Source organism: Citrus sinensis, chromosome 6 (genome assembly GCF_022201045.2).
Source record: "Citrus sinensis cultivar Valencia sweet orange chromosome 6, DVS_A1.0, whole genome shotgun sequence".
NCBI classification, from domain to species: Eukaryota; Viridiplantae; Streptophyta; class Magnoliopsida; order Sapindales; family Rutaceae; genus Citrus; species Citrus sinensis.
Window position 1 is genome coordinate 13788053 of NC_068561.1, and position 111153 is coordinate 13899205.

General features: G+C 33.8%; 9 protein-coding genes and 2 long non-coding RNA genes across 20 annotated transcripts; 6 read left to right on the forward strand and 5 right to left on the reverse strand.

The window, feature by feature from the left end:
• Positions 1 to 16828: 16828 nt before the first annotated feature.
• On the forward strand, positions 16829 to 20181 carry LOC102610697 (beta-glucuronosyltransferase GlcAT14C). Its single transcript, XM_006480734.4, has 4 exons — positions 16829 to 17619; positions 18505 to 18580; positions 18676 to 18791; positions 19461 to 20181. The coding sequence occupies exons 1-4, from the start codon at positions 17091 to 17093 to the stop codon at positions 19973 to 19975; spliced, it is 1236 nt and encodes a 411-aa protein (XP_006480797.1). The 5' UTR covers positions 16829 to 17090; the 3' UTR covers positions 19976 to 20181.
• A 4044-nt stretch (positions 20182 to 24225) lies between these two features.
• On the forward strand, positions 24226 to 26089 carry LOC102611003 (dof zinc finger protein DOF2.4). The gene is made up of 2 exons (XM_006480735.4): positions 24226 to 24447; positions 24656 to 26089. The coding sequence occupies exons 1-2, from the start codon at positions 24397 to 24399 to the stop codon at positions 25697 to 25699; spliced, it is 1095 nt and encodes a 364-aa protein (XP_006480798.1). The 5' UTR covers positions 24226 to 24396; the 3' UTR covers positions 25700 to 26089.
• A 24278-nt stretch (positions 26090 to 50367) lies between these two features.
• LOC102611297 (pentatricopeptide repeat-containing protein At1g02370, mitochondrial) lies at positions 50368 to 52446 on the reverse strand. Its single transcript, XM_006480736.4, has 2 exons — positions 52033 to 52446; positions 50368 to 51787 (listed from the first exon to the last, which is right to left on the reverse strand). Exons 1-2 carry the CDS (start codon positions 52321 to 52323, stop codon positions 50552 to 50554), a joined length of 1527 nt encoding a protein of 508 aa, XP_006480799.1. The 5' UTR covers positions 52324 to 52446; the 3' UTR covers positions 50368 to 50551.
• A 4708-nt stretch (positions 52447 to 57154) lies between these two features.
• LOC102611584 (putative E3 ubiquitin-protein ligase XBAT31) lies at positions 57155 to 60443 on the forward strand. The gene is made up of 8 exons (XM_006480737.4): positions 57155 to 57685; positions 57817 to 57885; positions 58033 to 58104; positions 58202 to 58323; positions 58405 to 58545; positions 58622 to 58729; positions 59055 to 59313; positions 59585 to 60443. The coding sequence occupies exons 1-8, from the start codon at positions 57506 to 57508 to the stop codon at positions 60014 to 60016; spliced, it is 1383 nt and encodes a 460-aa protein (XP_006480800.1). The 5' UTR covers positions 57155 to 57505; the 3' UTR covers positions 60017 to 60443.
• Positions 60444 to 61016: 573 nt separating this feature from the next.
• LOC102611887 (hypothetical protein) lies at positions 61017 to 62956 on the reverse strand. Of its 3 annotated transcripts, none has more exons than XM_015531123.3 (4): positions 62794 to 62956; positions 62561 to 62615; positions 62313 to 62462; positions 61017 to 61581 (listed from the first exon to the last, which is right to left on the reverse strand). In XM_015531123.3, the coding sequence occupies exons 2-4, from the start codon at positions 62570 to 62572 to the stop codon at positions 61105 to 61107; spliced, it is 639 nt and encodes a 212-aa protein (XP_015386609.1). In that variant the 5' UTR covers positions 62573 to 62615; positions 62794 to 62956; the 3' UTR covers positions 61017 to 61104. The 3 variants fall into 3 exon arrangements, with proteins under 3 accessions (XP_015386609.1, XP_015386610.1, XP_024955316.1); XM_015531124.3 differs by having other exon boundaries at positions 62561 to 62639; positions 62794 to 62949; XM_025099548.2 differs by having other exon boundaries at positions 62717 to 62939.
• Positions 62957 to 64023: 1067 nt separating this feature from the next.
• LOC102627373 (uncharacterized) lies at positions 64024 to 66359 on the reverse strand (the record flags this gene model as incomplete). The annotated part of the gene is made up of 5 exons (XM_025099594.2): positions 64024 to 64311; positions 64890 to 65007; positions 65111 to 65228; positions 65318 to 65375; positions 65775 to 66359. Coding segments are annotated over 5 exons (933 nt in total), but the record flags the coding sequence as incomplete, so codon positions are not given.
• A 6510-nt stretch (positions 66360 to 72869) lies between these two features.
• LOC102612178 (uncharacterized) lies at positions 72870 to 74252 on the forward strand. The gene is made up of 3 exons (XR_370954.4): positions 72870 to 73005; positions 73093 to 73132; positions 73756 to 74252. It is a non-coding gene; the product is annotated as an uncharacterized LOC102612178 (long non-coding RNA).
• Positions 74253 to 74429: 177 nt separating this feature from the next.
• Positions 74430 to 78678, reverse strand: LOC102612372 (uncharacterized). The gene is made up of 7 exons (XM_006480739.4): positions 76403 to 78678; positions 76225 to 76315; positions 75965 to 76122; positions 75737 to 75788; positions 75563 to 75642; positions 75382 to 75475; positions 74430 to 75275 (listed from the first exon to the last, which is right to left on the reverse strand). The coding sequence occupies exons 1-7, from the start codon at positions 78092 to 78094 to the stop codon at positions 74539 to 74541; spliced, it is 2904 nt and encodes a 967-aa protein (XP_006480802.1). The 5' UTR covers positions 78095 to 78678; the 3' UTR covers positions 74430 to 74538.
• Positions 78679 to 86075: 7397 nt separating this feature from the next.
• Positions 86076 to 87291, reverse strand: LOC102612678 (uncharacterized). The gene has a single exon (XM_006480740.4). It carries the CDS (start codon positions 86987 to 86989, stop codon positions 86414 to 86416), a length of 576 nt encoding a protein of 191 aa, XP_006480803.1. The 5' UTR covers positions 86990 to 87291; the 3' UTR covers positions 86076 to 86413.
• An 8590-nt stretch (positions 87292 to 95881) lies between these two features.
• Positions 95882 to 99148, forward strand: LOC102612981 (actin). The gene is made up of 5 exons (XM_006480741.4): positions 95882 to 96045; positions 96884 to 96968; positions 97121 to 97514; positions 98103 to 98716; positions 98822 to 99148. The coding sequence occupies exons 2-5, from the start codon at positions 96909 to 96911 to the stop codon at positions 98885 to 98887; spliced, it is 1134 nt and encodes a 377-aa protein (XP_006480804.1). The 5' UTR covers positions 95882 to 96045; positions 96884 to 96908; the 3' UTR covers positions 98888 to 99148.
• A 1074-nt stretch (positions 99149 to 100222) lies between these two features.
• Positions 100223 to 110309, forward strand: LOC102613463 (uncharacterized). 8 transcript variants are annotated; one of them, XR_003066019.2, is made up of 6 exons: positions 100242 to 100636; positions 101423 to 101511; positions 103806 to 104153; positions 107920 to 108225; positions 108331 to 109023; positions 109136 to 110305. It is a non-coding gene; the product is annotated as an uncharacterized LOC102613463 (long non-coding RNA). The 8 variants fall into 8 exon arrangements; XR_003066021.2 differs by having other exon boundaries at positions 100276 to 100636; positions 108331 to 108818; positions 109136 to 110299; XR_003066018.2 differs by having other exon boundaries at positions 100312 to 100636; positions 108331 to 110309.
• Positions 110310 to 111153: the final 844 nt, after the last annotated feature.

Below are 111153 nucleotides of genomic sequence, written 5' to 3' on the forward strand. Positions count from 1 at the left end.
ATATACATTATTTGCTAATTTTTTTATAAAATAAAATACATCTAATATATTTGATAAAAATTAATTAAATAACTAAATCATTTTATTAATTTATATTTGTTTACTATAATTATGACTACCAATAACTAATTTACTACATATTTAATGTTGTTTTTAATTACCTTTAAACTAATTTTAATTATTACTCTTAAATATTCATAAATTTTTTTGTATTTAAATATGATTTAACATTGTCCAATCCGATATTGTACCAAATATAATATAGTATATAATATAATCCAGCTTAATTTAATCCAACTTAACTCAGTCCAATCCTAATAATTAGTCCAATCCAATCTTGCATGCCAAACGTAACCTTAGGGTCTTAATTGCCAATATTTATTCCACTTGTAGGATTAAGCTATAGTTCTCGATCTTGTATTTCTAGTGGATACTTGATTCCATAGTGTTTTAGGATTGTTTAGTTGTGTTTCGTGTATTTATATATGTATAAGGAATTTAGAAATTATGAATTAAGCCTTTCCTTTTTAAGCTTGTCATATGAATATGATTGTCATGTGCTTGGGCAGATCCATAATGGTGGTTGATTTAGGTGATATTATTGACTTATATTTTAAACTTCTATATGTCTTTTGCTAAATTGTTCACTAGTTTAACAATTGTAGTCTTTTTTAGTAAAGATTCATGGCCTCTTACAATGTAATACATTAGTGCTGCATTTTGCGTATGGCTTTTTACAATGTAATACATCAATTCTGCATTTTGCATGTGTGTTACATTTTTGTACTAATGCAATATTTTATGATTAGGAATGAAAATATCAATTTACGCTTATAATATCAATTTGATATACTGGATCGTGAAAAAATCAATTAACATGTCTAATTTGGGTTGTTGCGTATTATTTGATTTGAATTTTTTCCAATGTAGAAACCAAATGCCTACTCAAATCTATTATGTTATTTTCAAAGGACAAAAGCAAGACATATATGATTCTTGGCCTGAATGCCAAAAGCAGGTAAATGGATTCAAATGTAATGCTTATCAATCTTATAAATCTTTATTGGATACTGAAACAACGTACAATGAGTACAACGGCATGTCCGAAAAATTACGAGAGACATCTAATATGGTAGAAACTACAAAATGTATCGTGGAAACATGCAAAAAGAGGGTGCAAACTGAAGTGCCTACATGCGACAAAGCTATACAATTTGATAAAGTCAGAAATGATTGTAGTATTCTGCCTATTTTATCCATTGTATGTTGTATTTTAGGAATGATGATTGCAATATATATTTTGCATAAATGAAGAGATTGTGCCCCTTGTTATGTATGAATTGTGATATGTAAATAAAATTATTATTTTTTCCATTGTGATTTGTGTTGTGTTATTTAAAATTGCAACTGTATTTATAACCATCGACTTCAAGGATTTGCATTTTTGCAGCGAGCTGTAGATAGATATTTACTACCATAATAGTTCAGTAGTACAATAAATTGTATTTCCCACATGAAGAGTTTCATGCCTTGGATTGAAAAAGAACTAATCGTTGCAGTAGATCAGCTAATTTGTAATAAAAACCAATTGTGGGGCAACATTATTTTCATGGCAAAACAAAAGCATCACGTATACATACATATATATAATCTGATTAGGTAAAAAGTAGTAGCTGCTTGGCAAGTGATTTTTATTTTTGCATTTTAAAAAACCTTCATCCGTTTGCTATTGCTTATCAGATAACACACCAGGACTATGAGCAATATAATCCATTCATCCATCATTCATCCATCACTATAATTTCAAAATTTTAAAGTCAAATTGACACGACTCAAAAGTGTATTACTCTCAAGTATAAGAGTGTCTAGTTATAATATAACTCGGTGAGACTGGGGTCGAACCACATGGAGTTTTAAATCTAGTAAAACTAAGAAAATTAATTGCGGGGCAAAGAAATTATTTGAAATTGATTTAAAAATAAGCTAAGGTTTAGGATCCACTCTCTGTATTCAAACTATAATTTTAATATTCTCTCATTTATATTTTGCTTCACTTTTATCAATTAATTATTATATCATTTAATTCTATGTGTGTGGATAAATATAGAATAAAGTACCTAATGTGCTACACTATATTAATGTGTCGACATTATGTCAAAATACCATAAAATCCAGTGAGATTTATAAATTAATATGATATAAAAATAATTAGAAAAGAATTAAATAAACTTAAAAACTCATTTGAGAAAATAATAATAATTAATAGTTTGAAACATTGAGTTTCACCCTTCACCTCAACTTAATAAAATTAGCTACTCATATTGAAAGAAAACACAACACTCTTTTTATTTGATAAATTTTTTGAAATATATTACAAAGAAAATTGATACAAACGGAAACAAGAAAAGAAAAGAAAGAAATGTAGAAATTCTTCAGTCTTGGCTTCAGCTCTCAAAATAGCTCTCTAGCTTCTGCCCCTTGGCTCATGCATTTCCTTGCCTTTTATAGGCAAGGAATGCATTATCTTTATTTATTTTATTATATATATATATATGTACATTGAAATGTGTAATGGTCAACTTGACCATTATGAGAAACCAAATTGTTTTTGTTTCTGTTCTTTTGTTCTTTTGTATTTTTGTATTTTTTTATTCATTTTCATTTTTTATATTTTTTATTTTATTTATTTATTTACATCTCCTCAGTAATACTTCCAAATTGCTCCAGCAGTCCTTCTTTGTTCTCGCTTTCAATTCCAATTTATTCTTGAAAAATATTTATAAGATAAAAATTAACATATTGCGAATTAATTTAACACAAAAATTTATTTGGGGAGTATTAGGATAATTTAGAAATAATGAGCGTATTAATCTATACAATAAGTATAAAACTAATAATTTTATCTTTATTACACGTACACTTTTTAGTGTTAATCACAAATCTAGTCAAAATGATAGAGAAAAAAGACTGAACAAGATACAAGTCAAACATCATGATTGTTATATTCAGTACACTACTACTGTAGTAATTGTTGGAAATTTTCATTTTAAAATCCTTGATAGGTCATTGAATGAGAAGAATAATGCGACTGCAAAGTATATTTAGGACTAATTGCTATAATACACAAAAATAAACATTATATTGCATTTCAAAACTATTAAAATATAAGCATACATTAACAACTTGTAAACAACAATTTATTGTGTAACAATTATAAGGAAATGATTGATAAATATTGCTTCCACCGAATTGGAATGGGTACATAGGTACCTAATTAACTAATAAAATATATGTAAAATTCATATAAAATCTTAAAATTTAAATTTAAATAATTTAATTCTTACATTGTAGTAGCCTATAGTGTCATCTTAGTTGAGATTTCCATGAACAATATTTCCTTCTTATAACATCTACATATGCTCAATCTTATACTTAGTTACATATCCTCGAAATAAAAGAAAAGTCTAAAATAAAAGTTCACAAAACTTACCGTGGCCATGTTGCTCTCCTATGTGGAGATTTCATTAGGCACATGATAAGACGATGGAGCATTTTCTTATAAATCCTGAAATATTATTAAAGACAATTAAACTAAGACCAAATGAATTAGAAAAGAGATATTTGTATTTAAATAGACTATTTTTTGTGCAGCCTTGTTCATTTGAACAGATTTCTTACGAATTGAAGACTCTTTCCCTCAGTAAGGTGGACGACCTTTACGACGTGTCACTACTGGAGTACAAGTTGAACATTTTTACTATTACAACTTACTTCGCCAGTATTAGATCTTTCTAAGCTTTCACTGTGAATTTTTTTGTTGCTGCTACAACTTGCTCTACCAGTAATAGTTTTTTCCACTCTTCCACAACAAATTTGCTTGGGTAGATCTTTCATTGCTTTCTCAATCCAATCCAATACCATTTTATAGTTATTTTCATCATCAGAGGCTATGTCTGCAACCTTACTGAAAGTGCTATACCTTTTTTTCATATCTTTCCTACTGGATGGACAAATTCTGTACACCATAACTAAATTTCACCTTACTATAACATCTACTCGCATCTTTCCTCCACCTTGATAAAATGTATATTTTTGAAAGTAATTCAATTGAGTTACGTATCAACACTGTGTTAACATGAATATGTTAATAATATTGATTTTGATGATAACAAACTTTAAATGATTTTTAAATGTTGGAGCTATTCCTTAATAAACGAGAGCCTTATAATCATTCCAATTATATTTATAAAATATGGATCACTGTTAAATTGAAAATTGAAAAATGATTCTCTGCAAAATCTGGCTTAAACTATGATTCTGGACATAAACGGTGAACCGCTTATTGGAACGATTAACCGATAAAAATCCAGAATGAATGATTAAACCTAGAAACAAACGACAAAAGTTTAACTGAAACGGATAAGGCTAACTTGTTCTACAGGTTATTAGAAACAAACGGCGAACCGTTTATTGCAAACGGTTAACCGATAAAAATCTAGAGAGGTCATTTCATGTAAATCCTTAACCGTTTATTGTAAACAGAAAACTGATGTTTATCTTGCAGGTCTCTGGAATTTTAACGGCAAAATGGTAATCCTAAACGGCAAACCGTTTATTTGAAAATTAGCCCAATGGTAACTTTGACTAGCCTAAACGGTTAACCGGTAATGGCTAACGGTTAACCGTTTTCGAGCAGAAAGTCTGTAACGGTTAGTTTTTCAGCTCCAACTATAAATAAGCTCATCCAAATTCAAACAAGATGGATCACAACACGACCATTGAGCTTATATTCAAGAATACAATCTTCATAGAGCTTTAAAACATATTTTTGCTTCATCTATTCACACATTGGGCATTGATTTGTAATCTTAAATATTGTGTGAGAGAAAAATGATTTTAATCTTTTACTTTAAGTGATTGTAAGTGTTGGGATACACTTGAGTTAAGAGATTGGGGATAATCTCTTGTTGTAAAGGTTCATTGACACCTTGGAAGTCAAGTGTAAGCATTTGAAGCCTTGGAGTCTTGCTTAGTGAAATCCTCAAGCCCGGAAAGCTTGGAGACGTGGATGTAGGCGAGGTTGGCCGAATCACGTAAAAATCCTCGTGTTTGAATCTCTCTTCCCTTATCTTTTTATATTGCATTTGATTTAATTGTTATTCCATTAAATTCATTTTAGATTTGTATGATATTTGTTTTAGATTTAAATAATTTTTAGAATCCCAATTCACCCCCCTCTTGGGTTGCATACTTGTATTTCATTTGGTATCAGAGCCTTGTTCTCTTGTTAGGACTTAATCGTCTAAAGTAAAAGATCCATGGCAACCCTAAATGACTCAACCTTTAGAGAAGGGCAATCAACAAGTAGACCACCGTTCTTTGACGGTAATGACTATGCATATTGGAAAACTAGGATGAGAATTTATTTACAAGCATTAGATTATGAAATTTAGAAAGTTGTATGTGATGGTTTGTTTTTACCCCTAACTAAAAATGAATTCGGGGAAGATATTCCAAAACCATCAAGGGAATGGAATGAATTGGAAAAGAGAAAAGCTTCTCTAAATTCCAAAGTTATGAATCCTTTATTTTGTGCACTTGATAAGAAAGAATTTCATCGAGTATCTAGTTGTGAAAGTGCTAATGAAATTTAGCACAAACTTGAAGTAGTTTATGAATGCACAAATCAAGTAAAAGAGTCGAAAATTAATAGGTACACTTGACAATATGAGTTGTTCCAAATGGAACAAAATGAGAGTGTGTACTCTATGTATACAAGATTTACGGATATAGTAAACACCCTAGAGCCCTAGGAAAGACCTTCCCGAATAGCGAAAAAGTTAAGAAAATCATTAGATCACTTTCAAAAGAATGGAGACCTAAAAGAACCGCTATTGAAGAGGCAAAAGATTTAAATACGTTACCTCTTGATGATTTAATTGGTTCTCTCATTTCATATGAAGAAGATTTGGCAGCAGAAAAATGGCATGAGGAGAAGAAGAAAAGCATTGCTCTCAAAGCTTTAAAATATAAGAGTGATGGGGAGAGTGAACCGGATGATGAAGAGTTGGCCATGCTAGCAAGGAGGTTCAGAAAATTCTTCAAGAAAACTAGAGAGTGAAGAAATTTCAGAAACTTCAAGAACTAAAGGGAGAAGAAAGAGGTAATCACATGTTATGAATGCAAGAAGCCTGGCCATATAAGATCGGAGTGCCCAGTTATCAACAAACTCAAGAAGAAAGCCATGGTTGCAACTTGGAATGATACTGAGGAAGATTCAAGTGATAAAGAAGGATCGCAAGAAGTATCAAACCTAGCGCTTATGGCAATAGGAGGGGATGATGATCTCAATGAGGTAAGTGATCCCACCTATGATAAATTGTATGATGCTCTTAAAGAATTGCATAATGAGTTGATGAAGATTGGTAAAAAGAATGTATGTCTTAAAAAGGAAATGACAAAGCTTAAAAATGAAAATGAATCTCTAAATATAATAATTGCATGCCTAGAAGTAGAGAACAAAACATTGCATGATGAAATTGCATTATCAAATGAGAAACCTAGCATTTCACATGAGCATTTAGAATCACACATAGATGATTTGAAAAATGAAAACCAAATGCTTAAGAAAAAGAGCAATGAGTTGAATGAGATTGTTTTGAAATTTACAAATGGGCAAAAGATGTTAGATAATATGCTTAACTCACAAAAATGTGTTTTTGACAAATGAGGACTTGGGTATAAGCCTAACTTGAAGCAAAAGTATTATAAGAATTATTTTGTTAAAACTACCTCCACAAGTGATCATAGGATTGTATGTCATTTTTGTAATCAAGATGGTCATATGAAAAATAGATGTCTAGTAAAAAGAAATGCATATTATGGTATGAAATGCATTTGGGTTCAAAAAGGAATTACTACTAACTCTCTAGGACCCAAAAAGCTTTGGGTACGTAAAACTTGAAATTTTCTTTGTAAGGCTTGAAGAAGAAGAAGAAAAATAAATGGTACTTGGACAGTGGTTGTTCAAGGCACATGACCGGAAACTATGCATGGTTCTGAAGCTTCACCAAAATTGAAAGTGGTGGAGACGTATCTTTTGGAGACAACTCAAAAGGAAAAATTCTTGGAATTGGAAATGTTGGTAAAGTTTCCTCAACTCTAATTGAGAATGTATGCTTAGTTGAGAACTTGAAACACAACTTAATTAGTATTAGTCAATTATGTGACAAAGGTTATAAAGTTATCTTTGATAAACTTAGTTGTGTTATTGAGAATTCATGTGATGGCAAGATCTTATTTGTTGGGAATAAATGTTGTAATGTTTATATCATTAACATAAAATGTGCATCTACTCTTGATAAATGCTTTTCCGCATTACATTATGATAGTTAGTTATGGCATAGAAGGTTAGGACATGCAAGTATGGATTTGATTTCAAAAATTTTGAAAAATGATTTAGTTAAAGGTCTTCCGAAAATTGGTTTTCAAAAAAATAAGATTTGTGAAGCTTGTCAATTTGGAAAACAAATCAAAACGTCTTTCAAAAATAAAAATAATATTTCTACTTCAAAACCACTTCAACTCCTTCACATAGATTTATTTGGGCTTTCTAGATATGCTAATCTAAATGGTAAATATTATGCATTTGTGATAGTGGATGATTATTCTAGATATACATGGGTATTATTCTTATCTAATAAGGATGATGCTATTGATGCCTTTAAAGTGCTTTGTAAGAAAATTCAAAATGAAAAAGGATATGGTATTGCATGCATTAGAAGTGATTATGGAGAAGAGTTTGAAAATCATACATTTGAGATTTTTTGTAATGATTTTGGCATTGAGCATCAATTTTCATCACCTAGAACTCCACAACAAAATGGAGTTGTTGAGAGAAAGAATAGATCCATTCAAGAGATGGCTAGGACTATGTTGAATGAAAATTCATTGCCTAAGTATTTTTGGGCCGAGGCCGTCAACACCGCTTGCTATGTTTAAATCGTGTGTTGATTAGACCTAACCTTAACAAAACTCCATATGAGCTTTGGAAACATAGAAAACCCAATATTGGTTATTTCAAAGTTTTTGGATGCAAATGTTTTATTTTGAACACAAAAGATAATCTTGGCAAATTTGATCCAAAATCTAATGTTGGTATTTTTCTTGGATATTCAAACTCAAGCAAAGCTTATAAAGTTTATAACAAAAATACACTAGTTGTAAAAGAATCTATGCATGTTACATTTGATGAGTCTAACCCCTCCTCTGCGGAGAAAGTAATAAATTATAATGATGCAGATAGAGAGTTACAAGAAGAACCATCAAAGGATAATCAAGAGAATGCACCACAAAGAAATCAAGAGAATGCACCACAAAGAAATCAAGAGGATGAACAAGAAGAGCAAACAAATATGGAGCAATATAAAGGTACTTCTCAAGCACTCCCCAAGGAGTGGAGGTATGTTTCTTCTCACCCTAAGGATGTAATTTTAGGAGATCCCTCACAAGGTGTTACAACTAGAGCATCTCTTAAAAATACTTGTGAGCATAATGCATTTATTTCTCAAATTGAAGCCAAATCCTTTGCGGAGGCGGAAAATGATAAATCTTGAATTATGACAATATAAGAGGAGTTAAATCAATTTGAAAGAAACAATGTGTGGGAATTAGTTCATAAACCGGAACATCAATCCGTCATAGGTATTAAATGGATATTTAGAAATAAGATGGATGAATCCGGTGTGGTTGCAAGAAATAAAGCTAGATTAATGGCTCAAGGTTACAATCAAGAAGAATGAATTGATTTTGATGAAACATTTGCACCCGTAGCTAGACTAGAATCAATTAGAATGTTGTTGGCATTTGCATGTCATAAAGACTTCATTTTATTTCAAATGGATGTGAAAAGTGCTTTTTTGAATGGTTTTATAATGGAAGAAGTATATGTAAAACAACCCCCTGGTTTTGAAAATGAAAAATTCTCAAATCATGTTTATAAGTTATTTAAAGCTTTGTATGGCTTAAAACAAGCACCTAGAGCATGGTATAATAGGCTTAAGAATTTCTTGTTAGAAAATGATTTTTCAATGGGTAAAGCAGATACTACTCTCTTTGTCAAACATAAGGACACAGACATACTTGTTCTTCAAATTTATGTTGATGATATTATTTTTTGTTCTACTAATGAATTATTGTGTAAAGAATTTTCATCTTGCATGAGTAATGAATTTGAAATGAGTATAATGGGAGAGTTGAAGTACTTCCTTGGGCTGCAAATAAAACAAAATAAGGAAAGAATTTTAATAAATCAAGCCAAGTATGTAAAATATCTACTCAAAAGATTCGGCATTGATGACTCAAAGACCAAAAACACTCCAATGAGCACAACAACCAAACTTGACAAAGATGAAAAAGGCAAAGAAGTGGATATCAAAATGTATCGAGGTATGATCAGATCTTTACTTTATTTAACTACAAGTAGACCCGATATCATGTTTAATGTATGTTTGTGCGCAAGATTTCAATCTTGTCCCAAAGAATCCCATTTACTTGCCGTTAAAAGAATTTTTCGTTATTTAAATGGCACCACAGATATTGGCCTTTGGTATCCTAGGGGAACTCATATAGATTTAACATGTTATTCGGATGCGGATTTTGCTTGTTATAAAGTTGATAGGAAAAGCACTAGTGGAACATGCTATATCCTAGGTCACTCACTAGTTTCATGGTTTAGCAAGAAATAAAATTCTGTTGCACTCTTAACTACTGAGGCTGAATATATAGCTGCAAGAAGTTGTTGCGCACAAGCTCTTTGGATGAAATAAACACTTAATGACTATGGTATTAACCTAGAACAAATTCTTATTAAGTGTGATAATACTAGTGCTATAAATCTTTCAAAGAATCTCATTCAACACTCTCGAGCAAAGCATATAGAAATAAGACATCATTTCTTGAGAGATCATGTTCAAAAGGGGGATATTGCATTACAGTTTATTTCTACAGAAAAACAACTCGCCGATATTTTTACCAAACCTCTTGGCGAAGACTAATTTTCAAAGATTCGGCATGAACTTGGGATGATGAAATTTTCGCATTAATGTCTCTATTCATGCTATTGAGTGTATTAAATTGATTGACTTATTGGTGATTTGATGATTTAAATGCTTAAGCTTGATATTTAAATGATGTGCTTGCTTTGTTAATTCTTGATTGATTATATGAATTAATTGCTTGAATACATGTTCATGAATCATGCATTAAAATGGCTCATAAAACATTTTTGGATCAATTAAATGATCTTGGAATGTATTATTTGCTGGCCAAAAATTAAATCAAATGTGCGAAAATATAGATGAAATAAATGGATAACTGTTTCCTATAAACGGTGTACCGTTTTTATTCCAGAAACTAGATTATGATGTCTAACTTTTACGATTTTACCGTTTGATGGTATCGGTAAACCATTTAAAAATAGAAACTAGGAGTTGCTCTCTAGAAAATTACTCCTTAACCGTTAAAAGGATAACCTTTCACTGTTTCCCATTAATTAGTCTCTGGAAAGTTACTCCCTAACCGTTTAAATAAATGGTTAACCGTTTTCGTGCGGTATAAAAATTGTTCTAAGGGTTTCCTCTCTCTTCTCTGTTGCCCTCTTACCGTTTCAACCATTGTTGCGCAACCGAAGCTTTCTCTATCCTCAAACCTCCATTTTTATTGATTTCTTTGCTAAATCACACCTAAAACATCATTTCCCATCATCTTTAGATCTTTTTTACCGATTCAAATCTTCAAATCTAGCTTGAAATCGAAAAATCTCAAATCAAAACCCTAAGGGCAGCCGGTTAGGTTTCGTCATTTTTGACCTAATTCATGTCCTTTTTCCACCAAATTAAACTTTGAAATTCCATCCTCCACTCTTCCCTGATCCCAAAATCAATTATTTTTTGACCAAAGTCACTGTTATCAAAATTCCTCATTCTCCATGTTCTGTACCATGGCTGAGTCATCTCGGAGAACTCGAAGGAGGAAAGATACGCCTCAACGGAATCCCATACCACCACAGGCAGTCTCTAAATTCACAAGAATTCATTTTCTCACACCCTCATTGGCCAAACGTTTCGAGGACCGTTTCAATGGCAGAAAGGTACTTGATTCGTTTTATGTTGACATAGAAGACTTTAGAACCTTAATTTTGTGTGGTAGAAGTGTTAGAAATATGCTTCAACCTTGGGAGTCCGCCATTGATTTTGATGACCGAGTATATCCAAATTTAGTGCGAGTTTTCTATTCGAACATGGAAATCTCCGCAACTCGCCTAAATAGAATAGTTACTCAAGTTGGTGGTGTTCATATTGAATTTGATGATGAAGACCTCAATGGCTTTCTAGGTATATCTAGTGATGGTCTTAAAATTTATACATCTAGGAAAACTCTTTCCTTTGACGGTTTTTGTCATGATGATGGAGTTCGTAATATTTGTCGGCGTGAAGATCTGAGTTATGAGACTTGTCACTTGCCTTTTAAGTCACAACTTTTACCTCTGCAAGTTTGCATACTTCATACAATTTTACAGTATATAGTGACACCTAGGAAGGGTCACTCGGATGAGGTTACAAGGTTAGACGTTGGCTTATTAGATAGCTTCATTTCAGGTCAACCCATTAACTTTGGCTATGCTATTGTGAGGCACATGTTGAGCACTCCAGCGGTTAACCACCGCTTGTTTTCATATGGCAGTATCATTACTAAGATACTGCGACACTTTGAGGTGCCTCTTCTAGATGCCGGTTATACGGAGACTAGACAGATTGGTCCAGAGGCCATGACTGGTATTGGGTTTTCTCGACAGAATGGCAAGTGGATAAAGATTAAAAACTCCAAAAACCGAGTTACTTTTATTGCTCCTGAGGATGATTAGATGCTCAACGATGTCTATACTCCCGATCAACTTTCAGATTTTCGATTAGGAGATTATCCACCTCCTTCGCATCGCCGTTCTATCCCCCAGCCTCCAGCAGACTCTGACTTTAAGGAGCGAGAGATGGATACTAACATTCCATCCACTTCAATGCCCCCTCCAGCTCCAGCACAACCTTCTGCTCTCGAGCACTCTGATGTTCCTGAGTAGCCCTCCGTTTCTGAGCCCCCTCCAGCTCCAGTGCAGCCTCCTGCTTCAGTTCAGCCCCCTGCTTTGGATGTTTTGCAGCAGTTGGTTGCTGATGTTCGCAAGCTTTCGGAGCGACAGCAGCTGATTATCGATCGGTTGGACACTTTCTCCCGTGACCACCAGCAGCTATGTTATGACTTTCAGACCTTCCAACAGCAGAGCATTGATCAGCAGCTTGAGCTTATCGCTGGACAACGAACTCTTTTCCGCTATTCGGTTATGATCCGGGGAGCACATTTTCTCCTCCTCCATAGTTTCTGAGTTCTATTTTTGCACATACATTTCACATGTTGTTTGTTTGTGTGTTGCTATTTATATTTTTATATACACTGCTACCTCTATATGATCTTGATGGATTTTGATGACATATTTTTTTTGATGTTCTTGATGTTGGATGACTTGATATTGGTTGATGAAATTGTTGGTTTATTGATTGATGGAGTTGTTGGTGTATTGGTTGATGGAGTTGTTATTAATATATTTTGGAACTGTTTTTTTTTTCATTTTGTATTAGTGGTTTTGCTCCATTTTAAGGGGAAACTCTGCCAAAATTTTCGCACGCCAAAATTGAGTAACTTCTTTCTTCTCCAGATTTACGGAATTCTTTTCTCTCTTTTCTTTTTGATGATGAAGGGGGAGATAATTATGGGGAGATTTGAAATGAATTTTCTTTTTAAAATGTGTCCTTGAGCAAAAAAAAATCATTTTATTAGACATTTTTTCAAATTTTTGAGCATATATTAAGGGGGAGCAAAATATTAAATGAAGTTTGTCATCATCAAAAAAGGGGAGATTGTTAACATGAATATGTTAATAATATTGATTTTGATGATAACAAATTTTAAATGGTTTTTAAATGTTGGAACTATTCCTTAATAAACGAGAGTCTTATAATCATTCCAATTATATTTATAAAATATGGATCACCGTTAAATTTCAAATTGGAAAATGATTCTCTGCAAAATCTGGCTTAAACTATGATTTTGGACATAAACGGTGAACCGCTTATTGAAACGGTTAACCGATAAAAATCCAAAATGAAGGATTAAACTTGGAAACAAACGGCAAAAGTTTAACTGAAACGGATAAGACTAACTTGTTCTATAGGTTACTAGAAATAAATGGCTAACCGTTTATTACAAACGGTTAACCGATAAAAATCCAGAGAGGTCATTTCATATAAATCCTTAACCGTTTATCGTAAACAGATAATTGATGTTTATCTTGCAGGTCTCTGGAATTTTAACGGCAAAAGGGTAATCCTAAACGGCAAATTATTTATTTGAAAATTGGCCCAACGATAACTTTGACCAGCCTAAAAGGTTAACCGGTAATGGCTAACGGCGAGCCGTTTTCGAGCAGAAAGTCTGTAACGGCTAGTTTTTCAGCTCTAACTATAAATAAGCTCATCCAAATTTAAACAAGATGGATTACAACACGACCATTGAGCTTATATTCGAGAATACAATCTTCATAGAGCTTTAAAACATATTCTTGTTTCATCTATTCACACATTGGGCATTGATTTGTAATCTTAATTATTGTATGAGAGAAAAATAATTTTAATCTTTTACTTTGAGTGATTGTAAGTGTTGGGATACACTTGGGTTAAGAGATTGGGGATAATCTCTTGTTGTAAAGGTTCATTGACACCTTGGAAGTCAAGTATAAGCATTTGAAGCCTTGGAGTCTTGCTTAGTGAAATTCTCAAGCCCGGAAAGCTTGGAGGAGTGGACGTAGGCGAGGTTGGCCGAACCACGTAAAAATCCTCGTGTTTGAATCTCTCTTCCCTTATCTTTTTATATTACATTTGATTTAATTATTATTCCATTAAATTCATTTTAGATTTGTATGATAATTTGTTTTAGATTCAAATAATTTTTAGAATCTCAATTCACCCCCCCCTCTTGGGTTGCGTACTTGTATTTCACACTGTAAGGGCATGCCTGCAAAGAATCCTCCTAAATTGAAACTTTGAATAAATACAATTAACTTCACACTCAGCTCCTTTGAAAACAACCTCAAAGATTTTTTTTTCTTACCTTACCCATATGATTCACTTATTTTATATATTGATCTAATATAATCCAATATATCGCAATACATCAGTGCAATTAATTCTAGTTTGAAATCTTTAAATTTGGAGATGATGTACACCTCTTCAACTTGCTTCTCCATCTCATATCTTATTACACATGATGTCCTTTTACTGAAACATTTGGCATCTGCATGTCATTCTAATTCAATTTTCCTCGTCAATGAATTTTCATCTTGCTTCACAAACTGCTTTATATTTGTTTTTAGTTAACAAACCCATCAAAAAATGCATTTATACTTTCATTTCATTGAGTGATTGACATTTCTTCCCAAAAACAATCTTTCAAATAATATGGGAGCTAACGATGTCTTTCATCGTATAAATCATTTAACCAATCATTATCCTATAAATCATATTTTGTAATCACATCATGTCAAGCTTCCTCGAACACATCAGAACTCAGTGAATCATAAATAGCAGAAAGCAGGGAAGAAATAATACATTCACATTCTTTAAAAGCCCATAACTTCTCAGGTACCTTATTCATTATATGCCATAAACACCATCGATGCCTAGTAGTATGAAAAAAATTTCAATTGCCTTTTCCATTGCCTTGTCTTGGTCTGTAATGATACTAAAGACATGCATGATAGTCAAGCCTCAAATAACCACGTAAATATCTCCATATCCTCGCGTGAAAACAATCTGCGCCCTAACAAAATAGGCTGGTCATGATGATTAACTCCAACAAAGAGAGCGAATGGTATGTCATGCTAGTTGGTTAGATATGTAGTGTCAAATGTGATAACATCTGTAAAATATTTTTAAACTGCCCTACTCCATGGATCTGCCGAAAATACATTCTTTAATCGATCCTCCTCATTCAAATCGGTGCTAAAAAAAAAAAACCTTACATTCTGCTTGCTTTTTTTGGAAATACTTTAAAAGCGCCATAACATCTCATTCAACAAACTTTCTACAATTTTTTTCTAAGAATGAGACAATTTAATGCCCACCAGCTTTAATAACAATAGAATTGAAATTTTGGACAATTCTAATTCCCGCAAAATCATTCATTTCAATTCGTTTTTTAGCAATTGCACTAATTCTGCGATTGCATAGGAAATACCTAGCTTTGTCTGGACTTAATCCTTGGTTGTGTTGAAGATTTAAAATTTGAAGAAACCGTTTTCCATCTTCATTTAGACAACCTCCAATTTTTGCATCACAACCATTTTTCACATTAGGTTTCAACTTTAATGAATTAGCATATTTACTTTCTAACTTGCCGCGCTACGGCTACATGCAAATGTCGTATATTTTATAATTCCATCAGTCCCTTTCTTAGTAGTTTGAACATTCACAGGAAACCTCTCTTGTTTACCATAGACATTGTAAAATACAAACATTTCTTCATGACTATCAAATAACATTCTAAGAGTTGGCTCATATTTTTTCGGTTGCACAATTTCAACTACATTGTTGGCTCCTGTTTCTTGTAACTCTTCAAATGCATGCTCATTTTCCAAATTATCAATTTCTACAAAATAATTAACATTTGTACTAAGAATAAGTAATTAGAAACTTTTATAACTTTTTTGTCCAATAACAAAAAATCCTGACAATTTAAATACATAAAAAGCATCCAATTTTTTTTACAAATTTAATCCATTACTTCCTATCAATTCAAAGTAAAAAAAAAATCATAACAATTTAAATATATAAAACGCACAAATCTACGAATTTTTACAAAGTTAATCCATCACTTTATAACAATTTAAATTAATTTTTTTAACCATTTAAATATATAGAAATCAACGAAAACTAATTTTATTTGAATGTAATGGGAGAGACCAACTTACCAATTAATCAGCAATAGTTTTATCAAGCTGCCTTTGTTTGCAGATCTATTGCCGCTGGTTTTGTTTCACTTTTTTTTTTCCTGCTATTGAACAAGTCCAAATCTGACTTCTCTCTCTTCTTCCTTATGGCTGCTTTTTTTTTTTTTTATGTTATTGAAATCGAGCAAATACAGAGCTAGAGCGCCGAGTGCTATGGAAATACAATTATTAGTTGTGCTAAATAGCTAAAATGCAGATGTTCGTTTTGCCCCCTCACGCATAACTTTTGCTCCCACTTTAATCATTATTTTAAAACTCTCATCTTTTATTCACGTAGCATGTGCGTTATTTTTTATTTATTTTTTTAAAGTTATTGTGGACCCATGAACAGGAGAGAGAGAAGGACACGAATGCTGCCGTTTCTGTCATCCTTTTGTTATGGTTTTAGCTGTTTAGCACAACTATTTAGATAAATTAAAATTTACCAATCCCATAATAAATTGTCATGTTACCATCTCTAATCTCGAAAGCTCAATTGTGTGACTTCTAACCCTCCTCTTTAATTAATCACACCTCATTTCAACTCTAAAAAAAATGTAATTATATACAAGAGGTTAAAATTTTATTTAGGTGGTGCATTTTTTTTTTTTTTCATTTTTCTCTTCCTTACCAAAAGTCAAAAACTCAGGGGACACTAGAACAAGTGACAAAAATATCGTTTAACAGCCCCAAGTTGCGCATCTCGAATCTTATTGGCAACATATAAATACATACACACCCCGGCCAAGTTCTACCAGTGTACGTCTCATGTCCCTGAATTCAAAATTAAAAATTTCCCCTTCCCTCGCCAGCCACAGCCACGCACAACTAACACACTACCAAATTCGAACCACCCTGCCGACAATAACACTTCACCTGCCGCCATCTCAAATCCAACCACCCGACACAACACAAACCGAAACCGCCAGTTTTGCCCAAAATTTCAGCTCCATTGTCCGAATTTTCAAATCATTATTTAAAAAAAAAAAATTAACTCTAAATGAAAAAACCTCACATTTCGAGTTCTCTAGATCGTACATGGCTACCCCCTCTCATCTCAATCTCCCTACTCTCACTTTTAATTATCCTCACAGTAACTTTTAGCCACAGTAGATCCTCTTCCTCATCTTCTGATTTTACCGTCTCTGACCAGATTTTGGACAGCCGATTTGGGCAACCGGCGCTGCCGAGACTTGCGTACTTGATATCGGGGACCAAAGGTGACGGTGCGCGCGTCAAGCGCGTGCTTCAAGCAGTGTACCATCCGATGAATTACTACGTGCTGCATCTTGATCTAGAAGCTTCGGATGGCGAGAGGCTCGAGCTTGCCAAGTATGTGAAATCGGAGAAGGTGATTAGGGATTTTAAAAATGTTATGGTTATTGGCAAGGCTGATTTGGTCACGTATAAGGGGCCTACGATGATTGCTGCTACGCTTCACGCGGTCGCGATTTTGTTGAAGCAAGCTAAGGATTGGGATTGGTTTATTAATTTGAGTGCTTCTGACTATCCTCTCATGTCACAAGATGGTATTTATTGGTTTTTATTTTGCTAAATGATGATTTATTTATTTGTTGAATTGTGATTTTATGATAGTATTATGGTTGTAAAAATGTACATAGTGAAAGGATATTTTGAAATGGCCTTTTAAGGTATGTTTCTAATTGTTGTATTTTTGGTAAATTTTGAATGCACATACTGAAGTGTTCTATGAACACCCGATTTTACTTGATAGCTAATGTTTAGCAACTATTCATCAACTTATAGTCATCGGTAGACAACTAGTGATTATATTTCTCATCTCTGTGGATTAAAAGTCACAAGCAAACCTTAATCCCAAAGATGCCCTTAGTTTCATGGGTTCTGTGATATTTTATTCGGGTGGAGGTGATCCTTGATTCCATGGTAAATGTCCATTCTCTTTCCTATCGAAAACAAAACTGGCATGTTGTTGTTTGAGATGCTGGAAATTGGGAAGAATATTTCATAGCTTTCAGAATGGCTTGAATGTCAGTGTGAAATACATGCTGTGTAAGTTACAAATGGAATTGGGTGGGAACTTTTCTAAAGCATATGGTGTAAGTAGGAGACTGAGGACATAGATATTTTTATCCCACTTATTGAAGGACTCTTTGTGGTATTAACTTCACTAATATTAGGAAAGGAACAGATTCCAAAAGTATTTTAGCACCTGATGACTATAATACCTTTACCCGTTTAAGTGTGTTTATATGCAGTTGGAGCGGGGAAATTGAAGTATATATTGACTACAGGAATGTGAACTAACATTCCTCTAACGGAGTAGTATAGTGTTTGATTGACTTTAGTATTAAGAAGTTCATTGTGTTTAATTTGCCTACTTTTGCTGTGATCTTATCAGTTGTTCTGACTTATTATTTTGCTTTTTGATTCAGATATTCTGCACATTTTCTCGTACTTGCCTAAGTATCTGAACTTCCTTGAGCACACGAGTAGTATTGGTTGGAAAGAGTGAGGATCCAGTGCTTTCTATTGAAATGATCACTTATTGGGTTTTACATCTGCTGATTGGATTTTATGCATGTTGACCTATCATTTATCTGCAGGTATCAAAGAGCAAGGCCCATCATCATCGATCCAGGGTTGTACCATCCAAAAAAATCTGGTGTATTTTGGGCTAAAGAGAAAAGATCCATGCCTGCTTCTTTCAAGTTATTCATGGGTATTGTTCTTACATTAGCTTCGATTTCAGTCCGGATTATCACTTGTTCTATGTATAATTCCTCTTATCTGTACAAGCTTATAAGGAAAGCTATAACCACCCCTGACTATGTTTGAAGAATTTACTTTTATGTATACAGCCTGCTTTACAGTTTATATATGATGACAACAAAATAATGATGCTGCTTTCTAGAATTGTAAGCCTGGAGCACATGCTACTATGAAAGTACAAGATTTTCATATTTTCTTCTAGATTTTTAGTTTTCTTGAGAGATTCTTCTTACCTTGCATGCAAATGCCACTTAAATAAAACTCACCTTTATCCCCATGAGTTTTGCTTAATGATTTCTTTTGCCTGATGTATGCTTTTGACTCATAGAAGACTGCACTTAAGCATACTTTGTTGACCTTTTCATATTTTGTTATGTTAGTTTGTAGTGAGTATTGCCTTGTATTCTTTCAATGCTTCAAAGTAAAACATAACATCATCTCTATTTCTTTGGGCATCCTATTTTTTTGATTCCTCGTGTTAAATGGGGAGATAAAATGCCGTTTCAAAATTACAGAATTACATACAGTGGGTTGTGTTAACATCTCATTTTAATAGTCTATTTGTTTTATATTTTTTATATCATACTCAGTTTTTAAACCTTAAAATGACTATTTCCAGGGTCGGCATGGGTGGTGCTGACGAGATCATTTCTAGAATTCTGTATTTGGGGATGGGATAATCTCCCTCGTACTCTCCTCATGTACTACACGAATTTCTTGTCATCCCCAGAAGGATACTTCCACTCAGTCATCTGCAACCACAAAGACTACCAAAACACGACAGTAAACCACGACTTGCATTATATAAGGTGGGATAGCCCTCCGAAGCAGCATCCAATGACTCTAACATTGAAACATTTTGATGGCATGGTTCAAAGTGGTGCCCCTTTTGCTCGTAAGTTTGCCAAGGATGATCCGGTTCTGAACAAAATTGATGAGAAGCTCTTGAAGAGATCAAATAACCGGTTTACTCCCGGAGGCTGGTGTGTTGGCAACTCTGCTTTTGGTAAAGACCCTTGTTTAGTCTATGGAAATCCTTATGCTATTAAACCAAGTGTAAATTCTAAGACGTTAGAGAAACTAATCGTTAAACTTCTTGATCCAGAAATTTTTAGGTCAAAACAGTGTAAATAGTTTTGTAATGCTTCATTGCATTTTTTTTTTTGTGGACCTTTTCCAATGTTTTTCAATCCCAAAATGTGGATATCATGTGAAGTAGTGGCAGCTGAGCGGCAAATTTTAAAATTATTAGGTAGGGAAATGATAATTTTGGGCTTTTGGTCTCAAATTTTGGAATTTCAATTATTGCCCAACTTTGTGTGAAGGGTAGATTTGCTCTATTATTGTAAATAGTAGTAAATTGTTCTGTAATTAATGTAAATTTTTTAAATTCAAATACTTGATGAAATTAGTTTAGAAGTGGCAGTTAACAATGATGTAGGTGGGAGGCTACGTATTATACTGTAATAACAAAGAATTAAATCGAGAGTAGAGCAGCTTGCAATGCATATAACTTGCTGTAAACTCAAGAGTTTTGAGAGAGCTTTATAATAATATGATCTGTTCCTTGGAATCTCATCTTCATTGTAAACATTACTCCATTGTAATTGAAATATCAGCCTGATCCATTTCATCTGTGGATTTAGGGAACTAGCCAAACCACATAATCACTGCAGTAAAAAACGAGGCACATCTCTCTAAGTTCTTGCATTTGAGGAAGCTCTGATAAACAAATTTTCCTATCCCGTTTATGTTTGTATGTGAAGATGAATGCTGCAGTGAGAGGGTGAACTTGGCTACATTTAACTATGCCGCCAAATTATGCCAGAAGATTAATTAATGGATTGGTTGATTAGGCCCCAGTTACATGCATATATTTTAATTGCATGGATTGGACTCTTTAATCTTATCACTGGTTTAATTTTATTGGAACTCTTAGTTGTTAAGACTTGTTCATGGGCAAGTAGATACTAGATAGGCCTAAGTAAGGTTTGCTAATTAATAAAGAAATAATTAATTATCTCTTAATGCAAAATGTTATTCAGATGATGAGGGTGGGAAAATTTCTTCTACATTTGGGAGGACACCGATGCCATGGCACCCTGTTTGAGGGAAGATTTTCAATTTTCATTACATGACTAATTCAAACTACAATTATTTTTTCTTCGGTTGTTCTTATATTGAGTAATGCTAACTTCTCAATTATAATCTTAACAAGTAAGGTGGCACTCACTGCCACATCACACTTATTGGGATAGGATTTAGGTGGCACTCATTGCCACATCACACTTGCTGGGATAGGATTTAGGATAATGACTGAAAAGTGCTAACTTCCTATTAATCTAATGATAGCTCAATTGGTTGGTCTTTTGTCATAGAAGCAAGAGATCAATGGTTAAACCAGGTTGGTTAGGGTTTGTATAAAATAGAGAACTAATTATAAGCACTATTTATTGCATTTTCTAAGATTTCTTGAGATCCCAGTAATGGTGGTGCCGTGGATATATGGTCATATGCTAAGGGAAACAACAATTTGTGGTTCTCAATAACAATAGAATATGAGTCTTGGAGCTTTAGAAAATTCGATTGGGAGGTGTCTAGGATGAGGGATGACTGGTTCTTGATTTGAACAAAGTTTGATTAAAAAAACAGAAGATAACAATCATTAGTTTATTGGTGACCAAGGCTCTATATTAGGGTTTGCAAGGATTGAATGGTGAATGAAGAACTTTAGAAGGATTGGTAATTAATTGTTGAAAGTGACTGGTCTCAGTTTGTTATTGTTGGTTTTGGTTTTTACTATCTAAGACCATGGTCTAGAATGCTTTTTATGAGCTTCGCAAGTGCCTTCTCTATTTTGTTGGGAAGAGATTATTTTCCATTTTAAGATAGGTTTTTGTGGTCTAAAATGTATCTCACCCGAACTAATTAACCTTTAGCCTTTAAGTAATCTATTTTAAACATGTGGATTAAGCAATTTAGGCAAGTTAAAATAGAGTTGATGGGAGAGAACTTTTCTAGAAGCTAAGATATGGGAATATGCCACCTATGGACTTATACGACTTTATAGAATTATTAGTTTTACTCCAACCAATATCACAAGGTAGTTTCTTTATTTGGTTAATTTAGCTTCAGCTTCAGTTAAGGCAAGCTCTATTATCAACTTCAGTTAAGACAAGCTCTATTATCAACTTAAGTTAAGGCAAGGGACATTATAGTATTTTCACATGTGTAAATCATTGTTTAGAGTTCACAAAATTGTTTTTACCATGTCGAAGGTTAACATGATGATAGGCATGACATCTTTGGCAAAATCATTAAATAACATTTATATTGTCATTTTATATTTACGTAGGTGGTTTATAGGAATGTAATTTCAAAATCTTCAAATTCGTTACTAGTTATTATTGGGGCTAGATTTCAGTCGTTCTACATGTCCTTGGGGCTAGATTATGATCTATTATGTTGATCCACCGAGATATGATTTATGTGTTCTAACTTTAAATGTCATTTTTAACTATTAAAAAGCAGGCTATTTGAGAACATCCAAATAACGGGTTTATTTGTAGGAGCAAATCATAACAAGTAAAAAAAAAAACAATTATTAGCATTATTTATGGTGTTTTCAAGATTTCCTGAGATCCAAGTAATGCTGGTGCCGTAGAGATTATGGTCATAATGCTAAGGGAAACCCTAATTTGTGGTTCTCAATGACAATAGAATTTGAGGCTCGGAGCACTAGAAAAATCGATTTGAAGGTGATTAGGATCATGGGATGGCCGGTTCCTAATTTGAATAAAGTTTGATTAAAGAAACATAAGATAACAATCTCTTGTTTCTTGGTGACCAAGGCTCTATCTTAGGGTTTGTATGGGCTGGTAGGGATTGAATGATGAATGAATAACTTTAGAATGGTAATTATTAGTGTCTCTGTATGTTACTGTTAATTATGGTTTTTTATATCTAAGACGAATGGTCTAGAGTGCTTTTCATGGCTCCGCAAATACTATAGTTTTGACTAAGCATAAAATGCATTCTCTAATTTATAGGGAAGGGATTATTTTCCATTTTCAGATAGGTTTTTATCTTGTAATAAGTATCTCATGCGAACTAATTAGCCTTTGAGTCATCTATTTTAAACATAAAAAGGCTATAATGTGGATTTTGTAGTTTAGACAAGTTAATACTATTTATGGGAGAGAATTTTTTTTTTTCAGAAGCTAAGATATGGGAATATGCCGCCTGTGGGCTTATACGACCTAAAAATCAAGGTATGAGCCTATACTACCTGTAAATTTATATAGTTTTATAGGATTATTGGTTTTACATCAACCAATATCACAAGGTAATTTCTTATAGGCTAAGATGTTTATGGGCTTGGCCGAACATTCGATGCGATTTAGATCTTCTTATTATACATCCATGCTTTCCAGATCGTGGTCCACACGGGTCATAAATGGTGTCTTAAACAATGGCTCGGGTCCATTAAATAGCACGTAGTGTTGGGCGATTTGTAACGCCACAGGCTCGACATTGGGCCTAGTGTACATTCTTAGGCATTATCAGCATTTTGTGGTGACCATGGGCTAGACATTGGGTCTAGCGTCGGATTTTCAGGCGAGGCTCAACTCTTCGTGGCGCTGGGGAAATGACACTGCTTCAGACTTTAACACTTTACAGCGTCCAATCCCATGACGAACCTCTCTGTTGCGCGTCACGAGCGAGAGTGCCTCAACGCGCCGAAAGGGAGCGTTAACACTAGCGCTCAAGTCTTATATATTCCCATGCAAAAATAAAGGGAGTGGGCAAGGGAACATACCGGACCGGGAAAAGGTTCATTCGGTCGGGACACTTCGACTTATTGTGATTGTACTCACCAAGGCATAGGAATTAACTTTTAATTTTTAATTACCTTAACTAATTTTGTTTTTAAAAATGATATAAATTAATCATAATCATAAGCATAATAAAAAATAAAAACTTTATGTAAAATTACCTTAACTAATTCTGTTTTAGTAATGATATAAATTATCCATAATCATAAGCATAATAAAAAAATAAAAAATAAAAACTTTACAATATGTAAAGTATTATTGCATATGTAGAACAAACTAATATAAGCTGGTTTGCACTCTCAAATTAACACACTCACTATCACTCTAGCTTAGCCAATTAAGCTACTTTTTTCATGCAAGAGGAGAGCCACTAACAACTTTTTTGTGAGCACAGAGCAAAGCTTATAAGTTAAGAAACTGAAGTATCGCCTTCTCTGAACCCTAAAAAGTAATAAAACAAAAAGAGTCAAGTGAGAAGGAACAAGAAAACTTAATTTAATATTATATACATAAATATTTATATTATATATATAAAGCAGCCCACCTCCTTTATTTCTGCTCCTCATTCCACATATCCTCTTCTTTCTTTATCTTTCTCTTCTTCTCCTTTCTCTGAAAACTCTCTCTTGTGTTGATGTGATTCTCCACTATAATCTCACAACAATTTAAAAACCCATCAAACTTTTACAAAAAAGGAAAAAAATCAATAAGCTAGGCACCATGGTTTTTTCTTCAATTCCAGCTTATCTTGATCCAGCCAACTGGCAACAAGTAGGTGTTGTTTTTTTTTTCTTTTCTTTTCCTTTATATTTTCATTTTTCTACTTAGTGTTTCTTTCTTTCTTTCTTTGCCGAAAAAGCAAAAATTCAAAAGATAAATATTCTTGTAACTTTTGTTATATATCTAGCAGTTTGAATATACCAGATATTTGATTTTTCTTTTGCTATGCTTTTTTTTTTCATTTTCTTTATTTTTACAGCAACCAAATCCTCAAACCGGAGCTAGTACCGGTGTAAGTACACAGTTTGTTCAACCTCAGGCACCACCGCCGCCACCTCCGCAGCCTCATGGAAGCGGCGGAGGTGGTGCGGGCTCAATCAGGCCGGGTTCAATGGCCGATCGAGCCCGGATGGCCAACGTACCTATGCCAGAAGCAGCACTGAAATGCCCTCGATGTGAATCAACCAACACAAAGTTTTGCTACTTCAACAACTACAGCCTCTCTCAGCCTCGCCACTTTTGCAAGACTTGCAGGAGGTACTGGACTCGAGGGGGTGCCCTTAGAAATGTCCCCGTTGGGGGTGGATGCAGGAGGAATAAACGAAGCAAAGGTGGAAGCAGCGGCTCATCAAAGTCTCCTGTCAATAGCACCGATCGCCAAACAGCTTCTGGTAATAATTCCACAAGCACAATGTCTTGTAATAATAGCGGTGGAGCTAGTGATATTTTAGGCCTTGGACCACAAATTCCGCAGCTGAGATTCATGACACCTAATTTGCATCATTTCACAAGTGAATTCCCAAGCGGGGATATTGGGTTGAACTATGGGTCACTTACAGCGCCTCCAGTGGCAAATGAGTTGAATTTTGGTGGCTCTCTTTTGTCATCGCTGAGTGGTTTAGATCAGTGGCGGTTGCAACAGCAAGCTCATCATCATCAGCAGTTTCCCTTTTTGGGTGGTTTGGATTCTTCTTCTTCTTCCCCATCGGGACTGTACCCATTTGAGGGTGGTGTTGAGGCATCTGGTTACGGTGTCGGTGGCAGTGCGGGTCAGATACGGCCAAAGATTTCAAGTACTGGGATTGTTAGTCAATTGGCGGCCGCGGCGGCTCCGGTGAAAATGGAGGAGAGTAGTCATCATCATCATCAGCAGCAGCAGGAGATCAATTTGTCAAGGCAGTTTTTGGGGATGCAAGGAAATGAACATCAGTACTGGAGCAGTACAACTGCTGCTGGTGCTGCTGCAGCTGGTTGGACAGATCTTTCTAGCTTTAGCTCTTCTTCCACTAGCAATCCTTTATAAAGATTTGGTATCTGGCTCTCTGCTGCTAGCATGTGTGGGAACTGGGAAGTACTATTAAACGGTGAAGCTTCTGTCATTATTATTATTTTTTTATTTGGTTAGTGTAGCTTCAGTTAAAGAAAAATCAAGCACAAACTTACTTGCTTTTCAAGATTCAACTCCATAGCATGGAAGTTTGAAAACCTAGTCGTCCAAGATGGAGGTTGGTCAGGGCTTTAGTTTAAAACCCTAGAATTAATTGGTAGGTTGATCTTTTTTTTTCCCTTTTTTTTTCGTTCCCTTGTTTATTTTCATTTTTAAGGTAGTTTAGGCTGCAATGTATGTGCATGTTTGTCAGTGGAGAGTATGAGAAATTAATGGAGTTTTGTATGAGACATCTTGTTGATGATATATATGTGCACTGATCTTTTGAAATTCTTTGTTTCGATATGCTCAAAAATCTTGATCATCGCATTAATTTTCTCTACATACGATGGCAAATGTTGAAAGCAGATCAAAATCTTGAATTGCATATTGGATTCATGTCTAGCTATAACGAGCTCATTTCGATTTCATTGAATTCGTCTTAAGATTAGTAAATGATACTCATGGGATGATATATATGCGGGCGTTCTTATTTTTTTTAAATATGGACACTCTCTAAAACCGTGTGTTTTAATAAGTTTATTTTTTTAATGAAGTTTAAAGCCACCTGGTTTAATAGTATTAAAAACTAATTTTCTTAAACCGCACAGCACAGTTTAAAAACGTGTCTGTATGAAAAAAAAATAAGAACATCCCAATTAGAAAAGCTTATATACATACATACATACATACATACATACATATGAGATAGAGAAATGTTCTAATTCGGAAGTTTAATGTGCGGAAAGTTCAAGAAAATGCATAAACCGTGCGGTTTATACGCTTTAAGTTTTAAGCCTCTTAAAACCATGGTATTAAAGCTTTTCGTAACTTTTTCCGCACTTTAAAATTTCGGATAAAAAAACTACTATCTTTTTTTTTTTGAGTAAAAGAGTTAATTACACCTATTAAGGTTTCATTTTAATTATCTTAGATTTAAGCTTGAATGTGTAATTCGCACTTTAGAAAACTCTTATTAAAATATTTGAATCTCCTTTTGTTGATTTGGATGCCATCCTGAAATTAAATGCATTTTGGCTTCAGCTTTCCACTTGGCAGTTATTTTGTTAATTCGTTTGAGTCTTCACAGTGATTATTTTATTCCAAACTAAAATGGAAGCTGCTTTCAACATATAAAGGAGCATGTTGTGATGTTGATACATACCAAGTAGTAATTAATGTTCAGGATCTTTTGCAATCTTGGTCGAAATCACCTCACCAACTGGGAATTTTTTTTCTTTTCTTTAGAAAAAAAAACTATCTATGAACGAAAGTCTTAATTAAAGGTTAGCCTCTCTAATCCATCTGTAGAAAGAATGACCTTTAGTTTATTATTTCTTTTATCACCATTTTTGGACTGAAATATTATGGTAAAAATATGTTTGGTGCGTAAAATGGAATCAAAAAGTTGTGCTTCTGTTTCAACAACCAACTGGCTGCTAGCTAATTAGCTCCTAACTTTCAGAAAACTTAGATGTTGCTTGCTTTTGTGATTACTTCAACATTGAATTTTATCTGAGGTTGTGTCCAACTAGAAAAATGATTAAGAAATTTAGCTCCACGTTTAGAATGACTAGTTTATAGCTCGAATACAGCTCAATTGACAAAGAACGATGCAATAGCTTAGTAGATATGTAATTAGTCGTCATCCTTATGTGAAGACCAAAAAGGTTATGATTGTAATACATTGTCCAAATAAATGGACACTATTCGATGTGGGGAAATAAACTTTTTTGCTTTACCAAAATGAGGATACTAATTAATTCTTCCATCTTGTGCAGCCATGGGTGACTTAAGTGAAGCCCTTTAAATGAAAATTAGCTTTTGTGTGCCACCGTTAACACACATAGTGAATGAGAGAAAAGAGAAGAGTTTTTTTTTTTTTTTAAATTTCTTCCAATTAAGCTTTTAACTTACTTAACCTATGTGTCTTCTCCATTTTCCTGAATAAATGATGCTAAGTAAAGAGAATCGATCCATGCACTATGCACACCTAGAGTTCTAGTGACATCCAACAATATTGATCAATTAAACCAATTCTTTGCAATGCATTTCTCTATCTGATCATTATTCACTATGAAAATCATGCCATGGAGAGGTTCTAAAGTATCTTTGTTGTATATTACACTAATTTAATGAATGTATAATATGTGTACGTAAATTAAATATAATTAATAATTACTTAATGAATTTTTAAAATAAATACACACATGTCATACATATATTAAATAGGTGTAATGCAATAGAAATATTCTACAATCTCTTCGTTAAATGATTGATAGAGATAACGTTGCAATAACATATTCCCTTTCATCACCATAACATCAACAATTGAATAACATGTTAGTTAGGTGGAGGAGTGAGACAGCGAAGGGTAAAGTGAATGATTTAGCAATAATTAATAATAGTACGTGATTTATGAGAGTGAGGTCACTCTCACTCAGTCATCCACAGGCCACGATTCTCATCATTAAGGAGAAAATTAAGAATAGTCAGTGTAATAATATTATATCGACAAGAGTCTCAAAAGACTCCAAAATTGCTCATAAATTCCAAAACCAAAAATCAACTTAGTGTTTTTAAATAAAAACTGTTTAGAGAGAAGAATTCTCGAACTTTGTTGCCGAAATAATAATAACAATAATAATAATAATACGTAAAGAAAGACTGCATATGGGGTTGGGGGGGGGGGGGGGGCAAAGGCTCAAAGAGAGAGAGGTCTCACAAACACTCATTTACTCACAGTGTATGAAGAATGTCTGACCATTTCGCCTGTTTGACGCGCGTGAGCGCGTGTTCCTTTCACGAATCACTAGGCGACAAACCACTGATTTGTCAGTACGTGGACCTGACAGCGGCTCCGCGTCTAATTTGATCTCACACTTCACGCGTTACACTGCGGCGTGCGTGGGAGTTTGCAAAAATTTCATTACACAAGGACAACAGTGACAGATTTTGCAACTCTCAGCTTTGCTTTTGATAACACATCGGCAGTTCGTTTTCTTCTCATTTGGTCATCAAACAGATTTTACTGACACGATTCTGCGTCTGGTCCAAACTAATACAAAACGACTTGACTTGGCTCCCACTTCATTTTAGGGCTCACTCCTCTCAAAAATACCATAGAACAGCGACACATGATAGTGCCATCATAACCTAAATAACATTATTTACTAAACTTGTACCTAAATTACGTTATTAAGTCTATACTTAACACTACAACTTTGCTGTTGTTAGTCTATGCATGCTGACTTGTTTTAATTATGAAATAGATTAATAGAAGTTTATGAGTTTTTGTCTTTTACTATATCATTACATGATAAGAGAATATTATCTTGTGCCGACTTTTGAATTATTCTCACCCAAAACAGAAAATGATCAGTGTCGCTTTTGATTTAGATGTCAAGGTCACAAAGAAGATGAAATTTTCTTTCACGTTATACTTAGAATCATATTGCATTTTCTTGATGCTTCTTACTTTTGTTTGATCTTTAAATTAGGATTACGTATTTTCATACACTTTTTAATTGCATGCACTGATGGATTAATGTTATTAGCTGAGAAATTAGCGTAAGATGTTTGTCTAAAGTAAGACAAATTTTCAGCAGTATGGGCTAATGTTCTATTGGGTAGAAACTAGGAAAGAAAAAATCCATTTTTTTTTCTTCTTTAAATAATATAGTCCACAATACACAACAAATGTAATGATAGGCGCATCAAAATTCTACGAAAACCTACTTTAGTGTATTATAATTGATCTTCGTATGAAATCAACTCTCTAATGGAAGTTTGTATTATAACCGAAATCTAATTTAAAAAACTGGTGTATCAAATCAACTCTCATATAATGAGAAAATTTACTCCCGCAAACATGACATGACTTGAAATCTCGATTTAAATATGAGCCGAGGAGTTGATTAACAGCCCGTCAATGAGTAGTGGTTTCCCAATAAAACAAAAAACAAAAATAAAAATAAAAACAAAAACAAAAATCTGTCTTAAAAGAAGCTTCCTAATAATTAATAATGTTGTTTTAAGGTTATAATTAATTAAACATATATTAATGTCTTCCAAATGGGATTGGCAATCTTGAAAGAAAGGAATCTGTTAGCTTGGATTTGCTTTTGCAAGAACCAAGGCTGCTTACCAAGAACGAATAAAGCACATTCAAAACCGTAAAAGAAAGGCACATACACACACTCTCTCTCTTGAAAACAGCCCTATTTTGATAGCAAGAAATAATAATAATCACACAGTTTTGGTCGGTCAATGAGTCATCTTCAAAGCACATTGATCAAAGATAACATGTTATATATACAGTGATCCCAAAAATTTATATAAATTCGAGCATCTTCTTCTGCCTTATTAACTTCTATAAAGGAACATAACAAGTACAAGTAAGAAGAGGAATCGAAGCAAAACGATTGGGGCTCGGAAATCCAAGCCAAATCTAAGCTGCATGCATACCATATCCTACACATAATATTACTCAAATAATGTTCAATGAGTAGTTCATATTGATGTGCCCACATGAATATTTGTGCAATTCTAGCACTGCAGCTTTCACTTTTCTAACGTCCTTGTTAATTATCAACAAATGGAGAAAGAAAGTAAGAGACTGAGATTCCAACCTCTTCTCAGTTCTCACGTTCTCCCACATGTTCTGATCTTAATCATACACGTTCCTGAATTTTTTTTTAAAGATTCTTTTAGTCATTCTTCTTACAAATTCCCACGACCCCACTTGACTGTTGGTGTGTTTTGGATTTGAGTAATGATATTTGGTCCAAATAATGATAAAGGGGCTATAGAAACAGTAATGTTACATACTAGTGCACAGTTTCATTGAGGTGCATCAAAACAACGTTGGACACGCACAGTAACTTAGTTTATGTTATTTATTTATCAGGGTGAGGCAAATAATATCACCTTTCTTTTTATTAAAATGTTACTAAGGTTATATAGGTTTAGTTTTGAAGTGTTTTGGTTTAAAAGTAACGGCCAAATTCAACTATAAACTATAAGTAACTATAAAATAAAAGTTGATAACAATGGTAAATATGATTTTTATAATTAATAATGTTTTTTAAAAAAAAATGATAGGATCATATAAACCCTTTTTTATTAAAGACATGCTAATTAAAATCAAATTAACGTCTAAATCACAGAGCCTAAAATATCATGTATTAAAGTGTTGGCATTGAAAAGTAGCTCGCAAGTAAAGTTAGTTCGTAAATACTTTGATTGATGTGCTAACAAAGTTAAGATAAACAACAACATACATATACTACATTTTTCTTGTACTTTTTTATTTTTTTAAACTTTTCCCTTATAATAACAGTATATTTTAAATTCTCAAGATCAAATATCAAGCAAATGATTCATTTACCTTTTTTACCTTAAAATTCTTTGTATCACAAAAATTATTGGGTTTTATGAAAATAATAGAGAGTAAGTGATATATGTTTAATTTCAGTGGGAGAAAACTGACAATCTCCTTAATACTATGGACAGTGCATTAGTGTCAATGAGGTGTACCAAAACAAAGTACTGTGCCATGCAGTAATATTGTTTATGTTGATCGTCTGCATGGGTTTGGGTAAATATCATCATTCTTTGGATTTAGCTGTCACTAAGTTTAGGTTTGATTTTGTGGAATTATGGCTTAAAAGCAGCGGCTGCTAGAGAACAACGTAAATATTCTGCATTTTGTTTGTTGTTGGTAAAAGTTAGCTGCCAACTTAAAATTAATGTTTACCGATAATTATTGCTTTGACCGCATAATTTTGAAAGCTAAGTTGAATCATAACAGTTTCAAACTGTCGAACATACCCTCTATTGAAGTAATAGCTTTTAGTTTCCTTAGTGAGGTTAAAATTTGCAACTGCAGTTTCCTTAACTAGGCTGTTTAAAACACAATCATTCAACAAAATCATGGCCTTAAGTGGAATTCTGCGTTGTCGTTTTCAAAGATGGCTACAAGAGCCTCAGTATATCCTCCATCGAAATTTGTTTATTTTGTGGTGGCTGGGCCTAGCAGGCTAGCGGCTATTGAATGGACTAATCAAAATTTCAAGACATTACTTTTATGTTGAGTAGCATCCGAAGATGTCACTTTTTCATGTGCCCACTTGGAATTTGACCATAAAGATGAACTATATATGAGACATCATGTGTGCTGGCTTAATATCAGTCGTTGGATAAGAAAATGGATGCAATTTTCAAAGATGAATTATTGGGTCTTAATTCTTAATCAATAAGGTACTTACGTTACAACATATAACATAATATATAGATGCCTTCGTAAATATTATATTATATTAATAATGTGTCCCAAATGCACGTGTGTGAATATATATACAAACCAAAGTTAATTAGTGTAATGATGTGATTTGAATTCCGAACTTGAGTATTTGATTCTTTCAGATGGCTTGATTCTTATTTGAATCATGTGCTTGAAATCATGCTTTGACATTTAATATTGGCATTATATCTGGCACTATATATACTCTATTTCTAAATCTCTTCGTATATTCATTTGGGTGCCGATGGGGTGTGTGTGTATTTATTATTAATTTTTTTTTGTTTTTGAAGTAGTAAAGATTAATTTTGCCATGCAATGGCCAAGGGGTTTCCTGTGGCATTTGTTTTATTTAAAAAATAAAAAAAGAAATGAAAGATGAATCATTGTGCGCTCTTGTAGCAACTAAGCAAAGTGGTCTGCCATATTCTTCATGCAAAATAAAAATTTAATTCCTTTTTTTTATAGAATAATATTTTAATTCTTGAATGCGTTTCGTCAATCACAAATCATAATTTTCTTTTATTTTATTTTCTTTTCTTTTCTTTTTGTTGCATTGTATTATAAGTTGATTATAAACTCTTGTCAGTTTCTCACTGATTGACAGATATGGGGTCTCGATTGTGTAAATTTTTGTTGTTTTGGCTATGCGTATGTATGCATGCAATGGATATGGAATTATGGATGCTTGCGTGAGCAAACACTCAGGATTTGTCTTGTTTTCTTTTTTTTTTTTCCCACTCATGTTCTTTAGTTCTTATGATTAGACCCTTATAAGCCAAATTGCTGGTACAAATTAAGAACAGAAATTTTCTTTGACCAATCTGCATGACGCAGATTTTTTCTATAAAGATGAGCAAAAGAGGAGCCTATTGCTAAGCAGGAGACCGGAGAATACGCTATCAAAGATGGCCCCATTCTCACTCCTGCATGCTGGACACCTTAATGTAATGATGCAAGTATACAGTCAACAATAGAAAGCTCTCGCTTCTTACACATTACACTACTGTTCTTTTTCCAAACAGCTCTACCCATGATACAACTCAACCAAATGTCATTACATTTTTCACATTTTTTTTTGTTTTAAGTTAGAAAAACCCATTCGTGAACAATACCCCGACAAAAAAGGTGATAAAAACGTGCCTAAAATGACGTCACTACGAGTATTTTTAAAAGATAAGTAAATAAACGAACCTAAACTGACGTTATTTGGAATGTATTTTCGTTAATCTTTGTTAGTATTTCGTTTAAACAGGAGATTAGTAAGCTGTAACATTACAGCAGCTGTATTATAAATTGACTATGCATCAACCTTGGCCATGAAGAAAATGACTTGCTCTTGTCATATGCTAGATTCCTAATGTTAGGTTATTATTGCTGATGCAGCTATATTCAGAAGAAATTGGAAACGTTTTTTTTTTTTTTACCGAAATTTTCTCTTACCAAACTAGCCAGGCTGTTGGAAGACAAGAGAGGTTAATGGGTCTCTATCCAATAGTAATTTGCCCGAGGTTTCATAGACCATATACGTCAGAATGTGCTTTTTTCATTAGACCCCCTTTTTTATCTCCTTTTTTAAAATTTGGAAACTGGAAGCACTCTCAGGTGAATTCCTAGTGAAAAATAAAAATAAAACCACTAACAATTGGAAAAGCAGGCCCAGCTAAAATTTGGGCATCGTTTGGTACTGAGGTTGGGTTAAATTCTAAATCAAGTTTAATAAGCTGTAATGATACAGCAGCAGCACCTGTATTATATGTTGATTTGAGTCAGTAAAGTTATACAAACAGTGAACCCCTAATTATTTTGCTATTAACATAAAAGTTTTGCATCAAACTTAGCCATGAAGAAAATGACTTGCTTATCATAATCTTAGTGCTAGGTCGTTGTTGCTGATGCAGCTATATTCATTAAAAGTTGCCGACGTTTTTCTTCCACCAAAATTTTCTCTTATTGGAGGACAAGAGAAGTTAATAGGTTTTAGAAATTTTGCCCTAGATTTCATCGCCTATGTACATCCATTTTTCACTAGACCATTTTCTAAAAAAGAATTTGGAAAATAGAACAAATCTTAGTCTATAATATTGAAGTGTTGTACGTTTTGAGCCACAACTTGTAATTGTAAAAAAAAAAACATTATAGCTATGAAATAAATGACGATGGTGCATGGTAAATGTAAATTTTATATGCTAATTTTCACAAAAATAATAAATATGTTACAATTTTTTTTTTCCAAATACAAGTATGGGATAAATTTCATACCAGAGTAGCGAATATTTATTAAATACTTTAATATTATAACTTAAAGCTACAGCTACCTAATCATAGCTAGAAAAGAGGGCTGGAGGTTAGGATCATATCCCAGTTTTCACAGTTTGGTTTCTTCCATTCATTCACAGAATAAGCTGAATTAGTTGAGAATAAAAATAAAAACCATTAACAATTGGAAATGGAGGCCCATCAACTTGGGCCTAATTTAGTGCTGGCTATGAGCATTTGGGCTTAGCTGGTCTCTTCATTTCATGGGACAGCATAATGATCCAGATGCACTGCAAGTCTTAGAAAAGATTCTGTGATGAACGGTAATATTTAATCCTGTCAAATTTTCACGTTAGAGCTCACTTTTCAAGTAATATTATTTATTTTTAAAAAATTTATTAAAAAATAAAAGATAAATATTTTTTCTCTCTCAATTTCTCAGTAAATTAACTTCTCATCTCTCTCAATTTTTTTTTTATTAAATTGATTCAAAATATAAATCAAATACCAACTACTCTTAATCAAATCCCAAATTAAAATTGAAAAAATTCTTAAATTATCATACAAAACAAAACTAATATTATCAATAACGATAAAACTTATCAATTGTTAATAAAATCTAACAAAACCCAATATGTAAACTCATCATATGTTGGTGAAGGTGATGGATTGATGGTAAAAAAGATAGGTGGTGAGATATTGGGATTGAAAATGCTAAAGAGAGAGGGAGGTGCGGGGGCGAGAGAGAACAAAATAATAAAAATAATTTTTAAAATTTTTAATAAGGATAATTTTAGAAAATAATAAAACGAATTAAAAATTGAGGGGTAGTGAGACAATTTGAGAGGACATATCAGGAAATAGGATATATTGCCATAAAACTAAAGGAAAAAAAATTCTCACTTAAGGATATGATTAGCAATGCCCATAATTTACAAATTAGCTTCTGGTGGATAATACCTGAAGATTAAATTCACGCATTCTCAAAATGCTAGTGCAAAGTTTAGCAGCACATAAACCGCGGGTGTCCAAGATGTACTAAAAAATCAAGACAAGAAGCAAATATATTGCTGCATAATATCGGGCGCCACTCAAGCTGCCATAGCCCGGGAGATAACCTACTCTCTCAACGAGATTACATAATTGGATGGGTAGATAACCTGTCCTACAAATAAACTTATATGAACACAAATTAGAATACGAAGCTAAATTTATCAGAAATCATATAAAGAAAAAAAAATCTATGAACAAAAATAATTTACCAGATAATGCAGTGCTCTTATAATTTTCCACAATCCGATGCTGACTTCATATATAGTGAACTTGTATCAAAGTGCAAAGCAAATTCCACCGAATGGTTTAAAGCTGCAGAAAAACTAAACTGGTATGAAACCAGTCCAATTTATAATTTGGGAAGTTGCGACTAAAACAGTGAAATTAATCCACATTGTAGATATAATGAATCTGATACAATGCACGTATGATTTCTCAAACATTTGATTCATAAGGATCACAACATCCGTGCATGTCCTGCTTTATCCGAGAAAACGAAACCTGTAGAGAGTTAGGACGATAGGTGATGAGTGCAAACAATAGTACTGTTAGGAAATTGAGCTTCCTCCCATGATCACTCCAAGTAATTTGTCAAGCAACAAATTAACAGAAAAATTAAATGGAAAATACTTCAATCACACAACACAAGATTTACGTGAAAAACTCCAAATTCGGAAAAGAAAAATCACGGCCGTTGTCAGAAGACAAACATAGAAAAATATTCACTATGTGGAAAAATTATTACAACCACACTCTTAGAAATAATTTTCTCTTACCCAAGCCCCAAATACACCCAATTTCTCACTAAATTCTAGAAAACTTCACAAAACCCTCAGCTCTCTTTCTTTCAGAAGAAAATGGATTTTGGGGATGCTTGAAATTTATGGAGAACCTCCCCTTTTATAGTCAAAAATGGCTATAAAATAATTTTTTTTTCTTAAATTTCTTCATTCAAAGATTTGAATGTCAACATACAATCTTTGAATGTTGATTTTCAATCCCCAATTTTGGTAAGTGCTGCCATCGTTGAGATTTCTCCCACTTAGAGATTTGATTGAGAATCAATCAATCCCCACACCATCCTTATTGTCTTACCTTAGTCATAATCCTCAACATAGAGAATTATCATACTCCACCATAAAGAGTATACCACTTAAAATTAATTACAAATTCTAAGAATTTTACATCGGTCATGTCGAAATATCATATTGAAATTTATGGTGCAACTTCCATGTTGGCTTTCTTGAAAGTTCGTCAGCCATCGGCATAAATTCTACCACACACCCTACATCAATGCCAATCATGCCTCGTGTGCAAATCTTATGGACTCGCTAGCAGTAACACATCCCCTTTCATGGTACTAGTGGTATACCATGAGGATGTCATCATAATCCATTTTACAATGGACCATCGTCTCCTACGATGATGAGAGACTTACCACTAGCAATGCTACCAGTAGTTGATCTGGACCCACTTGCCGATCTTGCCCATTTCTCCTATGACAGTCTCTTTTTAGATGCCCTGATTGTCCACACCCCCAGCAAACTCCTTTTTTCTTATATTTATCTTTTTTCCAATTCCTCACAACTGCCAAAGTCGAGACATTTGTAGTTTCATTACTTTCACCACTCAATCTTCTTTCTTTTGAGAGTAAAGTACTAATAACTTCTTCAAGATCCACTCTCTCCTTCCCATACATCAAAGTAGGTAACAGATGTTTGTAGGAAGTTGGAAGTGACCACAACAACCTAAGTGCCTTGTCCTCATCTTTAAATTTAACTCCAATGACTTCTAGTTTTGACACAATACCATTGAGAACACTAAAGTGATCAAATATTTTTGTACCTCCAACCATTGCCAGTGTGTGAAATCACTCCTTCAGGTACAATCAATTTGAGATGCTCTTTGTGTGATATAACTTTTCTAGCCTCTCCTAAAGATCTTTTGCTGAAGGAATATTTCATACATTTGCAAGAACATTTTTTACTAAACACAGTCGTATGGCACTTGTAGATCTATCATCAAACTCTTCCCAATCTTCATCACTTATACTAGCTTTTCTAGAGCCACTAGTGGAAGCAGAGGATGACTTCCCCTTCAATGCCTTTGTGTAACCCAGATTGAATCAACACATCATTAACTTGAATCCACAAGCCAAAGTTAATTTTCCCATCAAATTTTTCTATTTCAAATTTTACCAAACTTGAAAATTTCAATCTTGACATATTTGCTCTACAGATCAGCCTTTGATCTTCACCACGAACTATTTAGATTGGCTCTCACTGCTTTACGTGAATGGCACTGTATACGTGAATAATATCGTATACGTGAACAGTACCGTCTACGTGAACAGTCCCGACACTAAAACCTCAATCAGTGGCTCTGATACCACTGTTAGGAATTTGAGCTTTCTCCCAAGATCACTCTAAGCACTTTGTCAAGCAACAAAGTATCAGAAAAAAAATTAAATGGAGAATACACCAATAACACAACACAAGATTTACATGAAAAAACTCCAAATCTAAAGAAAACACACGGCCGTTGTCACAAGACAACCAGAGAAAAATATTTACTATGTGAAAAATTATTACAACCACACTCTCAAAAATAATTTTCTCTTACTCAAGCCACAGATACACCAAATTTCTTCACTAAACTCTAAAAGACTTCACAAAGCCCTCAGCTCTCTTTCTTTAACAAGAAAATGGATTTTGGGGATGCTTAAAACTTATAGAGAACCTCCCCTTTTATAACAAAAAATGGCTAAAAAATAATTTTTTTTTCTTAAATTTCTTCATTAAAAAATTTGAATGTCAACATTCAAATCTTTGAATGTTGATTTTCAATCCCCAACTTTTGCAAGTGCTGCCATTGTTGACATGTACAACATTTACATGACTATTCAGACAACATTTTACATGTCCCTTCTTCAAAAGCACTCTAAAGACATGAAACCAGACAACAAAGTACCTGATTAAACATGCAACCATAGAATGTTTACCAGTTGGGAAAACTAAATTCCTCATCCATTCATGTGGAGTATTCTCATTTGGTTTTCTATGCTTATCCAATTTCCCATTTGCAGTCAACCTCCTATGCATTGACGTTCTTGGCCTCAAACCCCATTTCCTCGGATAAGTATCTCTATCCATCACAACCTCTTAATCTTTGTCACAATACCATGATCACAGGTTGCCATCACCACAATAGTCATTTCTCTAATCCCTAGTGCAATGGTTTTCCCTTTAGTGGTCACAAGCACAACCCCGAAATCATCAACATCACCGCATAACAAATCGCATTCACAGCAGAACCTTTCACCACCAATCTCTTATAACCATTTAACAACACTTCCAATGGCATAACAACCCTCCTCAAATAACTATTATTGATGTAAACAAATAAGCTTGTTGTCTTCTTCTTCCTAGACTTTTTCTCTTGTCTTGCATTTCCTCTGTTTGTGTTCTAGGGCTTCTCTTTTAGCTTCTTTAACCTCTTTGCTGCCTTGGCTTCTATGCGGCTTGGCTTCGTTAATGTATTTGTCTCTTGGCTTCTTTTGCTTTTTTGCTACTTGTCTTGCTTTATTCCTTCAATTTCTTGTTTTATTTCTTGCTTTGTTCCTTCAATTTCTTGTTCTGCATCCATGCCGCTTGGCTTTGCTTTCATTTTCTTCTGGTGTTCTCTGTTTTTTGCCACCTTCTTACTGTTATAATCTCCGTCCATTTTATATATTTTATAGGTATCAATATCTTGTTAAATTACACTTGTCAGATTTTAATCCCTGCATTATTAATCTTATTATAAAAAAATAGATATTATCCATTAAAATTCAAATAATAACCTCAGTTTAAACTAGTCATATTTTTTCACTAACAGTAAGCGCCCCATTGTCTTATATTTTAAAATAAAATATAATACAATGCTTAATGTGATTTAACTTTTAGTTAGACACTTGCTAACATATGTGTCAACAATTTAGGCCACTTGAGCAAGTAACTCTTATGGTTCTAAATATTTAAATAACCCCCTTTTTTAATCTAAACAGAGATCTTGATACTACAGAGATATATAAAAGAAAATAGTTAAATATGAGTAAACATAAATATAATCGAAGAAAAAGAGGATAGTTATCATAATTATCTTAGAAGATTTAGCGATTTCGACAAAGATGATGAAAATTGAGCAAGAAGTAAAAAAAAATGCATGAAAATGATTATCAAACAGCTCACCACAAGTGTAAATCTCAATGGTCAGAGAATTCTTCTAAGAAGGTAGATTATGAAGTTTCAAAATTAAAAGAAAAAGAGACGATATCAAAAAAAAACTTCATCAATTGCTCCTTTGAATATCGAAGCTGCTCAAGCTGAGGTTTTTCCCTCTATTGTAGCTTCTATTCCAATTTCTGCATCTTTGAATTCAAGTCTTTGTTAATCTTGTTGGCTTGATTTTTGTGCTCAATCTTTGATTATAGGTACTAGCTTATAAATTTTGAGACTAAGCTTTGAGGCTGATCAAGGATCGACCTTTTAATTTTAAGTATAACCAGAGCATAGGAAGTTAATTTTCTAATTAATTTTTCAGCTGATGGAGCTATAGGTTAATCATGGATTAAACCTTTTAATTTAATGGCCATGAATAAGGAATTAATTAATAGATAGGTTTAATCTAAAAAAATAGATTAAATCTATCATTTCACTCATGCAAATATAAGAATATTCATTTCCCAAGATCATTGTTTTGCTGATATATAGCATATATTTACAGCTATTCTGGTTTTAGTCATAGATTACTTGGGAGTTTTATACATAGTAGATGCGTAAATTGATAACATTCGAAGGCCTTGGTAGTTTTTTCCCTTCTATGTCCGAGAGCCTATAGAGTCTCTTGATCTGACTTCGCCAATCTTGAAGGGCGTCCCAGTTTAGACATAGCTTTCCAGAACTAGATTCTTGGTTGTTATGGAAGGTTTTCCTGAGAACTAAACTTCCCAGGTGAAATTATCTGTGTTTGACTTTTTTGTTGAAGACTAACTTGGTTTGCTTGCTTCCAAATGGATCAATGCTTATTTTCTTTTATCTTCTAGCAAATCTAGATTATGGTTGAGCTCTTCTATTTTAGACATAGAAATTCCAAATTAGGTTTAAAGAAAAATAGCCTAAAGATTTTGGCCATTTTCACAAGTAGCCACCTTAGGTTTTTCTATCATTAGTAGCCAATTAATTTTTTTTTACCAAACAACTCTTGCCTTTGAAACTAGCAACTCACTCTCTCTTCTTTCTTAAAACCGTCGATGGCTTGATCATCCTCTACCGTCAGTGCCTCTTCAACTAGATCGACGGTGACTCGACAGGCTTTTGACGATAACATCAATTCTGATAAGATGCAACTACATTTCCAGCGATTGGACGATGGTTTTATCCAGTGATTGGGTGACGACTACATCTCGAGATTTTCACATCAAAGCAATGTATTTTTTTTCTTTTCTGTAACATTAAATAATCAATTGAATGTAGTTGGGTGTATATTTCATGATAGATGAGCATTTGGGGAATATTGTTTTGTGTTAAGTTTTTACATTACCAATGACACGTTAGATGTTCGATTAAATGCCTTTTAGACTTTTTTTTGTCTCATTTTTTATAGATTAAGATATTATGAGTTGATGGTGGCTTAGGGGGATTGTCGCATTGCAAGTGTTTTCAGGCGACAGGGTGCGTTATCGTGCGAGGCTCAGGTTGCTAGAATTAGTCTATTACCCAGGTGATGGGTGCTTGTTGCCCAAATAAGAAGCAATGTTGTTGTTAGTATTTTGAGCGACAGGCGAGAACCAACGTTGTTGTTAGAATTTTGGGCAATTGTGAGAAGGCAGGCACCCATCGCCCAAACTTCCAACAATATTGCTTTTGAAATTTTGGGCGATGGGCACCTGTCGCCCAAACTTCCAACAACGTTGCTTCTGAAATTTTGGGTGATGGGCGTCCATCACCCAAAATTTCGGAAGCAACGTTATTGGAATTTTGGGCGACTAGCGCACATTGCCCAAATTTCCAACAACCCCTCAATCATCCAGCAACTACATGTTTATATTTTTGTGCGACAAGCGTCTATTTTCCCTGCGATTAACGAATGTTAAAATAAATAAAATTTGAATTTTGCTACAGATAAAATGGCAAAGAAGTCACGAGCAAAGCGTAATCCGCCCGCTTTAAAGAGGGAACCAGGTACAATGAAAATTTCTACATTACTAATATTTCAAAGTTTGGAAATGTAATGGAAGCTATCAAAACAAAGTTAACAAGATGACAATTTAGATTATTTAAGAATGATGTATTTGGACATTTCACAAAGATGAATATGTATGTGTTTAGTGGCATGATCATGCACAATGCGCTGCTGAGGCAAGTAGCGCATAATGAAAGTGATGACGATTGACTGTGGTTTGAATTTGATGGCCAACTAGTGCGATTATCGATCAGTGAGTGGTGCTTAGTTACCGAACTTTGCTATGAGGGTATACAATATACATAGAAACGTAAAGCTTGAGACAAACCACAGGTTGTGTGATTTGTACTTTGACGGTGATATAGGGGCAAATCTTAAACAATTAGATGAAAAATTTGAGGATTTAAACTTTAATGATATGGACAACTTTGATGCGCCAAAGATTGCATTATATTACTTTGCGTATAGAGTATTCAATGGAAGAAAAGATGAACACATGCCAAATTCATCATTGCTAAACAATGTCGATGATCTTAAGTACTTTAAAAGTCTTCCATGGGGTTGTTCATCCTGGAAAACCGTATATGACAACTTGGACACTACACTGAACAAAAAATTAGAGGCTTTCCAAGATAGCACTCTCAAAGAGGTTAAGTACAATCTTTATGGCTTCTGCCCTTCAGTTGCGTTGAAAAGTCAAATATGGTTACTTTGTCTTGTACTTAACAATGATTAACATCTTTTTTCTTTTTTCTTGACTTTGTATCTTCGTTTGCTACAAGCCTGACTGTTTGAAGTAAGTGATGGTTTTTTTAGGGAAAATTGGGCTATCTAAACAAATAAGAAGGCTCCTCGCATATTGAAATGAAAAGGCATTTTATCTTCTACAATATGTTATACTGAGGTGTATAAGTTTTTCAACGACAACAAGCGTCTTGTAAGTAGTACATATTATTATATTTTTCATCGTGGGTATTTATTAAATAAAAGATTATTTGCCTAACAATAAATTTGGGTTACTTTATGCCTAGGCGATTGTTAAACAAACACTTAAACCGAGCACGCGTGAAAAAAGACAAGCCATATTGGGATAGTATGAAGGATTTCAGACCATCAATGCCACATTGGATTCGTGATGTGAGTACATTATTCAACTCAGTTATAATGCTATTATTGAATTTGGAATTGCTGCAAGTTATTTAATTGTTTCCGTCGTAGCATCACCCTAATATAATTGTTTCCATCCAACTTTAGACCAGTTAGTGTATCTTCATTTTCCCTCTCCAATACATGAGAGTACTTCGGGAGTAAATTATACAATTCCGATAAACTTCCTTGTATCACCTCAAGAGCAAATTCTCTAGCTTGATATGTCTGCTGATATGATAAGTAAATATCATGCTCTTGTAGTATGTCTGCTATAATGTCACTTGGATTGTATATCCGCTTTCTCTTAAATAAATTTTTCTGCGAAGATATGACTGATAACCCGACTTCTTGCCTCATGATGGCCCCTAGGCTCATTACGACAAGTGTGAGTTGTCACATCTCATCACTACCCAACGTACATTTTCATGGGATTGATACTCGTCACCATAAATTTATATTATAATAGATTCATGCGCTTGTAAGTACAGTAAAATTTACACAACATCTCACATAAGTACTCGCCTCAGCAAGAAATCCAAAAAACAACTAAATGCCGATTCGGGTCATAATCAAGTAGCTCACTTTAGATTTTATAAACTAACAAAATATATATTTTATAAACAAAATCATAAAAGGTAATCATGTAACAAAATAAATTACATATTTAAAAGCATTTATAATAGTTTGTTAAAAAATAAAAATAGAAATAGCATAATTAAAAAATAAAAATAGAAATAACATAATTTTTCAAATTTGAAAACATTTACATAAACTAATTTTGTTATGAAAATCAATTAATCTTTTAATTAGTATAAAAAAAGCTTATCCTTATAATAATATCAAAATAATTATACATATCCAGTACATTAGGAATGAAGTTACTTAACTCGATAAAAGAATTGATCTAACACACCTTTAAGCCTTTAAGAGGCTCAACCACCTCCAACACTTTAAACAAATACAAGATGTAAATATTAAGAACTTATTCTAAAAACCTGATTTTCCAATTCATATCCGTACAAGTCTAATTGTCAAATTTTAACTCTTAATCTAAAATTCAAAATGACATAATATTCTAAGAACTATTCTAGACATACATGGGTATCTCATGTAAAATTTTCAAGAAGATCTTATGCCAAAAACATTTTCAAAACTATTCGTTTCTTGACAAATTTGAAACTATTTCACAGTGCCTTAACTGAATAGAATGGATTCCGAAATTTTTATAAATTCATAAATTAATCATAAAATTATGAAATTAAAACTGGGAATACTAGACACACATATCAATCTCTGTTTAAAATTTCAGAATTTTTTTTAATCAGTTTGGTACTACAAATAATTTTTTGAAGGTTGTCATTTTGCTAAAGTCGCAGTTTTATAATGCAGTATTGTCTATTTCGAAATACATATAAAATTGAAAACAAAATCAAATCTTATAAAACAAAATTTGTTCAATAAACCCTACATGTCTAGCTTTTAGAAAGATAAGTTCTTCTTAAGAATTTTTGATAAAATATGTGTTTAAATTTAAAATATTCATGTTGTCCATAATTGTCCAGTGTGTTTATTGCATCAAGGTTTGATTAACAAGACTCAACAATAAATCAAATCCCTAAACAAAACTTAAACACATCCTAAATCATTCATAATGGTCTGTAATAATCTAAAACCATGTCAACAAACTCTTAATAGAGTGATAAGAAAACTGATGGAGAATAGGGAGAGTAAAACTTACCAACCGTGAAGATTCTCTCATAAGTAAGGGTTTAAATTTTAAGGAATCAGTAAGACCCTATTTTTGACCGGACTGATTTGACCCTAATTTTTAGGGCTTTGACCCGAATTTTAGGGTCTCGGGCCAAAATTCTTAGGCCCGAACAAATTTTGGGCCAAGGTCGGGCTTAAACCGACCCGACCCTATTTAAAAAACAAACCATAAGTTTTACATATGCACACATGACACATCACAACATCACACACACACACACAACACATATCACATTTGCATCACACACGCACACAACATAGATCACACACGCACATTTCACTCTTCAGACTTCAATAAATCGCATACACCACATACACTTACAGTGACAAAACCTTAAGTAAGCCACTCAGCCGTTGTCCCATCAGCCAGCATCGTGACCGTCCGCTGCACGCCAGCCATTTGTCTCGCTCTCGCCTGGTGCCTGCAACATGTAACCTGCTCCATCTCCAATCACAATCAGATGTACGACACCGCGATGTGAACCATCCGACAGCCGCCCTTTGTCGCTGTCCTGCCGTGTCTGCTTGCCAACCAACGCACACGTTCTGCCGACGGCATTAGCTATTTTGCTTTGGTAATTTTAATTTTATAAATATTAATTAATTTTTTTCATATAAGCTTATAATTGAATTTATAATTTTAGCTAAATATATTCATGTTAATTAATTAAGTATGTAGTTACTGTAAATATTATATTGTGGCTAAATATAAGGCTATATATTGGGTTTATTTAATTATTATGTTATAATTGTAATTTGTAAATTAAGTTTAATTATATCTTAAGTTTATAATTTCATAAATATTAATTAATTTTTTTATTAAAGCTTATAAATTTATTTATAATTTTAGCTAATTATATTCATGATGATTATCTAGTTACTATAATATTATATTTTAGCTAAATATAGCCTTATATAAGGTTGTAAATATTAATTATTATGTTGTAATTGTAAATTAAGTTTAATCATATTTTGAGTTTATAAATTAACTTAAAATTTATAAGTTCAATCATATTTTAAGTTTATAAATTAATTTAAACTTGTTACACATTTAATTTAGGTCATAATGTCAATTTGGATGCACGAAAATCAAATTCACGTGAGGATTTTCATGTTGGCGAAGAGAATAGAAATGATGCCATTCCTCTCGAATGGGTCCAAGAAGTTGAAGGAGTTGAAGAGGCATCTCGTGATGATGATGGGGTACAACAAAGTAGTAATAGAAAAAGCGAGGTGTGCAAGAACTTTCTTATGTTTGGGGACACTTTACCAAGGTAAACATTGATGGTGAATTGAAGGTGAAGTGAAATCATTTGGATAGACATTTGAAAAAATGTAAGGCAAATGGTATTCCCTCAGTTTCTAATAGCTTACAAAAAACTCTTAGCGTGACGAGGAAAGATGATGGAACAAGTTGTGTTGAGACAACATAATTTGATCCAATTGTTGCTTGGCAAAAGATAGCAACCTTGGTTGTAAAGCATGAGCTACCACTTAATTTTGTGGAATATGATGCATTTAGAGATTTGATATCTTATGCCAACCCTTTGGTGAAGAATTTGAGTATAAACACTTTAAAGAGTGAGATTCTTAAATTGTATCAAACTGAAAAGGCAAAAGCAATGGCTTTGTTGGAGAATAATGATAGTAGGGTGGCAATTCCTACAGACATGTGGACTGTGAATAATCAAAAGAAGGGGTACATGGTTGTTACGGGACATTTTTTGGATAAGTCTTGGCAGTTATAAAGTCGAATTTTAAGGTACTTTTCTTATCAATTGATATTTATTTTTAATTCAATTTAATTAATTCTAAAATTTAATTTTTTGGTAATGAATAGGTTAATATATTTGCAAAGTCAATATTATGTTAATTTATTTTTAATTCAATTTAATTAATTCTAAAATTTAATTTTTTGGTAATAAATAGGTTAATATATTTGCCGATTCGATATTATGTTTACTTATTTCTAATTGAATTTAATTAATTCTAAAATTTAGTTTTTTGGTAATAAATAGGTTAATATATTTGCCGGTTCGATATTATGTTTACTTATTTCTAATTCAATTTAATTACTTATGAAATTTAATTTTTTTGGTAATTAATAGGTTCTTATATTTGCCGGCTCCACATACCACTGAATTTCTTTCTGAAGCATTTTTTAAATGTAATGGGTGGGGATTTTTTTTTTCATATGAGGTGTGTGGCTCATATTTTAAACCTAATTGTGAAGGAGGGGATGAAAGTGATTGAGGAGTGGATTAAAAAGATTAGAGATAGTGTGGCTTATTGGACATGCACACTAAAGAGGGTAGAAACTTTTGAGATGGCTGCGCGGAAATTACAAGTTAAGTGTGAGAAAAAGTTGGTGCTTGATTGCGTAATTAGATGGAATTCTACATATGTTATGCTTGATGTTGCTGTGAAATATAAAACTGTCTTTTTTAGACTGCAGCAGCGCGACAAACACTACACCTCTTTGCCAACAGATGAGGAATGTGGGATGGCTGAAAAGATGTTGGAATATTTGCTACTATTTTACTATATGACAAAGTTATTTTCAAGTACACAATATCCCACATCTAATCTTTTTTTTTCCAATGATATGTGAAATGAGGATTAATCTGAATGAATGAGAACTTTCTGATGTGTCTGTGGTTAGAGAAACGGCTGGTCAAATGATTATGAAATTTGATAAATATTGGGCCTAAATTTATAGAATTTTGGTGATGGTGGTTATTCTTGATCCGAGATTTAAGATGCAATTGGTTAATTATTATTTTCCACAACTTTATGGTGAGGGTGCTGCAAATGAGATTCAAAGGGTACGCAATTTAAGTAACGATTTGGTTAAGTTTTATGAAGGTAAGAATGGGAATGTGAGTGATGCGGTTGTTGGTGAATCTTCTTCGTCCGATGTTTGCTTTAATTTTAATGTAGGAAATGGCTGTAAATTTTTTGATATAAGTAAGTTTGAGGCATTTGGAAGCCAAAATAGTGAGATCATGGTATCGGAGTCTGACCTTGAGAGGTACTTAGAAGAGTCTTTAGTCAAATCCACTCCAGCCTTTGATATTCTGAATTAGTGGAAGGTGAACCAAGGCAAATACCCTATTTTGGCTCAAATGGCTAAGATATACAACTGTTGCATCTGAATCTGCGTTTAGCACTGGAGGTAGAGTCTTGATCACATCGGAGTAGACTTCATCCTACGACATTGGAAGCGCTTATGTGCACACAATATTGGTTATGGACAAATTCCAAAGGTATGAATACAAATAATGTACAAAATATTTAAATAATTGGTTTAGTAATAATTTTAAAACTTAAATTATTTTCTCACTTTTTTTTTTCTTTTTTGTTTACAGGTAAAATTCTCGAAAGTGAAATTTTTACTGTAGAGGAATTTGTGGATGAAGATGAAAGTGGCTCGCAAGTGTTGGAGTAATTCTTTTTTTTTTTAATGTTTGGTTGTGGAATTAAATTGTGTGTTTTATTTGTATAAGACATGAGTTTTTTTTTTTTTTTATGTTGGGTTGTTGAATTGAATTGTGTATAGTTGAAATAGTTGTGGAATTGAATTTAAAAAATTATTCCTATTAGTTGGTTGTTTTGTGAATTATTTTGTGATTAATTGTATTGTACATTTTGCCTTTGTGTTGTTAATTATTTTAAATTAGAAAAAATATTTCTTTTTTTTATGCATAGTATTATAATAGAAAGAGAACAAAAATTAAAAAATAATATTAATGAATTTGGGATATGGTCATAAAATTATAAGATATTGACAAATTTGAGTTGCCTAAATTATTGAATTAAGGTGCATGTACGGAAGAAAACATTAAAATAATATGAATATAAAATAAAATATTAAAAAATAGTTTAACATTAAAATAATATGAAAACTATTTCAGTAGAGTCGGGCTGAGCCCGACCCGACCCTAACTATAAAATGGTTGAGCTTCAAATTTTTTTGATCAGGTCAGGCTTAGGCTTGGCCGACCTTTTGACACTCCTAGTAAGAGAGTAATGAGCAAAAGAGAAAAAAAAAATGAATTTATAGGAAGTCTTAAGAAATGTATTAAATTTAAAAAAATTAATTTTTTTCCAAAATTACTTCATCAACAATCCTATTTATGTTTTTAACATCCTTATTAATAAGGGTTATAGTGCCGTATATGATTTCTAGTAAAAACCGAATTTCTGTTTAAAATAATGGAAATTTGGCGTTACACGAAATCAAAGTGAGCCTCTGAAACACAGCCCCAGTTAAAGCATACTCTTTCGCTACATTAGGCACTTTACTGAGCAATCGGCGAGCGGCCGCTTGAGAGGGGAATAACCGGAGGGGAGAGGAGTGTAGTGTCCGGTTCGTACATTGAGGCGGTCGTAGTTTTTGAAAGATGATTGGCCATGGAGACGTGTCTGTAGGGGGAGTGACGTTTTGGGGTTTGATCATGAACTCAGAGGACTTGTTATGAGTTGTTGAGTTGGGATTTGAATCGTTGGTTTGATCCTCATCTTTTGAACTGGAAGGTGCTTTTTCTTTGTCTTATCTGAACGAGAAACTTCAAGCTCGGACATGGCTTGAGCTTGACTTAGTTTTGTTGTGAATGCTGATAAGTGTTTTGAGTTTTGACTTGTCTTGGGGTCACGTTATGTAACATATATCAACAGTTCAATGCTTGCTGTTGTTAAAGATAATGAATCATGAACTCTAACATCTTAAATTGAGTGGATAGGTTGCCGACTTTTGGTTTGCTCAAGCCTGCTGCATTGAATTCTGAGAATTTTATGCTATCAAATGCTAATCTGAGCTCGGCATAACACATTTCAGCCACAATTGTCCTTGATGAAGTACGAACTATTTGCAGTCAAAGAGGGCACTTAAGGGGAATGCTTTTTCGCTCGTATTATAAAGGGCCATGTGATTCAAGCAGAGGATATCGATAAGCTGGACAGTATTGAAGATTGGACCACAAGAGGAAAACATTACAACCAAGGATTTGAACTTTACATCACAACTGCACCAATTCGGGATCTAAATGAGAAGCTTTTCTACATTTCTTGATTCTTTCGCTCCACATGATTGTTCTTGTATATCAGCCAAGCCTGTGGAAGGGACATTTTGAACAGATTATTGGGGCACTGGGCATCATCTTGTATCAGCCACTTACTGAATGGTCCAAGCTTATGTGTAATTTATCTGATACCATATGGTTACCAGTTCGTCATTTTTGTTTCAAATTTCTACTTTGAAGGCTTCGCTATAATCTAATTATATGTTGTATGACTGATTACACGGAATTTTCATGTGGAGTATAAGATAAAAGTCTGTGTTTTAATGACTGATTTACCAGTCGTAAGTTGTTATGGTAATCATTGATGATCTATCCTTGTTTGAATACACGCACACGTTTAGTTTTCTCAAACTTCAGGCACTTTGGAGACTCTGCTCGTCCGCTACTGGAATTGTATTTGATCTCAGTTTTCTCACATTCCCAATATAATGTCTTCAATGAGACGATTAAACTTCTAGTTGAACAATGCACTGCAGCCGTTCAGATTATTCTCTTACCCAATACATTGTATTTCCTTTAGGGTGAACTTTAATTGACCCCTACTTAGAATTACGATGGTTAGTTTACCCTTTAAAAGTATAAAAACATCCGTTTATCTCCATTTACAGTTAAAAAGACAAAAGTTTCATCAACACGCTATACATTTTCCCTTCATTTTTGAGGTTTTCATATTTTTGGAAGATAAATTTAATATCACTAGTGCACCACAATAGAGTAATAAAAAGTGAATTGATGAAACAGTCGCTAACAGAGAGTCTTAATTTGCATGTGTTAAGACATGATCGGTTTCCAATTGCTAGTTACAATTAAATGATGAAAATTACTGAACGTAAAATACACATCAAATAACAATAGATCGAATTTTAGGGATTTGGTTCACACTCCAAACCTAACCTAAGGAGGGCATACCTTTACAAGCAAGTCCTCAAGCTCATCAGTTATTTCAATATCATCATCCTCCAACCTCTGCCGCATGTCTGAGGCCAACTTTCCAGCAGCTATATAAGTCTTTATCAACAAACTGTAGGCACTGAAATCAAGACAATTAAGTGATTTCAAGACCTTGCAGAACTCCTCTGCCCCATCAACATCTTTCTCTTCCTCAAAGAACCTAAAAAATGTATCAACTGTTACTTGCATTGGGCGCCAGTGAAATTGCTTGGCTTCAGACAAAGCTGCTTCCATTTCATTTAGAGCCAAATCCAGCTGACGAGACCTCAGATAGTAAATCATGAAAGACTCCCGAGACTTGAAAAATCGGGCGCTGGCATTAGCCCTTTTCTTAGCATTATTAAAGATCAATGCAGCCTCCTCATACATATCCTTTTGTAAATAAGCACGTATAATGACATCTGCCAACCTCATATCATAACTGGAGCAACGGGACTCCCACTCCTCAAAGCATTGTTTCAAGATGTCGATAGCATTGAGTTTAGCAAGAGCTTGAAGCAGGACCAGATAGCTCGTATTTGTTGGGGGAAAAGTCGACTTCAGGATGCCCCATACACGATTGACCGCATCAAGATTAGAAGTATTACAATACAAACTAATTAGAAAATGGTAAGCTTTACGATCACGAGGCTTCATCTCCTCTAGTTTCTTGAGAGCTAACTCAGCTTTCTCAAAAAGTTCAGCCTTGACATAAATTGACGCCAAGTTACTATACGTCGTCCAACGGCATTTATCTTCGCATTCATTGCACATTTCATAAAAAACTCTCTCTACCCCATCAATGTCATTTAAATGAGAGTAGCTCTGCATCCAGACAATATAAGTAAGGTTGTCTAGAGAAATGTTCCTTTGCTTCATTTGGTTCACCAGAGGACGCACCTTCTCTGGCTGGCCCAATCTCAAATACATAGTGCTGAGATTATTAAAAGCTACAGTATTTCCCAGAAACTTCAGTTCATCCATCTTCTCAAACAGAGCCAATGCCCTTTCCGTCATAAGTTCCTTGCAATAGCAATTCAGAAGTGCTCCATAAGTGTATCTATTCTTTGCATATTCTGAGAGGCCATTGAAGTACTCTTCAGCAGCAGCTATCCCTTTGGTTTTTGCCGTAAGATCTAGATATACTGCAAAGTCAGTGTAAGAGAAATGTATTTTCCGACTCTCCATCCATTCAATGACCTGCATTGTTGTTAAAAAAGATTAAAAAAATTAAACACAATCATCAAAACAAATTATACAACACAAAATATACCAGTACACAATACATTCATATAAAAGATAGAATCTTTCGGCTGAGGCATTTAATTCTGAGAACAACAAAAAAAAAAATTCAAAAAGAATATAAATCTTAGGAAAAAAAAACAATCTAGCAAAGAGAAATTTTAAATTTATATATTATCGAGGACAAGGAAGGAATGGAAGACCTCAAGTGCATGACGGTAGCGGCCAAATTTGCGGAGGCTCCGGACGCAATATTCGAGCATATCTTTTCTGACGGTTTTACCCTCCATTATGTACGCATTTAGCGCCCCGGTCACGCTGCCTCCGGTGGCTCCGAGAGCCGACAGCCTCTTGTACAGTTTATCTTCATTTCCGGTCGGAAACGGCGTCGGCGCCGCTATCCTTTGCGAAACTGTTTCCGTTGGCGTGCTACATAATTGCCTCACGAGATACGATCCGGTTGATATCAGACGGCTTTGATTGCGAATCATCATCTTCCGTTTTCCCCCAATCCTTCAGTTCAGTAATAGCAACTTCGACTTTTTTATGGGGTTTTATAGTTTATTAGGGTTTAAAATTGGAATTATTCATATACCCCAAACCCCAACTTAAAATTGCGTAAGAAAAAGAAATAAAAAAGGTTATAACTACGAATTAACAATGCTAGTGTACGGTAAATGTGATTTTTAATTTTTTTATATATTAATTTTGATTAAAATAATAAAAGTGTAACATATTTCTCTTCTCATAATTATAAGATAATCAACTTAATTTTTAAATTGTAATAATTAATATTTATAAAATACTTTTAAGTGTAATATGAACCAAATACTTATTCTTAATCAAATCTCAAATTAAAAAAAAAAAACTTAGATTATCGCACAAAGCAAAACCAATATCATCAATAAAAACCAAACCTACTTTATTTCATAAAATTTAACAATCCAATATGAAAACTCATCATATCTTGGTGGAGGTGATGGATTGATGCTAAAGAAAATAGATGATAGGGGTGGTGGTTATGCCGAACGGTTACGCCGGAGAGAGGGCAGGTGGGAGGAGAATAACTTTTATTTTTTTATAAAAGTAATTCTAAAAAAATAATAAAATAAATTGAAGAGTTGGGGTTTGAGGGAGAGGAGAGAAATATCATTACTCTCATGTGATTGTTGCAGAAAATAGGATATATTGCCACAAAATAAAGGAGAAAAATTTCACTTAAAGAGATGACTAGCAATGCCCATAATTACAAATTAGCTTCCGGTAGGATAAAACCTGAAGGTTATATATGTATCATCCTTATTTTCATGTGAAAAGCAGATTTTTAAAATTTATATTTAAACATTACTAGTAATAAAAAAAATTAAAATTCATTTTATTATTATCTTTATTTCCTTTGAAAAACAGTTTCTAAATTTATTTTTATGCATTACTAGTAATAGACTCCTCACTATTGATGTTATCACTTGAAACCAGAATTTAAAAGAGAAATAAAAAATGAGGTTTTACTGGCTAATAGATAGCGCCACTCTTCCCCCCCCCCCCCCCCCTTTAAATTCTAGTTCTAAGAGATAATTAGAGCTAAATAGAACAAATAAGAGTAAGAAGAGGGTGAAGTTACTTTAATTTAAATTTTTTATACAAATTCATATAATATGATTCTAATTGAATGTAATAATCTTTTATTCTTAACTTTTTTTTAAGTAATTTTCATACAAAACATGATTATTTGGGGACCATAGCTAATCCATTCCTGCTAGTAAGTACATGTCGTTCAAATGCAAGACTTTTTAACTATGACACTTTCTTTATTAAAAATCTTGACCCAAAAGCTGAAGTTTTGTTTGATATTAACTTTTTCTTAATTTTGTTCCGTAATATTTTTCGTTTTAATGAAAGAACTTGTTTATCAATATAACTTTTTTGAAAATTACAATTTTAAAAATCATATTTATCAAATATAATTGAATTTATTTCACTCCTTGCAGCAACAAAGATACAACACCACAAAACTAAAGAAAGCTTATAACAAAAATAGCATTTTCTTAATTAACCAACCTTACTAAATTGAATTACAATTTATAATAGAAAAACAGCTTAAAATACAATAGTGATTTTTTGTGACAAATGTTAGTTTCTTGACTTGAAAATGCAATTTCACCCAATTAATTTTAGTATGTTTAAAATGGACTCAAACGACTATATATGACTGTAAAGATATTCAAGTGATCAAATCTGTTTAGAAAGATATAACAAAATAAAAAGAGTGTGACATTATAAACTCACAACTAATGTTTAGGTTTTAAACATTCATATCAAACAAATGAATTAACCATAATTATGTTAAATTACATATATTTAGGCCTCAGATAATTTTTCTTTTATGAGTTTAGTTGATTAAAGGAACAATAAAATAATGTTCTTATTAAAATTTCTTAGAGTGAATTTATTTCCATAGAAAAAAATTAATATAAGATATAAGGGTATACTAAAAAAAAGTTAGATTAGAATGCCAACTAATACCAAAGTCTATCAATGATGTGGAAGAACACCTCCAAGATGCTTAAGAAGAATAGATTCAGGTACTAACTAGATAAATTTGATAATGATGCCAAAATTTGCCAATGAGGTGGAGTTAAATTTGATAATGATGCCAAAGTCTCCTGATGAGGTTGGAGATGCAAAATATTAATTTGCTTCAAGAAGTCTTTTTTTTAAAAAAAAATCTGAAAAAATTCACCATTTTCTTTCCGCGATACTGACAATTCATTATTGTATGAAAACTGAAATATCAATGGAGACATACAAGGTACAAGAAACAGAGTGGCATTCATTATATTTCATTCAGCAGATTGTGAGCCCTTGAATGGCAGGAATACTTCCGAAAAGATATCCTTATATCAACCCGCTGCATAAATCATAAAAATATTATTTCAACTGATTCAAATGATTTAGCTTATCATCTTAATGAAAAATAATTTTCCGAAATTTTAACGAGACAAACATCACACCTGTACATCAACCAAAAGAACACACATAAATATAATTGTCAAAAACCATACGAATGAGCATAATAGCTGATTTCGCCTATATTACAGGCCGTGAAATGACAAGGTGGCCGCTAAAACCCTTCCACGTGTACGTAGCAGTAACAAAAGGGGAGCTGGCTTAAGCGGTTTGGAGGCTGGTGGCAAAAAAAAGGGTCAACCCAAGAGGTTCAATTGGATGAAGGTGGAGAGAGAAAAGGAATAGATAACAGGAAGCAATGCTAAAGAGAAGCCATGTTTTTACTTTGTAGAAGTAAATATTGGAGAAAGCAGATGTCATTGCTACAACTGGAACTTTAAAGGAATATGAATTTTGATTGAATTTGTGCTTTTGGTTTCCGTAAATGAAATGGTCGTATTACTATGTTAAATACTGATAACAACATCATTTTTTCGAGCCTTTTGTAATCTTTTGAATAAAAATAAAAACAATGTGATTTTCAAAAATAAAGTGAGCGATTGAAAGATAATCAAATTCATTTACTCATTTATTTAAGATCGGAACATGACTCTCTTAATTCCCAAATCCCAAATTCGCACGATGCTGAACCACCAAAACCCTAAACCCATAACAAAAATTCCAATTCCCCCAAGTTGGTAGCCTCACAAGTGGATTCAGCAACCAACCTGGAGAATTTATAATGCGATTATGATGGCTGGAATTCTGAACTTTCTCGCACAATCTTATCGTGTATATAATGCTGCTACAATGGCACATTGGCACCCTATAGAACCATAATTGACTGCATAATTCTTCTTGTCCAAAAATATACCCATAGTTCCAGCCGAAGCCACAAGAATTAGTAGCTTGACAAACATCAACATATCAATCAATCAATCACTGCAAACAAAGTAGTTATAATAGTAGGATATGGGTAAATCCCATATAGTTCGAAATATCACATCACAAACATTACAATCTTGATCATTTAAACAATACGACCTAGTGGACTCCAGCATATCTAATAGACAAGAAGCATAATATGGTAAAACAGTTCGGCGATATTAATTAACAACACCTCATGGAACCCTTTTTTAACACTCCTATTGCTTTTAACTTAAACACAACAATGTCAAAAGGCATGAGTATGATTGCTATTTATGTCACCCATGTGTCATCCTTTAGGCTGAATATTATTATTCGACATTATTTAAAATGATTCATGGGACATGTCTTGTTTACCCATTATGACCAATATCTACAAAATGTTGAGATTCTTCAAACATATGGAGCACTTTCTTAACAACTTATTCCACTTTCGCATTTGCAAAATTCAATATTAGTTTGCAGTGCTCTTTGCATGCAAGATAATCTTTTGTTGGCAAACCCAACAGATATCTCGGCCTCTACCTACCTCAGTATACAAACCAGTTGATATGAGTGCAATCTGCAAAGGCAAAGATCATTTGCTAACATTCATGGAGAAAAACAAATCAATTGTTGGAAGTACCAGTAAGCTGCAGATTCATTAAGCCACTACAATTGAATCCAGTAATTAAGAAAAGCAGCTCGCAGTTCAAGATAAGCTACAAATCTCAATAAAATAAAAATTGTATGTTAAGATTACTCACTGTATGCCTTAGGTTTTAAATTTCTCTCGAATATATGCGTTAAAAATCAATATATTTTGACTGGGACTTAAAAGATCCATACATGTTCTTATTTATTTAAATTTCAAATTGACTCTTATTGCCATTTGCCACTTAGCCTTACTATCTAGTGGCGGGCTGATTCTGATCTTATTTGAGTTGAAGTCTCCATAAACTTATTAATGTTTAATCCCTTCTTGAAAATATGGTAGAGGTCTCACATGTAATTGCCACAGATTTTCAAATTATCTCTTAAGTATCCGAGCCAATCACATTAGAAAATATATTGGTTTTTTTTTTTTTTAAACCAACCACATCAAATTTTTATTTTGAACTTTGAATTGCTGTTACAATGTGTTGAACTTTGACTCAACTGTGACAGTAAGCATTTAGACTCACAAATATTTTCTTTTTTTTTTTGTATTGTTTTTTTTTCTTTTTAGTTGTAATTAGTTGACCAAAGAAGAAAAGAGACAAAAAAGCTATCCATGTTGATGACTTGGATTGTAGCAATAAGTAGAAAGTCCAAGGAAAACAATTTCCTGTCCCACAAAGAAGGGATTAAATTAAAAGATTGCCTATTTTTTTTTTCATTTTTTCCCCCTCGTTAAATTTTGGAGTGACGAGGACGAAAAAAAAAAAAGTAAAAGTAAAAGTTGATCACCAAATTGCTCCGACCGAAAGATTTGATATTACCTTTGAAAAAAAAAAACACAAAATATCAAAGGCTGTAAAGAAGAATCTAAACATGGGATTGCATTATTAATGATTATGGCAATAAAGGATTTGATTATTTCCCGAAATTTCGGCGGGCGCGGGACCAAACTACTAGCCAAATGTAGTTGCATTATTTACACACTTAAATGGATAGCATTTCACATTCGAAAAGAATCAGTCCTTTGGCTTAGTGCCACCACTACAATAAGATTAAGCAGCAGCCACACTGCGGGAGCCGGATGTCACGTGGTGGTGGCGCGTGAATAAAGTCTCCGGGCAGCTCTCATTTCTTTAGTGCAAGATATTGAGCTAAAGAGAGGTCATGGGTCAGAGAATGAGTTGCAGGGAACGAAGTGAAAGTGCATTGTTTGTTGCCGTGGAGAATGGGGACTTGCAGATGATTGAGGCTATGGTGGAAGCTGACCCAACTGTCTTGGGAATGACTAGTGGATATGGAAAGCAATCTGCATTGCATTTGGCTGCTGCTTATGGCCAGATGGAGGTGAGTTTAGGAGTTTGTTGCTTTACTTGATTGATTTGCTTGTTTTTGTGGTTTCTTTATAATTTTCTTGGGAAAATATTGATGGGATTTTCTGGGTTTTTGTTTTATTGGCTTTTCTGGATCATGGGTAGGTTCTGTCAATGCTGTTGGATCAGTTCTTTTTATATACCAATACAGATGCCTTGAATCGCTATAAACAGGTAATATTCTTGGTTTTCCTATATGTTTGTGTCAGTTGTTAAATCTCCATTTTACTTGCTGTTTTTATTGGTTATGCATTTTAGTCTCTGACATTGTATGCTTTACTTGTGTTTTGGGTTGATTGTGCTGGTGATTGGCCTATTCAGACCCCATTAATGGTGGCTGCAATGAATGGGAAGTTATCTTGTGTGAAAAAACTCATTGAAAGTGGAGCATTTGTATGTTTTCTTCTTAACGATTTACGTTGATTTTGGCTTTGCTTTTCTTGGATAATTTTCGATGAAACTGATCATTTGGTGTGCTGTAAATTATTAGATTCTGAATTTTGATTCTCTTCAAGGAAGAACTTGCCTACACTATGCTGCCTACTATGGCCATTCAGATTGCCTGCAAGCAGTACTTACTGCTGCCCAGACAAGCCCTGTAGCAAATACTTGGTCTCTTTCTTGTTCTGCATCTGCGTGTGTGTAAAGTTGAATCTCAATAATTATTGTGTGACTGAACGAGAGCTGTTGCAGGGGATTTTCAAGATTTGTTAACATAAGAGACGAAAGTGGTGCTACCCCACTGCACTTGGCTGCCCGTCAAGGATGGTCTGAATGTGTTCATACCCTCTTAGACAATGGAGCTCTTGCTTGTTCATCAACTGGTGGAAATGGGTACTTTTCAATCATAAGGTCTAATTTATTTGTTGAGTGACTTCTTCATTTAGATTAATGGGAGGCATATATATAGATATCCAGGGAGCACACCACTTCATTTTGCTGCTCGGGGAGGTTCATTGGAGTGTATACGGGAATTGCTTGCTTGGGGAGCTGATAGGGTTCAGCCAGATGCATTTGGGTGAGTCTTCCCAGCAAGAGATAGAAAGCCCTTTGCTTTGCTATTAGTTATGTGAGATGGGCCGTAGAGAAAGACCTTTGGTGTAATTTTGCATTTTGGTATCTTGTTTCCATGGTACAGTTTGCAAGTCTATTTTTGGAAGAACTAATTTGAATTGCAAATTGGGAAACTTTATTTTTCTTGGCACTTTGTCTTCTGTCTTCCTGTTTTTGGCAAAATAAAAATGTTGTAAGTTTTGCTATCAATCCTGAAATGTTAGTGGTATTGTTTATGTGATGGCTTTAGAAGTCTTGTATTGATTTCAGCTAAAAATGACGTGTTTCAGGAGAATACCATATGCAATTGCTCTCAAGTACAAACATCAAGCGTGTGCAGCCTTGCTGAACCCTTCATCTGCAGAGCCTCTTGTCTGGCCACTGCAATTACGGAACATGACTGATCTTAATCCAGAGGCCAAAGAGCTGCTGGAGAAGGCCTTAATGGAGACAAATGAGGAGAGGGAGAAAGCCATTTTGAATGAGACAATCTGCTCAGTTCCATCAACTTCACCTTCTGATGCTGAGGTCAATGACAATACCTCTGAGGTGATATTCTTTTAAGCTTAAATTATCCATTTGAACTTATGTATTCTGAAGTATGAATTGTGACATATGTCTAAATTCTAATAGTAATAGAAATGATCCAGGATATGACTTTAAAAATATGATTTTTTTCCCATATCAAGGTGAGATAAAATGTGATGGTAAATGAACCTCAAGGCCCTGATTTGTGGAAAACCATAGAGTACTGATCTTGTTAAAATATAGGTATGTTCATCTCTTCATTTGTATTTACCGGAAAATTTTTCTCAAGCAGGCAAGTGACGTTGAGCTATGCTGCATATGCTTTGAAAATCTCTGCACAATTGAGATAAAGCCATGTGGGCATCAAATGTGTGCTCATTGCACCCTAGCCCTGTGTTGCCACAAGAAGCCTGACATCATAACAGCTGTCCCAGAGGTCCCTGCTTGCCCCTTCTGCCGCTGCAGCATTGCCAACCTAGTTGCTGCCAGAATTATCAACTCTGCTACCGAACTGGACATTAGTCCCTCAAAACCCAGGATATCAAGGAAGTCCTGGAATTCCAGCGAAGGAAGCAGCAGCAGCTTCAAGGGTTTGTCAGCCGTGGGCTCATTTGTGAAGATAGCTGGCAGAAGTTCAGGAAGGGTCGCAGCTGAATGCAATGAAGCAAGTGATAAGCTTTTACACATGGATGCTAGGGATTCTCCTTCTTGCCATGTTAGTTGATGGACCAGCAGTGTTGTAACATTCAGATTGCTTTAAATGGCTCATTTGGGTAACTTTTTCAACCCTCCTCCATTTGAATTTTAAGCATGTGAGATACAAGAGTCAAGTAAAATGTCCTTGTGCAAGTTTTTTCTGTGGAATCCTGTCAATCTAGTATGCTGCTCTTTAGATTGAAGAAGCAACAATGTTCAGGATTTTCATGCTTCAAGTCCGCACGTTTGTACAGAATAATGAGGCCAAATGCTCAATGGCTGTTCAACTATGTTTAAGTATGATCCATTTCCTCTATTAAAAAGGAAGGAAAAAAAAAAAGGAAAAGAACAAAGAAAGAAAAGAGGAAACAGTATGCTTTTTTTATCCACTATTTCTTGTGGAAGAAGCGGGAGAAATCCGCTCTTAATACTATTTTAGATTTTATAAGCAAAACTGCTATCTGTGCCATTCCTTTTAATTTCATTAAATATATTTGCCAATTGAAATGCGCACATTTGTTCTGCCTCAACTTGGAACCTATCGAATCATGATTAATGAATCTTAGAACTACTTGGTTACAAAATAATGTTTGCTATATTAGCTTATTGAAATAGCTTAAGCTACATTTGCCTTCTCATTTGTCTTCTCTCTTTTATATCGAAAAACACTCTGTTTTTCGGAATAGGAGGCAAATATTGTTTGCCGTTTCCTGTAAGTACTAGTTGGTTAAACCAGTAAGATTTTTTTAGGTTCCAGAGTTCTGGGGTTTGGGATCCCAGTCATACAATGATAGAAAGACAGGAAGAAGTTTACTTTGATTTATGTAATTGCTTAAGATGGCTAATGCATTAGAAAAAAGACACCTGGGTTATTTTGAATTGGACAGAGAGAACACCAAGAATGTTTGGAAGGGGGAAAAAAATCTCGAATGAGAGTTTTTTGAGTTTAGTAATAATTTATTATTGCTTAAAAGCCTATATTAATCAGGAAGGTTTCAAGGCATAACTTTTGGCAAAATTGGCCCCTATGAAACAAATGAACAAAGATATCTATAAATTTTAACCACGCAATACATTCTTCTCCTGAAAGAGTGTGGTATATTCAATGAAAACGCATCATTTAATGAGTTGACCACACATACATGAAAGCAATAATGGAGCTCCGTATCCATCGCCGTGTTCCAGTAGTTCTCTATTAGATCTTCTCTCACCATCTGCACTTAATGAAGGACTTGCATGAGGGGCAACCCGGTCACCGACAAATAAAGGATTTGGATTTGTAACTGGAAGAACTGGTGAAAAATCATTAGGTCCATAGATTGCTGGGCTATGATTCCTCCTGCAAATGCTGGCAGCTCTCCTTTCCGCTTCAAGAAAGTGACCAAGAGAGGGCGTGTTGTTAGTGTTCACAGCATCCGTAGTTAGTTTTGAGCACAGCGAAAACAACCAAGGCCTAGGCTTGTAATTCTTCTGGTCTCTCAAGGTATCCGTTGGTCTTCTCCTAGTAGATCTTCGCGAGAGCTCCAGAATGTTAGAAACACCAATAAGGCTCCCAAGTGTGATGCTCTTGTCGCGGAAAAAGGAACCAGTGGACTGATATCAAACAAAATAAGTATCTGAATTGATTAACAAAAGTTTAGGCACAAAGGAAGACTGATCAGAGATTAATAGCAATGACAGATTCATTGATCTGTTAGCCCATGTTCTGGGACCCTAGGTTCACTTGCATGCGTGATAAGAAACCTTTTTCACCATTCTAATCAGTGAGAGATCCAAGAGGCAGTAGGCATCTCTTTCTTGTTTTCAGTTCATGGAACCTCATTGAGTGTGAGGACAACCATATTTGTATATTTTAACTCAAACAAAGAGATCTGCAATCTTTAAAAGGGTTTAGTGGAAGTAACAAGCGCAGTCAAAAACACCATCATGACGGCCCATGTGGAAAGAGTAAAGTGGGATTTTAAGTTGCTTTTGTTGTTCCGTGAAATTAACTAAAGATTAAAGAAAACAAAATCAAAAGATAAGGAAATGAATCTGGTACTCATCATACCCAAAGCTAGTACTTGAATGAAAATACAATAATGGTGTACAAATAAAGTCTATTCAAACTGCTCGATGACTTGCTCAAGAGGTTTTTATACGAGTTTATTTAACTGATCACACAAGTTTAAATATTTGATTGTTATCCTAGCTATGCATGCATAGTATTACTCAAAGAAATAATTGTATGCCTGGACTAACATAATGCATCTGCGCTTCCGTGCTAAAAGTTTTTAAATGCATAGTAATAAAACCGAGGCATCAACTGAGAAGAAAGAAGTGACCTCTGTATCAAGATCTGAAGAAGAAAGTGTAGAGGAGCTTGGAGAGCCAGTAAGCAAAGTGTTGAAAGAAACTGAACCAGATAAATTGCGATTTCCCACCAACCCAACTCTTGCATTAAGTGGCCTCAGGCCAAGAGGCCACCCGTCTTCCTACATTAATAATAATAATAATAATAATAATAACAACAAATGGGTTTAGCCTTAAACTCATAAACCTTCAAAATAAAAGAGAAGAATATGATGAGTACCTGCCGAGCCATGAACTTGGAGGAGTTTGATTTGACTAAGAGAACAGTGAAGGTGCTGCAGACAAAGGAACGGTCATTTCTAGCATCAAGAAAAGTGAAATGCAAACAGCGTTACAGAGAATAAAGATCATTTAAAATGAGTCAGAAATCTCTCACACGCAGCAGCAATCTGAGCAGTGAGCAGAGCCCGAAACACTAAAACGCAAAGAACGATTGTGAGAGTGACGTGTTACCAGCTCTTTGAGGCATCTCTGGTTCAGTCAGCAGCCACAGGGAAGGAGAGGAAGTGGAATCGTTTTGTACCGGTGCGAGAGAAAAGGGGAATATGAAGCGTCAAGGATTCAAGCCCACAGCTTTTTCTAATATGACTACGTTATCCCCGTACTATCAAGCTTCCAAAATTTTTAACCTTTTTTTGTTTGGTCCATTTTTCTCTTTAATATCAAATCACAATAAAAATAACTGATGGGACTTTGTTCCCATGACTGATAAAATATTATATATTCTTACCTACTAGCTGGTCATAAAACCAAATCAGTCGAGACAAAATTTATGACAATATATAATATCAAAATTTTATTATTATCTGTATGTGTGAATATTTGTGTGATTTTTAAAATAAAATTTAAACTTAATTTTTTTAATTTAAAACTTTTTATACATTTTTTAGCCTAAATTTAATACATTCAATTAATTCAACAGAGGCAGATTTATAAGTTAACTAAATCAAGATTAATTGCCCTCACTAAATCAATATATCTTCTAAGATTTTTAAACTAGACAAAATTAATTGCCCTCACTTATTTCTTAGTGGCTTCGCTACTATCCTTACCTAATTGAATTAGGAGAGAAGTATAAATTAAAATAATTGTTAAGTCGACTCAAATTCAAAACCAAGTTTGAGAGCACGGTAAGATGATCATTGTCGATGAAAATCAGGCAATCAATCATGTCAATTGTTTTGTGAATAGAAGGTTTATTCACGTAAAAATATCGCTTAAAGGTAGCAGGAGACCGAAGATCGAAAGAAACTCCAACCAATAGCTTATGTGTTATTTAAAACTTAAAAAAAAAAAAAAAAAGGGCTCATTTGGGACTTGCCAGCTACTTCTGAAAAAGGCACTGGGCTTAATTGTCATTGTAAATACACTTGTTACTAAAATACTAAAGGGTACAGACTGTTAAAGAACAGGACCTAAAAATCCAAAAGGAAACAGATATGCCTCGTTGTATATCAACTGTTTCGTCCTGTACTGCGAGGGAAGCCTTTTCCTTTTGGTTTTGGACCACGTAGCCTTGTTCACTATTTTTGTACGTTGTAATTCAATCCTGTCTAATTTTTAAATAATTGAACAATAATGAAGCGCCAAACATTCCCCACGTGCCCTTTTGAGATAATCATCTAATTGATCCCATCCCGGTGTCACCAAATGTAAGGAACATAAAAAAGTAATGTTCACAAATAAAAATGACAAAGCAGGTAAAAGGAGATAACTACAGTTCAGATTTAGAGTCATTTAGATGGTCAAAGAAAAATACATGAAGCATTCTATGTTTCGTTCTTTTCTTTTCCCTCGAATTTGCTCACAAGTTAATAAGAAATTCACGTGTTATATTGCCTTGTAGGTTATCATCATGTAATTCGAAGAATATTTTAGTGAACCAGAATAGCCAAGTTGGGATTCTTTGAGTAACTATCATCGCTGGCATTGGCTCACACCGGGTCTATACTCTCCAATTCCGAGTAGGTCCTGTGATGTAAATATATATTTTCACTTTCAGAACAAGAAAACTAATTGGTGATATATGTCATAAACATCAGGACATTGAATTCTATGCAAACAGTGTTGTGATAAATGGTACCAATGGCTAATAGAGGGACCAACAGGAATGCACAAAGATCTAACAATATAATTCATGACTCGAAAGATAATGAAAATGACAAGAATAGGGACCTGGGTTAAAATATATATATATATAGCAAACAAGGATTGTTCAATTGTCAAGCTCCACATTTTTTATAACTGAGAGCCACCAATCCAAAACAAAATTTATCATTCTGAGATGGCAATAATTACCTGACCTAGCCCTAGCCTTACCTTGTTTAGCTCAGGACACGTTTAATTCATTGACGCATCACCATTAAATAAGATGTTAGGTTTCACCTAACAGAATCACCTAACTCTTTGGGAGATTTGTGTCTTGACCAAGTGTGTGCACATGCATAAAGAGACATGTATAGTTCAACTACAGAACCAAGGAGTAATTCATAAGAAAGTCATGTCACAAATAGAATATTTTGGAATGAACCTCTGGGGAGAAGATCAACCTGACATGCTTTGTTTTTTGCTCTGGTTTCTGCTGTACTAGGGATATCATGATTTGGTTTTAGAAATCTCTTCTCACGCCGTTCGCATGAACCCCATCCATCTGAAAACCTACCTCCCCTGGTAACAACAAAGACAAGTAGAAGATAACCATTACAAAACTGTAACAAATGTGCTGCCAATTTGTTTCACAATTCTCCGCTTTATTGCCAAAAGAACTTACTGCATATATGCCCGAACCACAAATTCAGCCCTCTGAACATTGCGGTTTTCATCAAATTCAATGCTCTTGTCTTTGATCTCATAGGATACATTGAAGTAAAATGATATCTTCCTCCAACCTATACAACATAAACACCCCCTATGTTGCGTTCAACAATGCATTTTCAATACAAAAAGGCATAAGGCTGCCGAACCCTGAACTACATACCCGATTTTTTAATGAAAGGGCTCCCAGAAATCATGGTGTAATCAGACTTCTCCAAAATCTGTTCATTCAACAGGACAAGACACAATAAACATACCAAGTAATTCGGATTTTATGAAAAATCTGGAGTGTTTAGGGGTATGTTTGTAACTCATATGCTCTGCTTAATTTTCAACGTACAACCATTAAAGGGCTTAGCTAATATTTACCAATTAGCCATGTATAGGCCTCAACACCTCTCAGTCTCTAACAAACGTTTTTCACAAATTTAAGGGCTTAATCGAGAGTTTTCACGAAGTCAAATCTACTAATGGACTTTGTATCAAACACATTTCTTGCTATTTCCCAAAAAGAAAATAATAATAATAAGTAGTTTCAAAGTAACATGAGCTAAAGGCAAATTAAGAGATTAACAACTGAATCAATCAATAAATTTGAAAATCAAGATTAAAATATTTACCGCCATGGCTGCGTTTTGGTACTCCTTGAACAGCGAAACTGTAGGAAATCTCCCAGACAAACTGTGCCTCGTAACATCCTGGTCGTGTCCCTCAACCCTCCCATTAATTCCCGGGGATAAATACGCCTCCGGTGACGCATACGCCACAGGACTCGGCGGAGTTCGGTGCGCTAAAGCCATTGGACTGCTCTCGCTGGCTTCTGATGAGCACGTTCTCGCCACCTTGAGCGGCCGATCGTTGACGATCTCTCCGCGAGAGTCGGAATTCGGGGAGTAGTGTAATTGCTGCTGCCGATAGTGCTGGTGTTTAGGGTTTGGCGGCGGAGAAGGGCGGGAGATTGGCGTCGGCGGGGAACGGTAGCTGGGGTATCTGATGGCGAGGGGCTTGCGTGATTTGGAGGCGGACCCGGAGGAGCGTGAGACGGAGGCTGCGGCGGCGGAGTCGATTACGGCCCATAATGCGGCGTCGTCTAGGTCTTTATCGTCGATTGAGAAGGGGATTGGTGATGTCATTAGAGAGACAGTGAGACCGGTGAGGAGTGAGGTCAAAGGGCCCAAGGGGCGGCAAGTAGACTCGGCGTATTTTTAAATTAAGAATTTGAATTTTGGGGGGAAAACGCCTAAATGATGCTTCAAATCAAACTGGGACAATAACAAAGGGATCTCTAATTTTTAGAAACATATTGTAAAATTGGCATGCGTTTCTAAACTCCTTCAAATGGGTCCCCGCTCTTACACTTTGCAATTCCAAATCAAGCACTGCTTTATGTTCAATTGTTCATTCAGCCCTTCATCAATTTCCTCATTTCTTTGCCTTCGTTTTTTTTTTATTAATCTCAAAACACTAACTTCTTTCTACTGCCTAGTCGCGTTAAAAAACTAAAAAAATTATTATTTGAAGTAGAAAGCAGGGGCAGATTTTAATGGAGACTAGAGTGGGATATGACCTTAATAGAAATTAAAAAATATCTCTAAACTATGTATACATTATTCACTCTGGCCCATGTAACTAAAGTTTTTAGCTTTCGCCCCTAATAAGAAGAAAAAAAAGATCTTGACGTCTTATGGTAGCAATGCTAGAAAAATCAGGACAAACATCGTGCTCTTGAGCTATGGTTAATCTTACTCCTTAAAAATCTTAATGCTATTATTTCTTTTTAATTCTTCCTATTGGTTATTCTTTTACTAGCTGTCTAGGAAAAGAAAAGCTAGTTGTCAACATCACAGTTCATGGGGAAGAGGCAAAAATGGGAAGAAAGACGATTGAGGAAAGAAAATGGAGGGAAGCAAGACATCTAGGAGAGGAATTAAAGGAAAAAAATATTTTTTAAAAAAATAGGAAAGAGGGAAATGAGGAGCGGGAATTGAATTGGACAAATTGTAAAAAGAAGGAAATTATGGGCCTTCAACAAAAGACTCAAGTTCACATGGTCCAGGTGGAATCAGAAGTAGAAGATGGAGATAATGGGCTTCCTACAAATAAATGTAGGCCCAAAAGGAGAAAGTGGAAATCTCAAGCCCGCAATTGTGAAGAAAGAGGAGGAATTAAATATGGGCAAATGACAATGAAAAGGCTGGCTAGCTTCTTAATTTGGGACAACCCAAACTCCAAAAGAATAAAAGGAACAAGCCCAAAAGAAACTTTTCCTTCTCTAACGAGCTCTTAACTAGAACATAGTAGCAGCAAAACTACAACTAGAGGATAAAGAAGGTGATGATATGGAGAAAGTACCACTTGTTGTTGATGAAGTATCGGCAGCGGCTAAAAACCAGCCCCGCCGACAAGCGACAGCCATGGGGATTATAAATTGGAATATTCGGGGATTGGGGAAGGACCGAACGTTTCGAGAAGCTCAGGAAGTTATCCGTGAACATAGACCCCAAATTTTGCTCTTCAGTAAGACAAAAATGACAACGCCACAAATGAGGAAAAATTATGAGCAATTATGTTTTCCTGGTTGTTTTGTAGTCGGAAGAGAATGGATAATAGGTGGTCTAGCAACACTTTGGAGCTCTGAAGTCACGGTTGAAGTTAAATCATACAGCCTTCATCATATTGATGTTGTTGTTCATAGCGAGAAAGGGAGATTATGAAGATGCACGGGCATTTATGGGCACCCAAAATCAGTCCAGAAACAACACACATGGAAGTTATTGAAAAGGTTAGCAGAATTATCCTCTTTATCATGGCTCTGTCATGGGGATTTCAATGAAATTTTTAACTTAAATGAAAAAAAATAAGAGGTAATGAGAAGCATGCAAGCATAATAGCTGATTTTAGAGAAGCCATCAGGGAGTGTGAGTTGATGGATTTGGGGTTTGTTGGGTACATGTTCACTTGGTCAAATAGGAGGTTCGAGGTAGATCTGGTTGAGGAGAGATTAAATCGCTTTTTGTGTAATAAAGGGTGGGGTAATTATTTCCAGGAAAAAGCAGTTGTGAATTTAGTGTCTTGGTGCTCCGATCACCATCTGATTTTGATCAAACTGGTTGAGAAAGGAAAATGGTGGAACTATATGAAGAAGACTTTTTACAGAGCTCATTACGAAGATATGTTGGGCCCTTAAAATAGATGTATGGAGATTATTAAATGAAAATGGAGTGATAACAATTATTGGAGATGGGGAAATCATGTTGAGTTGTTTAAGAAGAAATCTAAGAAGTCCTTGGCTGAATTGAAGTTATAGATTCCAGCCATCATGAGAGTGCGGAAGAGATAAGAAGAACTGAAAGGCAGATTGACAACATCTTGTTGGATGAGGAAATCCACTAGAAACAAAGATCGAGGGCCAATTGGTTGAGAGAAGGGGACCGGAACACTAAATTTTTTCATTCAAAAGCCTATACGAGAAAGAGAACAAATAAAATTATGGGGCTTGAGAATGACCAAGGAATCTGGAATGAAGAAATTGAGGATGTAGAAAGACTATTCTGTGAATACTTTACAAATATTTTTACTACAACTAATCCATCCCCAACCCAACTGAATGCAGCTCTAACAAATTTGTCGCGACGAGTAACAAAGGAGATGAACAATTTCTTTGATCAGAAGTTCACTAAAGAGATCTCAACAGCGCTTACTCAAATGTGTCCCACTAAAGCAGCAAGTCTGGATAGGCTACCTATAGCCTTTTTTCAAAATCACTGGAACTTAGTCAAAGAAAAAATGATAACTACTTGCCTGCACATTCTTAATGAGGGAGGTAGTCTAACACCTCTTAATCACACTTATATTGCTTTGATTCCAAAAGTGCATAATCTTACAGAGGTAACTAACTTTAGACTTATTAGCCTCTGTAATGTTATTTATAGGATTCTGACAAAAATCTTGGCTAATAGACTGAAGCAAATTCTAGATGAGATTATTTCCTCAACCCAAAGTGCCTTCATCTCGAATAGATTAAGCACTGATAATGTAATTATAAGCTATGAATGTCTTAAAAAAATTGGGCAAAGCAGGAGAAAAAGAAACGGTTTGGTAGCCTTAAAATTGGACATTAGCAAAGCTTATGATAAAATTGAGTGAAGTTTTATAGAAATGGCAATGCAGCAGCTAGGATTCTTTGTAAATTGGGTAAATCTGGTGATGAATTGCATTTCCACAGCGAGTTTCTCAGTGCTAATCAATGGTGTGCCTAAAGGCTTAATATATCCTCAAAGAGGATTAAGACAAGGATGCATGTTATCACCTTATCTTTTCATTATATGTGCAGAGGCGTTTTTAAACTTGCTCATGGTGGCAGAAAAACAAAAGTTAATTCATGGATTGAGCTTTAGTAGAAATTTGTCAGTCTATCACATTCTTTTTGCAGATGACAGCTTGATCTTCTCCAGGGCCTCTAATGAAGATTGCAAAAACTTAAAACAGATCTTTGATGTGTATACCAACGCTTCGGGTCAGATTTTCAATTACAAAAAATCCTCCATGATTTTTAGCAGCGTCACAAATCAGAGACTGGTGGAGGAGATCAAAGTATTTTTAATCTTAGTGTAGCTTCCAAACATGAGAAGTATATTGGCTTACCTTCCATGGTGGGGAGAATGAAGATCAGCTTCTTTAATAACATCATATTAAGAGTCCTTAGCAGGCTGTCCAGTTGGCGACACAAATTCTTTTTGTGTGGGGGAAATGAGGTGCTTATCAAAGCTATAGCTCAAGGCGTGCCTACATATGCAATGAGTGTATTCAAAGTACCTTAGAGTATTTGTGATGACATCCAAAAAGCCATAGCTAGATTCTGGTGGGGTGATTCAGAAAACCATCCATTGGGCAAGGTGGGAAAGACTGTGTCAGGCCAAAATCAAAGGAGGATTGGGTTTTCGAGAATTCTCCAGTTTTAATCAAGCTCTGATCGCTAAGTAAGGATGAAGGATTATGCAAAATCCAGAGCTTTTGATGACCAAAATTTTAAAGGCAAGATATTTTAGGCAGTCAAGTTTCATGGAAACAAAGTTGGGCTCAAAACCTTCGTTTATGTGGAGGATTATTTAGTAGGGCAGAAAAATCCTTCATAAAGGATCAAGATGGAGAATTAGAGATGGAAAGCAAGTGTATATATACAAAAGCAATATGATATCAAAGCCTGAAACTCTAAAACCAATCTCTCCACAGACTTTACCCCCTTGTTCTATGGTAGCCGACCTGATTAGGAACCAATAGTGTAAGGAAGAGGTTATTGCTCAGATTTTTATGGAAGATGAGGCTGCAAGGATTTTAAGCATTCCCCTCCCAAAGTCCCCTCAGCCAAATCAACTAATATGACACTACGATAAGCATGGTAATAACATTGTCAAGAGTGGGTATCAAATGCTCTAAAACTGAAGTGCACAGAGACAACAAATAGCTCAGATATCTCCAAAACTCATTGGGAAGTTATCTGGTCTAAGGAAATTCCAGAAAAGATCAAGGTGTACATATGGAGAGCAGCGCGAAATCTGCTACCTACAACCTATAATCTTTGGAAAGCTATTAATGAGCCTGTGTGCTGGAGATGTCAGAAGGAGAATGAAGACACCTTTCATGCTTTGATGGGGTGTAAATATGCTTTAAAAGTTTGGAAGTTAACGGAATATTATCAGCACATCAAACTTTTAGCTCGGCAAGACATGTTAAGTGCTCTCTAGGAGTTGATGCTGCAATCAATAAGCATGGATGCCTCCCCCAAATGGGTGGTTTAAAGAGAATGTTGATGCTGCCATTATACGTTCAAATCAGACAGTAGGATTAAGAGTGATCATTAGACTCCAGGGGTGAAACTATTGCAGCAGAAGTCCAGAAGGTTGGTTTGAAAGGGGATGTGGCTTATATGGAAGCTGAAGCAGTTAATTTAGGCATTCAAGTAGCTCAAATTGTTAAGCGTCAGCCAATGATCGTTGAATCAGATTCCAAAGAAGTGGTTGATCTTGCTCGCAATAGAAAAGGTTGTTTGTTAGAAATCTTTTGGTAAATAACCACTATTCAAGATAGTCTGAAGAGATTAAACCAGTCTCAAATCCAACATGTTTCATGAACTTACAACAAAACTGCTCATGCTTTACCAAATGTAGCTTTGAATTATGATAAGCTGGTTGTGTGGCTGGGAACTTTTTCAGTAGAGATTAGGTTGTTATTCTCTTATTCCCATTAATTGAAAGCCTTACTTTCACTTAAAAAAAGAAAAGAGATAATGAATGGATGTTGACCTAAATTGAATAGTGAAGAAGCAAAATCAATGAACCTTAACAAAATAGTCCTACTACACCTCTTTTGTTGTATTAAGATGTTAATACCAAGGCCAAGTTTTATATAGATACTCCAAGTATAATTTTGAAATTTTTATATTAAGTGATAATTCAGAATAAAATAATATTGATATGTGAAAATAGTTATCTAGAATCTTACTAATTCTCTCTCTCTCTCTCTCTCTCTATATATATATATATATATATATATATTGATATGTGAGATGCAGACTATGTAAATATTAATTTTTTATATAGTTTGCATCTCAAGTGATGCAAACTACTTAACATTAGGTAAGTGTTAATTAATTTTATTTTCCATCGCTATTAATTAATTTAATAATATTACATCATATATCTATTTATCTATCAAATGATAACACTTCATAAGTCATTTCACAAATTATATATCCCAATTACATATGAGGATATGCATACTATTTGTCTTTAGCAAAGTATTACGTTGTTTAATGCAGTTCTATTAAAAAAAATGTTATTTTTCTTTTTGGGTCTATATTTTTCATTTAAATATATCTTAGATATGTCCAAGCAAACATAATTATTAGATATGTCCATTTGTCCAAGCAAACATAATTATATGGATGCACGAAGTTAAGGTAGGAAATTTCCTAATTGGACTGAGGCCCTGTTTGGGATTGCTTTTGGGAGGGTTAAAATTGATTTTAAAAATCTAAAAGTTAATTTTGGTGTTTGGTAAAAAAAATCAAAATCACTTTTGCTAAAATCAGCTCCTCCTACAGCTGATTTTGAAAAGCAGAGAAGGAGTAACTTTAAAATTCTGATTTTGAGAATCAATTTTATCATTTAATATAATTTCATAAATATCCTTACAATTATTACTTAAACCCGAAATTATCCTTATTTAAATTGAAAATAAAATCAATATTTTAATAAATTTTCATTATAATTAACGTTTTCTCCATAAGAATAGTTTGTGTAACTAAAGATACATGACACAAAGTTATAGAAAATGCTATGTTTATGCTGCTTGGCAAGAAGTTAATATGTCAATTCCACATTTTTATGAAAAACAAATTGTTTGATTCAACGAGATATTGTACGTGTACATTTTTATATGTATAAGTAAATTTCATCCTACATTATGTACATTTTAGTCATTTATTTTCTTACACTAGTTTAACAATAAGATTTACCAAACACTCATAACTGCTTTCAAAATTCACAGTACTTTTGAAATTAAAATTTACCAAACACTTAACTGATTCTCTTCACAGCTGATTATTTCTACAGCACAACTAACAACAATTATTTTAAAAGCTGCAAGAGGATTTTGGCACCTTCATAAGCCATTTTTATTATAAAAAAAAAAAAAAAATCAAACGAGCAGGGTCCCCCTGCCATATGCCCACAAATTCCCGCCATATACAAGTACATCCGAGGTGGGCACCATTAGCTTTGCCCAACTCTGACCAAAACTCCCCCTTCCGAGTATTAAATTATCAAGGGTGGGCTTCAGCTTCGAGATTCGGTACACTTGCTAACCTAAATCTGATTACTTGAAAAGATTCTGCTCGACATTTGATGAATTGGGGTTTGTTTTACTTTTACATTGCAGGCTACAGTGAGTGATTTGCAGGAGGCCATACATCGGCGATGTAAGGGTTTAACCTCTTACTAGTATTTCTCAGCTGTCAATATCCATATTTTATAAAATTGGGTTGCAACTAAATCTTGGAACTGACTACAAAATTGAGAAAATGTTACGAACTTCGAACTCCAATATGTAGCTATGTAGTTCATCACACGTACCGAGTGGAAACGTCCGCACCTAAGAAAGAATTTTTCGTTCATTTAAAATTTCGCTTATGTTTTGATGCCATTGTTCAAAACTTGTCCTACAAAATTGATTAGAAGATGAAAGTTAAATAATAGTAGTGTAATAAAGATATTTCAAATTTTACTGAGCTTTTAAGTATGGAAATTTGATTTGGAGGACAGAACCACATTTGCAAAGATCATTAAATGTAACAATTTGATGGTTATTTTTTACTTTACTGGTGGTATTGTCTGATGTTGAACACTGGTGGTATTGTCTGATGTTGAACACTTTCTCTGTTCTTGTGCTGATCAACTAATGAACTTGTTTCTGATTTAGTTTGATTATCCGAAATGCTACCAGTCACATATTTGTTTGTCTTCTATCAAAATCTTTTATGAATATATATGAAGCTTGAAATCTTTTTTCCTTGATATGATTTGGCAACTTGTTGTTCAACAGGCAAGAAACTCTACCCTTCAAGCCAACGTTTTACTCTGCCTCTTCAACCTGGATCCAAAGAAACGGCTATCGTCCTTAACCCAAAGAAGAAATTCTACCATTTTCTTTTTGGAGTTGTGTTTTCTCCTTCCTCATTTTGAATGCATCTTGATCTGCAGCTTGTTGATCGGAAGGAAGGTCTGCCAAAATATCCAAAACAATGGGTAATCCTACCTCCATTTATGTGAAAAGCGAGGAAAAGCTGGAATTTCAACTGAATCAACTTGCAAAACTTGATATTTGAAGGTTACTGTCATTCAAAAGAAAAACAATGTACTCCTACCTTTATAATTTTATACTTCTGTATGCTTTTTCTGTTTCATTTAACTCTATTAAATATAGTACTTGATTTCAGGAATTTTTTTTACCGCCAGTTTCAAAATAATTATTGTAGACGTGTAAGATAAACTGTTAGATATTGTAATCATTGGCTGAAATCTAAAATAAGTGAACAAACATCTGCCTGAGTACTTCTTAGCATTTCTATTTTCCTTTTCCATCAATTTTTCCAGTTTGTTTGATCAACAGACAAGTCTTGGTAAGTATTTTTATCGACAGAATTTCATGCAGCTGCAGTTCATGATGGCAAAAGAAAATTTTAGTTTACATTCAAACTAGATGGTAGATTAGCTGTATAATCTAGAGAAAGTCTGTTAAGCAAATTTCGCATTTACAAAATGTAAATAAGACTTCTGCAGTTACCGCAATTGTCTCAATTCCTACTCATGTAAGCATTACAATGTCTCACAGACGGCCTAACCTACGGGGTATTCCAAAATTTTGGTAAGTCTTGATTTCACCTCCTAGAGTGGCTGTCACAATTACCAAGCCCCAAGCCGTTGCTTGAACTGTATGGCTTGAATGACTTCCAACATCAAACCAAGAAGACCAATTTGTAAATGAGGAAGAATTCCTATCTGTGCTAGAAGAAATGGAAGCTGGGTCATCCTGCCTCGGGGAGTAAGAATTTGAGTTTGTTTCCGAGGCGGTGGATATGGAAGGTGAATCACCAGATCTTATTGAAGAAGAATTTGAAGTGAATGATTCACTAATCCCAGGATCATGAGAAATTAAAGAGAGTTCTTCTTCTGGCGGACTTGGAACTCGCTCTACTTTATTGGTTTTCTTTGGAAGAGGTGGCAATAGTCGCCTACTGTGACCTGCAGGGCTCCCTTCCTTGGTTGGTGAACTAGTAGCAGAAGTAGGATTTGAGCTGATACGTTTTGCGTGCTTTTTGGTTTGGACTGGCGTTGGTGGCGGCTCACCCTTCACCATACCAGGCCAAGGTATTGCTACTGACACATCTTTGCACTGGAAGTGTTCATGATTTCTGGTAGTGATAATAGCTCTTTTTCCTGTGCTTGCATTTCGATGTTCTTCACGCTTCCAGACATATACTTGAGAATCTTCACTTGCACTTATAATATATTTTCCATCTGCATTGAATGCAGCTGAAATTTGACTGCTGGTATTTCGGAAACCTGTTTTGATACAACGTATGCATCATTGTTAATGGGGAAAGAGACCAAAAACTGCATCCATGTATTAGAGAAAACAAGCATGTACTTCCAATTTCTGAAAAGATACCTCTGAATTTATGAACAATGTCTAAACCATCCAAAATTCGAATACGGGAATCAGCAGAAGTGACCAGAACTTCAGATGGATTGCTTGGGGAGAACTGTTCAGATATAAACTTATAGCCTTTATCCCTTGGAGATGAATAGAAACAATAATAAGATAAATTGGAGGCAAAAAGAAGAATTACCTGGAAACCAGTGATCTTTCTGGTACTAGACTTCTTCTTGGTCTGGAAATCAACCTGATTTAATTGATGTAGTTTGCCATCTGTTCTCCAAAATAAAATGCACATTTACATGATGTTCATTTTTAAACAAAAATACATTGCAACAAGAAAGAAAACACTCAGAGAAACTCGTACCCTCTATGCTGTATAGTCGACAACTCCCTTTATGCGAACCAATGAGAGCATTCTTCATATTGAAACATGGAACATCAAATATAAAATAAGATCAAAACAGAATTGAGATGTTGAACTTGAGAACAGACTACAACTTAGTTTAACAGAACTGAGCTTTTTTCCAGTACAAAAGCATTACACTAAGTAAATTCAAGCAAAATGCAGACTGAAAAAGTAATGTACACGAACCTGGCCATCAGGAGTGTAACAAGCAGCTGTGACCATTTCATGAAGATCTGTCCAATCAACGACAAGCCGATCAGATATGCTCCAGATTCTCACCTTTGCATCAAGTGAACCACTTATGAAATAATCATCATCCATAGGATTGAATTGAATGCAAGTTACTGCAACAAAAACACACATCAGAAATGACTAAAAAGATGGAAATTATATTGCTGAATTGATATTACTAATGCTTGTCTGAAAAGGAAAATACAAAACCTTACCATAATCATTGTGTGCAAACAACTTTAGACAGCTCTTGGTTTCCATGTCCCATAACCTGACAGTTTTATCCATTGAAGATGAAAGCAGCAGCTGCAAAACCATCGAAATTGGCCTATAACTTGTGTCAAAATTAATGGTCTGACTAATAAGAAATCACGATAGAGTTGAGAAACTAACATGAGATCTAGACCAGGAGAGATCCAAAACATCATCTAAATGACCTATGAAAGAGCAAAAAGGCTTATCAGATAGCGAAAACACAGTTTCTGGCACATGAACATAATCAGGGGAAGAATGTTTCCCCTTCTTCTTCTTCTCCGGTGGAGGATTTGGCGATGAGCCATCCAATGAACTTGCTTTATCTGATGAATTGCACAACGAAGGATGAATTGGTGTCAAATTCCCTTCACTCATAGACATAACTTCACATTCTTGCACTTCCCACACATGAATTACCCTATCTTCACCTGCACTAGCAAGAAACCGTGCATCCAAACTGAACTTAATTGTCCATATAGACCCCTCATGAGCCTGAATCTCTTGACACAAATGCAAAGCACTCAAGTCCTTGTAAGATTTCCCAGACTGCCTAACTTTAACCCATTTATTAGAAACATTCTTGTTCTGTTTCTGCTCTTTCTGCTCCCTCTGGTCTCCAAGAAATGGATTAGGATTAATGCATTCTTTATCTCCCTTAACACTCATAGAATGAGCCACCCCTTTAATATTCTTCAACAATGCAGCTCCCCTTCTCTTGCTCATCCTCAAACTCTTGGAAAGATACGAATTTGCGCTAAATTTTCTCGCAGAATCATTGATCCTATTCACATTTTCCCTCCTCATTAGTTCCTTAACAACGGGGGAATGGCCAACAGATTTCTCAAACTCCTCCATTGTTAATTGCTTCCCAGTTTGCAAATCACTAAGCTTATTCCACATCCCATTTTCACTATACTCATTAACAATAAACTCTTTCCCAGTATCCAAATTCTTTATCAAGAAAAATGCACCTAATCTACTACTGGATAAAATCGACGCAAAATTCCCACTCCTACGGACAGAACGAACGCTATTACCTGACGAGTCCTTAGATGCCACCCTTACAGATTCTTGATACGGACACACCTTTGCATGCTGCAACAGCATCATTGATGACGTTCTTGTCAATCTCTGCTTCGAGATCAAGCCAATCATTTCCTCTTTTCTCTTTTTGTCGATGCATAAAGATTCAATATCCCCGTCTGATCTTGACCGTACCAGCACCACCGTCGTCTCCGGAGAATTTTCTTGAGTCGGAGAATTTTCTCTTTTCACCGGAGACTCTGAATGTGATTGTGTTATTGGATTCAGATTTGAATTATGCCGTTTTGTCTCTTCACTCTCTTTGATATTACAATTATTATTATTATTTTTATTTTTTGACACGCTTGCAGGAGCTTCATGGTGGCTGTTAGTATTGTTATTGTTATTGACATTGTTGTCGTCAACTTTAAAGCTGAGAAGCTCCCTGTCTCGAGACAATCCCATGTCCTGGAAAAGTCTCTTCCGCCGTTCGGTGATCGAACCGGGGGCCAGCATCCAGACGTCGTAATCCGGGGACATTGAACCGGGTGCTGACCTGGCGAAGTTTTGAAACTCTTTTTTGGTAGGGTGCTTATGAAGATGAGTAGCGGACGACACCGCGGAGACAAACGACATGCGGGAGTCTTCGAAGTCTTCGTCGTCGTCGTCGTCGGAAGATGCCAAGTCGAGAGGCACGGCGGTGGAGATTCGATCGAAGGTTTCGAAAAATCGGTCGTCGTCGTCGTCCACGTCGGCGAGGCCGTCCCACGTCATTGTAAGCGTTCGCTTGCGTTCCATTTTTTCCATTTTCCTTTTCTTTTCTGGTTGCTGGTTTTGATTTGGTTATTGATTTTTTATTATTAACATGGAAAGGATAAGAAAGGGGCAAAAAAAAAAAAAAAAGCGTTTCCTGGAAGTGTTTTGTGAATTATGTTTTTTTTTTCGATTTTGTGTTTTTTTGTTTTTGGAAGGAAGAGAGAAAAACGAGGGGGACTGGCGGGTGGATTGGGGGTTGGTTACCGTTATCTGTTTTTGTGTTTTTGTCTCCAAGGGTATGAGAAACGGTCAGCGGGGTCGTTATTACATGCCTTCACGTCTTTAGTCAGATGTGCGTCGACATGAAGTCGCCACTCTCCTCATTGCAGCGTCATTGCTTGTAACTCTAGTGGGCCCACTCTTATTCATATTGTTACATTTTGGTTTCATACCGGCTCATGGGCCCATCTAGCATTTGGGCTTGGCCTGGGTCTAGTCCAAAATCAATCATTGATGGATTTGTTTGATGATTTTTTTCATTATATTTTATTTCAGATTCTTCATAACGCATTTGCACGTTTTATTTTTATTTATTTTTAATTTTTGAGGCGATTTAGTTATTGATAGGCAACAAGTTGGATCAATAAAAGAAATCTATGAAGCATATCAGCGATTATTAATGCCTTTTGATGAATCTTTGCAGATCTACCTATGTGCCTTTGGTTTAAATTAAAAATAGCATAAAATGCTAGCAGCGATGACATTTTTGGGCAAATTAGATCACAAAAGACTCTTCAACTATCCTTGATCTTGATGTTTTATAGAATTTCAGAAATGATAGTGATGAGAGATTTTTAAAATTGAAGATATTTAAAAAGACAAAATTTTACATGCGTGTATGAATTGAAACAGATCTTTTAGTTCAGATATTGCTGAGCCTTGATGCCTAGAATTTGTTTTATTCTCATCCTAAATGCTAAAAAATTTATAATCTAAAATTCATGTCTAATCAAATATTGCTGTTTATCGACTTTTCCCTCTTTGATGTTATAGAACCCATTTATACGTAATGTTAGTTTCTACAATGATTTTGTAGTTTTTAAACTTAGTATTTATGTATTACTATGATAAACTAAAAAATTTCTTTATTTTAAAGCACACCTATTGATGTGAGATTTGTTTTATAATTATAATGTAGATACATATTCATGTTTTGCGTGAAATTTCAAGTAAATATGCATCTTTGCGCAAAGATGAAACCACCTTAATGCCTAGGGTGGCCCAGGCAGCCCCTATAATATTAGGTAAAAAGAAAAAATTAGAACCACACTAAGAATTAAGCAACCCCTAACTATGAAAGGTTTAATCTACTTCATCTCTTCAAAAGTCGTGAAGACTTGCCTTCTTCATGTTTTATTTATTTTGAGTTTATTTTATATATTTTAATATTTAAATAATATTATTTTATTTTTATTGTTCCAATTCAAATAAATACAATACGTAATTTAAATTCCAAATTTTTGTTGCGAAATAACCTCTAACGAAGTACATTTTGACAACCTCAAATCAAAATCTTGATTCCACCACTGACGGTGGTCTAAAAAGGCACTACTACAAAAATGACATTCACCGACACTTAATTTTCTAACACTTTGTAAAACGTGTCAGTAATTGTGTACATGTATACTATTTTTTATTTTTAACAAATAAGTATCATAAATTATTGATATTAGTGTGTCAGTAAATTAAACGTCAGAAATCACTGACACTGAAGTATCAAAGGTTAAAAAAATTTATTATAATTTATAAATCTACCAACTCGAACCTAAGACCTTTTAACTTAAAATTTTTATGTTTGAAACACAAACCACTAAATCATATAAACTTAAGATACAAATTTTGTCATTAAAAATTTAAACAAAAATATAATAGCAAAAGCAATATGCCTAAATCTCAATCGAACCTCTTTCTCTCATCTCATCAATCCTAACCTAAAAATTTCTTTCCTTAGTTCATTATGCTGGCCGACATACCCTTATACTTATTCTTGGTAGTTCACTACACTAGCCTAAATCTTAATCGAACCTCTTTCTCTCATCTCATCAATCGAAATTCACTAACCTTGTAAGGGCGTAAAACAAACCCTAAACATAATTACAGTCTATTTAAACTCTTATTTCAAAAATCGAGCCTCTGATTCACCCTTCAACAGTATTTTGAAGCAATCAGAGCTCTATCAACATCGTTGTTGTTGTTGGCAATTACAGTAGTACTTCGTTTCTGACCATTTTGCTCACTATGTGCCAAATGAAACTTGAATACTCCTAGTATGTATACAACCTGCTTTGTTGGAGTTCAATAATTTACTACACAGAACTGTTAACCAAACTCTAACATGTAGTTCGTTGAAGGTTAGCTTTTGTTTGGTTGCATTAGTTTTAGTAATAGTGCAAAATTAGATAGAATTAAAGGTAATCTTTATTAGTAAAATTAGTGTTTGCAGTCTCTAACTCCACTTAGGCAATATAGTTGTGCTTAAACATAGTAATGTAGGATGGTTGCGTGTTGCGAGTAAGGTACTTTTCAAAGGGCATAACTTGGGCTACAAGTGTCTGTTTGAGACATATAATATACCGTTTCGAGCTTGAGATGAGACGAATCAAATCCAGAACAGTTTAATCAGTTCTGGTCCAAACATGAGCCTGAAATTCTGTTTCTTTCTTAGTTGTTTTTTTGGTTTTAAGATATTTTCTTTTTTTTTTTGTTTCTTTTAGGATTTTTAACTTTTTTTTAGATATCGGATTTGGACACCGTTTGTTTTGGATTTTTTATTTTGATTAGGATAATTTTATTATCAAATAATATCTCAAATTTACTTATTTTGGTAAATTCACAATATTAAAGGTTATTATATAAAAGGGCCTAAAATCCTAGTTTTATTAATTCATCATTATTTAATAAACTTCATTATTTAGAAATTTAGCTCGGCTCATTAAGGTCAATCTTACTAATTCATCTCCTTAAATTTATAGGTGGAGCATCAATTAGAGGACGTTCTGGTGATTTAAACTTGATCGGGATTACCTGTAAGTGGAATGTTTTCAAATTAATACATAAGCCATGTAATTTTCACAAACAAAAATATGTTATTATTAATGTTTTCAAATTAATATAACTAGACTAGAAAATTATTATACTTTATGGTAATGCATTGATTTATAGTATAGGAGTTGTAAGTGGTTTTCCTTAATTACAAATTTATTATTGAAGCTATAATAATAATAACTTTAAATATTTGAAATTAATCATGCAATTTTATTAAACTTAAACTGACACTATATAATATATAAACAGGTAAAAGTATTTGAAATGGACATAACTTGGATAACTTGTAATAGGTTGTCCCTAGAGTTACTGATTTCTTAAATTTTGCCATTTTGAATGCTGAAAACCGAATGTCAATTAGATGTCCTTGCACCTTTTGTTGTAATATGGAGTTTCATACTGCTCCACAAGTGAAGGACCATTTATTTGAAAAAGATTTTCTCACAAAATATAGAGTTTGGACTTGGCATGGTGAGACTGACCCTGTTTCTACATCTACAAAGTGTCAAGACCATTAACATAATCAAAGATTTAGATGTCATGACTATAGTGACATAATTGACATGGTCGAAGATGCTTATGAGCATCGTGATAAAGATTCTAGTTCTTTTAAAGAAATGCTTGAAGATGCTGAAAAACCTTTGTATCCGGGTGCAAAACATTCAAAGCTATCTGGATTAATGAGACTTTATAGTGTGAAAGGAAACTATGGGTGGTCTGATAAAGGGTTTTATGCTTTGTTAGCAGTCTTTGATGATATTTTACGAAAAACAAAATATCCATTGCTTATTTCAGAAAAAATAAATTATGTAATTTTTATTTTGTAGTGTGCGAGGCAATCCAGCAACTTTGAATGTGGCTACTACGTGATGAAATACATTTAAGATATTGTTGTAAATGTGAACATTCTTAAAAATAATGTAAGTATCAAAAACAATTTTTAGAATACTGTATCATATTTTTTTAATGCACTGTAAAATAAATCACCTCAAAAAGAACCTTGTACCTTGAACATAATGTGTGCTTCTTGATTGCTATGTTTTTATCATATATTGTATGTATTTTATATGTTGTAAGTAAAAGTACTTATAATAATGGGTATATGGTATATTGTTGGAGAGATTAGGTGAATAACTATAGTTTACAATTTAATTTTTTGTGAATAACATATTGTTTTGAAATTAAAGTTCAAAGGAATTGATGAGTACACCATGAAAGAGCTCTCGCGACTTTGTGATCAATGGACTACATATGTTGCCAAGTTAATTACAACCTACAATTATGAGGTAATTAATGACTAATTTATGAGTATTTTTGCTTCTAAATATCCAAGACTTAATTTTTGTGGTGTACTAATTGATTTTATGTACTTGTAGGTGAAAAACAATTGAAGCCATGTATGGATATTCAGTGACATTCTTGTGCTTATTCTTGTTGGTTAATGTTTGTTGAAACTTAATTTAGTACTTTGTTGTTGTTCAGAACTTGTGGAAAACTTAATTTCGTACTTTTTTTTTCCAAATAGTGGTGTAGTTGAATTATGTTAATTTAAGTAATGTATTTGAGATTTTTATTATGTGAATTGTGTTGCGAGATTTTGTATATTTAATATATTTTGAGTTTTATTCAATTGTAAAATAAATAGGAAAAATATAATAAAAATAAAAATATACTATTAATCAAAAGCAACATAATATCACTAAATTCTCACACTAAATATTTAAAATGATATAAATCACTAACATGCAAATAATATCATTAAATACTAACACTATTGTGTCATTATTTTGGTGATATTATAGTAACATAAATTAATGACACAAAAATAGTATCATTAAATACTAAAATTATAGTGTCATTATTTTGGTGATACTATAGTGATACGAATTATTTACACAAAAATCATTGATACTAAAAATTAATGTAAGTGTTTTCAACTGATTTTGGGGTAGGAAAAGTCAAACCAATCCAGAACAATAAAATTATATTTTTGGGGGAGATGAGGTACCTCACTAGTTTATTGTGTGCGGTGCGGTGTATCTGAAATCCGGGGGAGGTGAGAAGGGGAGAGAGAGTGGTAACAATGGTGGAAGGTCAAAAACAAGAGAGGTGTCCCTTAAAATGAGCTTCACGCCTGTAAAACAGTGAAATAGAGGTTAGAGGTGAAGCCAGGGTACCCCGGCGTTCACACTCCGACGCTCAAGTTAGCAAACTCAAGCTTTAATGGTAAAGAGAGCTGGCTAGTCCTCTGTAAATTAGGGTTTAAGGTTCAAGAAAACCTACTTTTTGGAGTGTGAGTGTTAATGGTGAGTGAAAAAACATGATGGAGAATGAAACCTAGGCGCCTTTATATATGGAATACCTCAGCTGCCACGTGGCGTACCCTTTTTGGCTAACGTCCTTTTACCTCTTTATAATTTTTGGGCTGTTATCTGCATGTTCGCGGCGTATCTCATCTTTTGGAAATGTGGCTCGCGCTGGAGAGTGGTCCAGGGTACCTCTGCAGTAGCTGTCGGATAAGCGGTTGGGGACCACTGTCCTTGGGACAGGGTCCTTCACTTTTGGCAGAGGCCGCAAGCGGCTGTCCCTCATTTTAGGGCGGCGGTTTTTATTCCTAATTCTGAAAAAATCAAATAATATCTTTTAAGAGGTAGAGACGTTTCTCATGGCGGATATTTTCGGTGGATTCTTTTACATCCGCTTTGCCGGGTACCTCGAGTTACGTGGGGTACCCCCTATTACGCGGGGTACCCCTATTTTTATGGGATACCTCTATTCGTATGGGGTACCTCATATTATATGGGGTACCTCTATTTGTGTGAGATACCTCTAATTGTGCAGGGTATCTCTATTTATACGGGGTACCTCAAGTCATGCCGGACACCTCAGATTGTGCAGGGTACCCCAAGTCATGCTGGGCACCTCAGATTGTGCAGGGTATCTCAGATTATGCTGGAATCATTCCATTGGTTTACACGTGGCACTCTATTGCCTTTCTTAGTAGACTTCTATAACATTATAAACTCTTTTGCAATGTTTTTTTTACAATGTTGTAAAAAGAAACATTCTCATGAAATTTCATGCAAATATTCGTAGTTGAATGCTGTCAAATAGTATTTAACAGTGACTATTCATTCAGCTTTGATCTTTGAAACCAATAGTGCGAAATTTGTGTCAATATTTTAAATTAAAAATTCAAGTTAGAAACTTAGAATAGCCTAACCATACGTAGATGTGTGATTGTGTGTATAGTACTTCGATTAAATTAAAGAGTATTGAGATCAATTTTCTATAGCTTTTATAACATTTTTTAAAAGTTATTTGGAAATGTAATAACTTTATTCGTGCAAAAAAAAGGAATTAATACATCTCGAGAAGCATAGGTTTTAGATCCTCTTCGGTTCTGAAACTCATGTATGGCCTCTCGTATAGGAGACAATAGGTTAGCAGTTCCCATAAATATTCATTTACAATATCTTTTATATATTCCTATTACACTCACTATTTGAAAGAACTCATCATGAGGGATGTTTGCCTCTCTTGGAAACCTAAGTCCATACGTACAAAAATATAAGGGATATCCTATAAGTAGAAAGGAGTTATAGGGATTCGGTCACAACAAAATATGATATTCAAAGGCTCCCACACCAAAATTGCCTTTTCACTTAAAATATATTGGGTAATAAATAGCCCTCCTTCACTTCTTACTTTCAACAAATAATGACATAATCCTTCTATTTGTATGAAGTAAAATGGTAATGAATATTATATTGTTATTGTGTTATTTGAAAAATATTGTTAATTTTTTACTTATACTGTAACGCCATATAATTTTCAATTTAGATGTCAATATTTTTGTATAAAATGAGGGAGTCTTATATTATTAGATTATTGCATTGTTTAGATTTTATATTTTTAAAAGTATCTCAAAATATACTTGTAGATAAATTATTGACACCCCTATCGTTATTTTTTATTCCTTTTGACATGTTTTTATAATATTACTCTCTTACAATAATTTTTTTGAATATTAATAAAAATAAAATTAAATTATCAATTTAACCTAAAATAAAATAAAAATAAAATATATATTAATTTTTGTGGAAGGTCACATGTGTCCAAAAAAATAATATTGTAAAAATATTAAATTACTAATTTTTTTGGACATTAAAAAATTAATATATTAACTCCTTAGTAGAATGTTCCACAAAAATTAATAAATATATATTTGTCTCTATTTTATTTTTTGGGGTTAAATTGATAATTTATTTTTTTATTAATGTTCAAAAAAAAAATATTATTGTAAGAAGATAATATTGTAAAAGCCAACTAAAAGAAACAAAAAGTAGTGCTAGGGGTGTCAATAATTTTATAGCATGAACGTTTTGAGATATTTTTAAAAATATAATGATTAAATTGATATCAATTTTAAAATATCAGGATTAAATAAGCTTTTACCCAAAAATAAATCCTACACCTTGATAGAAATGGCTATAATAACATTGTGTCAAATTCCAATATTACAAATTAAGGTAAAACATTGGTCATAATAGCACCTACGATTGCAGTTCGAACCTCAAAATCTAACACCTCAGGTGGTTTACAAGTTGAAGTGACTACCGTTCACAAGTAAGCCACTAGACAGAGACATACCGGCTACAGAAGGACAAGCTATCTCGTTACATATGAAAATATATGTAAAAACTCAAGTGACCCAGAAGTTGGTACCTCGAAACAAGTGGCTTCCTTGCAAGGGTGATATAGTAATTTCACCACACGGAACCAAAGGTAAACTATGCCAATTACCTGCAACTCCTGCTATTGCTGCACTCCTTGACCATTGTTATTCTTCTGACAAATCCTCCGTAATGGAATCCAAAGAGAATACTACTAAACACACGACATTAAGAACAAAGAAGAGAGAATAAAGTATAAACTTGAAGCTTTAATATACCACTAATCTATGGAAAGATTCCACATCTCACTTTGAGAACAAATTCCCTTCTTTAAAATTGAACATGAAGCTACATAGCTAGCATTAGCATGATAACGCCTTGAGTACAAAAGAAGCTGAGTACAGCAACAATCTTTTTCTTGGTCTGTACTTGACATTTGAATCCTCCCCCCCTTTAACTTTACACCATCATATCATAATGTCCTTAGACCGATATCCGACAGATTATCATGAACATGAATTGCGAATGCAATAGGATACAAGAATTTTAATTAATTAATTAATTATTATAGCTAGTGAAACCTGATTGATTAATTTTCCTTGTCCTCTTGATGTTGTTGATCATGGTGATGATGATCTCTTCGAGCTTTCTTGATCTTCCGGTGTAAATCATCAAGAATGGGCTTGGGGAACAAAGAATTCACCTCCTCTGATAGATCCAGCCGTCGTCTCCGTGCGTTCGATGAAACTGATGATGCTGACGAAGACGAAGATGACAATTTTCTTTTCGTTGACGTAGCAGTAATTGGAGGCGGCTTCGGTTTTCTTGGTGCAGTTGGGCACTGTTTGATCTCTGGGATTTGATTATCGATTGATGATGGAGTCTTGAATCCCGAATCATCATCATCATCATCATCATCCGCTGCAGCATGGAATTCTCCTAGTCTTCTCGGGTTCTGCGGCTGACACACGCCTTGTTTTATTGTGTCTCGACCACCATCTTTAACAACTGCAATATTTTCATCAGCTGACGACGTCGATGACGATTCTTGATCATTTGAGGAGGCAGCCGCGGCCGTAACGTCACGGCTCTTCAGAATATCGAATTCCAGCACTACTCCATCTTGGTCATCATCTTTGAGGAGAAAAAGCTCCGAATTTGACATGCTCGCTATCACAGCAAGAAAATTTTTGGTCCAATTCTGAGAACATGCATGAAAACAATGGCATGTGTATATTGACTAAATCATCTCAAATCACCAATGTTTTTTGTGTTTCTTTAATGATTTGATTGATGGGGTTTGAGAGAGAGAGAGAAATGAAAAACAAAAAAGGAATTAAAACGGTTTTAACAGCTTGAGCTGAGAGGAATGAATGAGAAGATTGATGATGCGTGCATCGGATCCTTCGCCGAGGGCTTTGAACCTCCAACACATTCACTCGTCTTTCCATCTCCTGTGAATTTAATTAACATTTATAGATTAGAATATTAATAACAATAATAATATCTTTTTGTTTGGCATTTGCTTTTTTACCTTTATTTCTTCTTCGGAAATTTTGATATCATCTCTCTCCTACTCTCTCTACGAACTTTGATGCATCCATGCACGTGCTTTGCTTCATGGGGCCCATTTTTTATTACCCTCTAATGTTATTTATTGCTTCTTTATCATCTCGTGATATTTAAGGATGCCTCAGATGCCCCCTTTTTTTTTTTTTTTAAAATTTTCTAACGTTACAAGTAAGCAACAAATTATTTGACTTTGAATTATAAATTTGCCAGCTCCAAACTTTTCTTTCTGGGTTTCATGTGCGTCATTTTTCTTCTTCTTCATGGGCATTGACTCCAAATTCAATCACGGGCATGTATCATCACATTAGTTTTCATTTCGTTAATATCTAATTTTCAAGAAATTTTAAAATATTTCGAAGAATTTTCTGTGATATATATATTTATTTTAAAAATTACCATACAAGCGGTAATTATTTAAAATTTAAATAACATGTTGAATAATCATTAGTTGGTCATGTTACTTATAATGTATTAAAGGCTTTCTCTTAAATTTTTCTGCCATGTTTTAATTGATTAGCTACATTATAATTTTTGTGTAATTACTACTATGTATGTACATATTAAATCCTAACGGATGGCACAACCACAACAATGTCTTCAAAGCAAAATCATCAATGAGAAATCTACCCCCACTTCACCACTCACCATCCAAAATCACCCAATCCGTATTAGTTTTTATTGTGTGCCTTAAAGAATTTTCATCAAAATGTGTTGGCTGCATTAATTGAAGATCAAAGCCACAAAACCAACTTGAACGGTAAGCTCATCCTTTCAATAATTAGTTCTAAATGATATCAACCACTTCGTCACGAGACACAATTGAAAGCAAAGAAAATTGAAGGATTTTGATTTTCATAATTACTTATAATAGTAATTATTATAGTGAATGATAATTATATTTGCATAATGCGTATGGTCCCTAGGGCAAAATTTCTTGCGGTGGATTGAGTAAGTGAGACGCACCGTTTCTGGTATTAGTAGCTTTGGATTCCTCCACTGAAAATGGAAGCTGTTGAGATTTGGTAAGCTTCCAGATTCAACCAACTCCTCACATCAGTCGCTCAATCCTCCATTTATTAGTTAATCTATCTTCGTTTACCCATTAATTAGCGAAATCAAAGGGGACAAAAAAAAGAAAGAAAGAAATAGAAAAAGAAACGTGAATTTACCGCGAGATGACATATTGACGAGACGAGAAGCCTGAATCATACTTTGAGTACAAAGCGGGGAACTGAAGTTGGAACAGGGTGCATGGTTTTCATCGTCAAAAAGCGAACGCAACTTTGTAAACCGTCCCACGCGGTTTTCTAAACGCGTGGAGTGCACGTACCCACTCATTAGTGCCAGCAGGGCATGAAATGGATGTTTGCTCCATTTAGAAAAGCGGACGGGTGATGACGCTTTTTTTTTGGGCTTTCTAGATTAAGTACAAATAGAGTAATTAATTAGTCAAATTGTTTGATTTGTATAATGAGAAAATTAGTGGAAGCAACAGTAGAAGCACACGCACACACACGCAGAGTCTCATGCGGGCATAATTGCAAATTTTGATACACATAGTTGATGACTTTGGTGCCATTGACAAGCATCATGTCAAATAGATCCCATGTCTCGTAATCATGAATCATCCATGATCAACTCCTCACAATTTCAACTCCTTTTGTCTGTTAGCGCCACAAATCTCCACTAGCCTTTGGGGTTACTCTCATAATTACCCTTTAACAAGGCTGCAAATTGGTACCCTTTGTTAGTCATTGCATTGCAACTGTGTGGAGGCTAGAGATTCGGTTTATATTACCTTAATTTTGATGTGCTATTAAGGTATTCTTATCAAATAAATTGTCCCAAGCTTGATTGAATGTTTTCAAACCTCTTTTCTTTTTTTTTAAACTAATGTTTTCAAACCACTTTTTTTAACTAGTTACTCGAGTTCGAATTATAAGAAAGTAGAGTTAAAAAATTAATTTGCCATCACCGTTGCGATTTTAAAAACTTAAAAAAAAAAGATCTTCTTATCAATTTTTTTTTTTAACTAATTAGCAAAATTTTAAGAATTCGAAGAAAAGAATAGTGTTTGAATGAATAAGCTCTTCAATCCTAGCAATGATTGGTGATTCAATATGCAATTAATAGTAATGTCAATATAGAATCCATTTCACACATTATATAGAAAAAAAAAGAAACTGATCATTTAATTTATAAGTAATTCCATGCACAAGGCATATAATCAAGCAATTTTTTTTTTTTATGAGAGTTTACCATCGGTCAATGATCTATCTTAATCAAGCACAAGGTTGATGAAATAAAGGAATAGGTTTACTCTTGCTTAATCTATCTTATTGCAGTTGAGAGATTCAGAGTCTTGACGAAGCAAAAGTCTGAATTAGCACAACTATACTTTTAATTGAGGAGAAAATAGAAATTTGAATATGTTTAGTGTTTACCCTAAGTAACATTGGAGAGAGGTGCCCACGACCCAAACAAGAGGTTATTGACATAAAAATTTAGTTCAAAAGACGATAACTTATATACTAAATCCTTAATGTGAAAAGATCATATAGAGTTGGAGAAATGATCACAATGCGTGTTAATTTCTAGACTTGGCTGATACAAAACACATGGCACGTACGCTCTTGTATTATATACACACACACAAGTCTCTCTTGATCGATGGCTGCCAAGTTGTTGAGCAAAGGCCGGCAAAGGATAACGAAAGTGTGGCGAGCATGCAAAAATTTCTCATCGATTAAAGATCAGAACGTATATACATATAATGATCAATCATGCGTACAAAATCTCAACATTATTTGATTAAAAATTAATTAATCCCCGTGGAGATTTATATTATCCATGCCCGTACCAAATTGCAAATTTTCAACCCACGTGTATGTATAAAAAATGGGGATCTGGGACCAGGTACTCTCTTTATTACTTTCCAGTAATATTGATTCCTTCACTTTTGTGAGATAGACGTATAACTTATCCAAGAACTTAAAAGAAAAGTTTCTTAGAGTACAAGGCCATTCGTCTCATGATTCATGCATGCATGTTTTCCACTATCTTGTGTCGTCACTTTGTTGGCGACTCTATTTCTCTCAGGGAAATTAACCCCACCACATTTTTGATACGCTACTGTTTTTGTTAGCTGTTTGCTGCTTCCCTTTTATTCTCTTTTATAATTTTATATATCATCATGATTTCTTGTAGTATTTCTGTCAATGATTTTTAACTGTCACAATAATGTATCCTCGTAGTCTGAAAGTCAGAATTTATAACGTGACACTTGATCTTTAAAATTAAAAAATATATATATATTACGACTATACGTAAATAATAATTAATGTTCGTGTTATACTTGAATCGTTAAGATTTTCGGAATTTAAATTAAGAAAGAATTCATGTGTGCCCGATCATGTGGGTCAACATAAAAAATAAGTGATGAAGTTGGTTTATCATCACAATCAATCACATTATGCCACATTTTATACAAACAATCGAATTTTACCTAAATTATTCTTTTTAAGACATTTTTGTCTTTTTTATTTTCTTACAGAGAGATAAAAAATAAATTCAAAATTTCATTTTAAATTTCTAATTTCACATTTATTTTCTTTAAAATTAGTGACATTCTCACGTAGTCTCATTGATAAATGTATTGAATGATTTAAATAATATTAATAATTTAAACTTTAAAGAATAGATAGAAATATAGTTCAACTAAAGTAAAATAAACATCATTTGTGAGACAAATGAAATAAAATTTATTTTTATGAAATGAAAAGCTACAAATTACAAATAAAATAAAATATGGCATAATTTATATTACTACATTTTGCAGTACATCCCAACTAATTTGGCACACATTCAACTATCTATCATTCGCATATTACTTGAATCATATGATATTTTTATTTTCTTACTCTTATAAAAGTTTTTTACTTCTTATTTGTTTCTATTATAAATAGTGCTTATTTGAGTTGGAGTGTACCCAAAATAACGGCAGATTAAAACAGACAAAAAGTTCTACCTAGAAAACGCCTATAATCGAGTTATTTCCATTACGAGAAGATCTAGGAACTTACTTGAGTTAAGAGACTTGAGATCATGAAGTCATGATTATAAAATTGGCCAGCCATGCCAAAGCAGCTACCCAACGTTACGTTGTTATGGATTTTATGATCTTGAATAACCAGACGTAAAGTTCATGACTTTATTAACTTGAATTTAGATCTCTTATCTCCTTTTTCTTTCTTCAATATGAATTAAAAAAAAAAAAGTTCCAACCACAATATGGACGGATTGTAATTGTATTTATCTTAGAATCTGACATTTTTCTAAAAAAAAATTATTTTATAAAATCGTTTCTTTATTTTTTTCTAAAAAAAAATTATTTTATAAAATCGTTTCTTTATTTTTTTTCTAAAAATTATTTTACATTTTTAGTGAGTGTGTTCATTTTAAGGCATGCGTGATACCCAAAAGCCGTCCAAACTAATTATCCAAACGGGCATTCATGTGCATATTTAATTTATTTTCTTAATTAATTTCTGTATATATTTTGCTCTAGACGTGCTAAAAAATTTCTTGAAATTGACTTTTGGGTCATTTATCATGTTATTAATATATCAGTTATGCTCCATATAAACAGTGGGGTGAAATCCATGAATACGACAACATTCTTAATTAATTTTTTTTTAATCTCATACTATATCATATCGATTAATTGATTACATATATATGAACTTGGCAGCAATTATACTATTAACTATCATACCCTTCAATTTGTTTTCCTTTTTAAATTGGTAGTTTAACGTTAACCCAATCTTCCTTCTACCCATGTGAATGGGTTTAAACTCCAAATCTATTGATTTTAACACAAGAGACTTCAACAAATGAACTAACTAGCACCCACTATCATATATCCTTCAATAATAAGCCAAACGAGTAAACATAACATTAACAAAATTACAAATTAAGGGATAACGAAAGATTAAAAAAAATAGTAATTAAGTGTATTCAACATTCTCAAGTGGAAGGCTTATTTGGGTTTGCAAATAAATCCAACTGTAGATCGCTCATTCCGCTCTGATGGTGCGTTTGCTTCTCGAATTCAGGCATGAGAATCAAACCTATGTTACTTACTAAACTGACGGGAGGAGTGAGAATCGTTTGGATGGGTCTTACACCAAATTGGGAATAGGAATAAGAGTATGATTTTCATGGGGGGTAGGGAATCTAACTCACATTCCCAAAGCTGACTAAAATACCCTCACCCAAATTTCATCATTATAATTTTATTTTTTATTCAATTTAAAAAATATATATAAAATACAAAAAATAATTGAAAATCAGAGCAACATGAAATTCAGAATCTATTTCATCCAGCAATCAAAGTTACTTTAGCACAAATTGGAACAACATATGTCGATCTCGTCGCACAACATTGTCAAAATAGCTTCGCCGGTCATCGTGCAGCATTAACGGTGTTTTTCACTTGTTGATTTGAAGATGAAGAATAGACAGAAAAGAAGAAGAAAATAAAGAACATAAATATAAAAAATAAAAAGAAAAAAGAGAAGAAAAAAAAAATAGAAGAGCAAACGAAGAAGAAGAGGAGAAAAGGGGGGGGGGGGGGGGGGACAAAAGAGAGAGAAAATAATATTATTGTTATTGTAATGTTGTTGTTGTTACTGTTAATGATAATTTTTTAAATAATAATTTTTTGAATAATAACTATCACAACTATTATAATAAATAATAAAAATAATGGCGATAATAAACTTAGAGCTAGTAACTTACAATAATCTATTTTAATTTTAAGATAAAATAAAGGGTAAAAGCTCATTTAGTCTCTGTATTTTACGATTAGTGTCCATTTAATCCCTGTATTTTTTTAAATACCTCGAAACATCCTTACTGTTAAAACACTTGGTACACCAAGTGTGCAAATGGTGCTTGCAAAAAAATTAATATAATTTTTTTTACTTTTTAGGGTTAAATTGGTAATTTAATTATTTTCTTTTTATTAATGTCCAATCAAAAAAATTATTATAAAAGGGTAGTATTGTAAAAGTAAACCAAAAGAAATAAAAAGTAACGGTAGGGGTATCAATACTTTAACGGCATGGATGTTTCGAGGCATTTTAAAAAATACAGGGACTAAATGGATACTAATATTAAAATATAAGAACTAAATAAGCTTTTACCCTAAAATGAATATATCAATAAGAATACAACTCATTCTGATTTTAATTCCTGCAATTTAAATAAATAAGTTGTCGTTGGAATGCTTTCAATGGCCAAAAGGGAGGAGAGAAACATGACATGCCTAGAAGATGGGGGCAAATAAACCAAATCTGGTAAGATCGGAGTTGACTACTATGTAGAAAAACTTATTTTATTTCTCATTACTTATTTACATTCTAACTCATTCTAATTATCCATTAGTAAGCGCATCACGAATGGATATATTTAAATGTTATGATGGAGAATTGGTTTTGTTGGTGAATCCAATAAAGATAGTCCATTTACTCCATCTCGAGAGGGATTTTTGAACCAACTTTTTTGCATCAAATTGTTTTGATATCATAATAAAAAATACTTAATATAAAAGTTTAAGTTGATGGTACCACAAGCTCAATAATGTTATTTAATCTTGTATTTCATAAAGTTAAGGAACCAAATGAGCGATAATGGATGTTCCAATCATTTCATTTTTTCATTAACCACTTACTCCCTCAAAATGATAATCTTTAAAATTATCTCTAAATTATTGTAAATCTCAACTAATCTATATTTTTTTGTAAAGAAAATAAAAAAATTTCATCAATCTATCCCTATTTTTCCTTTATCTTTTGAATGAAAATGAGTGAATTAAAGTTTACAAAAATTTGAAATTTTTTTAGAATTTACCATTTCACAAGAGGATAATCTTTGAATGAGTATGAATAATAAAGCAAGTCTTTTCCATTTTAGACATTCCCATATCCATTCCAATTAGATAATATCAGCCCTCAAGAAATAAATAATTAAATATCATACCAATAGCAAGAGTTCTTCTTTCATGCGAGTGTTCTCATTTTTTTTTATACGTACACATTGTTAAGTTATATAGATTAGGATTGAAAAAAATCGGATTTGGACTGGGTTTGGATCAATCCGATCGAGTTTCGGGTTGATCAGTTTAGGAAAATTTTCATCCGAACTCAAGCCGAACCTATAACCCCATCCGATCCAATTCCAATATATTCGGATCAGATCGGATTAAAAATTCAGGCTGACTTCAGATTAGACATTGTTTTTGAAGAGAAACAATACGTGAAGACTGAAACCGTGTTTGGATTATTAACAATTAACAATTAACAAATAACAATTTAACATATCATATATAATATATTATTACTATATAGTTTATACCATCAAAACTTTAAAAGGAAATTTGGGTTGCCGAGTTCGAGTGAGTGGAGCTTGGAGTTAGAGGAACCTGGTGATGCTAAAGGCATGGAACATAGGAGCAGTAGATCCGGTAGCAACAGATCCAGTCGAGGGCAACAAATCCTATTAGTGTCTGCGATGATTGCAGGCTGCATCGATGACTGAGGGTTGTGTGTGAAATCTAAAACTGTGAGGTGTGAGGCATGAAGACTGTTTCTATGTGTGACTGTGTGATTCGTGAGTTGAGGCCTTGAGGCTTGAGGGTGAGGCCGTGAAGGTGTGAGTTGAGACTGTGTGTGTATTGTTCTTGAAGAGAAACAATACGTGTGTGGTGTATGAACTGTTCGTGTGGTGTGGAGCTGTGTACTGTTACTTACTTTCACTTTTTTTTTTTCATTTTTTTAAAGCAACCCGATTGATTTTTTAGATTGGATCAAGTTTCCGATCACAATTCGATCAGGTTGGCAAAAAGTCATCCGATCGGATTGTTGACCAAATCCGATCCAATTCTAACTTGATTTTTTTTAGATCGAATTGACCTGAGTCCTAATATAGATTAATAAAATCAATGTTCAATTTACTATTAAATTATATAATTTAATAAAATTAATTTGTAATTAACTATAAAATCATATTATTTAAAGGTATGTCCACATAAAAAAAATAAAAATACCTAAATATTTCTCCTCATAACAAATTATAAATCTCGAAATATAATCATCATGCTATTCCATCGAATTTATTAGTTAGTTATTATTTAATTACCCGCTTCAAAAGTCCAGCAGCAGCATTGGTTTGGCCCGTTTGGGTGTGCACTGTGCAGTAGGTACGGAGCGAACAGAGCCAAATAATTTCCACCACGTGCAAACGGGACTCTTGAGTAAATATTTATAAAATCCAAGCACAAAACCGTCAAATAGGAAAAAAAAAAAAAAAGAACCGCAAAAGATGCGGAAAGCGAACGGCCAGCTGGATCCACAACGGCCGCCAGATCAGATTGACGCGTCGTGTGGACCGTGGATTCAGTACTTAAAAACGACAACCAAATAGCATTTACTTGCATTTAACACGCATTTCATTTCTGATTTCATTTGTATTTTGTGTTTATTTTTATTTTTATTTTTGTTGCCAATTCGAACCCAACGTAAGGCTGTGAGAGCTGCGCGGGTAAGCTGAGACCATCTCAGAGAACGTGAATTCTAGTGTTTCGATAAGGTATATTCTTTGTTCTCTCATTATCTGCTCCGATTTTCAAATTTTATGCGTTTTTTAATTTTGTTTTTGTCCTTTTTTTTTTTCAATTGATGCTGGTGCATTGTGGAATTGCTTCCATTTATGTTTTTTTAAATTAATTTTTTTGCCTGCTTGCACAGTGATTTGAAGTGATTCTTTTCGGGATTGATGGTATTAATTATTTCTTAAATTTAATTTGTTTTCGTTTCCTCTGGCACTGTTAGCCATTTTGCCAGAAATTTATGGAAATGGATGGTTTAGATTTGAGTTGCTTTGTTTTTGGTCCTTCGGGTTAATTGTTTACCACCGTTATTTTTGCTGAGGTTAATCTTTTTAGAGGTCAACAAGATTTTTTGATTGAACGCCTCGTATGCATATATGAAAATTCTATCCCATATCGATAGTCAGTTTGATTTGCAAACCGATCTAAATTGGGAAGTGGTAATTTAATACTTAATGTACAATCTTCGTTTGCATTACAATTGCAAGATGCGGCGTGGGAGAAGTTCTATTTAAGTGTATCTTTCCAAGTTATGCCGTAGATTTTGCACCTACATAGAATTTGAATTGTAATTGCTGATAAAATGGTCGAGCTCTCTTTGTGTTTTTGTTGTTATACATTTTCGTTGAGGTGTGTAATATGTTATAGCTGTCCATAGTTTTCCTGTGGAATGATTGGTGGCATTGCTAGATATTAGCTCGTTAAAAAACTAGTTCTATGATAGTTAATGACAGAAGGCTGCTTTCAGTCATTGCTGTGAATGTTATTGATCCGTTTATATGTTTTTCATAAATAAAATTTAATTCCATATGGTTACAGTGTATTCTCTAGCAGTCACTAGAAGATGGCAGATACCGAGGATATTCAGCCTCTTGTCTGCGACAATGGAACAGGAATGGTTAAGGTATGAGACAATGTTCTTTGTCCATGAGAAATGGAGACAGAATATCAATGCTTAAGCTAAGCTGTTGTAACCCCTATCTTATGAATATTTTGAAAGCTGTTGCTGAATATTATTATAGAATTTTGATTGATATTATTCGGAAACAATTTTAGGCTGGATTTGCTGGAGATGACGCTCCAAGGGCTGTGTTCCCTAGCATTGTTGGCCGGCCTCGTCATACTGGAGTCATGGTTGGCATGGGGCAGAAAGATGCATATGTTGGTGATGAAGCTCAGTCTAAGCGTGGTATTTTGACTTTGAAGTATCCAATTGAGCATGGAATTGTTAGCAATTGGGATGATATGGAGAAAATTTGGCATCACACTTTTTACAATGAACTTCGCGTTGCTCCAGAAGAACATCCTATTCTCCTCACTGAAGCACCACTCAACCCAAAGGCCAATCGTGAGAAGATGACCCAGATCATGTTTGAAACTTTCAATGCTCCAGCTATGTATGTTGCCATCCAGGCTGTTCTTTCACTCTATGCCAGTGGTCGTACTACTGGTAAGTTGTTTAATTAATTTGTACAAATATTTTAGTTCATTTAATTTAGCATTTTGGACTTGAGTTCACTTTCAAAATCACCTGATCTTTCAAAAAATATGGTTTTTTCACGAAGAAGCTAAGTCGTCAATTAGGAAACTTTCTTCTTCCTTTTCTTTTTATTTGATTGTTAGTCATCATATGAAAGCTTAATTGCTTCTCAATTGGATTCTTATTTCTTTTTCTATCCACCTTTTCCCTGTTAGTAGTTAGTAGTTTTAATTGTCTTCAATGCCTTCACTGAACTTTGCCTTCTTTACCTTAAATATTAGATATTAGTAGAATGGCATTTTGCAGTTGTTTTGCAGAGATTTTGTGATACCTAGAGAAAAAATTTGAGTTATGAAATAAGTGTGCTTTAAGAAGAAAGAAACCACTGTTTTCCTTTTGGATTATTCAATATATTATGCCAAATTTATACATGATTTTTTAAAGTAATTTGGGATGTTTTGCTTGTTTATGACATTAAATTATATTTTAATTATTCTCTGATCTTGAGTAATTTCTATGGAAATGATGACAATCTGTGTTCAATGCTCAATTCTGCAGGTATTGTGCTTGACTCTGGAGATGGTGTCAGCCACACAGTCCCAATCTATGAGGGGTATGCTCTTCCACATGCAATCTTGCGTCTTGACCTTGCCGGTCGTGATCTCACTGATGCCTTGATGAAAATCTTGACTGAGCGTGGCTACTCATTTACCACCACAGCCGAACGTGAAATTGTGAGGGATATGAAGGAGAAATTGGCATACATTGCCCTTGATTATGAACAAGAATTAGAAACCGCCAAGACCAGCTCTGCTGTTGAAAAGAGCTATGAGTTACCAGATGGTCAGGTGATCACCATTGGTGCTGAGCGTTTTAGATGCCCAGAAGTCCTTTTCCAACCATCAATGATCGGTATGGAGTCTGCTGGTATTCATGAAACAACTTACAACTCCATAATGAAATGTGATGTTGATATTAGGAAGGATCTGTATGGGAACATTGTACTTAGTGGCGGTTCCACCATGTTCCCTGGTATTGCTGATAGAATGAGCAAAGAAATCAGTGCATTAGCACCAAGCAGCATGAAGATTAAGGTGGTTGCTCCTCCCGAGAGGAAATATAGTGTCTGGATAGGAGGATCCATTTTGGCATCCCTCAGCACTTTCCAGCAAGTATGTTTTTCTTTCTTTTTAAATGCTTGAGATTAATTGGTGATTTCATTATTTCTTTCAAGAAAGTTCCTCATGGGAGGACTACTCCTTTCATTTTGAGTGCAGATGTGGATTGCCAAATCTGAGTATGATGAGTCTGGCCCTTCAATAGTGCACAGGAAATGCTTCTGATCAGGAGCAAATATGGACTGGAGCATGGTGCTATTTTAAAACCAAAATGCTGCTTGCATTTTCTATTTTAAAACCAAAATGCTGCTTGCATTTTCATTCATTTTATTGCCTTGGCATTCTTCATTTCAACGTGTGGACAACAACCTGGAAAGAACATAATCGTTGCTGTACTATTTCCAAATTTTTATCCCTTTTTCTCAGTAGTGATAAATTGTTACCCATCCAATATTGTGGGAAATGTTAATTCTGTCTTTTTATTCCTTTTTTTTTTTCAAACTGTTTACTTTATTGAAGCTCTACTCTATTTACGGATAAGTAGTGTTTCTCTTTAAAATGAATAATATTTGTGCTTCCACATCCAATTTGATGACGGCTAACAGCGAGTTGAGAAAAATGTTCATTCTATGTAAGTGTCATATATAATACTATATACGATGTTTGTCGTGTCTCATCAAATTGCAAAATACATAATTTTCTTTATCCATTTGTAGGCTAGTTGGAGCGGATTGTTTATGTAATTAATAAAACTCATTGATGGGTTTGGAGTAGGGTTAGCGAAAAAGTTCAGGTTGGTTCGGTCCGTGGGTTTAAAGTCTAGTCTGCATGAGTTGGGTTTGGATATGGGCTGAAAATTTTAAGATCTGCACATATTGGCTTTGGATAAGGGTCAAAAAGAGTCTGGATTTTTTAATTTTTTAAAAAGTAAATTTAAATAAAAAAACTTAAAATATTAAATTAATATCTTTTTTATATTAATATTTGTGATTTATTATGTTGTGTTATTAATATTTTATTATGTATTTCATAATTATGTATTTATCTTATTAATAATATGGGCTTGGGCCTAAGCTTGGAAAAGTTCAGCCCAACCCCATCTTTTGCAAACCTTAGATGTGATGATTCCGAAAAAGGGTGAATTGTTCTTCGCCACTTGATTGTAATTGAGAAGAAGATGAACCTAGAACTTTACTTAAAAGATGAATTCTTCAACAGTGATAAAGGTAGTAGTCAATTGTTTTTTTTTTGTAATCTGTTCAAGTAAAGTAGAAATGAATGAGCCGACCCCAAAAAATTCAGATTAAGGCTCGAATTTTAGAAACTTAGGGTTGAATTAAGCCTCAAGAGATAAGAGCCCAATCTTATTCGCACCAGGGTCTACTGCCACTAAGGCTCATCTTAAGGATGTGGCAAACCCCCATGACTCACGGCGGTAACGGCTACGCCTTATCAAAATACCCTAGCCCGACCTTGGGCTTAAAAATTAATTAAACAAAAAAACACAATACTTACAAATACACACAAAATACACAAACAAATCAATCCTTAATCCCCCAGGCTATGTTTGGTTGACAGTGACAGAAGAGGAGGTAGGAAAGGAGGTGAATTTAAAATCTTTAATAATTTCTTTTGTTTAGTTGGAATAAACTAACAGGAAATTAATTTCTATAGAAATTTAATATCTATTGTAATAAGGAATTCATATTCTTCTTTGAAATGTAGGAATTTTAATTCCCTGACTTAAAAATAAGCAAATAGTCATTTGTAACTCTATGACATTTGAAAATTTTCAATTTTGCCCTTATTTAAAATTTAAAACATGAAAACCTAAAATTATTTTATCTCACGAGTTCTCTCTAACTAGTAGCCCGCTCTTCGATTTTCATCCATTTTCCCAACCGCTGCCATCGATTCAAATCAGCTGCTGCCATGAATTCATCTTAAAATAAGAAGAACAAGACGAAAACAAAGGTAAATTTTTATGATTTTATAGATTTATTTAGTTGTTGATATGTTGATTTTTTTGATTTGTTGAGTTTATGATTCTGTTTGGTTGCTGAGAAAGTTATGGCTAATTTATTTTTGTTTTGTTTGTTTGTTGAACTAGACTTCATTATTTTCCTTGATTAATTAATTATGGATAAGTTTATTGAACTAGCCTTGATTCGTTTGTTTGGTGGGTTTATGATTTTGTTTGGTTGCTGAGAAAATTATAGCTTAGTTATTTTTGTTTTGTTTGTTTATTGAACTAGCTTTGATTAATTAATTATAACTGAGATTATTAAAAAATAGCACCAATCAGAGCTAGAAAGAAAAAACTCGCATGAAGAAGCTAATAGGACTGGGAGAGTTTATTAAGCTGGTACTTTTTCTACTCGCATTTAGTAATTTATTCATTTTATTCTTAAAATTAAAATAAAATTTGCATCGTAGTTGATTTTTTCCTTCTTACATAGTGAATATATATTTAACTCAGTTCATTTGTTTTTGTTCGAAATGGTTCATAGGAATGATGAGAGAAATGAATGGCAAATTCTGCATAATTGCTTTTCTTTTTGGGGAATTATTTTCTGTCTTATTTTGATGGTTTTCTATTTTCTACGTTTCTAGATGTTAACTGATTTGTAACTGAAAATGAAAATGATTATACTTGAATTATAGTGCAATGTAATTGAAAGCTATGGACTAGCATTGAATTGGTAAAATAGTAGTGGGATTCGGTTGACATTGACTTGTTTTAACTTCTTTTCTTTTCAGATATAAGTTGGTACACAATCACCAGAAGCGATCACAACTACCTGGAGATATTGCGAAGATTTAGTGACTTCCTAGATTTACTTTCATAAGTGAGTGGGCATTTCATTTGTAGCACCTTTAAAAGTAAATTAAGTTTTTACTTAGTTCCTGCGCTTTTTTAATTGTTTTTCCCCTGTTCAAGTAAACTTTTGCAATTATTATGCATATCTTGCAACTTTTAACCTTATTATTCTAATTGAGTATGTATGTATGAATTTTTTTTTTACATTAAGACATGAATAATTCTTTAATAATATAATTGCTTAGGAAATGGTTTAAGGTACTTCTCCTAGCCATATTTATTATGATTATTTCTGGTATTATATAAAAAATTTAGTGCTCCAATTACTATTATTTTTTCCTACATTGATGATAGAACTGCTTAGGAGCACTAGATGGTACATGTATTAGGGTGAGAGTGCCTGCAACGGATAAACCTACGTATCGAAATCAAAAGGGAGAGATTGCCACTAATGTTTTGGGAGTATGCTCCCAAGACATGCAATTCATTTATGTTTTAAGTGGTTGGGAAGGGTCAGCGGCTGATGGTAGGGTTCTTCGTGACGCTATATATAAAACAAATGGTTTAAATGCCCCAAATGGTAAGTCATATACAAGAAATAAATAAATTCTGAAATATAAACTTTTAGTAATTGAAATCTGAATATTTATTTATGATATAAGTTACTACTATTTAATAGTTGTTGGATATGCTAATTGTCGAGGATTTCCTGCTTCTTATTGTGGACAATGGTACTACCTTAATGACTGGAAGAAAAACTATCAACCAACTAATTCACAAGAGTTTTTTTAACATGAAGCATTCAGCTGCTAGGAATGTTATTGAGAGATGTTTTGGTGTTCTTAAAAATCGGGTGGGCAATTTTAAAAATTCTTTCATTTTATCCTATCAAGACACATAATAAGATTATTATGACTAGTTGCTTACCACACAAATTAATCAGGATGGAGATGCCGTGTGATCCTTTTGAGGAAGCATTTGATGCTGTAAATGAGGTGGAATCCCTTAGAGATAGCACGATAACTAGTATATAAACCTCAGAAGAGTGGAATACATGGAGGACACATTTAGCACAAGAGATGTATCATCAATGGAGAGCAAGCAGGCAGAGCACATGAAGACTCCTTGAAAATTTTTGTTTTAATCAATGGATTGTATATGTACTATTCATGTTTCTAAATTTGAGGATTTTGTTTTATTTGGGTAACTTTTGATATTGTTTAAAAAAATTGGATTTGCTTCAGTTTCAAGTTTTTTTGTAGTTAAGTCTGCTAACTTTAATGAATATTAGTGAATGTATTATTATTGTTATCAAATAAATATGTAATCTTTGCCTCTAAAAAATTGGATTTACTTCAATTTTAGATTTTTTTGCAGTTACATTTGCTGAATCTAATGAATATTGGTGAATGTATTATTATTGTTATCAAATAAATATGCAACCTTTGCCCCTAAAAAATTGGATTTGCTTTAGTTTCAGTTTTTATTTTTTTAATATCTGAATTAGCAATATAAAACTAGTAAATGCCGGTTCCTACCCAAACAAAGATGAGGTTTTGCTTAAACTTAAAGCAACTGCTCTAAATCCAGTTGATCGGAAAATCCAGCAGGGCTTGTTACGTGCTTTTTTGCCTCGCAAGTTTCCTTGCATACCTAGTATATTAGTTTTGCGTCTGATTTTCTGTGAACTGGAATCTTTTAATAACTTTTGTCCTTCTTGAACGTATTTTGATATGTATGATTCTTAGTTGTGCCAAGCCTGTAATACCAATTCTATTATTGCATTTGCTTTTTTCCACTTACCCATTTGTATATTGACTTCTTAGATCATCTCATCTACTTAAACATGATTATGTACTTTTCATATGATAAATCAAGTAATTTGTTTTTCATCATACTGAATTTTCGAAATTACTTTAGTTTTTATTTGTTAATTTACTCAAGATGCTAAGTGATATGCTTGTGGAGCGTTATGGTCCATTCTATTGTGTTGTCTTACTTCTATAATGATTTTTTGAATTCTTGTTGTTATGGATTTGTCTCTGACTTTTATTTTTAACTTTTTATGCTTCTGTTTGAAGTTTTCACTTCCTGTGAGCTTACTACTATTCTGTTTTGCATATTTATCCATAGTTCTGTTTCTGTTTTGCCTCAATTGAGATTTGGTGTTGTTCACTGTTAATTTCTATTTGCCTCAATTGAGATTTGCTTGAGCCACTGGTTTTGATGGTTTGGTTTTGTGAGTGACAAATTATTGCAACTACTTTAGTATTTAGATAAATGGTTTGGTTTTCTAATTGATGTCTAATTTTTGTCCAATAGCTAAATGAATCGACAAGCACCACAAGCTCCAAAATCAAGATTTTAGAGTAAAGATGAAGATATCATACTCGTGCAGTCGCTTTTGGATTTGTATCATGATGGGAGAATTTACTCTGATAACAACTTCAGAAGTGGCTATTTGAAGGTCTTGAAACTGCTTTGGACACAAAATTACCTGGATGTGGTATAAAAGCTAAGTCACATATTGAATCACGCATAAAGACTTTAAAGATGCAATTTTGAACTGTACATGAGATGTTAACTGGACCGAATTGTAGTGGCTTTGGTTGGGACCCAGATAAGAAAATTGTAACCACTGAGACGGCAGTGTGGGATGCTTATATTCAGGTATTTTTTTAATTTTTGCTTGCTTGTTGGGGCTTATGCTAATATTATTCTGCTTGTATATGTAATTCATATTATTCTATCCAACTGTAAGCGCTAATCACACATCCATCTTTGGCCTTATCTTTCTTACAAGTGCTAACCAATTGTTGCATCATACTATTGGTTGATAATGTCATTTTGATATTGTCATATGAGAAATGTTTGGTCATTAAAGGAAAAATACAGGTAGAATGGTAGACCAATTCCAATTTATATTATAATCCTCAATGGCAGCAGATTGAGATTTAAAAGTTCAAAATGATGTGCTCTGCTTTTATGTAATTAATATGTTAACTAGTATACGTAAATGTTTGTTGAAGTGTGAACTTATATTTGCCATGATGTGAAACTTTTTCATAAAAATTGATCATTTTAAATAATTGCATAATCATAAAGAGACAGTAAATTTCCAGTATAACGCATTCCCATTTTATGAGGATTTGTGTTTGATTTATGGTAAAGATCATGCAACTAGAAAAAATGCACAAGTCCCTGCAGATGCTATAGAGAAAATTGAGAGGACAAGAGTGTGTAAAGAAACTGAAGGAGAGAATTTGAATTTTGAGGTTGTGCAGGATAATATGGATGATAGTATGTTTATTTCACATGCTCCAAAAAAGTGCCCAACAACTGCAAATAAGTCATCAAGAAAAGGCGAAGAGCTAATGATTTAGAAGAGAGTAGAGAGTCATTTAAAGAGCTAACATATCTTTTTGTCACAGAAATGAAAGAAACTTCCAGTCGCTTGAGTCGAGCTCTAGGGTAAGAAATTAATGAGAAACAAGTAGGATTAAGTTGAAGAAAATTAGTACTCTTACAATAGTAGAACGCCTTAGAACCACCACTTTAATCGCTCGTGACAATGCCGCACTCAATGTTTTTTATAATGTTTGTGATGAAGAGCGAGAAGTGTTAGAGTGTTAGAAAATGTATATTTATAAAGGAGAAAATCGTCATTTTACACTTTAAGTTTTACTAACACTTCAACTTTTATGTATTTTAGTCTCTTGTAATTTAATTATGTACATTTTATTTTAATTAAGTATTTTATGTATTTTAGGGGTGTCATGGTCATTTCACAATGAACGAGAGATTAGACGGCAAAACAGACATAACTTTTGAACTCAGGATAGTCGAAAACCTTAGGAGGAGTATAAAAGAAAAAATGATAATGTTCACATGTACGGCACTATTTACATGTACGGTATTGTCCATGATATTGTTCACGACACTGTTCACACAGACGGAACGATGACGTGGCATTGACCAATGATGTGGCATTGACTGATGAGGTGTCACGATTCCATTGGAGAAAATTGTTATGCACTGTTGATCGGTGACGTGGTAGCATATTAGTGGACCAAAAATCTCGCGTACGGTACATGCATATACACATGATTATTTTCAACCAAACCGCGTCACTGTTCAAGCTAGTTGACTGTTCAAACCGCGTGGTCAAACTGTGTCACTGTTCAAACTGCGTGGTCAAATCGCGTACTGTTGGCTGATGACGTGGCACAATCTTGAGCGTTCAAACTGTTTTTAATCTGATGACCATGATTTACTCAATGTACCTATAAAAAGGGGGCCTCCCCCCTAATTTGGCATCTCTGAATCCATTTTTGGGCTCAATTTTATGTAATTCTTTCTCCATCTTGTATTTTCTACGTATTTTAATAAATTCTCATTTTGCCCCTAGTTCAATTATGAGTAGCTAATTTACTTTCAAGTTTGGGTTGAAGGTGAAGTCTCAACATGTGTCATGAGCTTTATTTGGTAAATTTACTTTCTTTTCCCCTTTAATTATTGTGGATATTTTGATTTTTCGTTGACAAATAATAATAATCTTGTCTAGATAACGCCCTAGTTTTACCGGCTCCCTAGTACAAGGTTATTATTATTTGGCACGATAAGCTCTTAGCACCATATTGATTAGAGTGTGGTTCATGAGGTGTGGATTTCCCTCTCATGATTTAATTGGCACTAATAAGGAATATTTAGTCAATAGTGCATGTTGATACGGATCTAGATATCTAAGTGCGTCATTTCAATAGATTTCTCTTCAATTTATTTTTGCCATTTTAATTTAAGTTTTAGAATATTCCAAATCACTTCCACCACAAATCCAATCAACCACCTAATTAAAAAATTAATTCTACACACAATTAAAATCTACCTCCTCGTGGGATCAACACTCGTCACCATTAATCTATTCTACAATAGATTCGTACACTTGCGAATTCAATAAAATTTGTCCAACAAAAAGCGTGGGTTAAACTTTTCTTTAATGGTAAATTTAAATAATTTTAGGCTTATTACTATTTTGATGACCTATGTTAGATCTATTATTGTTTTGATGCACTTATTTTAGACTTGCTATTTTTTTTATGCACTCATTTTAAGCTTAATATTATTTAAGGAATTTATAACTCATTTTAGACTTATTATTGTTTTGATATACTCATTTTCTGCATATTGTTATTTTGATTTTTTTTAATTTATTGTCAAAATTTAGAAGCATTTAAATTGTATATAACAACAACAACAACAATAAATAATGAATTTTTTTCAAGACATTTTGACATTTAAAAAAATAATTTACAAGTTAACAAAAGTTTAGTATTGACATTAAATTATATTTAATTACTAATATTAATAGTGTAGTATTTAGAGTAAAGGGTAAATTTTTCCAAAAATAAAAATTACAATTCCTTTCCTCATGAAATTTTATGTTAAATCAAATATTGAAATTTAATTTCTCTATTCACTTTCTCCCTTTTTTTCTCCATTCCCTCTCAATTCTCTTATCTTCTCTCCTCTTTTTTCAAACCAAGCATCACCTCAGTTCTTCTATACTCATCTATCATCTTGAAACCTCATAGTCATCTGTCTCGCTCAACTACCTTTCACCTCTAAAATAATCGGTAACCACCGCTGTCAATTAGCCAGCCACCAAAATTATCGCACTAGTGTTGCATTGCACGAGAGAAAAGGAGAGAGTCTTGAGCCACTGCTCATGTGCTGCACCTGCACAAACTACCACGCGATGGGAATCCGTTCAATAATTCTATGGTTGTGCTTACTTTCTGGAGTGAGAGTGAGGAGTGTAGATTCCTCCCACTCCGGTGTTTATTTCAACAAATTGGAGAAGGAATGAGAATCTCATTCCGTGGGCCCCACCCATTTTTGGAGTGGGGAGTGAGAGTAGGACTCCCATGGGGAGAGGTGGCCTCTCCTTTTTCTACCTTTTAATTTAATTTAATTTGATTTTGTTGGAGATTTAGTTAATTAATTGTAAATATTTGGGTGTATCTTTTCCTTTATTATTTGATTTAGTCATAACAAGAAAGCATATATTAGGGAAATATTGTAGGATTAGTTTACATAATTTAGAGATTCTTTATTTAGTTTCCTTTTTTAATTAGCTTTCTAAGTGTATATATTCTGTCAAAGTTAATGAGAAAGCATGAACAAGAATGATTAATTCATCAGTATTCTTGTTTCATGGTATCAGAGCTAGGTTACTAGTTAAATTTTTTTTTTCTGGAGAACTGCTAAATATGACCTCAGAGGTGTCTTCCACTACAACATATCAAGCATCTGCATGATCCATAATCGGATCCTCATCTACACCGTCTTTTGATAGCTACTCTCTGCAAATTACACAGCACAAGCTTAACGGACTGAATTTTCGAGAATGGTTTTAATATGTTATTCTTGTCATCAGGGGTAGAGGGAAGGTTGGCTACTTGACAGGGGCAATAACACCTCCTTTGGACACAACACCAACTTATAGCACTTGGGAAGCAGAAAATTTGATTGTCATGGCTGGGCTCATTAATTCTATGGAGCCAAGTATTGGACGAACTTATCTGTTTTACAAGACAGCAAAGGAGATTTAGGAGGCAGTCCAAGAAATTAATTATGATCTTGAAAACACATCTCAATATTTTGAGATTCGATCAAAGATTTGCAACACTAGACAAGGAAGTCTCACAGTCACTAAATATTACAATTCCTTAATGGAGTTGTGGTAGGAAATTGATCTTTTTTATGAGTTGGGATGGTCTTGTACTACTAATGCAGAAAAATATAAAAAAAAAATGCTTGAGAAAGAGCGTATTTTTTATTTTTGCAGGGATTGAATCCGGATTTGGATGAAGTACGTGGAAGACTGCTCAGGATGAAGCCTTTTCCAACCCTTCGAGAATCGTTTGCTAAAGTAAGGAGAGAAGAAAGTAGAAAGCGTGTGATGATGAATCCTTCCAGCCAAGATACTCATTCCTTAGAAGCACGAGGCTCGGCTCTTGTAGCAAACAAACAAGATGATGGTCATGTATTTCAGCCGAGAGACAAGATCTGGTGTGATTATTTTAAGAAGCCCTATCACACTCGTGAAACTTGTTGGGACTTACATGGCAAGCCACATGATTGGAAACCGAAGAAGCAACGCAAGCAAACCAAATCAGCCAATATAGTGGGAATCAGATTCAAGCAAAGTTGCTGGATTTAACTTCTTAACAGAGCAAGTGGAGATTCTACGGCAGCTTCTCAATCAAACTAAGGTGTCAACGGGATCCGAGAGTCAAAACTCAAAGATTCCTACTGCAGCTATGGCACAAACAGGTAAAATAAGTTAAACTTTCCTGTCAAAGTCACAACCAGCAGGCTATTAGATTGTAGATACAGGGGCCTCTGACTATATGACAGGGTCAATGAATGTCCTTGAGGATTATGACAAGTGCAATAGCAGGATAAATGTGTGGGTTGCGGATGGAAAAATGTCACCTGCAGTTGGGAAGGGCACGGTTTGCTTACCGAATATGATATTGTAATCAGTTTTATATGTGCCCAAATTGGCATATAATCTTTTGTCAGTTAGTAAGCTAACAAAAGATATGAATTGTGTTGTGACTTTTTTCTCCTCTCATTGTGAATTTCAGGATCGTTCTTCAAGGAAGATGATTGGCATTGCTGAGAAAAAATATGGCCTATACTACTTCTCGGGAGTTAGGGATTCCAGTAGAGTTAAGTCACAAAATAAAATGTCCATGTCAGTTGTTTCCAACTCTGATATTATGTTATGGCATCAACACTTAGGGCATCCAAGCTTTCCTTATATGAAAGTTTTATATCCAAATCTTTTCGTCAATAAAGAAAATTTTTCATTTCAATGCGAACATTGTGTCCTTTCTAAACAATCCAGAGTCAATTATCCGCCACATATATACAAACCCTCAAGACCTTTTCAGTTGATTCATAGTGATATATGGGGTTCATCCTTAAAAATCAATTTAACTAGAACTCAATAGTTTGTCACTTTCATAGATGACCATACTAGAGTGTGTTGGGTGTACTTGATGAAAGATAAATCCGAGGCATTTTACTGGTTTCAACAGTTCCACAAATTTGTCCAAAATGTTTTGTGTTAACACACCAAAACAAAATGGGGTTGCCGAAAGAAAGAATTGACATTTGTTGGAAGTTGCTCGATCAATAATGTTCACTAGTTCTATTCCAAATTCCTATTGGGGTGAGGCAATTCTCACATCCACATATTTAATTAATCGTCTACCCTAAAAAACACTTCAATTCATAACTCATTTGAGTTTCTTTCTTGATCATTTTCCAAATATAAATTTTTTCAACTCGTTGCCCCTAAAAATATTCGGTTGCACAGTGTTTGTCTATAATAAACAATCCAACCAAAGCAAACTTGATCATAGGGCTCTTAAATGTGTATTTATCGGATATTCTCCATCCCAAAAAGGGTACAAATGTTATTCCCCTTTTCTCAAAAGATTTTTTGTCTCACGTGATGTAACTTTTTTTTAGAAAATCAGCCCTTCTATCCCAACAACCATCTCCAGGGGGAGAATTCTGATGAAGATGGTCATTGGGATCCTAGTCTATCTCTTCCAATATCACAAGATGTCTCATTTTTGCCCATGAATTCTACCCTAATAGAACCATGAAATGTCAGTGTCCAACCACCTCCAGAAAACTCAAGTCCAAGTCCATTTCCTATCCCTAGTCATTTTTCTACCTTTTAATTTAATTTAACTTAATTTAATTTGATTTTGTTGGAGATTTAGTCAATTAATTGTAAATATTTGGGTGTATCTTTTCCTTTATTATTTGATTTAGTCATAACAAGAAAGCATATATTAGGGTGATATTGTAGGATTAGTTTACATAATTTAGAGATTCTTTATTTAGTTTCCTTTTTTAATTAGCTTTCTAAGTGTATATATTCTGTCAAAGTTAATGAGAAAGCATGAACAAGAATTATTAATTCATCAGTATTCTTGTTTAAGATTTAATATTTAATAAAATAAAATAAAAAAAATATTATATTTATTTAACTAATATTATTATATTTAACTAAATAATAATTTGCATTGATTATAAGTTAAAATTACTTTAAAATAATAATATTATATTAATAGAGAATTAATAAATATTACTATATGCTATCTTTATTTAATAATATAATATTATTATATTTTAAAAAAAATAATAGTACTTTATTTATTTAATATTAATAATTAATAATAAAAAATAATTTATCCTAAGAAAATATTAATTTTGTACTAAATAATATTATATTAATAAATAATAAATTTAATATAATTAGATTAAATAAAATAATGTTTCATTTTATATTTACCCTTCTTTTTATTAAATTTACTATAATTATATTTAATAAATATTTAAATAATATTATTATATTTAACTAAATAATAATTGGGTTTGATTCTAAGTTTAATTTACTTAACAACAATATTATTATATTAATAGAAAATTAATAATTTATTATATACCATCTTTATTTGAAAATATAATATTATTAAATTTATTTAAAAATAATAGTATTATATTTATTTAATATTTATAATTAATACTAATAAATAGTTTATTCTAAGAAAATATTAATTTCATACTATGTTAATACTAAAAC

Excerpts from the sequence above, each read along its gene's own strand:
- LOC102610697 (XM_006480734.4), top strand. The coding sequence starts at position 17,091 with ATGAAAAAACCTCACATTTCGAGTTCTCTAGATCGTACATGGCTACCC. Across the intron at positions 18,581-18,675 it reads AGTAGTATTGGTTGGAAAGA|GTATCAAAGAGCAAGGCCCA; the intron begins GTGAGGATCCAG and ends ATTTATCTGCAG. Across the intron at positions 18,792-19,460 it reads TTCTTTCAAGTTATTCATGG|GGTCGGCATGGGTGGTGCTG; the intron begins GTATTGTTCTTA and ends GACTATTTCCAG.
- LOC102611003 (XM_006480735.4), top strand. The coding sequence starts at position 24,397 with ATGGTTTTTTCTTCAATTCCAGCTTATCTTGATCCAGCCAACTGGCAA. Across the intron at positions 24,448-24,655 it reads ATCCAGCCAACTGGCAACAA|CAACCAAATCCTCAAACCGG; the intron begins GTAGGTGTTGTT and ends TTATTTTTACAG.
- LOC102611297 (XM_006480736.4), bottom strand. The coding sequence starts at position 52,323 with ATGATGATTCGCAATCAAAGCCGTCTGATATCAACCGGATCGTATCTC. Across the intron at positions 51,788-52,032 it reads GCTACCGTCATGCACTTGAG|GTCATTGAATGGATGGAGAG; the intron begins GTCTTCCATTCC and ends ACAACAATGCAG.
- LOC102611584 (XM_006480737.4), top strand. The coding sequence starts at position 57,506 with ATGGGTCAGAGAATGAGTTGCAGGGAACGAAGTGAAAGTGCATTGTTT. Across the intron at positions 58,105-58,201 it reads TCATTGAAAGTGGAGCATTT|ATTCTGAATTTTGATTCTCT; the intron begins GTATGTTTTCTT and ends GTAAATTATTAG. Across the intron at positions 58,730-59,054 it reads GTTCAGCCAGATGCATTTGG|GAGAATACCATATGCAATTG; the intron begins GTGAGTCTTCCC and ends GACGTGTTTCAG.
- LOC102611887 (XM_015531123.3), bottom strand. Across the intron at positions 61,582-62,312 it reads CTTCAGATCTTGATACAGAG|TCCACTGGTTCCTTTTTCCG; the intron begins GTCACTTCTTTC and ends GTTTGATATCAG.
- LOC102612372 (XM_006480739.4), bottom strand. The coding sequence starts at position 78,094 with ATGGAAAAAATGGAACGCAAGCGAACGCTTACAATGACGTGGGACGGC. Across the intron at positions 75,643-75,736 it reads TCGACTATACAGCATAGAGG|ATGGCAAACTACATCAATTA; the intron begins GTACGAGTTTCT and ends TTTGGAGAACAG. Across the intron at positions 75,276-75,381 it reads CATTGTTCATAAATTCAGAG|GTTTCCGAAATACCAGCAGT; the intron begins GTATCTTTTCAG and ends GTATCAAAACAG.
- LOC102612678 (XM_006480740.4), bottom strand. The coding sequence starts at position 86,989 with ATGTCAAATTCGGAGCTTTTTCTCCTCAAAGATGATGACCAAGATGGA.
- LOC102612981 (XM_006480741.4), top strand. The coding sequence starts at position 96,909 with ATGGCAGATACCGAGGATATTCAGCCTCTTGTCTGCGACAATGGAACA. Across the intron at positions 96,969-97,120 it reads ATGGAACAGGAATGGTTAAG|GCTGGATTTGCTGGAGATGA; the intron begins GTATGAGACAAT and ends AAACAATTTTAG. Across the intron at positions 98,717-98,821 it reads CCCTCAGCACTTTCCAGCAA|ATGTGGATTGCCAAATCTGA; the intron begins GTATGTTTTTCT and ends TTTTGAGTGCAG.